Below are 130,265 nucleotides of genomic sequence, written 5' to 3'. Positions count from 1 at the left end.
TCACACTGACCTCGCAGGCATCTCACCGTTGATTGAAAATATCTCTCATAAATAATAACATAAAAGTACGAGAGATATTTCCGATATAAAGTCGGATGTACCTGTGAGGTTGATGTGAGTAGCAGATCGAGATTCTTTCAAGCCCGAGAAATTGTGCTGGCCTCAACAGGTAGAGGCTTAGAGATGTCAATTGGTCGAGTCTGGTCCAGAACAGGGTGAACCGGTCCCAACTCCCAACCCCCTGTCCCGACTCAATTATAATTGGGACATAAAATTCACAATTAGAGCCGAACCAATTATTAAATCAGAACCCAATTATACTTGACATTCATAATTGCCTATTATACTTTATTTATGAGAATATAGCTTTAATAAGAAGAGTCGTATATGAAGGCATAATAAATTGAAAAGGTAATCAATCGCATTAAAGATATCACGTGGTCTATTTATTTTGTATTGATCATGTTGTATGCTTCCAATTATATTAAAACTTTTAAGAATGTTAAAGATATCACCTATTACATCTCATTTTAATACCAATTTATTTTTTATTTTAATAAATATTAATTTGTTTATATGTTGATACAACAAGTGTTTTTAAGCTAACAAAAACATTATATTATAGGCTCCAAATTCCAATATGATACATTCAAAAGGTGATACAGGGTATTTATCAAAACTCATGGGGTTAGATTGGTCAAAGCTTATACCTTTCCAACGTCATATGTTTACCCTTTAGGCTTTATCTTATTTAAGTCTGAAGTTTACCCTTTTAAAAATAAAATGACGGTGGAACAGACGCGAGGAAGAGAATGTCATCGTGGGAGAGAATGAAGTGGACGGACAACAAGGTCAGGTTTCTCATCATGGTGGTCTTCTACATCGGCGACGACAGTGGCTCCAAAGGCAACAACCCCTCCAACGCCAGCAAGAAGAAGCCTGGTAGGTTTCTACAGAAGAAAGGCAAGTGGAAATCGGTGTCTCAGGTGATGATGGAGAAAGGTTTCTATGTGTCTCCACAGTAGTGCGAAGACAAGTTTAATGACCTCAACAAGAGGTACAAGAGGGTGTGTGCTTACCACAATAGCTGTGGCGGTGGTGAAGGCGGTGCCCACCATGCATCGGAGGCGGCGTTGGAGTAGACAAATCATCAACAGCAGCAGCATTGCTTCCATTCACCTGAGGGCACTGTTGTTGCTGCTAGAAACCTAAGAAGCTTAAGCAAGTCGGAGTCTAAGGGATTAAAGTTAAGGAGCTGGGAAGAGGAAGAGGATGATGATAGAGAAGATGACGACGAGAAACGACGACAAAAACGATGCATAGAAGATGAGATTAAAAAAATGAACAAAAGAAACAAGTGTATATGAAGAAGAATCAAGAAAAGAGATTAAAATTAAGGAACTGGGAAGAGGAAGAGGATGATGATAGAGAAGATGACGATGAGAAACGACGACAAAAATGATGCATAGAAGATGAGATTAAAAAAATGAACAAAAGAAACAAGTGTATATGAAGAATAATCAAGAAAAGAGAAGAAATACCTACGTGCGAAGGAGAAACAAAGGGAGGAAGCGATGGGCTTGAAGAGTAGATCGATCGTTCAATGGACCACATATCTTCCATTGAAGTCTCATGCCGCAAACCCCTACCGGAAGAGAATAGTAAAGAAGAACAAGAAGAGAGAGAGGGAGGGAGGGAAAGAGAGAGAGTAATGCGAGAAGGGGATGATAAGAGGAAGCCTCGAGAAAAGAGGTGGAAGATAGAGAGGGAAATAGGAAGAAAGATCTCGAAGAAAAAAGATAATGAAAAGAATGATGAAAACAAAGAAGCATGGAGTATGGATAAGTGTCGCGTTATGCAATGAAAAAATATAAAAAAGTATGAATACATGCATACAATGCAATGGAGAAGCTCCGGTCTATAGTAAAGGAATAGTAAGATTTCATTTTCTGAAAGGGAGGGCACCCCTTTCACTTTAATATATGATTTAGCAGTCGCGCTGTTGCCCCCGAGTCTTGGTTTGGGAAGCATGTGAGTTGGAATGTACTATCCTCCCGACTGGCCAGCGAATGACGCGAGCGCGACAGGTAGAAAAATTCATGATGTGAACATGACTTCCAAACATATCGACCGGAATAAGATCGACTTTTTTGAGCAGGGAGCGAGTCGAGTAAAAAAGGCACGATCTCGAGGCAAGGGAAAATGGAAGCACAGGGGGAAATAGAATCCACAAACCAAAAGTGAAGAGCAAGATGAAGAGGAATTCAGACCGGTATAAGAGCAATAAAGTTGGCAAATCCACTGCCCGAGAAGACAGAAAGAGGTCTTTATTTGAAAAATAAATATATATATATATATATATATATATATATATATATATATTATTAAGGCTGCGTTTGGAAACGATGCAAATGGAGTGTAAATCCCAGTTCGGGGTAAATTTGCACTCTGGTTCACTTTTGCCTGTGTTTGGCAACATTACATTTATGCATTGACAAATGGCATACCAATGCATATTTACATTGATAATAAGATGTAAAAGTACATCAATAAAAAAGAAGTAAGGTTGCATTAAAGTGGGCTTTTGATAAAAAAAAAAAGCATATGCTTTATTGAAATTCATGTTTGCATCCATTACAGTTAAAAGTCTGTTTGGTAAGAAGGTACATTTGTCAGTGCAAAACTAACCCAACTTTGCAATTTATGTGAACCGTTTTACACTCTACATATTTGCATCATTTCCAAATGTAGTCAGATCATTTACTTATAATTTGTACCCACTTTATTTGTCGTTATTTTTCTTAGACAAGAGTGGAAAATGACGCTTTTTGACCTAGATGTCTGTCCAAACAAATTAATCAAAAGAAAATAAAAATAAAACATCAAATTTGCCCTATGGTTTGTGTTTCTAAAGGATTTAAGATGTCGTGTCACCATGACTAGATGGAAATACAAACAAGTCTTAAACATCAATTAAAAGTAGAGTGATTGCAAACTGATGTAGCGCAATCCGGCTGCTCCCTGCAGGAGATGATCTGACTACCAGCAACGACAGGCTCGATGAACCTGCAAGAGATGAACCAGAGAACCCGAGGCTATTTACCCGATGGGGTCGCTTTGATGCTTAAGTTAGCACTTGGTTGCGAGCTGAAAATGATATTAGATTGTGAGAGAGCTAGAGAGCAGAGATTACGCGTCCTTTTCACCCCTGGGGGGTATACTGGAGTCATTGCGGGTTCGGTGGAGTAGTTCCGGAATTCTCGCTGCGACAGGATCCGTTTCCGTGTTAGTTGGGGATAATGCTACCAACCAGTAAGGCTGACCATTTTTGCCTTAATCGGGGAGTGGGGAGATGATATTTAGCCATTACAAGGTACGATCCCGTAAGATGCAGAGTACGATGACGAGATCTCCGGGGTTGCCATGCGGTGGTCGGTCAACTTTGCCTAAGCTTGTGCTCTTTAGATCCGACCTGATATGAATGCCGAAGTGCCTTGGAACCGAGGTGGTCCTGATGTGACCTTGTGCCGAGGTATACTTGTCCCGAGGAGGTCTGGTTATCCGAGCTCGATCCGTTGTAGACTTGGCGTGTCAAAGTGAGCTGTTGTCCTACTAGTCAGGTCGCTAGTTCGGCATAAAGACTGGTCGCCAGGTCGGCGCCAGTGCTAGGTCGTCAGTTCGGGATACCACCATCTTGGCTAAGTTGTTGCCTAAGTGGTTTTGGGTGTCACCCAGTGGTTTCCGAGGTACCATGTGTCACAATATCATTGGAGGGCCAAATCCGCCCTCATCATTTGCCCCCCACTCCCGAGCTGAAAGTAATTCCGCGAAGGGAATAGATTTCTCCTTTTGGCCCGGAATGAATAATTCGATGAGCTCGTAAGCGTCGATTCAATTCCTTAGGCTCTGGGAGCGACTCGCAGTCCGCTCCTTGATTTTACCCATGCCGAAAAGGCGATTGAGTCTTATGTGGTGAGGAGGTCTTCGCTAGTTCGGTATTTTGGCCCTTAGGCTCTGGGAGCAACTCATAGTCCACTCTCCTTGATCTTGCCCATGCCGAAGAGGCGACTGGGTCTTATGTGGTATTTTAGCCCTTAGGCTCTGGGAGGTACTTGTAGTCCACTCTCCTTGATTTTGCCCATGTCGAAAAGGTGACTGGGTCTTATGTGGTGAGGGGGTCTTCGTTAGTTCGATATTTTGGCCCTTAGGCTCTGGGAGCGACTCGTAGTCCACTCTCCTTGATCTTGCCCATGCCGAAGAGGCGACTGGGTCTTATGTGGTATTTTAGCCCTTGGGCTCTGGGAGCGAATCGTAGTCCACTCTCCTTGATTTTGCCCATGCCGAAGAGGCGACTGGGTCTTATGTGGTGAAGAGGTCTTCGCCAGCTCGATACTTTAGTGCTATGGATGCACTGCATCAGCCTCGTGACGGCGATCACCCACTCCTACAAGAAGCTACTAGGAGCTCAACCTACGAGGGCAGCACTACTGACTTTAGGTCGCTAGCTCGCACGGGAGCTTTAGAAGGCTCGACCAACAAGGGCGTCCATGCAGTCTGTTGGCCGCCAACTCCCGCAGAAGCCACGAAGAGCTCATCTTTGTAGAGGGGACCTCGCGAAGAGGACTGATGAGGCTTTATCCGAGTTGAAATAAAGTTGGTAGAGCTGCTTAATCTGTTAGCTATCAACTTCCTGCAAAGTTTTTGAATTCATAAAAGATGGAAACTATAAAGCAAGAGCTTTAGTTTCTAAAAAGTGAGGACTTAGCTTTTTGGAAGAAGAGGACTTGGCCTTTTAGAGGATGAGAAATCTTTTTGTAGCGTTTCCCACAGACGGCGCCAAATGATGTAGCGCAATTCGGCTGCTCCCTACAGGAGATGATCTGGCTACCAGCAACGATGGGCTCGATGAACTTACAAGAGATGAACCAGAGAACCCGGGGTTGTTTACCCAGCGGGGTCGCTCTGATGCTTAAGTTAGCACTTGGTTGTGAGCTGAAAATGGTATTAGATTGTGAGAGAGCTAGAGAGCAAAGATTATGTGTCCTTTTCACCCTGGGGGGTGAAGCCTTTATATACTGAAGTCCTTGTGGGTTTGGTGGAGTAGTTCCAGAATTCTCGCTGCGACAGGATCCGTTTCTGTGTTAGTTGGGGATAACGCTACCAACTGGTAAGGCTGACCATTTCCGCCTGAATCGGGGAGTGGGGAGATGATATTTAGCCGTTACAAGGTACGATCCCGTAAGACGCGGAGTACGGTGATGAGATCTCCGGGGTTGCCATGCGGTGGTCGGTTAGCATTGCCTGAGCTCGTGCTCTTTAGATTCGACCTGATATGAATGCCGAAGTGCCTTGAGACCGAGGTGGTCCTGATGTGACATTGTGCCGAGGTAGACTTGTCCCGAGGTGGTCTGGTTATCCGAGTTCGATCCGTTGCGGACTTGGCATGTCAGAGTGAGTTGTTGTCCTACTAGTCAGGTCACTAGTTCGGCATAAAGGCTGGTCGCCAAGTCGGCATCAGTGCTAGGTCGCCAGTTTGGGACACCATCATCTTGGCTAAGTTGTTGCCTAAGTGGTTTCGGGTGTCACCCAGTTGTTCCGAGGTGCCATGTGTCACAATATCATTGGAGGGTCAAATCCGCCCTCATCACAAACTATATGGGGGGTATCTTAGCAATACACAAACTAGAGGGTAGGTTTTAGTAAATGCATAAAACTCTAATAGGTGACTAAGTAAATGACCCTATTATTTATTACATAATCAGTTTTTGAATAGAAAAGAAAAAAGTTGAAATCCTTAAATAAATGATATTTTTTCTTTATTTTGGGAGTAGAAAATCGTTAGATGGGTGAGGGCTAATTTAATTATTTAAAATCCAATCAACTTGACGAAATGGAGCTATGGAGGGGTATTCCTTTTCTATTTATACCCACTTGATCCAAATATGAGTGGAAACCATAAACAAACACAAAAGCATTGCACATGGAAACACGAAGGTCAAGATTATTAGTTTATAGTTGGAGCATGTGAATTCCTAATTTAGACATGTGAGAGGTTTGAAATTGTTTTTGAAGTAGTTGTTCTCCAATAGGGGAGAATTTGGCATATCCAAATGGTCACTTATCATTTTTTATCTTTGAAAGAGTATAATAATAAACCTGGGTTTATCAACTTCTTGTTTCCATCTTATTTTATATCAAACCAAATACAACCTAAAGAAGAACTCCCTCTGTTGTCAACAAAATTACTATCAAGTTGGTTTTCCAACAAATGAAAGTAAAATAGAAGGGTTCAAATATGATGGGAAAGATATGATACCACAAAAACTTATAACCAATCAATCGGCTTGGCATCATAAAAGTGGTAGTGGGTTATCATCAAGGGGGTGTTCCTTTTTCAGATTTTAGAGGGGGGAAAGTTGGTCAATGGGATTTTGGTTCCCATTGACCAAGAATACTCTGTTCTTTTTTTAGATTAATGTGGGGATTAGGGAAAGTTTATTTTCTTGGCTATTATTTATCCGTGTAAGTGATACCCATCTCCTAGGTGGGTAAATAACTTTCCCACCTAGGGGAAAGATTCCAACACTTAAAATGCAACAAAAATGCCCCATTTAGTAATGAATTTGTATGGCTAAAATGGTCATTTTCTTTTTTACTTGGGAAATAAAAGAAAATGGGTAAATACACTTACCTGGGTAAGTGTTTCCCAAAAAAACTTACCCAGGTAACTGCATTTACCCGGGTAAATAACTTACCGAAAAGAAAACGGGGCCCAAAATTCAGGGGGAGGGGTTAATTGGTCAAAGCTTTTCTAATATCATATCTTTCTGGCATCATAATTTTTTTTCAAAATAAAATATTGTGGTATTAAGGCCAAGAATTCAAGATTATTTTGTTTAATGGACACTAGAGTAAGACAGCTTATCAACTGATGAAGGACCTTTGGATTAGTAGTAGTAAATTTTCTATACAATAAGGAAGGAATTGCAATATAAAACAGCTACAAAAGCAACAATTCAGAACCCAAAAAAGGGAGGGAAAAAATATACTAAGGCTATGTTTGGTTTGAAGGAAAAAGTAGGAAAAGGTAAGGAAACCTTTACAAATCTTGTATAGGTTTCCTTATACCTTTCCCTTATTTTCCTTACCTTTTCCTTCAAACCAAACATAACCTAAATGTCATTTCTCTTTTGACAATACAATTTAGAAATTGGGATTAGTTGAACACTTTAGCTATGTAATAGGTTGTGGAACCAATGCTAGTGCTCCACACTAGTGATTAAAGACACAGAGCCCACACCGGAGGTTGAATGATTATGGGCCCATGTATTTTATGACTGGTGTGGAGTGTTATTACTGGTTCCACTAAATAGTTAAAGCCTTCAGCTAAGTCTATCTCAATGCACCCATTAGCAATATTTGAATTCAGAAGGCAATCCTTCAAACACTGTTCTGAACTCATTTTGTTGCGTAATAGTTTAGTTGGAATCTTGCTTCTTCACAATTTTGGCATATATGCAGAAAGCTGAAAACAGTCGTAAAGAGCCAAAGTACCGCCCTCCCCCCAAACTAGACCTCTATTCTTGTGTGGCAAATAGAACCTCTTGCGCTCTTGTTTCCACCATCCATGGAGTCATTTTGAACCAAGTATGTCCCTCAACAACTAAGTCTAGATCTGCTCTTCACACCGACCTCACAACATGCTCCAGCGACACATAGGGAACATCTCCCATACTTGTAATATTATTATTCATGGGAGATGTTCCCAATACACGATGGGATATGGCTGTGAGGTTGGTGTGAGAAGCGCTCTTTGATGAGCAGATCCCATAATTCTCAACAACCTTACATATTTACCAAAATGAAAATCTTTTATGCCTAAAAGGTGCACCAATACTTGCTAGTAAAGTCTCTAACAAGTGGGATCGAATCCTGCCTTCACCAAGGTTGGGGGTATCTAGGGGTTTTGGGGAGGGCTACCCTTGTCGGTAGCCCATTACCCAAAAAACTTACCTATATTTTTGCCTCTTTTACAATGAAAGCTTTGTTTTGCCCTACAAATCTTCAAGTTAGACAACTATGGGTGCAATTTGGGCAAACTCAATTTGGGATTTTGTCAAAATTTGAATGGGCCTAAAGCAATGTAAAATGCTAACTCGGCCAACTCAAGTTACACCTACAGGCAATGTAATATATGATCTGTGTGCCCCATGTTGGCCAGGAAATCAGCAAATTTGTTTGCCTCTCTAAACATGTCTTTAATCCTGATCTCAACCCTACTATTCTCCATCATGCTTCATAAATCATTTATATCGTTTCACATATTCCAAGTTTTGGCCAAGTTTAGCATCTATGCCCGACCTACATTTAGGTCATCGATGGAGCAAATGAAGGATTAATGACCATTGTTACCATAAAGAGAGGAATATAGAGCCTTGTTAGATATAGGGTTAAAAAATCAAATGGCATTGCATAATTATTTCAAGCAATGCATTGCTTTAGATTGTGAATAGACCTGTTCATGGGCCTTGCTTGGGCTTGGCTTTTGCCAAAATTTCAATGGGTCTGACCTAAAGCCCGAGCTCAAGCCTGACACAATATAAAGCCAGGCCTAAAGCTTGACCCGTGAACAGGTGTAATTGTGAAGGCATGGATTAAAAAAAAAGAATTGAACATCAAATTACTTTTTAAGGAGAAATTCAAGGAATAAATCCATTTGGTAATGAGGACAATCTCAACATAAATATAATCTTTTTTGGCCAAGCTTCAAAATCAGAACTATGTTAGTATATCTTCCAAAATAAATTATGGTGGAATGGTAAAATGAATTGTCAGAGAAGATAACAAAGGATCCACCCTAATGTTTAGATTGAGAGCAATTTGAACATAAATATAACCTTGAAACCTGCCTACGACATTACAATGCCAATCCTTATAGTTGAGTTGGTTGCAAGGCATCCCCATGAAGAGGATGGATTGATTCAAACCTACTAAAGAACACCAATTTTAAGGTTGCAACCTAGGTCGGGTTAGCCCGAACTTGACCCTAAAAAGTCGGGTTGATGCTCGGGTTAGGGTTAAAGTTTTAATTTATGAATCTGACTTTACTTCGGATTGGGTTAGGGTTGACCCCCCGAGCAACCCGACCCAAATGAACCCAACTCTTTAGTACATGTCATATATTAATATATGTTATATATATACCATACATTGATTTGTTTAGATGCATGATAGTTGTATGGCCATCACCACATACTATCATTTATTTCATTTAAGATAATCACTTCATGTAATCCTAATTGGAAATTCTAAAACTTTGATAACATATTTTATGTTTTTTGAATATTTTATTCTTTATCTCCTATTGTTGTTTGCCACCCATAGCTATCCATAAAAGATCTATTATAAGACATCATAATAAATTATAGTCATTTCAAACACTTTTTTTTTCCTAAACTTTGTACTTAAAGAACCAATAAAAACATCAACAAACAAATACTAATAAAACAAAGGATTACTATGTGTAATGAAAGTTAAGTTAAGATCTAAGATTAAGAAGTTCTGAGATTTGAAGGGATGGGAAGAAGGTTGGGTTGGGTCCAACTTAAAGTTGACTTTGGGTTGGGTTAGGGTTGAAGGAATTAAGTTAGGATTAGGGTTAGGGTTGGGTAGGTTGGGGGTTTTGAACTTAGGGTTAGGCTAGGGTTGGCCTCAACCTGGCCTAACCCAGTTCGACTTGCAACCCTAATCAATCCACTTGGTGTCGGATTGGTTGTAAGGCATCCCTCATATTGAGGAAGCATGGGTTCGGAATGGAAAGATCCCCATCTTATGTGCTAATGGGCCCCATTGAATGGGTATAGTGTATAGCACCTGGCCCCTATAGGGCCAAAGCTACATTATGAATAAAAAATATTAGATTGTTGGAATTTGACATGTATATATGTTTTTTTCTTTTGCATATCGTGCAATTCAAAGGGCCAGAGTTTTTTTTTTATATTTTTTTAGCTCGAGCATTTCACTTAGAAGGGGTTCTTATGTTTAAATGTAAAGAATCCCCTAATTCCTTGTATCTCACGTCTCAATAGGTTTAGGGATGCCAATGGGTTGGATTAAATGGTAAATCCAACTTAGGGTTGGGTTAAGGTTTTGATTTTTTGATCCATGTCAGCTTAAAGCTGATTTCTTTTTGTTAATTTTTGTTTTTCTTCCCTTTCTACTGGAAAATAGTGGTGCATTAAAACCTATAAAACAAAATCCAACTTAAAAATATGACTAAAGGGTTGTCAATCGAGTCGGGCCGATATCAGGCTGAACCTTATGGGGTTAGGTAGGGACATTTGAGTCTTTAGGTTAGGGTTGACGCAAACTTGCACGACTGCACCAAACTCACCCATTAACTTCCCTAAGTAGATTCAAAGGAAATAGATATCATGCAACAATACACATCAATATTTTTGTGATATTTTTAAACATTGATTATGCATGTGTTTTGTTCTGTGGACGTTTCATGATAGACGTTTATCAAAATGCCGCCATGTTTTTGAATATTTATGTGCATGCACCAACCGTTAGAGGAAGCTTCATTTTAATGCTTCCCCCAACGGTTGAGCGTTTATTCATTATTTCACTGATGTGGCACCTAATGGCGCCTATTTGTCAATAAATGGTTTATTAAGTACTTTTCTCGGTTTTCAAGACAAATCAAGTACGAACATTTATTTAATAAACGAAAACTATACCAAACACATACCATATCAATGAGCCCCATTTGCATCCTACATAACCCCACTAAAAGAGAAATATAGATTGGTATATGGCATCTTTGATTGTTCTTTATATTGAGTTTTAATTAACTTTTAATTTGACAAAATTGTCCTTTTCTATTTTTGATTCCTTTGTAAAGTTGGCAAATATGACTGAAAAAGGGAGGAAGTTTGATTTACCTTTTTTTTATCTTTTTCTTTTGGGAAATTTGATTTACTTGATATGATCACCTTTATACAAAAGGTAGGACCAATTAAATAATTATATGTGCCCTGATATTTTAAGGACGGAGCTGACTTTATTTTGGTTTTGCACTTCTTTGGTAAAGATACATTTTGTGGTGAATGAAAGTAAATTTATTTATTTTTGAAATCTTTGCAGTTAAAATGGGAGCACAGCTTGTATCAATAAAATGGTAACAAACATTATACACACACATACTTTGCATATGTACCCACAATTGGTCAATGTAAAATAAGTAGATTCTAGTATTGAAATTTGTGTTTATACCCATTACAACCAAACACAATACAAAATTTATCAATGTGAAATTGAAACAAAGTTTGCATTCATACTTTTTGATCAAATTTGCATTTACATTGGTACATATGCTTTTTGCACTCTTGACAAAGGCAAAATACCTCTCATTTATCCTCCAACTGCCATAATTGAGATCACAATTTGATGATGTAGATATAGATCAAAATAAACTTTACATTTTATTAAAAAATAGGTAAAAAATATAAAGTGAAATAAAACATAAAACATTTTTTTTAAATAAAAACGAGGCATCTAAAAGTGTTAAAACCCTTATCAATTATCATCCACAAGGGTCCCTAGGACAATCATTGATGAACGATGATGCATTAAACCCTTGTTTGGGAATATTAAGCATTTATTATCGGAATGAAGGTTCAAAGTATTAATACATCCTAATAAGTGAAGTGAAAGGGATATATCGATACTTCGATTCTTTAAACCTAATGCAAATATCTTTTTTATAGTTTTTCTTTTCAAAAAAATATATTAAGGCTGTCTGTTTTAATGTTTTAAACCATTAAGTTATGGAAAAAGCCTTTAAAAGGCATATCAACCACTTGGGTTTATGATAAAATACACCTAATATAAGGTGTATTATGTGGAAGTTTTGAACCTTGATTGGAATAAAAATTTATTTGAGATCACGTCCACACCTAAAAACACTTGTTGACATTTGGTAAAAAAGCCTTAATAAGTGCTTATTCATGGAAATAAGCCAATTTTGAATAAGAAGGTGCTTATTTTTAAGCACTTATTTTAAAATACATAACTATCTGTTTGAAAAAAAAAACATTTTTTCACAAAACATTGATAAGTGCTATTAATCACTTATTTTAACAATAATTCAATAAACACACAAACATGGACTAGTGGGGGGCTTCCTGTGGTGGAGATGAAGAATAATTTTGCTGTCCTCTAATCTGTGTACGTATCAAAATTAACTGACTGAAAACGCCCTTCCCTCTACTCCCTTCCCAAGTAAAAATCTGTGTACGTATCAAAATAAAAAAGAAAAAAAAAGAAAAAAGTAAAAATTTCTGTAGCTGCTTTCCGTGTCTCTGCAGACATCTGTCCGGTAATTGTCGCCGATACTTTATTTGTTCGTCGCCACCGCACGTTCACCTGAAGCTCAGGCCAGACGTCTTAGGGTTCGTATGATCCTTTGAAACGCATGCAGGTATTGAAAGTTTCAAAAATTAGCTTTTCTCTGCGTTTCTATTTCTCCAGTTTGATGTGGTTGAGACCTCATATCGAATGATAACAGTTGGAAACCCTAATATCTTTCAGTTATTATGCACTTGTAATCACATTTATGTAATGATCCGTAATAAGATGACATTTATTGCTTTAGTCTTCTCAGTTGATTTTATTTTCTCGTAAATTTAGGGTTTTTTAGCGGAATTCGGTGCTTTTAGTTTATTTCAGTAATTGAATTGGGGGATATCTGTTCAATAGTCTGGTGGAGTGTTAATTTGGTCGAACTAGTCTTCAGTTTCTGCAGAATTCAAGGAGATTAGGAATATCGAATGACTTCAATTCTGGATTTCCTTTGTTATTAGGTAGTTGATGTGAGTTTCGTATATCTTTCATGCCTTATATGTCATTATTGTCTTGATGCTTCATATAACCCTTGCATTTATTCTTTTCCTGAAATATTGTGCTTTTTTAATGCCTAACAACATATTGTGCATTGCTCTTTACAGGACGTCTGGTGCTTTGGTTATGGTAAGAGGAGTAAAAAAGTGGTATACTTGAATTAATGGTTTCGTGATGTATTGTGGATTGAATTCATGTTTTGCTTGGCTTGTTCTATGGGAAAAAGGACAACATGCTACTGATGGGTTTAAAACTTTAAATGATGCTTGCGTGACCTTGGTGCCTTGTGAAGAAGGTTTTTATGAGATTAAAGACAAACTCCATAATTGGAAGCATAGTCCATAGACTATTAGATTATATGAACGTATAGATTTGTGGGTCGTCAGTAATATCACAATCTGAATGCATTTTTGTATCAGCATACGGACTCTTAATGCTGTCTTTGTGGTTCATGAATTGCATCAAGTATGGGAAAACTCAATAATGTAGTTAATATTTGAAAATGCTGAGATGGAAGAAAAAGGAGCTGAGGGTTTTCCTAGAGAAGCATGAAACCTCTTAGAAGGGGTTATGGTGAAACCTTGATTGACTAGGGGCATATGCATGTGGTTGGTCAAGAACTGGGTTTTTCTATGTTTTTGTTCTTTGTTCTAAGTGAATCTATCTTAGTGGCTGAGATGATCATAATTAAGATGTAAAAGTGTGTATTACATTTGTATTTGTTAGATATTCCATAAACTCATGTAAGGGCATGTGATAGGCTAGCACGTTCAAAGTTTTTATATTAATTTGAGTGGATTCTTTTCTTTATTTGTTTTGGGTTCTAAATTTCCAGTTTCTCCTTTTGTATTAATTAGGCTTGGTTACTTTGGATTTATATGCAGAATTGACACCTGCAGAGAAGCATTGTTTGAAGACCTGCAATCTGAAAATTATGAAAATCAAGTGGTAATCTAATGTTTGCATTCAATATGCATACCAAGTCACAGGTGCCTTTGGAATGCGCAGCTCCACTTTCATCTGAGAACCTGTTAATTAAGGATGGAGATTCTGGCGTTGCTTTGATCTCACAGAGTGTTGTTGTTCCTCAGCAGCCTGGTATGATGCTTCTTCTTTGAAATTATATTTTTGACCTGAGACACTATTACAGAGGTTGAAACATCCTTTCCTTGGAAGAAACATATTGTGTACTTCATTAATAAGCTAATTTTCTGATGCAGTGAAAAAACAAACACGGCAATGGGCTGCCTGGACACGGCAGGAAGAGGAAAGCTTCTTCAATGCCTTACGGCAAGTTGGCAAGGCATGTCTGTCAACATGGATTTTAGTCATTAGATTCTTTAGTTTGAAGTTTCCTAACTATGGACATGTCATATTTTGATAACAGAATTTTGAGAAGATTACTTGTCGTGTCCAAAGCAAAAACAAGGATCAGGTGACCAATTTCTTCCAACGTGTTCCTTCATTAGATTGTAGTATAATGGAGAAATGTGGAAAGACTAGATCTATGATTCTTTAGTTTATCCTCCATTGCAAGTGCGCTTATTTTTGTGTTTATTTATATTTTCTATGATTCATCTCTTAATATATTTTTATTGAAATATACTTAACATAAGGAAGTTGAAAGCCTAAAGAGGGAACTACTTTTTACTTTTGGTAGTTTATGGATGCCTACTTGAAAGTTGTCAGAGCAAAAAAATGTTTCTAGTAGTTACTGAAAGTGTGGTTTTATTTATCTATTTATGTATTTATTTATTAATTTTTTTTTTGGGGGGGGACAGCCATGCTATTGCTCATGGTCTTGTAGTATTTGTTGCTTTAACTTTTGATACTTTATATTGTTGGAACAATAAAACTTAGAACCTCCCATTTACAACCAGTGATTTAAAAGGCACACCTAGGCACATAGGCGATGTGCATTTTAAGGTATGCGCCTCACCTAGGTCCTAGGTGCAGCATTTTCAAAAGACGCACCAGGGCCTGGTGCGCCTAAGCATGCGCCTCAGCCCAGACATGTGCCTTTTTAAATTGTTACACTTTTTTGTTTTCTTTTTCATTCTAATAAAATATCTTCATAAAAGGCACTTAAAATTATAAAATCGTTATTTTTTTTTGTGCGAGAATTAAGAATTTAAGACCCTAACATAGACTTGTTTGGGCTTGCCTCGAGGGGCGTGGTACAAAGGTGGCTCGTAGAATCAGGAAGACAATATGTTTTATATCACATTAGCTACTTGAAGTAATGCAATTGTGGAAAAAAAGAGATTGTGAGTTTTACATGCTTGAAAGTGTTTTATATGTTTAATTTTATTTTTAAAATTTTCATTTAAATGCGCTTTACATGTTATGTTTATGTATTTTAATTTTAGATAATAGGTTTTTTAAAACATTTATTTTAAAATTTAAGTTTATATTTTTTATTAATATTGTGTTTAATATTTTTGTTTTGATTTTTTTTTTGTACTTTTGTGCCTTGCTTCAAAAAGGTGCGCACCTTGCCTTGCGCCTTGTGCCTTGGGTGCAAATTTCCCCTTGCGCTTTTAAAACACTGTTTACAACAAAAGAAAAAGAAACTTCCCATTAGTTAGGAGGTTTGGGGATTCATTTTTCTTAGATTTGTTTTTTATCAGTAACTAAACCATTTTATTCATTTATCAAAAAAAAAAAAACACCAAACCATTTTATTAATTACATGAGAAATGTACAAGAATACACCAACCTGTTAGGGTGATGAAAAGTTTTTTTTATCTTTCATATTTAATTCCCATTTTTCTTAGATTTGTTTCTAGTCCCAACGTCACTATGTGAATTGTTCTACCAGAAAAATGCACAATGAATTGTGTGATAGGTCTTAGGAAAAGAGAATTTCAAGAAACCTAGACAAATCCTGAACACTAGAGACACAAAATATTAATTATATATATACATATACATGACAATATTAATTATATAATATATTCAAAATAAAAAAAGATCACCCTAATCAGACAACTGAGTGCAAAGTACAGAAGAGAAAAGGCTATTTGGCAAAATGATCCCTGGAGTCGTGTGGTGGTTTTTATGGCAGGACACAAACTCTAGAATTTTTCAGAACAAAAGCAGTCAAGAGGAGGATGTATGGCAAAAAATTGTGGGCAAATTGCTTTCTTGGTTGTCAGCTCAGTTCAACTTACACAGTTCAGAGTTTAGTTCCTTTTTTGATTTTGTAAATCTTTTTGTAAATGCTGATGGGATAGTGGCTTAGTTTTTCTATGGCTCTCCTTGTTACGGCCTTTAGTTGCACAGGGTTTTCTTTAATGAAATTCATACTTTACTTCTCCTCAAAGAGAAAAAAAAAGTTATGGCCTCTGGAAGTTTGCATTTGCTTTTAAAAAATCACAAAACTGGCCATTTTTTGAAACCGGGTCAATGGTTTTGGCCGGTTTTTAATACATTCTGTTTTTGGGGTATGGCTGAACCAGACGGGTCAAGGTTCAGTAGGTCTGACTGGCCAGTCTGATCCGGTTTTCTAAACATTGATATCATATATATGTGAGGTTGTTTCTGTCCAGATAATTTTTCTTTTCTTGAAATAGTATATATGATTATTATAGCAATTTGCAAAACAGAGGGAAGAATAATTGTATAAAGATGCAAAAACTATGAACAAGTAGCCAATCCCTTATTAAGCAGGAATGGAGTTGCCACCGTACAAAAAGATCATCCCCACAAGCTTGGCTGAACCATCTGCCATTGAGTTCTATTCCCTTGGAGTCCAACTTTTTTGCATTAATTTTCTTGTTTAATGTAAGAGAGGTGCTAGCCCCCACTCCAGGGTCCTTCCAGATGATCTTGACTACAGAAAATCATCCATCCTAATTTGGGAAACAAAAGCTCTTTTTAATTTTTCTATTTTTGTAAGTCAAAAGTAAATGAGTTGCAAGTAAAAATAAACGGTGTTTTACATGACATCCGGACAATGACAACGTATGATGTTTCATTGACCTTTATTCATCTACTCAAATAACTAATTTGTTGTTATTTACCCAGAAAGAAAGGGGGAAAAAGACAAAGCTAGAATGCTGGGAATTATATGCATCTATTTGATAAAAATCCAGCAAATGATTGTTTTGATTCTTCTAACCCCTTGTTCAAGTATTGATGTCTCTTTCTTGTTCTTTTGTTATGCAGGTCAGACATTATTATTATCGTCTTGTAAGACGGATGAACAAGCTGCTGGGTCCAGGAATTAGTCTAGATGCAAAGAACTCCAAAGATACTAATGCTGCCATGCTTCGATGGTATTCAAAATGACTAATTAATTTCTTCTTATTTCTTTTAGCTTGTTGAGAATATGCCTAAAACCAGTGATTTCTTTGCCTTCTCTTTCCATCTCTAAATATTTCATTTTCATGGCATTATTGTCTGTGTAGTTTATTATTTCAATGTGTAACTCATAAAATTTGAGTTGCTCATCATGTTCTTGAAATATGTTAGTTGTGGTTCCCCTTCTTTCATACTGTTGGTTTAAGTTAGTGGAGCCCATACCTGTGCTTGGAGAGTTGATACCACTAATCTCAAAGTGGAGCTTAACTGCTACCACCTCAAGTTTGTGATGAATTGTGTTTTTTTTTTGGATAAGCAACACGGAGAATATTCATTAAAATCAAGCTGCACATAAAAGGTACAACCAAAGAAGCGTACAAAGCTGGGCCTCCCAAGAGGCCATCCACATCTGACAACAGAAAAAAAAAATACGACAAAGCAGAAACAGCACTGATTACAAATTACACATTAGTATCCGGTCCTAGGCATCCCCAGTCTAAACAAGATTTCCCAACCCCAGCCTTAGCTAGAGAATCGGCCAATATATTGGCATTCCTAGGCACCCACTTGAATGAGGCATTCAAGTCAGCACCTAGAGCTTGAACCATTCTGACTAAAGGTCTGAACTTCCAAGGAGTTTGGTCTTGCTTTGTCATCCAACCTATAACCATTTGCCAGCCACCTTCAACTTCCACATTCCTTAGTTCCTGCCTAGCCAACAACTTCAAGCCCTGAACCAAGGCCAAAAGTTCAGCTCTAGAGGAATTTCCCTGTCCCACCGGGCTTGAGAAACTTAGAATGGTACTGCCCTCATGATCTCTAACAACTCCTCCCACCCCCGAGGGCCCTGGGTTTCCAAGGCTGCAACTGTCAAAATTGAGTTTGAGCACCTCTGGATTAGGAGGGGACCAAACAACATTCCTTTGTTGCCGAGTATGCTGCAACTCTGTCACCACCTGCCACTCCCTAAGCAGATCATTGATAGAAACCCTTAAAACTGTTATGAAGTGGTTTTACACTTTCCAGATTTTTATTTTTTATTGGTAACACAGTGAAGGTATTGTTTTAATTGGTTAAGTAAGCAAAATAATGTTACCAAGGGAATGGACTCCACTGGTTTTGGTTTAATTCCCTACACAAGGGTACCGTTGAGATAATAATTATGTATACCATAATAGCTTCTTGATAATCTTTTTTCTTGATAGATCATCTGCTATAGAATTTGTTGATCTAATAAAGCAAGAGAACAAGGGGTGCACCTTGAATTTTAAATACCTAGCCTCTCTTATGCTGGTATAAAAAATTTCCATGGACCATTGATGTGGTTTTGGCCCCTCATCCACATCACCAACCGGGGATCTCCCAACATCTTCTTATAGCCCATGGATACTGATAATCTGAGACCCTGTATAAAGGACAATGACTCAGATCATGCTTTTGCTGAATCACTTAAATCAGCATTTTCGCAATGTGCTTGAATAATCATTTCAAAACCACCTCTGATTAGACAGTTGCTCAAGGAAAATCCATCAAATGTAATTTAATGGATGTATGCATTTGGTTCCTTTTGGAGATTGAATAAACATTTCGCAATTTGAAGTGCCACACAACACATGTATGCATTTGGTTCCTTTTGGAGATTGAGAACTTAGTGTCAACTGTCAACTGTCAACATTGAATAACTACACAATATTTAATCAGTTTAAACTGGGAATGATGGCATGTTGGTTACTATATGTTGGTGTGAAAATTTTAATAAATTCTCATGCAACATAATTCATTCAATCAAGTGATTGAGTTTTTATTATTTTGGGTAAGGCCCATTCAGGGAATCATACGGATTGTTCCCCTTAATTACATCTCCACAAGAAAGTAGAGAACACCTTTTGATTCCGACTTGGAGAAATGAACGCATAGAACAAAAGAAAAGAACAATAGGGTACTTAAAAAGAACTTTTCATTTGCTTTTCTTTTACATCAAATGTACAAGAATGAGAAGAAAGAAAAAGAAAATACAATAAGCAATACATTTCTCTTTTCTTTTTAATACAAAGAAAATTTACTTCTCACTCTTTTCTTCACAATAAGCTGTAGTCAATCAGATTAAATTCTGATTGTAGACAACCTTAATTCTTGGAATTTTGCATACAAAAACGGAACCGTAGTCAATCAAACTGAATATTTGATTGTAGACGATTTTCATCCCTTTGTTCTTCATTTTCATTTGAAGGGAACTATAATCAGCCTTCGAGAATTAGACTGTAGATGGTTTAATCCCTAACTTTGTATTGAAAGAGGGACCATAATCAACCAAGTAGAGGCACCTAGTTGTAGGTGGTTTATTCCCCTCTGCTCTTCATTTTCATTTGAAGGGAACCATAATCAGTCTTCGAGAATTAGACTGTAGATGGTTTAATCCCTAACTTTGTCTTGAAAGAGGGACCATAATCAACCAAGTAGAGGCACCTGGTTGTAGATGGTTTATTTCCCTCTATTTCCTTTCTCAAAAGTGAAAATAAAAGAGAGAGGAAGAAGGATACATAGCAGAAGACATATATAGGAAGTATTCACAAAGAGGGCTTTCTTTTTTCTACCTGTATTAGTGAGACTTTTCCTTCCCTTGAGCACTTCTCTTTTCTTCTCTCATCATCTTTGCTTTTCTTAAGAATCTCTTGTGAAAATTTTCTCCAAAGAGTCTCTCTGTTCTTCTAGATTCTCCTTAAGGAGCTTAAATAGCGAATGGGGTAGTTATGTAACTACCTCCTCCTAGGTGAAGGACACCTGTCCCTCCCACTTAAAGAGAGGGAACTCCCCACTTAAAGAGAGGGAATTCCTGTACGGGATACTTTTCTTATAGTTTTAATGATTTGGCTAGCAGACTAGCCAACCCACATTCTAATTTATTTAAATATTATTTGGATTAAAAAAAATGCCTTCAACACTATGTGATTGGAATTTATATACAGGTGCCAAATAACAAAATGTTTTGAAAGATATTTAATTTGTACATCAATAATTCTACCTAGTTGACAAGTCTCCCCAAATGCCATCCATTGGAAGAAACCTAGAATTAACCACCTTGGTCTATTTATTGATTGATTAGACAAGGTCTAGGATTTGTCCCAAGCATCAGTATGGTATGGATCTCTGGTTTGCTTTGCAAGGAAAATGTATGATGCATAATTTAGCCAATCAATTATTGAGGTGTAAATTTTTGTATTTAAGGTTAAAACTCCTTTAGCTTTAGTATTATTTATTGGTGGCTATTGTACTCTATAACCATCAAATTTCTTGTTGCTTTAATCAACGAAACTTGATGTTTGTGTTTTGTTTTCCTAACTTTTCTTTATATATTTTATCTTTAATAATAAAAATGTTACTTAATTCTATGTTTTGGTACCTCAAACAATTCTTTTAGTTCTGGAGTAATTTCAACTGATATGGACATGCATACATATTTTTCAAAACCGTATTGCTTGTAGGTGGTCATTGCTGGAAAAGTATAGCTGCAAATCTTCTAAGCTCCACTTGAAGCCTCGAAGGCTTAAGATATTTGTAGAAGCTTTGGTTAGTTCTGAGTCTCATTGTTACTTAGCTTATTTCTTTATTTGGAGTTACATACATTTGGAATTTACTGGATCTCAATTTTGTCCTACTGTGAAGGAGCACCAACTATTGAAGGATCGCAAAAAAAATATCAGGAAGCAACCTTCTCAAGGGGACAATTGTCTATCTACATCTCCAACCACTGTTTTGCTTCACAGTAAAACACCAGGAAATGATACTAACTTGGTTAAGCTTGTTACTGTTGATAACCAAAGCATCCAAAAAGTAGGATCTGGAAAAGGATCTTCCTTGAAGCGCAATGTAAATACAGGCATAAACCGTAGCAACAACAAAGGTCACTCATCAACTTCTAAAACAAGACAACGCAGGAAAACAGGTGATTATCATATTCATGTTACATGTACCTTATGTAAAATCATTATGGTTTTATATAATCTTTTACACATTTAAGTAAAATAATGATAATTATTTAAGGATTTCTTGTCTAGATAATTAACATTGAACTTAAAGCTGCTACATATGTAACAGAGCCAAATACATCTTAATTCTGTGAAGAAAATGGATCAAGTAATAAGCAATGGAACAAAATTGTAAAACCAGAGAATATCATGAATCTTATTTATTGACCGATACACACATATGTATATAAGCAAATATATGTTGATTTTATGACTGGTAATTAATTGACAGAATCAATTGCAAACTAACCAAAAGAGTTATTCTCTTTAGTTTAGACTTAGCATTGTTGACGTTCGGCCTGCCCTAGAAGTTTGTTTTGTTTGTTAGCTGAAAAGTAAAGTAAACAGTAAGAAGGAAGAGAGGAAAGAAGAAGGAAGAAAGAGGAAGAAGAAGAGAAAAGGTCTGGTTCGAATTAGGAAAAAGTCAACCCTAGTTTCGGCCAGACCTGTTATTATATTATTAATATAATTTGAAAAGACATAAGTGCCCTTATTTAAGTAAGAGGCACTCGAAATAACATAATAGTACACATTAGCATTCTCAACAGGTACAAAGACTGAAATACCCCTTCACTAACACTTCCCCTCAAGCTGGTGAATATATATCATATAATCCCAGCTTGTTACATATGTAGTCCACTCTCCCCCAACTCAAACCTTTTGTAAACAAGTCTGCCCACTGATTTCCCGTATTAACATATGCAGTCTCTATCACTCCATTCAACACCTTCTCTCTCACAAAATGATAGTCAACTTCGATGTGCTTGGTTCTTTCATTAAACACCGGATTGGAAGAGATATGAACCGCTGCCTGATTGTCACAATAGAGCTTCATTGGAGTACTGATGTCATATCCTATCTCCTGTAGAAGGTTTTTTAGCCACACTAATTCACAAGTAGTATGTGCCATGGCCCTATATTCTGCTTCTGCACTGCTTCTTGCCACAACTGTTTGCTTCTTACTTTTCCATGTTACCAGGTTACCCCCCAGAAAGGTGCAATAGCCTGTGGTAGACCGTTTATTAGACATAGAACCTGCCCAATCAGCATCGATGTATCCTTCTACTTCCAGTTTTCCGCCACTTTTGTACAGCAAACCACGACCAGGAGCTCCTTTCAAGTACCTCACAATCCTTAGCACTGCATTCCAATGTGGGTCCAAAGGTTTCTGCATGAACTGACTCACCACACTAACCGCAAATGAAATATCTGGCCAAGTAATGGTTAGGTAGTTTAGTTTGCCTACAAGTCGTCGGTATCTGCCAGGGTCTTCAAATACTTCACCTATATCACTGCTCAGCCTCGTATTTGTTTCCATAGGTGTCTCAGTCGGTTTAGTACCCAACAAACCTGTTTCTTCTAGTAAATCAAGCACATATTTCCTCTGATACAAATTAATGCCATGCTTAGATCTTGCTACCTCTATGCCCAAAAAGTATTTCAATTTGTCAAGGTCCTTTGTCTGAAAGTGTTCCTGTAGGAATGCCTTCAATCTGTCAATGCCCATTTTATCATTCCCAGTCACAACGATATCATCTACATACACCACCAGTAGTATTTTGCTTGCCAGAGAGTCATGACTGAAGACAGAGTGATCAACTTGGCACTATTTCATACCAAGCTTCTTGACCACCTCACTGAACCTATCAAATCATGCTCGAGGGGACTGTTTAAGTCTATATATAGCCTTCTTAAGTCTGCATACCTTACCATCCTCCCCCTGAGCAACAAACCCTGGTGGTTGCTCCATGTAGACCTCCTCGAGCAAATCACCATGCAAAAAGGCATTTTCGATATCTAGCTGATACAGAGGCCAATCATACATAGCTGCAAGGGAGATAACAACACGAACTGACCCTATCTTAGCAACCAGGGAGAATGTCTCTGTGTAGTCAATGCCATAGGTTTGGGAGTACCCTTTTGGAATCAGCCGTGCCTTCAGGCGCTCAACACGACCATCTGGCAAGTACTTAACGGTATACACCCACTTACAACCAACAACCTGCTTCCCAGGAGGAAGAGCGGTGAGGTCCCAAGTGTGATTATGGTGGAGGGCAGAGAGCTCTTCTTCCATAGCACGACACCACTCTGGAGAGGTAAGGGCTTCCTGGACATCTTTAGGAACAACCACGGAGGATAACAAAGAGATGAACTGGCGATGGGAGGCGGAGAGGTGAATAAGGGAAACAAAATTGGAAATAGGGTGAAGGGTGCAGGTGCGTTTACCTTTCCGTAAGGCAATAGGAAGATCAAAGTGATGAAGCCGGATCTGGAGCTGGATCTGTCGACGGTGATGAAGCTGGAGGAGTCGCAACTGGTACACGTGGGCGATGTGTATACACGTGACGGATAGGTGGCCGGTCAATGGACAGTGGCACCGGAGGAAAGGACGTAGGCACGACTAGAATCAAAGGAGGAGGATCAGCCACAGGAAGGGGACGAGGAGGAGGTGATGTGGAGGAAGCAGCATCACCGGACCCCATGAAGAACTAAGTAGACTCGAAGAAAGTAACATCAGCACATACCAAGGAACGATGAGAACTGGGATGGTAACACTTGTACCCTTTCTGAGTTGGGAATAGCCAAGGAAGATACACTTAAGGGATCGTGCATCTAACTTGTCAGTCCCGGGACCCAGATTATGGACGAAGCAGACACACCCAAATACCCGAGGAGGAAGCGGAAACAGAGACATGTTGGGGAACAAGACACTAAAAGGAGAACGACCATCAAGAATAGACGTGGGCATCCAATTAATTAAGAAACAAGAGGTGAGCATTGCATCACTCCAAAAGGGTTTGGGAACATTCATGTGGTGCATGAGTGAGCGTGCCGTTTCTACAAGATGTGGGTTCTTTCTCTCAGCAACCCCATTTTGTTGTGGGGTGTAGGTACATGAAGTTTGGTGTATAATGCCATGTTGGTCCAAGTATTCTTGAAAAGATGAAGACAAGTATTCACGGCCATTATCAGAACGAAAAATTTTGATGTGAACGCCAAATTGATTGCGGATCTCAGCATAAAATTGCTGGAAGATGGCAAATAATTTACTTCTTTCTTTCATTAAATAGAGCCATGTCATTCTTGAAAAGTCATCAACAAAAACAACAAAATATCTGTATCCATCATATGACATCACCTTATAAGGACCCCAAACATCTGAATGAATTAAAGAAAAAGGACTCGGCACACGGTTATCAACCTTAGAACTAAAGGGAACACGATGGTGTTTCCCAAATTGACACGACTCACAATCTAGAACAGAAAATTGACTCAATAAAGGGACCAAGGACTTCAGCACTTTCAGCGAAGGATGACCAAATCTACAATGCCATTGGAGAGGAGAAATAGATGACTGAAGGGCCGTTGACGTTCCTCCACCACCATCAAGATAATACAGTCCATCGGCTTCATGCCCTCCACCAATCTTCATCCTCGTCTTGAGATCCTGAAAAACACACATAGAGGGGTAAAATGTAATGGAGCAATTAAGGGTCTTGGTCAGCTTACTAACAAACATAAGATTAAATGGAAGCTTAGGTACATTTAAAATAGAGGATAGGGATACAGGGTCTAGGTCAACATTACCAACACCACGAATAGATGATGTGGAGCCATTAGCAAGGGTAACAGATTGTGATGTTGAGCAACGAGTGAGAGATGAAAACACACCTGGAGTTCCCGTCATGTGATCGGAGGCTCTAGAGTCAATAATCCAGGGGTTGGGTGTGGATGCCAAACAAGCCATACCTGAGTGTGCAAAGGTAGCTGTGTTCTGCTGCGACGTGGATTGAACAAACCTTTCATACTCATCACGAGGAACACTCATCATCTCCTTGCCTGGACCATCGGAAGAGGTAGAAGGCATCTAGTCAGCTGACCGGTTCTCCTGTCTAAAGCTGGAACTGGTGTCACTAGTCATGGCATGGTTGGCCCACGTCGAGGGTGGACCATGTAAATCATAGCAGTAGTTAATAGTATGTCCATCCAAACCACAATGAGTACACCTCCGTGGACCCGGACCACGTCCTCTACCACGAGCTCCCCCTAAATCTCTGCCTCCAGTACGACCACCACCACGGATATGTGTAGATCCACCACTACCACTCCGGCCATACACTGGACCACTACTGCCACCACGGCTAGGCTGGGCTCCTCGAGCCCCACTTCTGCCATCTCGACCTCTCGACACTGCAAATGCTGATTTATTTGAGATATTAGAGTTTTCCATAGATCTAATGGAAGTCCTCCGAAGACGAGCAAACACCTCCTCTAAAGATGGAAGGGCAGATCCTCCTAGTATCTGGGCTCGTACTGGTTCATACTCAGAATTCAGCCCCACCAGAAACCGAGTCACATCAAGCTGCTCTCTCTGTTGCTGTTGAACCTTGACATCAGAGGTGAGAGGATGATAGACATTTAACTCATTACGGATATTTCTCATATTGGCATAGTACTCCTCAAGGCTCTGATTTCCCTGTTGCAGATTGAAGTATTCCTGATACAGTTGATATACCCTAGTTGTATTATCCTGACCAGAATACAATTTCTTAGCATGATCCCACACCTCTTTGGCTATGTCAAGAAACATGAAGTTCACACTGATTATGGGTTCCATACTTTTCCACAACCATGTGATGATCTGTGCATCTTCCTGTTCCCAGTCTTCGTACTCCTGAGAATTAGTGGGGGGTTTCTCCTCTCTTATGTGCTTGACCTTTTTCTTCGCCTTCAGAAAAACCTCTACAAACTTGGCCCAAGGGACATAATTCTCTCCATTCAATTTAATGGAGGTCATTTGGACATTCAGGTAGTCAATAGATATCATCACACTAGGTTTACTATCACTGTTATCTGCCATTGCCGAATTCCCTTATCACTGAATCCTGAGCACTACACACTGCACACTACACACAGACACTGCACACAGACACTTCACCGAAATCTGCACACTGATTTCAGCAATAATAAAGGCTGAAAGCCGTACTTGTAACACCACAAACCCTACTCTACAGCTACTGGAAGTTTCACCATTAAGTAAACACTACTTCCCTTCGAATCACACACAAACCAGCATAAACCCTAGCATACTGCAATCTGAAAACCCATCATACGATCTGTACCACACCTCTCATGTGTTCCATAACAGAAATTATACATAAAAAAAATCCTTACCTCATCGCCTGAAGGCCAACCACACGAAGGAATGAAACACCACTGCACCACACACACCAGCCCTACATTAATTAGGGGAGGGCTTAGAAACCACAGCAACCAATCACCAACGACACCACTGGAGGCATAGAAACTTCCAAGGGAAGAGGGCGATCACTCATTTTCAGCCCTTTTCCCAGTCTCCAACCAACAGCTGAGAAATCCAAGAGAAACCCTAGTTTGAATGTGCAGAAAACATAATTCTAGCAAGTCTGATTTGTTTAATGTGGCTCTGATACCATGTTGACGTTCGGCCTGCCCTAGAAGTCTGTTTTGTTTGTTAGCTGAAAAGTAAAGTAAACAGCAAGAAGGAAGAGAGGAAAGAAGAAGGAAGAAAGAGGAAGAAGAAGAGAAAAGGTCTGGTTCGAATTAGGAAAAAGTCAACCCTAGTTTCGGCCAGACCTGTTATTATATTATTAATATAATTGGAAAAGACATAAGTGTTCTTATTTAAGTAAGAGGCACTCGAACTAACATAATAGTACACATCAGCATTCTCAACAGGTACAAAGACCGAAATACCCCTTCACTAACAAGCATCAATAAATTTTGATTAAATTGAAAAAAAGAATGCTAAACTAAACTAAAAGAAAGTTCTCATTTCAACGATTTTTCTCCAAATATTCCAAAAAAAAACTGACATTGAAGGTATAGGATATAACCCTGAAATGTTGCCAATATCTGGATTCTGGAATTTTTTGAATTTCATATGAATGTTTTCTCACTGAGAAATAGGACAATATCCGGGATATATTTCAAATACACTTGTATATGCAGTTTCACTGGCACTTCTACGAGCTACAAGAAATATCAAATCTGCAAACAAATTTCTAATTGACCATAAGCAAGTAATTTCATGATATGCTAGGTGTTCATGCATTAGATATAGTTTCTAGGCTGCATTGTTTGTTGATGATATTGGCATGGTTAATGACTCTTAACAATTATGGCTGGAAATCCAATATCTTTCTGCATGCATATTAACATGTATATAGATGTATTTTGATATCTGCATTTTGTCCTCTTTTTACTGTACTTTTCATCTCCCTTTGGAGAACTGAGGTTCGAGCTAGAAGGTTTTCATTTGAGAGCACTTTATTCAGGTCCTACCATTTCAAGTTGACCTTAAAGTGAATAAACTCTGCCTTCTTCTGAAGGCACATATACTTGGTGCTTGCATTGCTTCTATGAAATAAATACATTATTTCAAAGGGAAAATTCCCGATCAGTACCCTGTACTTTGGTTTGAGTGACAATTTGGTCCCCGAACTTTAAAATGTGACAATCCAGTACCTGAACTTTCAAAACGTGACAATCCAGTACTTGCCGTTAACCAGTCCATTAATCAGCCGTTAAGTGACATTTAAAAAGTCAAAAATGCCCTTTAAATGCCATCTAATTCTCTTTATCAACCATCCAAATGTTGACAAGAAACTGAACAGTCCCAAATCCTAGCCTCTTCTATTCAAAAAAGTTGGTGACTATTTAAAAGAATCTAGAATTTGGGACTATTCATTTTATTGTCAATGTTTGGATGGTTGATAAAGAGAATTAGATAGCATTCTTAGGGCATTTTTGACTTTTCAAATGTCACTTAACGGCTGATTAACGGACTGGTTAGCGACAGGTACTGGATTGTCACACTTTGTAAGTTTGGGTACTGGATTGTCACATTTTGAAAGTTTAGGTACTGAATTATCGCATTTTAAAGTTCGGGGACCAAATTGTCACTCGAGCCAAAGTACAGGGTACTGATCAGGAATTTTCCCTATTTTGAACTACTGTTTGCAAATGAAAATGTTTCTGTTTTAAACTATTAATAATATCTTAATGTCTCTCTCCTGTATTTTTGTGTTCCCTAAGTGTAAGAAGTTACCAACTTTGAATTTGACCTAATATCTTTGTTGTTGCTGGATATTTACAGGTGCCTCTCCAGCTGCATACAAAAGATGGGAAAAAGCAGCTATGGCTGGGGTTTCCTTGGTCGCAGATGCTGCTGAGCATTTGGAGCGAGAAACTGCCAACCAAAAGGATTCTCAGGCACAAAGATTTTTGAACGAGTCATTTTCTGGGCCAGTGGTTCTTTCCAATGGTAAGTTCTTGAAAGGAAATACTAAAATGGAAAATCTATTTATCACTAACTGATTCAGTTCCCTCCATGTCTTTCAGCACAAACGGATGCTGCTCCTCTTGTCCCCACATTGCCTGTGTTAACTTCTTCAGCACCTCAAGTTATAGATGGCAATGCACAACAATCTCTGAAGCTAAAGCTCCAATTGTTTCCAATTGATGAAGTTACTCGAAAGGCCTTGGAAAAGGTGAACATGCAAACATGAAAAACTATAAGCATATTTTATCTGCTAAAGAATCCATAACAGTTGTCAATGTGCAAGAACTTCTACTGCAATAATGGGCTAACTCTTCCTCTCTACTAAAGGATGAACATAATCCTTACTTGGAGCTCACTCTAAGTGGCCGGAAGAAGATATCTTCAGTTCTGGAACATCTCAACCGTAAGTGGGGCAATTCAAGTATAGCATCAGGGGATCTGATTCTTTTCCCATACAGTGTACAGAGGGAGAATCTAGTTGGTTATCCAAGATGGAAGCAGGACACTGTTGCCAGTGCAGCAGATGTATATGCAATTATAGGCAGCCCTCCAATTTTTCGATTGAGGTTTCTTCTTAACTCTCAAATTATGAGGCATATATAACCTGCAGCTGCCAATAAGTTAACAAATCAGCTACTAACTTAACAATTTTTTTTTTTTTTTTCTAGATATGGTTGGTTCTCTGATACAGAACTTGACCGAACTTTTCAAGCATCAACAACATCTAACCATGTTAGGGAAGAACCTGCACTATCTACCAGTCACCTCGTAGAGTGCTTTAAGGATCGGGTAACCTCGATGACAGCAGAGACCTCTATTCTACCCTCATATACTGACTGTTCCAAGGGCATGACTGGAAATACTGCAATAGATCCTGATGGCAACCTCCCGGTGTCCTCAGTCAATTCATCCTGGTTCAGAAAGGAAATTGGAGATGGAAGTACAAGGAGACAATGGGAAGAGGTGGTAAGTTTTTCCTTCTTCCATGCCTATGATTTATGTCATTCAAACAGAAGAATGGTGGCAATTATACTGCTGGGGTATCACTGGGTGATCCAATTCTCTTCCATTCGTACAGATTTGGTGATCTAATGATAAACATATGTTGTTTCAGAGTATGTCAGCATTGATAATTTAGTCTAGTTGAAAATGTGACAATTTAGTTGAAAAAATACAGAAAAACTGAAAAAGCTTTTACACTTTTAATACAAATGGAATGACAAGTTATGACATTATTCATTGAATATTTCTATCTGATACATTAGGATTGGTTTTACACTTTTAATTTGCGTCATCTCTAGGACAATTTGCGGATGAGCAACAGTACACAATTGTCAGCAGGAGAGTGGGCTGATAGCCTAACCAACATAAGCATAGGAGATCTACTCTCAGAAGCATCTCGTGCTGCTGATAACAACTGCACTGACCAACCTATTTTGGGAAGTTTTCAGTATCTTCAGCAGATCCCATTCAGCTGTGATTCATTTGATGCAGCAATTGCTGCTCATATAGGTGGTCATAAAGAAAAAATGGGCTTTCAATCTACTCAGGTTTCCCATGCAACATCTCTCTGGGATGCTGAAGAGACATGTGATGCCTTTGCATTTCAAAAGATTCGTGCTTTCAATCAAGAGGTTCAGAGCCCATCCAAAATTGCTTCACTTGAGGCTTGCAGACAGATTGCCAACACCAGTTCTACGAGTTTCAGGGGCTTGACCGAGGTTTTACTTTCATATTCCCTTTCAAGTTTCTCTTATTGCTTGATTGAAGCAAGAACTGCTGACAAAGTGAAACTTGTATGGTTTCTGTAGGAGTTGCCTGAAGTACGGCCCAAGAGTTCTACTTGTGAAGGAGATCCTTTAGATAATTGCCAGTCTGATGTGGACAGCCCAGACAGCTCTGCAAAGGAACTCATTCCAGAGAATTCTGCAAAGGACCTCAGTCCAAAGAATTCTTCAGATGATCTCGACGAGCTTACAGATATATACTGGGTACTGGACTAATGCTCAAAAGTCTTGTAACGTTTCTTTTTTCTTTACAGTTGAATTTGAAGAGAGAATCTTATTTTATGGTCTTCTGTGACTATCACCCATTGCAGCCAGACTCTCTGGGACCATTAGACTTGGATATACCTTCACCTAAGTACCATAGACAAGATCTGTTTATTGGGGACAGTACTAGCTTCAGTGGATTGAACCGTTTGATAGCTAGCAGCCTAGATGTATTTCAGAACTGCTCATTCTTTGGCTTGGACAAAGAGTCATCGTCAACGGGTGAAGCTAGAACAAATTCCTCTCTGTCGGATTACAGGATTGGTGGTGAAGTTTGAAAAGTTGACCAATTTAACAGATCAAACCACAGAATTTGGAAGCCCAGTGCAACAGTGACAAGCATGGCAACTTAATTCTTCATAGGAGATTGATGGCTCCAGAAGATTAAAATTTTCCCTCTTAAATGCATGAGCTAATCAATGGGACCTGGGAGGAATAAGCAAGCTGAGAAATTAAGATTTTTCAATGAATGACTTGTCAAGAATCTGTCCATCCTGTATAAAAACAGGAATGAAAACTTCCTAGTCGGGTTTCTTTCTTGAATCTTCACTTGTATTGTTGTGTTCTTATGCATGGGAATCCATAGCAAAAAGACAAAAACTGTATATTTTATCAAAATTAAGTGTATGGGCCTATGGGGGAAGATAAATCCTGGGCTACATGACTGGTTTCTATTTGTTGGGTGGAAGACACAAATGGACATGCATCTTGTATAAACCAAATGGTGAACCTCCGGCCAGTGGTGGGAGCTGTCAGGTGACTGGTCAGTCTTACAGTGATGGTGTCCTATTTGTATGCAGCAGTTGGTGGTACATCATTTTCAATCTTACACGGATTAATTAAGAAGTTTGAAAGATGGGAAAAAACCTTGTAAACTAATTAGTAATCACAATTGCCTGTTTTCAAGTTCGATTTATTCCACTTTTGATCAGTGTCTAGTGATGCAGAGATTGGTTTCACAACCCAGTTAACTGGGTAATTTGGTCAGATGGTATTGTGTAGTTCTGCTTGCGTTAGGGTTGTCAATTCCTTGGGTTAGGTTCTTTGGGTACCAAAGACAGGTTCATGGAAAGCAAGGATTTTGAATTCCAAAGTTTAAGATAACGAAAAAGTAACATTTATTATTCCGCAATCTCAGGTGGCGACAACAAATACTCTGTAGGAGATTAGGAGGGTTACGTTTTGGGGAATCAGTTTCTTAGGCCAAGGTTCAAAATATGTGCGTATTTTGAGTTTGAACATTAAACCCTTCCTAAATCTTAATGTCTTTTTGGCCTTTTAAAAAAATGGGTATCTTTTGTGATATTTTAAACCTATTTATGGGCATGAAGAGTGCAATTTGGGCAGGTTCAGGTTGGATTTTTGTCAAAATTTGAATGGATTCAACCCAAAAACCCAAATCCAAGTGTAAAATGCTAAACAATCCCGTTCTAATATGAATGACAGATTTTCATGTTTTTTTTAGGGGGTCAATTTATATTGATAGAACCGATAAGCTTGATTTAGTCAGATTCGTAAATCAATTTTGAAAATGTGTTGGTTTCAAAAAAAATGTTATTGACTGATCATGTGGCCAGGTCTCTCACTTGTGGGCTAAATAAATTTTAATTCAAAACCAATATGTAATTAGAGTGGTGTGGATCCCACTAGGGGTGATCATTTCAGCCTGGCCCGGCCTGGCCCGGCTTGGCCCGGTCCTCATATATTTAAACTTACACATTTTGTGTATATATATACATGTTATTTTATATTAGTTTATATATTTTATATATAAATATTATAAGATGGCATATATAATTTATATTATATGTAATATTTTATAGTATATAATGTATAAAATAAGTTTATATGCATGTTATGTCATTTAATATAAAAATATTATAGATATGTAATGTTTTATACATGAAAGATATTGGTCCAAAATCAGGCCCGACCCGGCCCAAATCTGTGTAGACCTGGGCTAGGGCTTATGTTTCAGGCCTAAGCTATAAATCTTATCATAAGTGCAAAACCCGGCCTGGCCCATGATCACCCCTAGATCCCACTCTATTTCTAAAATCCTGTTATTTCCTAATTCAACCAAGGTTTGTAGGATTGTCTACAGCCTACCTGAAGCTCATACCACCATTCCATCACAGATAACTGTGCTGGATAAGAATTTTTTTCGAATGGTTTTCACTTGGACAACCTAATTGGACTTGGCACCAACAACAAGTCCAAATATTATCGAGTTAAATTAGAAAATTTACCTCGTATACTTTGATCACAAATCAAATCTAACTTAGCTTCCTAATTAAAATCTACACTTATATATCATAACAGGGAGATGATTACTTGGCTCTTCCTGTGATTTTTTATTTCTTTACCATATAATGCCAATACAGTCTGATCATCATATGAAATGTTTATTAAATGTAGTGTTTTCTTCCCTCTCTATTTTTTTTTGGAAAATTCCACTTTAGTATCTTGAACTTTAGGGGTAGTGTCAAGTTAGTATCCGAACTTTGAAACGTGTCATTGTAGTACCTAAACTTTCAAGAAGTGTTAAGTTGGCCCCTGCCGTTAACCGACCGTCAGTTATCTGTCAAAAATGTCAAAACTACCCTTCAAGAGAAGACACTGTTCATTGTCTTCTACCTTGAGACTGAACCGGTTGAGGTGTTTGAGATTCTAGATTAATGAAGTCATTGTCTTCTATCTTTAGATCTGAAACACATTTTTGTCTAGTTATTTTTTTGCTTTCAGTTATTATTTCCCTCTATCAGATTTCATGTTTTTTCTCTCTTTTTCTTTAAAGATAACTGCTTCAGTGTCAAAATAAAAGACAATGAACAATGTCTTTTTTTTGAAGGGTAGTTTTGACATTTTCAATAGATAACTGATGTTCGGTTAACGGCAGAGGCTAACTTGACACTTTCACATTTCAAAGTTCGAGTACTAACTTGACACTACCCCAAAAGTTTAGGTTACTAAAGTGAAATTTCCCTTTCTTTTTTTTTTCTCTCTTTTCATCTCTTCTTCTTATTCATCATCATCATCATCATCCAAACATTATCCCAACTATTGGTGGTTGGCTACATATATCTTGTTTCGCCATTTCATTCTGTCTAGGCATATAATCCTCCTCTTTTTTTGCCACATTCATTTTCCTAAACAACCCATTTACCCACTCGCATGGAAAATTGCTAATATGTGACGAGATGATATTATCCCTACAATAATGTAACTTTTTTGGATAAAACAGTCATTGTACAATTTTATCTGGGAAATAAAAGAACACTAATAACCTAGATAAGTGCATTTATCCAATTAAATGACTAATAAAGATGTAAATGAAGCCTTTCTATATTTCTATTTTTTCCCTACCATATGACCATTCAATGTATTTTCTACCACATGAACAATCTGCCTCTCACAATCCCAAGAAGCCTGCCTTTTTAAATTGGATTTTGCGTCTTTTTACTTTTGTACTCTTGTTACTCACCTTGTGTGCCATGCAGATGCAGTGGTCTCCTGGTAGCCTATAATAATAAAGCAAAGCCCTCAGACAAGAGGGCTTCTTCTTCAAACGCATGACTAGCTTCCGAGTCAGTAAAAAGGATAAATAAAATTTAATTTAGAATAAAAATAAAAATACATTCAGAGTGAATTTCCACTCCAACAAATCATATTGTTTCTCAATTCATGTTAATCTTTTAATAAGAAAAACCAAATCTAATTTTAATTTCCTAACTCAAACAGAGAACCAGAGAACCCAATCCAAATGCTTCAAGAGTTAACCAATAACACAAAGAAGAGTCATAATTCTCTAAGGCTGTATTTGGTTTAATTGATAGAAAATAAGAGAAAATCACAAAGTTCATGGAAAATTTTTAAGAATCCCTAAGGCTATGTTTGGTTTGAAGGAAAAGGTAGGGAAAGGAAAGAAAAGGCAGGAAAACCTATGCAGACCTTGTATGGGTTTCCCTATCTTTCCCTACCTTTTCTTTCAAACCAAACACAGATTAAGTATAATGGAAATCTACTGTAATTGGGTCCTTGCACCAACATTGCTCTCTTTTAGATATGATCCACTCCCCATTGCACTCTTTTCTATTGGTAAAAGCTGCTAAAAGCAATGGAGCATGGTGTTTGTCTTTAGTATAAAAGGCAGCATTTTCTAGCCATATTTTTTTTTATTCGTATAGATTGGTAGAACCACTATTATGTGTTTATAATTCTCAAAGGTTTTGCCACTCTCCAAGTAGAAATTTGCTCATTTGGATTAGGGGTTCAGGCTAAACTAAAAAAGGTCAAGGTGGATTGGGTTAACATTAGGGTTGAAAATATGAACCCAAGCTGTAGGATTGGATTAGGGTTAGGGCTGAGGCGTTGGGCAACTCAATCCAGAACCATCATGTCGTCATATTTACATATATTATATCAACAATTTTAAGCTCAAAAGGAAAAAAAAAACTTTTTTAATGCGAAAGCTAACCTTGATTGACTATTTGGTTTATTCAAAACCTAAGAAATAAAATATTTAGTAAAGTAAAAAGATGTGAAATGTTGGGTCAACCTTAATCCAACCTGATGTTCATGAGGGTTGGGGTTCAATAACTTGGGTTAGAGTTGACCTCAACCCATGAATGACAAGCTATCTAAGCATAAAGACAAAAGCAATTAAGGTCATATTTGGTTCAATTCTCATTCCTTTTCATTCTTATCCAAGATGAAAAAGAATTGGTAAAAATAGGCAGAATAAGAAAATATTGCTATGAACCACACTTTTTTCCTAAAAATGAATTCTTTTCATATTGACAAATGTCCTATGTTGCTCTTCACAGACTGCTAGCTTAGGTCTCCAATAGTTAAAGTTTACCACTTGGCATAGATGTTTTGTAAAAGTACTTTCGCAAAAGTGCTTTTATAAAAGTACTTTCCTACAAGTGCTTTTGTAGAAGTACTTCCATAAAAGTGCTTTCATAAAGTAATTTCATAAAAGTGCTTCCATAAAAGTGCTTTCATAAAAGTACTTTTATAAAAGTGCTTTTGTAAAAGTGCTTTTATAAAAGTGCTTTTGTAAAAGTGCTTTTATAAAAGTATTTCCATAAAAGTACTTCCATAAAAGTTCTTTTGTAAAAATGCTTTCATAACAGTGCTTTCGTAAAAATGCTTTTATAAAAGTGCATTCATAAAAGTGCTTTTATAAAAGTACTTTCGTAAAAGTGCTTTTATAAAAGTACTTTCGTAAAAGTGCTTTTGTAAAGTACTTCCTTAAAAGTGCTTTTACATAAGTACTTTTGTAAAAGTACTTCTAAAAAAGTGTTTTCATAAAAGCACTTTCATAAAAGTGCTTTCATGTATGCAAAAGTACTTTTATAAGTGTTTTTGTAAAAGTGCTTTCACAAAAGTAAACATTTATGACAATAGTTTGTAGGTAGAGTTTCTTCAAAGAATGAAATGAGCAAGATAGGGCATGATTATTTTTCATGCTGCAAGTTACTCAATTTTTGTGCTATGAAGCTCATTTTTCATTCTAAAAAGAATGTGGCCCTTGACAAGAATTTTGTAATCAAACACTCTATTCATTCCTGCTCATTCTTGCCTAGAATAAACTAGAATATAAAAATGAGGCCCAAAACAGTAAACCAAACATGGCCCAAGTGACTAACCACAAGAAACCAAAATAGAAGATCCATTACCCTAACCCAAGTTATTGAGCCCCAACACTGACAGTGAACACAGGTTGGAGCCCAGCATTTCACTTCACACTGAACATGAGGCCCACAATCAAAGATCAGCTGTTAGCATGGAACTAAAAGAGAGGGCTACTTACGGTATATGCATGAACTAAACCCCAGCATCTAAAGATCAGACCGTCCTCCAGAACACATCCCAAACAAAAAATTCCATTAAAACCAACCAACCACATGAAACCAAAATGGTAGACTAGATCCATTGCAGTAAAACCCATTAGAAATAGAACTTAGAACTTAGAAGGGACACCAGAAGCCTCCAAGCAACTTGTTTCCAACATGGGAAGAAAACAGAGGCATGTCAGTTACCCTCTTGGATTTCCTCCTTGGTAAGGCTTGTGGAAGCCAGAATCCCACTGGCACCAATAGCATCACCAACTGGGCCCAAAGACTCAATACCAGCAACCTCCTTAGCCAATTCAGCCAACCCAAGAGAACTAAGTTCAGGCTTCTCAAGAACCCTAGCAGCCAATGGACCAAGTTCAACCCCGTCTGGGCATTCATACCCATAATCATTTCGAAGCCTCTCAAACGATTCGTTGATGCCAACACCAATGAAGGAGATCCTAGGGTTCAAGAAGTTGCTTGAGATATTGCGGCACAGAGTCGAAACACTTGAGCTCCACTATGAATGTACCGAAACCCTACACAGAGAGCCACCAAGACAACCTTGCTTGGTTCTCCAGAAGTGGAGTTGGGGTTCTTATTCCACACTGCATGAAAACCCATTAATCGAAAAAATTTCAGGTATCAAATAGGAGATTAATCGAAAAAATGTCATCAAATTCTCAGACTAGATGAATAATCCACTTGAAACAAAGAGCAAATTCTCTACAAGCAATATTTTACAGTTTACAACATGTGGAAGGCGAGGAATCTCCACATTCATCAAAACATCATAGAAGGTACCCTACTCACATAATTAAAAAAAAAACATCAGAGAAGAGATACAAATCACTGAACATGCAGATCATCTATCTGAATATATGGATCATCAGCAACAAAATGACCCACACATGGTTTATATCTGTATTGATGGCTCTTATGATTCTATGCTGGACAATGCAGGGCTTGGCTATATCATCAAATAGGCCTCAACTCAATGTATTACTCAGTAGGGTTTCATAGATGCAAGGCTCAAAGGACCTAGAGGTGTAAAGTGGGGCTGCAGGCCGTGCTGTGGGCTTGGGCCGTGTCGGGCTGGGCCACAGGGCGGGCCTTGGGCCTGGGCCGAATCGGGCTGCATTTTTTTATTTTTTTTATGTTTTTTTGAAAAATTTGATTTCTTTTCTAAGTAAAATTGTAAAACTAAAATATTTAACTTTCATCTGAACTTTGAGAATTGTGAACTATTTAGAAAATTAAGAAATGAGAAATCTAAGTTATCTAACACATAAATGAAAAAAAATACTTAACCAAATTGAAATAAGCATGATGGAATAACAAATTGGAGAAAAATAAGAATTTTATTTCATTTAAATTTGAATGGTACAAATTACAAATACAATGATTGGATCATTGGATACTTGGATGAATGAAATATGAAAATGAAATAAATTAATAAAATATAAAACATACAATATAGTTACAAATTGAAAATACAAAACTATATTATTAAAAAATTAAAAAAATATCAAATAAGTTAAATAAAATTAAAAATTTTACAATAATTTGAAAAAATAAAAAAATCTATACAAGTAGTCAAATTCATGGGTCATGATTTATAACTTTCATCATCTACTTCGAGTGAAATATTCGGTGTAGTATCATGCCCTCCTTTGTCTTGTAATCTATCTTCTGCATCTAGCCAATCTTTGAAGTAGATGCACATCTTTATGCTTTCATCGTTCATGCACCTTCTTTTGTCATCCAAGCACCCTAGTACCAGCACTAAAACAAGAATCCGATGGAACTGTAGACACTGGAGGGGTTAGTAGATCACGTGCCATGGTGGTGAGAACTGAATAAGTTTTTGAATGTTCACTCCACCAGGCTAAAATATCAAAATTATTTGATCATTCACCTAAATTAGAAAAAATTGCTTGTAAATAAAAATTAAGTTCAGTAAATGAACTTGTTGTAGAAGTAGCAGATTTTTGCCTTCTACTTATTAAATAAAAAAGTTTCTCTTCTACTACTAGGCTCAAGGTCAAAAGTAGAAGATATTGTACAAATTGTACATTTCAAATAATAAATTATTAATTTCTTCTTTTTTATTTCCTATATCAACATTCATATTTTCACAATATGATTCAAGTAAAATATCTAAACCATCTTTCCTAATCCTAGGGTCTAATATTATAGCTAACCAATAAAGGGGAGAAATGTTCTCCCAATATTTTTTTTAAATTTAATTTCCATTATTTCAACAATACATTGAAATTATGGATGATTTCTATATTTTACAAAACAATCACTAATTGCCATTAATTGATAAGGTAAATTAAAACTAGTTAGATAATAAATTCCAAATAATTCATTAGTTGCATCATAAAAATGTTTTAAAAAATCTCTTATGCACCAGTCTTCCTCAAATATTATATCATTAGGCATTTTTGAATTATAAAAATTAGTAAGAATTTATTCATGAGAAATACAATTTTCTAACATAGCATAGGTAGAATTCCACCAATACTTTACATCTAATATAAAATGTTTATATTTTAAACCATAATTTTGACATAAATATTTAAATTCTTGTTTTGTTGCCCCTGAACTTTTTATATATATAATACAATTTCTAATCTTTGAAATATGAGTAGAAATAATATTCAAGGCATCTTGAATACATAAATTTAAGATGTGGCATGCACATCTAATATGAAATAATTTACCATTTAAGCATGGTCTTAATTGAGATTTTAAAATATTTATTGCAGAATCATTATTGTTGGCATTATCAAAACTAATAGAAAATAAGCATGCAAAGTATTTAAAATACTTGCAGCAATAGCTGAGCCAATATGTGGCCATTCAAGTCTAGTAAAACTTAAAATTCTTTTATTCAAAAGCCAATTTTCATTAATGAAATGGCCGGTAACACAAATATAACATATATTAAATTTGGATGTCCAAACATTCAAATTAATTGCAACTTTAGAATTAAGATTTGTTAACAAAGAAATTATATTTTATTTATATGAATAAAAAATTTTTAAAGCATTCAACCTAATAGTATTCCTAGAAACTTTTTTATATTGTGGGTTTACAGAATTACGCAGCCATTTTCAAGCTTTGGATGTACAATATATTTAGCAAGTTCTTGTCTCGTTTTTTCTTGTGAATATTTAAAAGTACCAAAACTACTCCCTCTCCCAATTTGTGTTTGAGTTGTTTCTCTCCCTTCATCTTCTTCTTTCTCATGTGTGAGCAAATGTCTATTCAAATGACCCGTACCACCCTTGCTACAATAACTAAAGCCCTTCCTACATTTTTGGCAAACGACCCTTTTCCCCCTCCCCTCAATATTTACTTTGAAATTTTTTCAAACCGGGCTACTCAACTTAGAGGCCCTCCTTTTTTCCCCTAGTATCAGTATCAGGGGTGAATGTTCCACTTCCATCGACATCAATCGCATCAGTGCTAACACTATCATGATGCGATTGAATATCATCAATGGTGAACATGTTGAGGAATCGATTTTTAGAAGAGCCGGCAAATTTTTTTTTTTTAATTCTAAAAAGATAAAAATTAATCTAATTCGACTTACCCGGATTGTCGGTTCAAAATCCCAACTTGATTTCAACGGTTGAAGCCTTTCAATGTCCAAGCCTCCCAAATTGAGCTGGTTGAGCAAGTCTTCTTCTTGTTGAAAGTTGAAACTTCAATAAAGTTGAGACTTGAGAATTGGAGAATGCAGAATCAGACATTCAGTTAATCAGAATTACTCAGATTGTAGAGAATTGAGAATGTATGAGTAAGAGAGAGAGAGAGAGAGAGAGAGAGAGAGAGAGAGAGAGAGAAGATATTAAGAGAATTATTGAATTGGTGTGATGAGAATGGTGGAGGATATGACTATTTATAGGAATTAAACATAATTCAATTGGAGAATTATTGAAGTTGAAACTTCAATAAAGTTTAGGCTTGAGAATTGGAGAATGCAGAATCAAACAATCAGCTAATCAGAATTACTCAAATTGCAGAGAATTGAGAATGTATGAGTATGAGAGAGAGAGAGAGAGAGAGAGAGAGAGAGAGAGAAGATATTAAGAGAATTATTGAATTGGTGTGATGAGAATGGTAGAGGATAGGACTATTTATAGGAATTAAACATAATTCAATTACCCAAAATGCCCAAAAAATTGGTTGTTATTTAGTTGTTGGGAGGGGTATTTTGGTCATTGTAAAATTATTTATAACTTTACCCAAAAATCCCCCTAAACTAGTTGTTATATAGCTATTGGGGGGCATTATGTCATTTTGTCAATCCCCATAAGCAAAATACACAAATACCCCCCAAATATGGTCGTTTATAGCTATTGGGGGGTATTTCTGTAAAAACCCCCTAAAAGCTGAAACTAGCCATTAAGCCCCTTGGGGGGGCCCAACAGCTATATTCTGGGTGGGCCGAGTGCAGCTCGCTACGGGCCCCTCAGGCCGTGCCGGCACGTGAGCCGCGGGCGGCACGGCACGAACAGTCGTGTTGTGTTGTGCTAGCCCGTGGACCTTGAACACCCGACCCAGCACGGCACGAACCTTCGTGCCGGAACGTGGGTAACCCGACCCAATTTACACCTCTAAACCCTATCATGCAGAAGTTAGAGCTTTAACTCTGTGCTAGAAATAGAAAGATCAATGAAGTTTAGAAAGATTGCAATTTTCCTCGATGCAAAGCAACTAGTAGATAAGCTTTGAAGGAGAAACATGGAGCGAAACTGGATTGATCAAATGCATGAATCATATATCTTATCTCTATATAGTTATTTTGAAGCGATATCTTTTGTTTATACACCTAGAATGCATAACTATCTAGCTCATGGGCCAAAAGTTTCTCTTTTTGCTAGGGGTGCTTATAAAAAACCGAATGTGAGTCCATTACAAATGGACCAGTCCGTCCAGTCCAATCCAATGAAGATTTTGGACCATTTTAGATCGGTCCAATTCAATGTTTGGACCGTCCAACTGTTCAAATTCATTTTAATTTATATTGGTTTCAATCCAAATCTGGTCCATTGACACCTATATTCTTGTCGATCCAACCCAATCCAATATAAATTTATTATAGATGGACCAGGTCCAGTCCAATCTAATAAATAATTTGGACTGGATTGAACCAATCCAATATGTCTTGTTGGTCCATCCAATCCATCCAAATTGATTTTGGACTAGACAAGGTCTAGTCCAAAATCGGTCCATTGACACCCTTACATGTACATATACATATAAATATATAAATAATAAATAATTTTTATAATTCTTATTTTTTGTATGTAAAATAAAAACATTTATTATATGTATATTTTTTATTTTTATATGTATAATAATAAATAATTTTTATAATTCTTAAATTTTTGTATGTAAAATAAAAAACATTTATATATATATATAATTTTTATTTTGTAGGAAAAAAAAACTTGGCTTGCAATCGAGCTCGAGCCGAGCTGAGTTCGAACTTGCGAGCTTTGAACCAAACCAAGCTCGAGCCTAACACAGTTTCAGCAAGCCGAGCTCAAATAACCAAGTATTTGGCTCAGTTTGGCTCAAATCCACCCCTAATCTTAGGCTACCCTTAAATTGATTCAAAGCAAATTTCTAAGAGGGTTATTAGAATATTTATCAAGTGCTTCCTCAATGCACTCGCAAAGATGTGCTTATTAGAAGATATTATAAACATTGATAGTTAGGGGTAGAGAGAAAGAGACAATAATGACAAATTTTAGTGGAAAAAATTAAGACCTATGAGGGCTTTTATAGTTTAATTCCAAAATCAAGCCATATCTATGATGCTGGAAAGACATGATATCATAAGAATTTTAACCAATCAAAACCCACCCATGAATTTTGATAAATACCACCTGATTGGTTATCATGTTAATAATACTGGTTGATTGGCCACAAGTTTTTCAGATATCATGTCCTTCCGAGAGTTGTATCAACTCTTTTCTTCTTCTTCTTTGGCCTGAGATACAACCAATCAACCTGCATCATAAAATTAGTAACCAATCAGGTGGGATTTCATCAAATTCATAGTCACGGGGGGTTATGATTGGTCAAAGCCTTGGTATCACATCTTTTCGGCATCATAGGTTTTCCCTGCATGAAATCGTTGCTTTGTAAGCTTAAAGGATGGCAATCCGCTTCATTAAGGGTTTAGAGAGAAGGGGAATAGAAGGATGATCGTGCCTTGGCGCAACCAGATTCAGTTCTGAAGCATCCTGCAACTGGAGGGTACAGGGTTCTTGACCCACTGCGGCTGAAACTCAACATTAGACTAGAGAGCATCTAGTGTGCTGAAGTTTCAATGCTGTGCCTCCCTTTGTTGACCGATCAATTCACCAACCGGAGATTAATAGTTGATGATCTGGACGGTCGGGCTGAATTTCAAAAGTAAATTCAACTAGAAAGAAATCGCAGACAAAATCAAAACTTTCATAAACGGAATGTTGATTGTTGGAAGGAGATAAAGAATGTGAAGAAAGCACTGGAAAATGCATCGAGGATTGGCGGATCATCTGAGAAAAATTTCGACCAGTTCATCGAGGATTTGACACTCAGAATTCAGAAGGAACTTTGGTTCATGAAGCCACAGCGTCAACAACTTGGGTATGTAATCTGTCCATCTTGGTTTCATAATCCTCAGGAAAATTTTTGGAATAAAGATAATCAGGGGACGGGCTAAAAGGTTTATAATGTTTATTAGAATTTAGAAATGTACACCCATTAGTTCCACTATCCTTACTGTTGCCTAGAAGGCTAGAACTGACCTGAATCCTGCAAATGTTTTCCGCTTAACGAGTCCAGAGAAATGAGCGGAACAAGCCTGACTGTAGTTTTGTGTTGTCCAGGCATGAACCAAAATGGATTGGGTTTTTAGCTGTAATGAAATTGAGCCAAATGCATTACAAACCCTTTATTTTTCCTACACAAGTTTTAAAATCCAAACACTGAGATGATCGTCTATTGCAGCAACAAATTCCACTAGAGAACCAGATCACATACAAATTTACATGATGCACATCCAAATAGGTGGCGTAACAAATAATAATAGCATTTATCTTGCTTTTGTTGTGTTCCTATCAGATCCATAAAACTTACAGGCAGATGTGTTCTTCCTTGCCCGAAAATACATCAAAAGAAACAAAACAAAACGGTACGCAATGCCCATCACAAACAAGTAGAGCAAATTTTCCCATTTAGCATTACTATCAGTGGAAATGTCATAGGCACTACGAAGAGCCTGGACGCCAGAAATGGTCCTTACTTGCCCAACTGCAAAGGAAGTTCCAATGTACTCGTTCTCCAAAAGCCCCTGCAATTCAAGAATGGATAAAACAAGAATGATCAGAAGACTCATTCAGACAGAAGCTAGCTAGTATTTTCTCTTTTGTCCTTTATTCTTCCAGAGGTCAGATGGTTCACTGTTCACTCTGACATTAAGCCATTGGTTTCAATCAAAGATTGGCTTTTGCAACTTTGATTCTTAAGTTGAACATACCCGTAAGGGTGGTTACTCCATACTTTTTTCCCAATATAGCCAAGTTGAAGAATTTACACTGCACCAGGGTTGGGCCCATCCAAATTTGAACAAATGTTCAACCCAAGCCCGCCCAAAATTCCACTCTTATGACATACTAAATCCTGAGAACTGAAAACAGGAAAAGATCAGGACACTCTACCCACCTGGATAGAGTATGTGTGGAAAGCAATGTAGGACAATGGATAGGTCCATATTGGTCCAGGCAAAGCACTACGGATTCTGAAGAATCCTGCTACAAGCATCATTATCACCTGAAAAGTATAAAAATTAATGGTTAGACTAGGAAAGTTAAATAGTTGAACAGTGTGAATTAGTAAAAGTACCAAAAGTTGAAGACAATGTAGTAACTGCAAGGGCCACTACAAATGCAACCAATGTCTTTCAACATACACAGAAAACAGACATCAAGCTAACGAGCTTGTAAAAGTACGGATGAGGCAAATAGAACATTATCACTGCTCTGTTTTCTTTATCCCCCATTGTTTTGCCTTTTTCCCTCTAAGATCTATTGACCAGATTTTTTAGATTATCTCTTCAGAATAAAGATGACTTACGTTAGACAAAACTTCCCAATAAGTTTATCAACATACTCTTTTGGCAACACTTCGTGTACATGAAATGGCAACAAAATATCACTGTACATCATAGTTTTATTGTCCATGGCTCTAAAAATATATAGCATGTGACAATTCCAACTACCAATATAGTTCATGTTTGCATTAATTACCCAACAATAAAATCCAATGCAACTTTGTTTGAAGGTTAAATTAGATACAACATGCAAGTTAACATTAATTAGTAAGAAGATAACTTGCTCACATTTATTAAAATAAAACTGCACAATCTGTGTGTTATATTCCAAGTTAAAAGGGTATTTATCTTTGGGTGGCCAAATTACTTTGATTAGATCAACCCTTTGCAACCTACCTTTTTATCACTTGTCAGTTTTTAAGATTCCAGTAGGTGTGAGAAAGAAGATAGAGAAGATAATGAGAGACTTTTTTATGGGAACTAGGGGAAGGGAATCATAGGATTAGTTAGGAAGTGGTTAGTAGAGGTAAAAATGTAGGGGGTTGGGAATAGGCAATATACAGAGGAGGAACTTAGCTCTCCAGGGGAAATGGCTGTGGAGAATGGCACAAGACAGGGACCATTGTGGGCAAAGCTGCAAAGGTAAGAGTATCCATGGGTTCTTGAACAATGGATGAGATGCTAGAGCATCGGCTAGGGCAAATTGAGCTTCTCCTTGGAAGGCCATTAATGTGGTACTACCACTTTTCATTCCTTTTACAAGATATAATCTTTCTAGTGGTAATTGTATTAAATTTTGGGAACATGTATGGTTGGGGTCTTCCTTCTTGAAGGAACAATTTCCTCATTCCTTCAAACTCAAGCAATGGATTTAATTGGGATTTGGTTGGAAGGGCATAAGAGATTCCAAACTCTAGAATGTACTTAAGCTACTTCAACTGTTGGAAGAAGTCATTCTTGATCCGTCTAAATCTAACAATCGAATTTCAACTTGTACTCCTTCAGGCTCATTTTCTTGTGCTTCCTTATTCAAAGCCTTGTCTCAACCTCTCTATAGCTTGCCTTCTTTTCCAATTAAGGAGGAATGGAATAAGCCTATTCCTCCTAGAATTGGTGCTTTTTGTTAGGAAATTATCCATGAAAAGATTACTACTTGTGATTTACTTCAAAGAAAAACAACCAAAGTGGTACTTATCCCCTCATTGGTATACTTTGTACAAAGCTAATGGTGAGTTGCTACCAGCCTACCGCTTATCTCTTGTTCTTTCATTGCTTCTCTTTGGTAATGGGTTTTCTCAGTGTTTGGGTGTAAGTGGAATCCTCCAGCAGATGTTCAAAGCCTTTTTTGCTCCAACTACCTTTGTATGGCCAAAGAAAAGGGGAAGATTCATGTGGATATGTACAAGAGAAGCAACAATTTCGACAATTTGGGAAGAAAGGAAATTTAGAATTTTTTCTAGAAGAGAGAAGCAAGGAAGACGTAATGGAAACAATAATGATTAGAGCGGCACATTGGTAAACTCCTTGGACACTTTTTCAAATGTGTCGATGGGTGAAAATGATATACTTAGAAAGCAGAAGGAAGTGGCTGAATCTTTCTCAACTAAGACTGTCTCCAATTACCAATGGTCTCCATCGGAAAGAGGGTCCATCAAACTTAACTTTGATGGCAGTAACATGGGAAACCCAGGAATCTCAAGTATTGGTGGTGTCTTTAGAGATGAGAAGGGCAATATAATTGCCTATACTTAGGACCGGCTGGGGAGGGAGACTCTCTTAGAGCAGAAGTATTGGCCTTGATGGAAGGTGTAAAAAGGGTGAAAGAATTGAACATTAGGAATTTGGTTATTATTCGAAATTGGTAGTGAGCTGGATACAAAGTGAGGAATTGAAGCTATGGAATTACAGCAATGAAAAGAAGAAGTTCAGATGGTTCACAAGAGGTAATGGAAGTCCCCTTCAATTGTATTAAGTGATGTGCTAATTCCTTGGCTGATACTTTAGCCAAACAAAAGGTAGGGAGAGAGAATTTATTTTGGGCACAGTTGTAACTTGTAAGTGAGGGGATTTGTTGTGGGGAGAGATAAAGAGATTACATCTCTCACTAACTTATTGTTAGGGGTGTTCAAATTCAGTTGATAAACTGAAAAACGAACCGAACCAAACTGAATAAGCAAGTTCAGTTCGGTTAACTTGGATATCGGCTCAGTTCGGTTTTTGTTTTTAAAAAAAAACAGTTTTCAGTTTCGATTCAGTTTGGTTGAGATTTTCAACCGAACTGAATCGAAAACCAAATTAGTGTTTATTTAATGAAGTATATTAAATATTTAATGCGATCTATTTAATACTTAATTCTAATTAATTATTATATTTCCCAATGACCAATTTGGCAATTTCCCATTGAGCTTTAATTGTTTGCGAATAACTTTTAATTAATAATTGTTAATTAAAACCTAGACTAATCATTAATTGTTCATTAATTATTAATTGTTTTTGAAAATTGTTCAATTCTCCAATCCCCCATTGGTATAGGGCTTTGGGCATAGCTTTTAATTAATAATAGCTAATTAATTAAAACCACTAGGCTTTGGGGCATTCTAACTTTTAATTAATAATAATAGTCAATTAATTAAAACAATTGGGTTTTGGGGCCATTTTAACTTTTAATTAATAACACATATTAATGGTCAAACCGAATAGTCGGTTCTGAACTCTAGTTCGGTTCGGTTGGAGAAAATGGTCAAACTGAATAGTCGGTTAGGTCCTTGGTTCTAACCAAACCGAACTGAACCGAACGATTGTACACTTCTGTATTTCTATACCATGCACAATCCTTTCTACTTTATCATTAATAAATTCAAAAAAAATTATTCCAAGTTAAATTCAAAAAAATATTCCAAGTTAAATTCAAAAAAACAATTCCAAGTTAAAAAGGAAGCTGTCATGAACAGTGAGTGACACTTACATGTATGAACAACAAAGTCAAAATGCTCTGGAAAAGCTCTTGCCAAATAGAAGCAACAAGCAGCATGAGTCCCTCATTTACTAATAGACACATGAAGAAATTCAGTATAAAATACATCAACAGGCTGAAATCGTCCCGTAGTCCTACGAGGAAGTAGAAGACAAGACTTGAAGAGACTGATATGAGGAACAGGAATGGCATGCTAGAAAGAAGGTGCCCAATTAGGAAAACAAATGCTCCTGAATGCTGGTTTGCCTCTTCATGCATGTAGATCTGGAAGGAAAAGTAGCAGAAAAATCATAAAATTAAAGATTTTACATATAAGCAAAGATTAAACCCCATGTTACAAATATCTGCATAACTGCATCAGTCAAAACAAATCAGTACAGAAATAAACGTATTCTCCTTTTACAAGAAAGAAATGATCAAGATCTTGGTAAGCAGTTTTCTCCATTCAAAAAGTCGGGTGGGCTATTTCTCTGACAAAGAATTTAAAAAGAAAGTGATGTAATTTGCTAGTGAATATTTTGCTACCTGTAAAAATCAGGTTTACAATCTATCTCCATTAACTTGCACTGAAGCAAGGTTCATACCAGAGAAACTGTGTTTCTTGTTAAATACCGTTCTTTCAGCATGCACTTTATTTCCATTTTATTTGTGCAATGCATATTGGTCATTTTCCTAGTATTTTTCAAATATATTGTCCACAATTATGACATAACAAAGTCATATTTGCACCTTAATTGTTTATAAAGTAATAGGTTTGATTTAACTATGATACTTCAAAGATAATAAACGCACTTGATTATCTTAGATGAAGTAGAAGATCAAGACTGTAATCAGTCTTGAATCCTAATAGGTTTTAGGTTTACAAAACAGAAGAAAAGTGAGAGAAAGGAGAGAGAATAGAAGAGAAACAGGAGAACACAAGTGGTTGAAAAGAGGGACAGATTCTAACAGATCTGCCGCCGCCACTCTCTTAATATTTATAGGTTATGTTTAGTACATAAGGGAAAGGACACATCTGCCCTTAGTACTTACATAATAAATAAAGTAAATAAAAGCTGAAATAAATAACAACTGAATTAACAAACTGACTCAAACTGACACTACTATAACTGAAACAAATAACTACACTGCTGTCCTACGAACACAGTGGGGACCACTGCAGTGTTCTCTACACTCCCCCTCAAGTTGGGAGTAGATATCTATCATTCCCAACTTGGATAGGTCTGTCTCTAACTTCTTCCTTGGTACAGCCTTGGTGAGGATATCTGCGAGCTGCATATTAGATGTGATGTACGGAAGACACTTCTTGTGAGGTGACCCTTTCTCGCACAAAATGTCGATCAACTTCGATATGTTTAGTTCTGTCATGCTGCACTGGGTTGTGGGCTATATTAATAGCTGCCTGATTATCACAATACAACATTAAGGGCTTTTCATAGTCAATACCCAACTCTTCGAGTAGTGACCTCAGCCATAAGATTTCAGCCACTCCATTAGCCATTGACCTGTATTCCGCTTCAGCACTGGAGGGGGAAACAACACTCTGCTTCTTACTCCTCCAAGAGACAAGGTTACCTCCCACAAGGGCACAATATCTAGAGGTAGACCTTTTGTCATCAACACTCCCAGCCCAATCGGCATCTGTATAGACTTCCACCCTCATGTGATTATTGTTTTTGAGCAATATACCTCTACCCGGGCATCTTTTCAAGTATGCTAATATTCTCTCTGCCACAAGAAGATGAGAAGTTCTAGGGGAGTGCATGTACTGGCTAACAACACTAACTGCATAGCTAATATCCGGCCGAGTGAGGGAGAGATATAGGAGCTTTCCAACCAACCGTTGGAACATAACTTTGTCTTCAAGAGGCTCCCCACCCTCTACACTAATCTTGTGATTTTGTTCGATGGGTGTATCAGCCGGCTTAACACCCAACTTTCCAGTTTCCGCCAACAAATCTAGAACATATTTTCTCTGAGAGATAAAAATCCCCTGCTTGGATCTAGCAACCTCAATACCCAAAAAGTACCGTAGTGCACCAAGATCTTTCACCTCAAACTCTTGATGAAGGAGCTGTTTGAGGGACTCAATCTCATGACTGTCATTTCCTGTCACCACAATATCAACATATACTGCTAGTAGTGTCAGAGAGGACTCCACCCTCTTGATGAATAGTGTATGATCTGACTGGGCCTGTACATAACCAAACTTTCCAAGGGCTAATCTGAACTTATCAAACCAGGCTCTAGGTGATTGCTTCAAACCATACAATGCCTTGTTCAGTCGGCAAACCTTCTTACCTGTCTCTGTATCATAGAATCCAGGAGGAAACTGCATGTAAACCTTTTCCTGTATGTCTCCATTCAGAAAGGCATTTTTAACATCCATCTGAAACAGGGGCCAAGAATGATTTGCTGCAAGGGATAACAGAACTCGGATGGTGGTCATCTTGGCTACTGGGGCAAAGGTCTCCAAGTAGTCTATACCATAAGTCTGAGTGAACCCCTTTACAACCAGCCGGGCTTTGTACCTTTCAATAGAGCCATCAGCATTATGCTTCACAGTGAACACCCATTTGCATCCCACCGATTTCTTTCCTTTTGGTGGGTCAACCAGTGCCCAAGTATTATTCTTCAACAGGGCATCCATTTCGACTTGCATTGCATCTTTCCATTCTGGAACTGATAAGGCTTCTTGCACTGTTCTTGGAATAGGGACATCGGCAATGGAAGTGAGATAGGACCGGTAAGATGGAGACAGACGATCATAGGATAAGAACTGTGAGATGCTATGAGCTGTAGAAGTGGTGCAATGTCGTTTCCCTTTGCGAATGGCAATAGGGAGATCAAGGTCATCCATAGGAGGGGAAGTGGCAACAGTGAGAGGTATCTCAGTAGGCTCTGGATCTGGAGCCGCAGAAGGAACTGGAGCTGGCCGGGACTGCCGAAGACTAGGATCAACCTGCCTGCATTGCCTGTGATAGACTCTCAACTCCGGCTCCCTTTGACCACCCTCACCACTACAGCCTTCATTATCCAGTGGAATAGGTAAAGGAACAGCCCCACTTCTACCAGCCCCAGTTCCATTCTCACTGCTCTCCCCCTGAGGAAAGAAACTCAAAACAGCCCCACTCTCACTGCTCTTCCCCTGAGGAGAAACCCTAGGATAATAGGGTGTCTCCTCAAAGAAGGTGACATCCATGGAGACAAACCGTTTCCCTGAAACCGGATCATAGCAGCAATAACCCTTTTGAGTTTGTGCATAACCAAGGAAAATGCATTTGGAGGCCTTAGGTTCAAACTTGGAATGATGAGGCCCGAGAAGCTGAACGAAACAGGTACAACCAAAGGTTTTAAGGGGAACAATGAACAACTCCTCGTCTGGGTATAGAAGGGAAAAGGGGGTATAAGGGCAAGTGCTCTGGTGAGATAAACTACCGTGAGGATAGCATCACCCCAGAAGCGAATAGGTACATTGGAGGTAAACATAATGCTTCTAGCCACCTCCAAGATATGCCTATTCTTCCTTTCGGCAACGCCGTTCTACTGTGGTGTATAAGGGCAAGTGCTCTGGTGAATAACTCCATGGCTAAGAAGGTAGGAGGTCAATGGTTGAGCAAAGTATTATCAGATCTAAGGACTTTGATTTTGGTCCCAAACTGAGTGAGAACCATCTGATGGAAGTTTTGGGTCAGAGCAGGAACCTCATCCCGAGAACGCATAAGATAGACCCAAGAAAAATGGGTATGGTCATTAACAAACAGTAGAAAATATCTGTACCCACCCATAGAAGAGATATGATATGGCCCCCAAACATCAGTATGCACAATATCAAAAGAGGAATTACTCCTTTTATTACTTAAAAAATAAGAGGTTCTACAATGTTTGGCAAATTCACAACTCTCACACCTCAACTTTGATAACAGACTCAAATAAAGCAGGAAACAGACTCTTCAAAGACTTAAAAGACAAAAGACAGGTAGATAGATCCCGTTCGTCTCACAGACTGGGAAACAAAAGACTTCTTATCCACTAACTCCTCCCGACGAGAACTCTCTCCAAGCAGATAGATCCCGTTCGTCTCACGGTCAGTCCCAATCACCTTCCTCATCTCCAAATCCTGAAAAACACATCGGTCAGGGAAAATGGTTACTGAACAGTTCATGTGTTTGGTAATACTACTAACTGAAAGCAGGTTAGTATCAAGCTTAGGAACATGCAAGACAGAAGATAAAGAGATAGTATCCGATAGCTTGATGTCCCCCTTGCCCAAAATGGGAACAAGAGAGCCATCAACAATGGATACTCTATCTCGGCCAGAGGACAAGTGATAAGAAGTGAACAAAGATGGCTAGCTAGTCATATGGTCAGATGCACCTGAATCTATTACCCAGCAGTGGTCAGTATTACCTGGAGCTGAAGCATGGTAAGCTGAGGCTCGAGTACCTGAATGTGCAAATGCAGATGTGGCAGGAGATGATGGTGACTAAGATGGCTGAGCTGAACTCCCAACTTCCTTTTCCAACTGTATGAGGGCAGCCCGAACAGTAGCTAAAGTCTCTAGGGATGTGCCTGATGAGGATGTTGAATCAGTGTTCACTGCCATATGAGCATTACCCTTCTTATTTCTTAGTTTTGCTGGGACCAAGTGAGGATGTAGCTTCCAACAAGTATCTTTTGTGTGTTTGGGTTTCTTGCAATGTTCACATACCAGATCCCGTTTATCTTCCTTCTTCCGGTCCCTTTCTGAGTCACCCCCTAGCTTAGGTTTAATAGCTGTCAAGGCTGGGAAAGAGGGCTGAGGCTGCATCATGACTTTCCTCCTGGTCTCTTCACTATGCACCAGGGAGTATTCCGAATTCAAACCAGCCAGAAACTCAAATACCCTATTCGTCTCGACTTGTTTTCTGTGAGTCTGTGCATCTTTGGGACTCTCCCACTCAAGGGTCTCTAGATGATCAATCTCATGCCACAAGGATTTCAAGGTAGAGAAGTAGACAGAAACTAGCTTCTCTCCTTGTTTAAGGTTGTTCACCTCACACTTCAGTTCATAGGCTCTGGCAACATTAAGGGGTTGGGAATAGGTTTCTTTCACAACATCCCATATCTCTTTGGTTGTCTTTGCCCACAAGTAATTTCGGTTGATATGTGGCTGCATAGAATTACACAGCCATGGCATAACCAAATAGTTCTCTTGAACCCACTTGGTGTATGTTGGGTCCTCCTTGGAAGGTTCTTTCACATCTCCCAAGAGGTAACCCAGTTTTCCCCTTCCTCCAATAGCTATCATGGCTGATTGAGCCCACTCCAAATAATTTGACCCATCAAATCTCATAGTTGTAATATGAAACCCGGTTTCAGATAGACTACCATAATTGTGGTTTCCAAAACTACTTTCTCCCTGACCCTTAAACTCCATCTTTGATCAAGATTCAGTGGCTACAAACTGTTAGAGCCACTATACCAGAAAACAGAGTCAAACAAGTAAGTCTGAAATCTGATCCGAAACCAACACAAATCTGATCTGATCCGAAATCTGATCTGAAACCAACCCAAAACTGATCTGAAATCAATCGCCTATCACAGTATATGCAAGAAATCAACTCAAATCTGATCTGAAATCAATCGGCATGCACAGTACCAGGCAGCCTATCAATTTGAGATGCTATTTTCTGAAATCACTACTGTGGGGCCCACTGCTGCGAGAGCAAAATTAGGGTTTCAACTGTAGGTCTGAAGTAAGTGCTCAGTTGCACTCTCCAAGCAGTCCGCACAAGTGGGACTTGTCGTAGGGCAATATGAAACCCTAAAAACTAATCACCTCTGAAGGGGGGGGGGGGGGTCGGCTCAACAGTCAAACCCTAGAAACAAACTTAAACACAGTTCGGCAAGCCAAACCCTAGAAACAAACTTGAACACAGTTCGACCCCTCTTTCTAGATAGGTCCAACCTATCTCGACTGATTGCAGTCTCTGAAACTCAATAAAAAAACTTACTTATGTACTTCGGTTTACTGTCTTCTAGGGTTACCTGAACCTAACCTTCGCTGCTTCTTCCTGATTACCAACTCTCTGCAAGCCGTGCCAAGTCTTCAACTGCTGCGAACCTCTCCTGGTAATCTCCAAGATTCAGCCACCGAAAACTTCTTCAAAGCTTCCAGCCCTAGCTAGTCCTCATGTGGTCGGCTGGACTAGACACACATGAGAAGCCCTAGATAGGCTCTGATACCAAGTAGAAGATCAAGACTGTATCAGTCTTGAATCCTAATAGGTTTTAGGTTTACAAAACAGAAGAAAAGTGAGAGAAAGGAGAGAGAATAGAAGAGAAACAAGAGAACACAAGTGGTTGAAAGGAGGGACAGATTCTAACAGATCTGCCGCCACCACTCTCTTAATATTTATAGGTTATGTTTAGTACATAATGGAAAGGACACATCTGCCCTTAGTACTTACATAATAAATAAAGTAAATAAAAGCTGAAATAAATAACAACTGAATTAACAAACTGACTCAAACTGACACTACTATAACTGAAACAAATAACTACACTGCTGTCCTACGAACACAGTGGGGACCACTGCAGTGGGGCCCACATCAGTGTTCTCTACAGATGACAAACAAAATATTTCAGTAAGATGTTGATATGGACCCAAGTGGCTTTTTGAAGGATAATGCATCAGATTAGGGAGTTCTTAGTTTCCGCACTGAACCCCTCTTTATTTGGGATCCTACATCAGCAGCTAGCTCATAAGTTTATCTGTCCACGAGATTTGATCTATTTGCTTATACTGGGAGCTCCATATTCCAGCAAGACATTGATGTGGACAACTGGACACTAGAGCACAATACAACCATGCTATGCAAGATCAGACGGCCTTGGGGGAGGGGGGCAATGCCCATCAAATTAGGGAGTTGAGGTTTCTCAGTTCCAAACTCAATCCCTCCTTTGCTTGGGTTCCTATATCTGCAGCTACTGAGTTTCTTTGTTGGTTAGAAATGGTCTGTTTTGCTGGTCACGAGACAACCAGTTAACTCTTTTTGTTCTATTGGGGCTTTCTAGGTGGCAAGGTTTGATCCTTTTGGCTGCAATACAAGGATAACAAAATTGGTATCATTACTGAGAGAGATCTCAAGAGCAATCTAAAATTTCATTCAATGTTAAAAAATGAAAACTTATTTATAATGTTGTCAATTTGTAATAACATCTATTTATAAGGAAACTAATCCTAAACCATAACTTAAGATCTAAAAAAATTTATTAAGGAAGCCCTAATTAATACATGACTTACAAGCTTATTTTCAATTTCTCATCATTGAAATCAGTAAAATGGGCATATAAAAAAGAATAAAAGGCAAGGAAAAACATGGAAACCATGATTTACCTTGATTTCTGTTAGATGAGCAGGTAATCCAGCAATGCTTAGCAAGGAAGTGAATGATACAAAAACAAATATTGCTGCAACTCTCACCTGCAATCATATGAAACATATAACAAAGATTATTCTAGCCTGCATGATACAAATAAAATATTTTTTATTCGAAATGGTAAATTAAGACACAACTGTCATCCCCTAACATAGGGTGTTGGGCCCCAAGTAATCTATATAACAACACTGCCCAGAAAAATGATCGAGTGATATCCCAATCAACCAAGTAAACAATGTTCATTTCTTTTTTTTTTTTCAAGGGGCTATTTTTAAAACCATGATCTATTTAGGTTGTTTTAAGAGTTCCCCAAAATCACATTGAGTTTATTTTCCATCATATAGATTGAGAGTCTGGAGTGGTCTAGTTTAGAGGACTCTAAGGAGTGGTTAGAGTCTTAGAGGAGAAGGTTTGAGTCGAATGTAATCAAGGATGTTGTGTGTTCGGTCTGGAAAAGGCTTATGATTTGGTTGATTGGGATTTCTTGCTTGAGGTGTTGAGGAGTTTTGGGTTTGGTGATAGATGGTGTAAATGGATCCCAGGGTGCATGAAGACTTATCATTATTCGATTTTGGTGAATGGACCTGTGGTGGATCACTATCCAATGGCAAGAGATCTTAGACAAGGGGATCTCCTTTTGCCTTTCCTTTTCACACTGATTATTGATGTGTTTGGAAGACTTGTGGCTAGAGCTGATAACAGGAATTTGGTGAGGGGTTGGAGGGTAAGTAGGAATTTGAAGATGTTAGTTCAAGTTTTTGATGATGATGATACTATTTTGTTTTGTGACGGCGGGTAATCTTAGGTGGGTAAGGAATTTGAAGATGTTGGGTTCAAGATTTTGAACAGATATCTAATATGAAAATTAATTTTGATAAAAGCTCCCATGTGGGTTTAAATTTGGATGTGAGAGAGATTGCTGAAAGTGCTTAGGTTTTGGGTTGTGAGGTGGCTTAGTGGTTGTTAACCTATTTGGAGTTATTGTTGGAGGATAACCCAAGAACAAGTAATTTTTGGAATTTTGTGGTTGAAAGGTTCATAAAGAAGTTGGCATCATGGAAGAGAAGCTATCTATCTCCAAGGTGAAGAATTACACTTATTAGGTATACACTTGCCAATTTGTTGGTTTATTTTCTGTCGGTGTTTAGTATTCTTGAAGGGGTTAGCAGAAAAATTGATGGGAGACTTTCTTTAGGAGCTAGGTGAGGAGGACAATAAAGTGAGAAGTGGTTAGAAAAAGCAAGAAGTTTACTGGATTAGGGTTAGGGAACATCCAAGAGAGGAATGTTGCTTTGTTAGGAAAATGGTTGTGGAGATAAACCATGGATAGAGACAAGTTGTAGACAAAAGTTATCACCAGTATACAATGGGCTGGGATTCCTGGATTTTGGCTAAGGCTTCTAGAGCTTCTCCCTGGAAGTTCATCCATGAAATTTTACTACCCTTCCTGCCATTTGTTAGGTATAATCCTTGTTCTAGAAATTGTGTCAAATTCCGAGATCATGTGTGGTTGGATAATTCTCCTTTGAAGGAGCAACTTCCCTTTCTCTATGCCATTTCCAATCTTAGGGATGAACCTATCTCTTCTTCCATTGTGCCCTCTAATTCGCAATCTGGTTTTGACTAGGAATTGGGTTTCAAGAGAGGGCTTTGTGAATCGGAAATGAGTATTTTTTGTCTCTTCTGGTTCATTTTCTTGTGCCTCTTTCTTCTTGATCTTAGTTTAGCCAAGGGATACTCTGGGGATGCTTTTTCCTATTGGGGAGGTTTGGAGCAAGCCTATCCCACCTCATGTAGGTGCTTTTTGTTGGGAAGCCTTTTTAGAGAAAATTAATACCTATGATCTACTTTAAAGAAAAAGAACAAATTGGTGCTTATCCCTTAACCGATGCTCTCTTTGTAAGGCTGATGATGAGTGATGTGAGTCTTGCTACCACTTATTAATCTCCTTCCCTTTTATTTCTTCATTTTGGGACTGGTTTCTCTCTTTGTTTGTATCTACCTTTGTTACATGGCCGATGAAGAGGGGAAGATCTTTATGGAGATGTACGAGGGTGGTTGTGTGCTGAATAGCATGGGAAGAAAGGACTTAGAGGATCTTTCTTGATAAGGAGAGAAGTAGGGATGCCCTAATTGAGGTCATTACAATTAGGATGATCCATTGGGTGAGTCTCTTGATCTTTTTGAGGGAGTCCATACAGATGATTTGGTGAGGAATTGGAAGATAGTTGTTAAGGTTGTGGATAGGCCAACTTGGTCCCCTCCTCCATGTGGTTCTATTAAACTGAATTTTGATGGGAGTAGTGAAGGAAATCTTGGTCCCTCAGGCATTGGGGGAGTTTTTAGAAATGAAGAAGGATTAACCATTGTTGTCTACTCGGGATTGATTGGTGTTGGTGATTCTTTGAGGGCTGAAATCATGGCTATGCTGGAAGGTCTTCAAAGAGCTAGAAAGTTGAATATCCAGAAGCTAGTTATTGAGGGGGACTCAAAGTTAATTATTGAGTGGTTGCAGAAGGAAGAGGAGTAAATAGTTGTCTCAAGGAATGGAAATCAATGTGCAATGGGTGAAAAAGAATGCTAATTCATTTGTTAATACACTAGCAAAGCAGGGGGTGGGAAAGCATCGTTTATTTTGGGCTGTATTGTAACTATGGTCTGTTTTTGGGAGAGTTAGAGTTTTTATCTCTCCCTTTGTCCCCTTTGTATACTCTCTTTATTATTCTAATAAATCAGTTTCTGTTATTCATCAAAAAAAAAAAATTCCGCCATATTAAAGATCCATTACATGTGAATTAGTTGACTTTCAAATTGAACTTGATTATATTATCTTAGGCTTCTACAAAGTGGTAAACTCTATTTATGTATGTATCCATACATGTATACATACATATAAAATTTTTAGTACAATTGCTTTATTATTTTTTTTGACAAGTTTATAAAAACAGAAATAATCTTATAGCATTCTCCATTATTTATGATACATTTAATATTTTCAGGATATACACCCAAACAGATGAAAAAGTTAATCTAAATGCAATGCAATTAAGATGTTAAATTAAAAATAAAAAACAACTCACCACAACAGATGACAAGGAATGCCCCAGGCTAGAAAATATCATTCCAACACAGAGTGTGAGAAGCATGCAGAGAATCAGTCGAAGCCAGAAGTATTGCCATTCCCTTGACATAATTAATAATGATCTCCATGTCAAAACTGCTATCCGGGTGGCATTACTAGCCTTTCCCCTGCTTTTGAGAATTGGACCTTCCTGAAACAATTATTTGCAAATAATTTATAACATCATACCTAACAAGCAAAATATACATGAAAATGCAAAATGCATTCTCTCTACTTTACCTTTTCTAAAAATAAAAAGGCATTTCTTTCTGTTTTGTGTTTTTATAAACACATTGAGCAATAAAATTATCAAATGCATCAACGTTAATAAGTAATGTCCATATTCTTTTTCCTCAACAAATACACAACTTTTATTTGGGATGAAGATAATATGATTTTGGGGCCATAAACAAACTCATGAAAAGGGATTTAAAGCCCTTCAGGGTGCTTAAAGGAATTCCTGTTTCATTCACTTAACTGCATTGTTACTTGCACTATGACAAACACAGCTAGATGTGTTCCTCAACAAATACAGAAATTTTATTTGGGATGGAGATAACAATTGGGGCCCTAAACAAACTCATGAGAAGGGATATAAAGCTTTCCTTTAAGAATGCTCGAAGGAAACCCCATTGCATCCACTTAATTACACTATTACTTGCACTGTAAGAAATGCAGCTAGATGCAAAATTCCAAGCTGTGTCCATAACATGGACTACTATAATTGCTGCCTCTAGCAAGAGAACCATGAAGTAACATTTTTTTGATAAGTAGAATTTTATTAATCACAAGAAAATGACAATACAAGAATCCCTTGGAGAGGCACAAGCTGCTACCTCTACCATAAAAACAGAAAACACAAATTACAACTCAACCCGAAACAATTGACCCCTATTAACCCCTTGCTTGTCTGAGGCATCCGCCATCACATTGGCTGATCTCACCAACGAAGCAACAATTGACCCATGAAGATGAATAACCTTCAACCAAAGATAGACCCAAAAGACAATAATAAAGATATATAGTTCTTTACAACTCTAATAATTTTGGACAACAGACAACCTTATGCAACCATTTCGCTTTGGAGGAAAATATGAAAAGTACTTAAGATTTCATGCCTACTTTGTAAACAACCATATGATTTTGCTGATGTGACAGTTGTTTTTGTTTTGAAAAGCACAACCATACATATTCATAAAAAAAAAAGAAAAACCATACATATTGGCAACCCCCTCCCAATAGTAATGAAATATGCATTTGCAATAGTGATAGCCACACCTTATCTGTAAGTCTCAGTATCATAGACTCGACTGCAGCAGCATCACTTGATTTATATGTTGTTTCAAGGGTACGTATTGCAACTGCTGTGTCCATATTTACCGATGAAAAATCTCCATGATCATCCTGCAAAATGGTTGCCTTTTTGTCATACATATCTAGGCGAATCTTTTGAAAAACACAGGCACAAACACAAGAAAGGAGGAAAAGCATCAAGTCATTCAGGTGTATATGAGATGCAGTGAAACCCAAACAGAAGAAAGATAATAGAATCAACCAAAGTTTTGAAAATCAAACTGACCATTTTTTTGTTGGTAACAAACCAATATTTTTACTATATAAAAAGAACTTATACATTTACAGGTTCATGCCAAGCACCCCTTGTGATTGGGCCGTTTGGGCTGCAAGTTGAGTACCCAATTTGAAGAATTTACACAGACCCGGTGCTGGGCCCATTTAAACTTTAACAAATGCTCAACTCAACCTGATCACATTCAAGTTGCACCCATACTCGTGATACAACAGGCTAGCAAAGCCACCTCACCATCTTTGCCCTTCACATACATTTCCAATAAGATTTCTGGGGATACATTCTCTCAGTAAAGTTGAGACCTTACATCTCTTATCTAGCTAACCTATCAGCTAGACTGTTAGCTGATCTTCAAACACAAGTAAACTTCGTACCTACTGACCTTGTCAAGCTTTTCACTTCTCTTAGGATGTATTGATACTGTCACGATCCTAAACTTCCATTTCTAAGCCACCCTTTGCACATTCCAAATGCTCCAAGCATAAACACACAGTTTGATGGTTCACAAGACTGGAAGACATGTACACACCCACATATGGTTAGATGGTTCACAAAAGCATATGGTTTTGTCTACTTTTCTATGTATTCCTCATTTCATAGATCTGAGAAAAGATAACCATATAAGTAAGTAAGTAGAGCTTGTTTCTCGCATTTTGAGTCCAATTTCTACCATTGTAGGACTTGAAGAGAGCTCCCCTTGGAACTCTGAAGATTAGCATGGCCCTTGTGCAAGGATGACATGCATAAATCATGAAATCGTCCAAACTTTTTGGTGTCATTCCATTCCACCAAAAGTCAGTGCCTTTTGCTGGAAAGTATTCCATAGATGCATTAATCCTTTGATCTGCTATAAAAGAAAAGACTAAATTGGTCCTTGTTCCCCAACTAGTGCTTTCTATGTAAGTTGAATGGTGAGGCTGCTCTTCATTTCTTAATCTCCTGTTCCTTTGTTTGCTGTGTTTGGGAATGTTTTTTTTTCTCTTTTAGGTTGCAAGTGGAACCCTCCTGCCAGTTTGGAAAGGTTGTTTAGCACTTTTGTTTTGAGAAGCACGAAAAGGAGAGGTAGGATCCTGTGGAAATGTACAAGGGCAGAAGTGATTTGGATAGTGTGGGAAGAAAGAGGCTCAAGAATTTTTAGGGAGAGGGAAAGGAATAAGGAGACGGTGATAGAAATTGTAACTTTGAGAGTTGTGCATTGGGTAAAGACCTTGAAATTCTTTTCAGACTTCAAAGTGGAGGACTTCTTCAGGAGTTGGGGGGCAATTGCTGGCTCTTCCTCTAGGAAACAAAAGCTCCTAGAGGTCTGATCACCTCTAGTGGGTGGGTGGATGAGACTGAATTTTGATGGCAGTAGTGTGGGCAATCCAAGCCCCTAAGGAATTGGAGGGGTGATTATAGATGAGGGTGGTTTTATATGTGCCTTGTTCTCAGGCCCAATGAGCAAGGTGATTCAGTAAGAGAAGAATTTTTAGCAGCAGTTTTTGGGGTTGAGAAAGCTAAAGAGATAAGATGGTTTAGCTAAGCAGGGGGTTCAAAGACAACATAGTACTGGGCACATTTGTTATACAATATTGGATGGTGGTTTATGTAATGGGTTGCTAGTCTCTCACAACTTCCCTATCACCTTCCTATTTTGACTTCTTTTCTTCCCTAGATTCTGTGTTTATACCCAGGAATGTTAGTGAGACTCTCTCTAAACCTGAGTGGAGAACAACTATGATAGAAGAAATGGAGGCTTTGATTAAGACCTGAGCATGGGGGATAGTTGATCTTCCTGCAAAAAAGGAGACGGTTGGATGTAGATGAGTGTTCAGTGTGAAGTAGATGACTAATGGTAGCATAAAAAGGTACAAGGCAAGGTTGATTACAAAAGGGTATACACAGACCTATGGTATAGATTATCTAGAGACTTTGCACCAATAGCTAAGATGAGCTCAATTCAGATCCTCTTGTCTCTAGCAGCTACTTATTCATGGTCGTTCTTCCAGCTTGGTGTTAAAAATACATTCCTTAATGATGGCTTGCAAGAGAATGTATATACGGACCTTCTAGTCGGTTTCTATGAGAATGTTGGTGAAGGAAAAGCATTCAGCCTAAAAAAAGTCATTATATGGTTTAAAACAATCACCTAGGGCATGGTTTGATAGGTTTAGGGGGCATTAATCCGTTTTGGATACACACAAACCCAATCAGATCACACTTTCTTTGTTAAGAGGAGAGAAGCACTTGTGTCAGTAGTCAGTACTAGTTGTGTATGTGAATGATATAGTTGTTATTGGGAGTGGTCTGAAGGAGATTAATGCACTCAAGAAGTCACTGCAGCAGGAATTTGAGATTAAAGATCTAGGTGAACTAAAACATTTTTTGGGAATTGAGATTGCAAGATCCAAGCATGGCATATCCATCCCTCAAAGGAAGTATGTGTTGAACCTGCTGCAGGAAACTAGGAATCTAGGAGTGAAACCAATTGATATTCCTATTGACCCGAAGGCCGAACCACAGAATTAATGCTTTGGATGGTGAGTTGGTTAAGGATATTGGGAGATATCAAAGGATAGTAGGTCAGCTACTATATTTATGTATGACATGCGCAAACATCTCCTATGTTATTAGTGTTGTGAGTCAATATATGCATGCTCCTTGGGTTCAACACTGGAAAGTGTTAAGACTGCTGGAACAGACCAACAGAAAGCAGTTAATCAGTTTTACAAGACGAGGCCACGTCAACACAACTAACCATCCACTTGCAACAGCTGTAACAGAAAGACAATCAAGATTGTAAAACAGTATAAGTAGTAGAGCAGAAGAGGAATAAGACATTGATTCTTTCAGCATTAAACTCTCTCTCTCTCTCTCTCTCCAAGAATTCAGGAGGTTGGCCCCTTGAAGAGCCCTGATTTAGGCAGGTTCCTAACAAATTGGTATCAGAGCCAGCATGACCAACACAAGAAACATGTCAGTAGACACCCGAGTGGATCAGATGGAGGTAGAGATCCATCGAATGTCTTCAGATCTCAAAGAAATGAAGGAAGGTTTCACTGCTCTCCTCCTTCGACTAGAGCAGGGGGCAACAAACAACGATAGAGGAAGCCAAGAAGAGCGCAGCTATGAAAACAACCGCAGAACAAGGGCGACAACGAGAGTAGCCAAAATCGATTTCCCCAACTTCTCAGGTGGCGACCCAACTCCCTAGATTCTCAGAGCCGAACGGAATTTCGATTACCATGAAACACCTGGGCAAGATAGGTAGCTTTGGCTTCTGCGCATCTTGAAGGGGAAGCTATCCTCTGGTTTCAATGGTACCGAAGGGGGCACCCTCGGCAAACTTGGGCAGACTTCACGGGCACCATGACTATCCGTTTTGGATTGTCTGGTTCGAAGATCTTGATGAAAATTTGGCAAAGCTGCAGCAGGTGGGATCAGTAAAGGATTACCAGATGGAGTTCGAAAGGCTGGCCGTGAGAGTCCAAGGGTGGACGGAGAAGGCGTTGGTGGGAAGCTTCGTCGGCGGCCTAAAAGAAGAACTGCGATTGGAAGTGAAAGCGATGCAGCCCATTTCGGTCATCAATGCGGCAGCGCTAACAAGATTGTATGAGGATAAGTTCAGTCGAGCAAGAAAGGTGCAATGGCCATGGGGTCCAGGAGCAAGAAAGGACGACAGCACCAGACAAGGAGGAAGGAGTACTGGGCCCAGGCCCACTGGTTCCTTTCAAACGGCTGACCTGTGCAGAGATGCAAGCATGCAAAGATAAAGGTCTCTATTACAACTGGGAAGAGAAATTTGGGTCGGGCCATAGCTGCAAGAAACAACAAGCATTTCTCCTCTAAACAGATGCCGAAGGGGAAGACGACCTCACTAGTTGCGGAGAATCTAACCCAGGGTGGGAAATACAATCCAATGGCACACCTGAAATATCTCTACAAGCCCTTACGGGACTTGCGTCCCCTTAAACAATGAGAGTTGCAGGGCTAATCCAAGGACACCAAGTGTCAATCCTCATAGACAGTGGCAGCTCCCTTAACTTCATAACTCAAGTCTTGGTGGATAAAATGGAACTTCCGGTTCAACCAACAACGGCCTTTACGGTTCATGTGGCCAACAGTAATAGCCTATCCTGCAATAGCATTTGCATGGGCCTACCACTAAAGGTTCAGGGTCACCAGTTTGTGGTGGACCTATATCCTCTCCATCTCAGTGGAGCGGACGTGGTGCTAGGCATTCAATGGTTAAGACAGCTAGGACCCGTGGTCTGTGACTGGGCCCGTCTCACCATGGACTTCACATCAGGGAACTCTACAGTCCATCTACAAGGGCAAACATGCAAGGGTCCAAGGCCCATCAGTCTTGCAACACTAACAAAGCAAAGAGGAGATCTAGATCAACCCATATTCATGCACATGGACTCAAATTGGACCAGGCCATCTTTAGCTAACAGAAGCCCAGATGGGCCTAGAGACTTCCAAAACCACCTACAACAACTCCTTCAGCACTATGGCAGCATGTTCAAAGAACCCCAAGGACTGCCACCACGCCGAGAGCATGACCACCACATCCCCCTCATGCCGGGACAAGCCCCGACCAGTGTAACCTACCGATACCCTTACTTTCAAAAATCTGAAATCGAGAATCAAGTTCAAGATATGCTTAAGCAAGGGATAATATAGCCCAGTCACAACCCATTCTCTTCAGCGATATTATTAGTAAAAAAAAAAGGATGGGACGTGGCGGTTTTGTATTGATTACAAAGCCCTTAACAGCATCACCATTTTTGATGAATAATAATAAGTTTATTGATTCAGAAGCAAATTAGAGTGAGTTTATACATCATCCCAACGAGAGGCGCGAGCTGCAGCCCCTCCTTGAAACTTACAAGTAAACTAGGAAAGAAAAACAAGAATCACAATTGAGCCCAAAATAATTCTTCCCTATTTACCCCTTGCTTAGCTAACACATCTGACAAGGTATTTGCTGATCTCCCCACCCACTGTACAGTGACCAACATATTCCTTGTCAACCAACTAAATTTCTTCATTTCATTCTTGTATCACCACATAGCCTCTTCAGAATTTTTCAACCAACCCACCACCACTTTGGAATCCCCCTCGATTATTAGGTGTTGTACCCCCAGCTGGTTTGCAAATTGGACCCCTTGTACAACAGCTAAAAGTTCTGCCCTGATGGAATTCCCAATTCCCAAAGGACCTGAGTAGAGCAACAAAATCTCTCCCTTCTCATTTCTCAAAGCACCCCCCACTCCGGATAATCCTGGATTACCCATGCTGCTTCCATCAAAGTTCAACTTAATTGAGCCTTCGGGTGGAGGAGACCAGCTTGTAATTGATTTGGCCTTTAAAGATGAACACCTTGCTACTGCTGACCAATTTCTCCAAATGTCATTAAAGAAGAATTGATGAAAGATTTCCAAGGTCTTCGGCCAATGTATTGCTCTGTTTAACACATAGTCTTTCAAATCTTGGTTGTTCCTTTCCTTATCTTGAAAAATTCTGAGACTTCTTTCTTCCCAAAGAGTCCAAGTCAAGGCAGCACGAGCACGCCTCCACATAATTCTCCCTATTTTTGTAGGCCAATAAAAGGTAGAATGGTTGAAGAGCATGCGAACTTCTGCTGGTAGACTCCAACTACCCCCAAACAACGAAAGTAGCCAAGCCCAAAGGTCTGCAGAAAAGGGACAAGATACTAATAGATGGTAACACTCCTCACCATGAGCTCTACAGAGGATACACCAATTAGGAGAAATACAGAGAAAATATCTTCTCTTTTGTAGGTTGTCTAAAGTGTTTACTTTCCCATGGAAAACTTCCCAACAAAAAGCCATAATTTTTGGGGGAACTGGCCTACACCAAATTTCTTTTGACGGAAAGGGTTGGTGAGTAGGAAGTTGAGAGATGGACTTGAAAAAAGAAGCACCAGTGAAGGTTCCATTGGGTCTAGGAGTCCAAACCCTCTTATCTGGCTTGGAGGGATCCAAACAAACCTGATTAAGACACCCAAGCAACAAAGAAAGAGACTCAATTTCAGCATCCCTAAGTAGTCCTCTACGAAACCCAAAATTCCAAGTAGGATCTAAGGGTGTTCCCAAAGGTGAGACAAATTTTGAGACCACCTCTTTTTTGTACAAAGAAATAAAAAAAAAAGCGAAGGGAACAAATCCTTTAACGGTGAGTCTCCTACCCAAATATCCTCCCAAAAAAGGATAGAGTTGCCAGAACAAACTTCATACCTGATAAAATTGAGGAATTGAGGAAGGGTGTTGTGAATAGCCTTCCAAGGTGTTGCTAGGTTAGCTTGCCTCGATACACTAGCATCCCATCCATTCTCTGACCTCCCATGAATGCTTCCCACCACTTCATGCCACAATCTCTCTCTTTCCAAAGGCCATCTCCACAACCATTTCCCTAACAGAGCTTGATTCTTTCTAGTTACCCTCCCAATTCCCAAACCCCCCTCTTCTTTACTTCTACAGACAATTTCCCAATTAACCAAGTGATCCTTTCTCTCTTGTCCCGGCTCCCATAAGAAGTCTCTCATCAACTTCTCCAGCTTCCTAGCTTCCCTAACTGGTATCCTAAAAACAGACAAATAATAGGTAGGTAAGTTAGCCAAGGTAGCTCTTATTAGGGTAATTCTTCCTCCTAAAGAGATATAGTTTCTCTTCCATGAAACTAATCTCTTCTCAAACTTTTCTAACACTGGGGTCCAAAATCTACTCTCCCTAGGATTTGCCCCTAAAGGAAGCCCTAAATATGACATAGGCCAAGCAGAGGTGGAACACTCAAGACACTCCGCAATAGCCTCGACCTCCCCTACCTCCAAATTTATACCTGCTACGCAACTCTTTTCCAGATTTATTCTCAAATTAGAGACACTTTCAAATCCTTTTATTAGCTCCTTTAGGTTTGCTACCTTTTCACTAAGACCTCCTTCACAAAAAATCATTAGGTCGTCTGCAAACTGAAGGTGGGTGACGGGGACTTGGTGTCTCCCTATTCTCCAACCCCTAATGGCATCTTCGCTGTCAGCCTTAGTAATGATCCTACTAATCACATCAGCTACTAAGGTAAAAAGGAAGGGTGAAAGTGGATCCCCTTGCCTGACACCCCTGCAAGCTGGAAAAAAATCCCTCACTGTACCATTTACCAGAATAGAGTAGTGACAAGTACTGATACACCCAAAGATCCAACTACACCACTTGTCCCCAAATCCACCATTTCGCATAACCTCTAATAGAAACTCCCAGTCCACCAAATCATAGGCCTTTTCAAGATCCAATTTACAAATGAATCCTTTCCTACTAGACCTTTTCATTTCCTCCACACACTCATTCGCAATTAAGATCTGATCTGTTATTTGTCGCCCTTGAATGAAAGCCCCCTGAGTTTCACTAATGATGGTAGGGAGGACTGTTTTGATCCTCAATGAGAGCACTTTAGCCAGAATTTTATAGATGCTTGTCACCAGACTAATAGGCCAATAATCTTTTGGGTGGTTGGCATCATTCTTCTTAGGTATCAAGGCCAAAAAGGTGGCATTAATTCCAAGGCTTATAGTGTGATTGTCTGCAAATTCCTTAAAGACTTCAGCTAGATCCTCTTTCAACACCTCCCAACAGTCTTGATAAAAACCCATTGTAAAGCCATCTGGACCCGGAGCCTTGGATCTATCCATTAGAAAGACAGCTTTCTTAATCTCTTCTTCCTCGAAATCCCTTTCCAGCCACCTTGCCACTCCTTCATCAATTCTTGGCCAATCCACCCTTTCCATGACTGTTCTCTCACTCAAAGGCCTTCTATAAATCGATTTGAAGTGGTCCACAAATTTTCTGGCTATGTCATCTTGGTTGGTAATCACCTCCTCTCCTATCTCTAGCTTGGTCACAAAATTCTTTCTTCGTCTCCCATTTGCCAAATCATGGAAGAATCTAGTGTTCCCATCTCCTTCCTTAATCCACTTGTGTTTAGATTTTTGTCTCCAACTGATTTCTTCCCTCAATAACACTTCTTCCAACTCCTTTTTTAATTGTCTCCTTAACACTCGGTCAGCCCATTGTGAGATTCCTTTACATACAAATTCTCTATTCGAGAGATTAGGCCCAATTTTTGCTCCTCAATTCTACCAAACTGATCTCTATTCCACTCTTTTATTTTGGCTCTCAACCTTTTTAATTTCTTATGGAACTTGATCCCCTTCCATCTTACCCCCCTCTCCTCCTCACCCCACCACTCCTTCACTTTTTTCACAAAATCTAGATGGGTAAGCCACATATTTTCGAATCTAAAAGGTCTGGGTCCTATAGGAAAAGACTCAGTTCCTATTTGGATAGGACAGTGATCGGAGGTGACCCTGGGTAATGCCCTAGCAACCAAGTTTTCCAAACTATTCTCCCAGGCAAGGTTAAAAAGGAATCTATCCAACTTCGAGCACAAAGGGGTTTCCTGAAGGTTGGACCAAGTGTAACTGGCTTGCAACAGAGGTATTTCCTTCAATTCACAATCTTCAATAAAACCATTAAATTTCCTCATGCTTGTTGAGATTACATGTTGGGGATTACTGAAACATCTCAGTGTCTTCAATAAATTTCCTCAATCTTCAATAAAACCCTTAACAGCATCACCATTAAAGACCGATTTCCAATACCAATCATTGATGAGCTGCTTGATGAACTCAATCAAGCCACCATATTCTCAAAACTAGATTTACGAGCTGGGTATCATCAAATAAGGGTACATAGGGAGGATGTTCACAAAACGGCTTTCAGGACACATGATGGCCACTATGAGTTCTTGGTCATGCCATTTGGGCTGACCAATGCTCCAGCCACATTTCAAGCATTAATGAATGACATATTCCAGCCATATTTACGTAAGTTCATCCTTGTTTTCTTTGATGACATATTGGTCTATAGCCCCAATTGGGAGGAACATCCGAATCATCTATAGGTCACCCTTGCAACACTTGAGGCCCACCAGTTGTTCGCTAAAAAGTCCAAGTGCTCCTTTGGACAAAACCAAGTTCACTACTTGGGACATGTTGTAGAGAAGGGGACTGTAGCGGCTGACCCAAATAAAATCTCCAGTACAATGGGCTGACCGCAACCCCAATGTGTAAAAGAATTGAGGGCCTTCTTGGGCCTGTCAGGTACTACCACCGTTTCATCAAAAACTACGGCCTAATAGCTACCCCATTGACCCAATTGCTGAAACAAGACACTTTTAACTGGTCAACCCAGGCCCAACAAGCTTTTGAGCAATTGAGACAGGCAGTTGTGAGCCCTCCAACATTAGCACTGCTCGATTTCACAAGACTTCATCATTGAGTGTGATGCCTTCGGTCAAGGTGTTGGGGCTGTTCTCATGCAAGAGGGGCGACCACTAGCCTTTTTTAGCAAGGCCTTAATATCACAAAAGTGGGCCAAATCAGTTTATGAACGAGAATTAATAGCAATGGTCTTAGCAGTCCAACGTTGGCGATCCTACTTGCTCGGCAGACGGTTCATAATTCGGACCGACCATCAAAGTTTGAAGTTCTTATTGGATCAATCAGTTCTATCCCCGGAACAACAACACTGGATATCCAAGCTACTGGGGTACGACTACAGAATTGAATACAAAGCAAGGGCTGCTAACCGGGTGGCGGACGCCCTCTCACGGCACCCACAATCATTTCAGTTACTAGTATCTTCCCCAACTTCTCCACTCCTGGATCTACTACGAAAAGAAGCCCAATCCCATAAGGAGTTACAATAGTTGAAGGCCCAAGTATTGGCAAATCCCTCACTGCACCCCAGGTACACCATTAAGAATGATCTACTCTTCTTCAAAGGACGCCTGGAAATTCCGGCAGCTTCTGCTCATCTCAGGAAGTTCCTGGAATTATTCCATGCCTCACCCACAGGTGGCCACTCCGACATCCTACGAACACAAAAGCGCATCGCCACACAATTCCATTGGAAAGGTATGCGTACATCTATCCAGAACTTCATAGCCAGGTGTGCAGTATGCCAACAAAACAAGTCGGCCACTACAACACCAGCAGGCCTCTTGCAACCACTCCCAATAACAACCCAAGTCTGGGATGATATATCAATGGATTTCATCACGGGATTGCCCGTTTCTATCGGCAAAACAGTTTTCTTTGTGGTAGTGGATAGACTGACGAAATACAGTCATTTCCTACCTCTATCACACCCATTTACAGCAACCACAATTGCTGAATTGTTCCTTCGGGAAATTGTGCACCTACATGGGCTCCCCAGCTCAATTGTATCAGACAGGGACCCTATTTTTATGAGCCGTTTCTGGGCGAGCTTTTCCGCCTACACGGGGTTAAACTGTTCAAGTCAACTAGCTACCACCCCCAATCTGATGGACAGACAGAGGCGGTTAACAAGAGTCTCGAAACATATCTGAGGTGCTTCGTGGGAGATCGACCAAGACAATGGGTGAAGTGGATCCACTGGGCCGAATGGTGGTACAACACCACTTTCCATAGTGCCGCGAGGATGACACCCTTCAGAGCTTTATATGGTCAGGACCCTCCCCCTCTACTTCCTTATGAAAAAGGAACCACCACAGTAGTGGCCGTTGAAGAACAGCTAACACAACGAGATGAGGTGCTAAGGGAACTGAGACAACATCTCTTACAGGCACAGCAATGGATGAAGCACACCTATGATAAACACCACAAGAATGTCCAATATGAAGTAGGTGATTGGGTGTTTCTCATATTACAACCTTTCAGACAGATTTCAGTTGCAAGCTGACAGTGGAACAAACTTAGCTCGCACTATTTTGGACCATTTAAAATCCTGGAGAGAATAGGATCAGTGGCCTACAAGCTGGACCTTCCGGCAACATCAAAACTGCACCCTGTATTCCATATCTCCTTACTGAAGAAGGGCCGAAGTCAGGAGTCATTACAAGTGTGACCCTTCCCGCATTTTCAGAAGAAGGACAAGTGCAGACTGAGCCAGCCCGCATCATTGATTTCAGATGGGTGCGTCGGGGTGGCAGAGTCATACCAGAGGCATCAATTGTTTGGTCTAACCTACCGGAAGAGGATGCAACCTGGGAATCCTACTTGGATCTGCAATCAAATTTTCCCACATTAGACCTTGAGGGCAAGGTCGCTCTAAAGGAAAGGGGGATTGTTAAGACTGCTAGAACAGACCAACAAAAAGCAATTAATCAATTTTACAAGAGGAGGCCACGTCAGCACAACTAACCATCCACTTGCAACAGCTGTAACAGAAAGACAATCAAGATTGTAAAACAGTATAAGTAGTAGAGCAGAAGAGGAATAAGACATTGATTCTTTCAGCATTAAACTCTCTCTCTCTTTCCAAGAATTCAAGAGGTTGGCCCCTCGAAGAGCCCTGAGTTAGGCAGGTTCCTAACAGGAAGCCATTGACAGGATACTTGCATACCTAAAGAAGCATCCGGGCAGAGGAATTCTATTCTCAGATCATGAGAATTTGAAATTGGAGTCCTAATTCCTAAAAGAATGCAAATTGAACAGGTTGTTTATATGACAGGAGATCCACATCAAGGGTATGCACCTTTGTAGGAAGAAATCTGGTTTCATGAAAGAGTAAAAAGCAATCAGAAGTGGCTAGGTCAAGTGTAGAGGCCTGTTAGTGAAGGGGTATTTCGGTCTTTGTACCTGTTGAGAGTATTGATGTGTACTATTATGTTAGTTCAAGTGCCTCTTACTTAAATAAGGGCACTTATGTCTTTTCCAGTCACATTAATAATATAATAACAGGTCTGGCCGAAACTAGGTTGATTTTTTCCTAATTTTCGAACCAGACCTTTTCTCTTCTCCTTCCTCTTTCTTCCTTCTTCTTTCTTCTATTCCTTCTTGTTGTTTACTTTACAGCTAACAAACAAAACAGATCAGTCCTGCTAGAATTCTGCTTTCTGCACATTCGAACTAGGGCTTTTCTTGGATTTCTCAGTCATTGGTTGGAGACTGGGAAAAGGGCTGAAAAGGAGTGATCGCCCTCTTCCCTTGGAGGTTTCTATGCCTCCGGTGGTGTTGTTGGTGATTGGTTGTTGTGGTTTCTAAGCCCTCCCCTAATTAATGTAGGGCTGGTGTGTGTGGTGCAGTGGTGTTTCATTCCTTCGTGTGGTTGGCCTTCAGTTGATGAGGTAAGGGTTTTTTTTTATGCATATTTTTTGTTATGGAACACACGAGAGGTGTGGTACAGATCGTATGATGGGTTTTCAGATTGCAGTATGCTAGGGTTTATGCTGGTTTGTGTGTGATTCGAAGGGAAGTAGTGTGTACTTAATGGTGAAACTTCCAGTAGCTGTAGAGTAGGGTTTGTGGTGTTACAAGTACAGCTTTCAGCCTTTGTCATTGCTGAAATCAGTGTGCAGATTTCAGTGAAGTATTTGTGTGCAGCGGGCAGTGTGTAGTGCTCAGGATTCAGTGATAAGGGAATTTGGCAATGGCAGATAACAGTGATAGTAAACCTAGTGTGATGATATCTACTGACTACCTGAATGTCCAAATGACCTCCATTAAACTGAATGGAGAGAATTATGTCCCTTGGGCCAAGTCTGTAGAGGTTTTTCTGAAGGCGAAGAAGAAGGTAAAGCACATAAGAGAGGAGAAACCCCCCACTAGTTCTCAGGAGTATGAAGACTGGGAACAGGAAGATGCACAGATTATCACACGGTTGTGGAACGGTATGGAACCCAGAATCAGTGTGAACTTCATGTTTCTTGACACAGCCAAAGAGGTGTGGGATCATGCTAAGAAATTGTATTCTGGTCAGGATAATATAACTAGGGTATATCAACTGTATCAGGAATACTTCAATCTGCAACAAGGAAATCAGAGCCTTGAGGAGTACTATGCCAGTATGAGAAATATCCGTAATGAGCTAAATGTTTATCACCCTCTCACTTCTGATGTCAAGGTTCAACAGCAACAGAGAGAGCAGCTTGATGTGACTCGGTTTCTGGTGGGGCTGAAGTCTGAGTATGAGCCCAGATATTAGGAGGATCTACCCTTCCATCTTTAGAGGAGGTGTTTGCTCGTCTTCGGAGGACTTCTATTGGAACTATGGAAAACTCTAATATCTCAGATAAATCAGCATTTGTAGTGTCGAGAGGACAAGGTGGCAGAAGTGGGGCTCGAGGAGCCCAGCCTGTCCGTGGTGGCAGTAGTGGTCCAGTGTATGGCCGGAGTGGTAGTGGTGGACCTACACATATTCGTGGTGGTGGTCGTACTAGAGGCAGAGATTCAGGGGGAGCTCGTGGTAGAGGACGTGGCTCGGGTCAACGGAGGAGTACTCATTGTGGTTTGGATGGACATACTATTAACTACTGCTATGATTTACATGGTCCACCCTCGACGTGGGCCAACCATGCCATGACTAGTGACACCAGTTCCAGCTTTAGACAGGAGAACCGGTCAGCTAACCAGATGCCTTCTACCTCTCCAAATGGTCCAGGCAAGGAGATGGTGAGTGTTCCTCGTGATGAGTATGAAAGGTTTGTTCAATCCACGTCGCAGCAAAACAGTATAAGGTATGGCTTGTTTGGCATCCACACCCAACCCCTGAATTATTGACTCTGGAGCCTCCGATCACATGACGGGAACTCCAGGTGTGTTTTCATCTCTCACTCATTGCTCAACATCACAATTTGTTACCCTTGCTAATGGCTCCACATCATCTATTCGTGGTGTTGGTAATGTTGACCTAGACCCTGTGTCCCTATCCTCTGTTTTATATGTACATAAACTTCCATTTAATCTTATGTCTGTTAATAAGCTGACCAAGTCCCTTAATTGCTCTGTTACATTTTACCCATCTATGTGTGTTTTTCAGGAACTCAAGACGGGGATGAAGATTGGTGGAGGGCATGAAGCCGGTGGACTGTATTATCTTGATGGTGGTGGAAGAACGTCAACGGCCCTTCAGTCATCTATTTCTCCTCACCAGTGGCATTGTAGATTTGGTCATCCTTCGCTGAAAGTGTTGAAGTCCTTGGTCCCTTCATTGAGTCAACTTTCTGTTCTAGATTGTGAGTCGTGTCAATTTGGGAAACACCATCGTGTTCCCTTTAGTTCTAGGGTTGATAACCGTGTGTCGAGTCCTTTTTCTTTAATTCATTCAGATGTTTGGGGTCCTTATAAAGTGATGTCATATAATGGACACAGATATTTTGTTATTTTTGTTGATGACTTTTCAAGAATGACGTGGCTCTATTTAATTTAAGAAAGAAGTGAATTATTTGCCATCTTCCAGAAATTTTATGTTGAGATCCGCAATCAATTTGGCGTTCACATCAAAATTTTTCGTTCTGATAAGGGCCGTGAATACTTGTCTTCATCTTTTCAAGAATACTTGGACCAACATGGCATTATACACCAAACTTCATGTACCTACACCCCACAACAAAATGGGATTGCTAAGAGAAAGAACCGACATCTTGTAGAAACGGCCCGCTCACTAATGCATCACATGAATGTTCCCAAACCCTTTTGGAGTGATGCAATGCTCACCTCTTGTTTCTTAATTAATCGGATGCCCACGTCTATTCTTGATGGTCATTCTCCTTTTAGTGTCTTGTTCCTCAACATGTCTCTGTTTCCGCTTCCTCCTCGGGTATTTGGGTGTGTCTGCTTCGTCCATAATCTGGGTCCCAGGACTGACAAGTTAGATGCACGATCCCTTAAGTATATCTTCCTTGGCTATTCCCGGACTCAGAAAGGGTACAAGTGTTACCATCCCAGTTCTCGTCGTTCTTTGGTATGTGCTGATGTTACTTTCTTCGAGTCTACTCCATTCTTCGTGGGGTCCGGTGATGCTGCTTTCTCCACATCACCTCTTCCTCTTCCCCTTCCTGTGGTTGATCCTCCTCCTCTGGTTCCCGTCGTGCCTACGTCTTTGCCTCCGGTGCCACCGTCCGTTGACCGTCCACCTATCCGTCACGTGTATACACATCGCCCACGTGTACCGGCTGCGCCTCCTCCGGCTTCATCACCGTCAACAAATCCGGCTCCAGATCCGACACCAGCCTCCGACTTTGATCTCCCTATTGCCTTATGGAAAGGTAAACGCACCTGCACCCTTCATCCTATTTCCAATTTTGTTTCCCTTACTCACCTCTCCGCCTCCCATCGCCAGTTCATCTCCTTGTTATCCTCAGTGGTTGTTCCTAAGGATGTCCAGGAAGCCCTTACCTCACCGCTCTTCCTCCTGGGAAGCAGGTTGTCGGTTGTAAGTGGGTGTATACCGTTAAGTACTTGCCAGATGGTCGTGTTGAGCGCCTGAAGGCGCGGCTGGTTGCAAAAGGGTACTCCCAAACCTATGGCATTGACTACACAGAGACATTCTCCCCGGTTGCTAAGATAGGGTCAGTTCGTGTTGTCATCTCCCTAGCAGCTATGTATGATTGGCCTCTACATCAAATAGATATCAAAAATGCCTTTTTGGATGGTGATTTGCTCGATGAGGTCTACATGGAGCAACCACCAGGGTTTGTTGCTCAGGGGGAGGATGGTAAGGTATGCAGATTTAAGAAGGCTATATATGGACTTAAACAGTCCCCTCGAGCATGGTTTGGTAGGTTCAGTGAGGTGGTCAAGAAGTTTGGTATGAAACAGTGCCAAATTGATCATTTTGTCTTCAGTCATGACTCTCCGGCAGGAAAAATACTACTAGTGGTGTATGTAGATGATATCGTTGTGACTGGGAATGATAAAATGGGCATTGACAGATTGAAGGCATTCCTACAGGAACACTTTCAGACAAAGGACCTTGGCAAATTGAAATACTTTTTGGGCATAGAGGTAGCAAGATCTAAGCATGGCATTAATTTGTGTCAAAGGAAATATGTGCTTGATTTACTGGAAGAAACAGGTTTGTTGGGTACTAAACCGACTGAGACACCTATGGAAACAAATACGAGGCTGAGCAGTGATATAGGTGAAGTATTTGAATACCCTGGCAGATACCGACGACTTGTAGGCAAACTAAACTACCTAACCATTACTCGGCCAGATATTTCATTTGCGGTTAGTGTGGTGAGTCAGTTCATGCAGAAACCTTTGGTCCCACATTGGAATGCAGTGCTAAGGATTGTGAGGTACTTGAAAGGAGCTCCTGGTCGTGGTTTGCTGTACAAAAGTGGCGGAAACTAGAAGTAGAAGGATACACCGATGCTGATTGGGCAGGTTCTATGTCTGATAAACGGTCTACCACAGGCTATTGCACCTTTTTGGGGGGGTAACCTGGTAACGTGGAAAAATAAGAAACAAACAGTTGTGGCAAGAAGCAGTGCAGAAGCAGAATATAGGGCCATGGCACATACTGCTTGTGAATTAGTGTGGCTAAGGAATCTTCTACAGGAGATAGGATAAGACATCAGTACTCCAATGAAGCTCTATTGTGACAATCAGGTAGCGGTTCATATCTCTTCCAATCCGGTGTTTCATGAAAGAACCAAGCACATCGAAGTTGACTGTCATTTTGTGAGAGAGAAGGTGCTAAATGGAGTGATAGAGACTGCATATGTTAATACAGGAAATCAGTGGGCAGACTTGTTTACAAAAGATTTGAGACAGGGGAGACTGGGCTACGTATGTAACAAGCTGGGATTATATGATATATACTCGCCAACTTGAGGGGGAGTGTTAGTGAAGGGGTATTTCGGTCTTTGTACCTGTTGAGAGTGTTGATGTGTACTATTATGTTAGTTCGAGTGCCTCTTACTTAAATAAGGGCACTTAGGTCTTTTCCAGTCACATTAATAATATAATAACAAGTCTGGCCGAAACTAGGTTGATTTTTTCCTAATTTTCAAACCAGACCTTTTCTCTTCTCCTTCCTCTTTCTTCCTTCTTCTTTCTTCTCTTCCTTCTTGTTGTTTACTTTACAGGTAGCAAACAAAACAGATTTCTAGGGCAGGCTGAACTTTAACAAGGCCGAATATAGATGTATGGCCCACGGTTTTTCAGAATTACTTTGGATTAGATCCTTGCTAAGTGAGATTGGGATAGATGCAGAGGAGCCCATGATGTTATATTGTGACAACCAAGCTGCAACCAATATTGCTCACAATCCAGTTCAGCATGATAGGATAAAACACATTGAGGTTGATAGGTACTTCATAAGAGAAAGGGTGACAACCGGAGAAGTCCGATTGCCTTATATCTCCTCTAACTTGCAATTAGCTGATGTCTTCACCAAAGGGGTGAGAAACAACAAGCTTGAACATAACCTACGCAAGTTTGGCAATGTGTGGCATTTACTCCCAACTTGATGGGGAATGTTGAGGATTTTGTGCAGATTTGTTGTTTTTGTTTATTATTTGTTTAGATAGGAAGTGGTGACCACAACACAGTTGGGACCATTTGGAGTGATGTTTTTAAATTTTTTATGCAGTTTTATGTGTTAGTCACCCTATAAGGGCATATTAGTCATTGTACTTATTTTTTAATTAAAGTATAAATACCAATGGGAGAGGGCGGCCAGATCTGATTTCTCTCTCATTATTTTCTCTATTCTTTCTCTTCTTCTTCTCTCTTCTCACAAAATTTCTTCTTTTCTTCATCTTTTTCTACAGTTTTTTATTTCTGCAGATTTCTACTCAAAGCTATAGCACAGTTTAAGGATTATAAACTAGATAGTTTACAGTTGAACTATTGAACCATGAAGTGACAGCTCCAGCAGTTCAACATCCATATTGATTTGAAAAACATTTGTTCAACCATAACTGTTGGCATGATGTAGGCATCAAGAGTTTTATAGACCCATAATTATGGCATGAATAGCATAAAAGCAGAAATGTTACACAAACAGATTTTTCAGATAATGCTGAAAAAAAAAACGGGTTTTCAGATAAACAAATAGATCAGAAGCATAGTTCCATAGCTCCTACCTAGGTGAATTTCCAAGACAAGAATCAACTGAATCAGATTAGCTTAACTGTGCAGTGCCATTGTTCATATTTTTTCCCTCACCTATTCTAGAAAGAAGTGATAAATGCAAAGACTAAACCTAGAATTCCACCGGAAATAATAAATAAATAAGCAAACAAGTACCTGCCAATTTTTGCACATGGCTATAATCCTGTCAAAATCTGTATTTATAGCACGTAGAAAGTGATCAGAGGGGCTTTGCATTATTGGGCAAGGAAATCCAGCATTTGAGAAGTGCTGCATGAACAAAATGGTAACAAGTTTGTTTCTTCCAAACACAAATAAAAAATTAACAGGCGATCTGTTGGGTTCCCCCAAAGGACATCATAAAACAAGAACTCAAAAAATGAAACCAAATGCAAGTGCAAATCTGAGATAAAAGGCAATATATCAGATCAACATAAAGTTACCTGCAAACATGCTAGTGTTTCTCCAAAAAACAGTGTATTTCCATTTGAAAGCAGACAAATCCGATCAAATAGGCCAAATACTTCTGTGCTGCTTTGATACATAGTGAAAATAAGTGTGCAGCCCGTGCTTGCAAGTTTCTTCAAAGTTACCATCAACAGAAGTGCAGACACACTGCATGTAAGAAATATTATAGTTAAACTAAAAATGATAACCGAAAAGGCAAATATATACAACTTTACCATTATAGATAGAATGTGGACAACCAACAACCACATCCTCCAGATGGAGACATTGTATAGCAACAATCAGTATTAGACATGGCAAATATGCAAGGGATGGGACTCACAAACAAACTCACTAACTCAGCTGGACCAGTCCAGGATTTAAATGGAAAATACGAGGAAGATTCCGTGGAAATGAAAAGAAAAATACATAAATAAAAAAGAGGTGACAAATTACATTAGATTGCCAATGGTAACCTACATTTAGATCAAATTATAGGTCCTACCCTTCACAAACTATCATCTACCAGAGGATCCTTCAATTTCCTTGATAGAGTCCAACTAAACAAACATTTACATGGGTAAGAAAGTTGATGAAACCTGTCAAGATGATAAAGAGGTTCATCTATAAATAAGATCTGTGGTCTCATCACAAGCTCCCTGGCAATGCTGACACGCCTTCTCTCACCACTAGGGAGGCCCTTCATATAGCAGTGGCCACCAATCAGTTTATTTGCATAATCACCCAAAGACATAGCAATAATTGCATCCTCTACGACACTCTTTTTCTGGGAGAAGCATCCAGGAAGTTGGAGAAGCGCTGAGTAGTATAACATCTCACGGACAGTTAGAGATCCAATCAGTGTGGTTTCCCTCTCCACATAACCCTACAAATCGAAAAGAGATTCCATGTGAACACCTCTGCCCCTGTAACAATCCTCCTTTTATTAAAAAACATGAACTAATTAATAATTAAAAAGATAATTAATGTAATGGTATTTTTTCTTGAAAAAGTAATATATTGTATAATTGTATTATGAACAGAACTACAGAAGAGATTACAATCCAGTGCCACATACAGCCAATACCATGGATTATTATGATAATATAATACTATTGCTATTATTATTGTTATTATTTGTTTTATCCTTGTTGGAATATGTTGCCGGGGTGCTGTTATTATTAGCTTTTATATTAGGCTATGCCGCCAGGGGCACCTCTGTAATTTTATCTTCTTGTATTGTTTTAACCTGTCCCCCATTATAAATAATAAACAGGGCGCCCAGCCCAATCTTTTGGCCCCCTTCTAAAAACTTTCTTCCCGGTGAACCTCACGGTCCTCACCAGGAAAGAAACAAATTCCACAGACTGAGAGTAAAGCATCTGGAACGCATTCTGATGCTTGAACTCAGGGACTACAGATAACCATGAGATCAGTTTGCTCACAAAGCAAAATGGACTAATTCATCTGAACTTTTTACTTTGTTACAGAAAATTTGGTTAATTCTTTCAGACCATATAAACACTAAAACAGCCGCAGGAATGGTTTTCCAGATCAGCTTCCCTTTCTTCTTCAGACCAGGCAGCCTCCAGCAACATAATAGTTCTTTCTTTATATATATATACACACACACACATATGTATTTGTACAAATATATACACATATATATATGTATATAAATATATATACTTAAAATATATAGACGCTGATGTGGCACGACCTGACCTGTTCGACCCGGACGGTCCAACTGTTGACCCGCGACCTGGAGTCAAAAACAGTTTGGCCTCCGAGTCGGTTTTTAAAACACTGATCTATACTATTACAAGGCAGATACTTGCCTTGGCTTTGGTGCAAGTCATAAAAGTTAAATTTGAGTGCATAATGTCAATTTATATCTTTTACCCTTTACTTGCACACATGCATGGCACATGCCCTTACACTAGTATTGTATAAGTGGAAATTTTTTATTGGTTTAGGTATAGATATGGTAGATATGACTTAAAAATAGGGTAGAACAAAGTTTGTAAAAAATAGAAATAACCCTACGAGTTATAATTCATGATTCCATTTGATTCAATTTTCTCTACGATTTACGATGCGATTATGATTTTCAGATCATTGGCCACCGCCATAGACACACACATGAGACGTGCTACAATCTTGTTGGGAAGCCTAAGTGGGCAACTAAGAACCAAGAATCAAATAAGGGGCAAGGACAGAAGAAGTACAGTGCAGCAAATGTGATAGCAAGTGATTCTCAGACTAGCAGTGTGACTGCTAGGAACACCCAAGAGCATCAGATCAGTTTGACCCTAAAGAAGATCTCATTAGCTCACTTTGCAATCACCTAGAATCCTATGGTAGGGCATTGTGTCAGATGGATAGTACGACTGGTACTCCCTCCACCTCATTTGTATCTACAACAACAGATGCAACCTCTGCTTTCCATGTATCCACTCTTGCCTCTGATTTTCCAATGGATCATTGACTCAAGAAGCACAACCACATGAAAGTGGAGGTGTATGCAGATGCAGACTAGGCAGGTGCTATGGATGAAAGGAAATCCACCAGTGAGTATTGTACTTTCATAGGCAGAAACCTACTGACATGGAGGAGCAAAAAGCAAAGTGTAGTTGCAAGGTCAAGTTTTGAAACTAAATATAGGGCCATGGAACATGGGGTTGCTGAGGTGCTTTGGATAAAAAATCTATTAGGGGAGATGGGGTTTCATGTTGGCAATCCTATCTCCCTCTACTATGACAACAAGCAACCATAAACATTGAAACTAATCCTGTCCTCCAGGATAGGACAAAGCATATCGAGGTGGGCAAGCATTTTACATAGGAAAAGCTCGAAAGGGATGAAGCGTGCACTCCTTATGTTAGTTCAAAGGAGCAACTTCCTTCTCCTCCTCTTCTCTTTTCTTCTTTGATTCTAAGTGGAAAACAGATATATAAGTTACCATAGTAGTTACAATGATGAGCCATAATGGCACCAAGACCTAAGAGGAGTCTGGTGCAACTTGACGAAAATGAAAAGCAAAGTTTCAACTTTTAAATTATGCTAAGATATAGTATTTTATTCCTATTCTAAGCCATATACAAATTTTTAGAAGTAGTTACTAGGTCAAAATACAAAATCTTGACTAAGACTGAATTTATGTTGGAACTAAGAATTAACTCTTTGCTAAAAGATGTAGAAGGCTCCAAAGTAGCTGATTGGGGAATTTGTGTAGTATGATTAAGGGATAATGATAGAATTTTATTAAGCAAAAGATAATAATAAACCTTATAGTATAGGAAAAAAGGAGGGCAAAGAACAAATGAAAAAAAAAAAAAAAATACAAAACAAAACGAGAGAGCTTTGCAATAGAATATAGCTGTCACTACACAATTAGCAATTCTTCTCTCTCCAGCCCAGTCCTACCCAAAGCATCAGCTAAATATCACAATTCATTGGGATCCATCTAAGGAGCCATTTGATAACAGCTGAAGTGGCTAAACTCAAATGACTTTCTTTTTATTGAGCAAAAAGGTAAAGTATAAATTCTGTTTTTTTATTTTTTATCAATAACTGAAATGAATTCATTAAAACGGGAGTTTTTTTTTATATATGAGCAAGATTTTATTAAACCAGCAAATAAGAGTTACATGCAACCCATGGAAAGGCACGATGCGACCTTTCCTTTAAAACTAGTTATAGAATTATAAGTACAAAAGAAATTACATAGAAGCCCAAAATAAAGTAGCCCGAAGAACCCCCTGTTTTGCAACTGAATCAGCCATTGAGTTTGCTGATCTACCTACCCACTGAACTCGGATTGTCATATTCCTTGTTAGCCATTGAACCTTTTTGAGAAGATCTCTAAAACCCCATATCACAGTGTCCAGATCCTTCAGAAAACCCACTATCACCTGGGAATCCCCTTCAATAATCAGATGCTCTATGCCTAGCTGGATTCCTTGTACAGCATCAAGTAATTCGGCCCTTAAAGAGTCTCCCACACCCACAGGACCTGAGTACAAAGATATAATGCTACTGTCTTTGTTTCTCAGCACTCCTCCTATGTCTGAAGGTCTTGGATTTCCTCAGCTACTTCCCTCAAAGTTTAGCTTAATAAACTCCTTCCCTGGTGGCATCCATTCAACCACATGTCTGTCCTTCCTCGGCTACTTCCATCAAAGTTCAGCTTAATAAACCCCTCCCCTGGTGGCATCCATTCAACCACATGTTTGTCCTTCCTGGTAGAAGTATTAGCCACTGCTAACCAGTTTCTCCATATGTCATCAAAAGAGTATGCATCAAAGAGCTTTAGAGTTTTCAGCCACTGAATTGCCCTTGTCAGAATACATTCTTTAACTTCCGAGAAGCTCCTTTCTTTTTCACAAAAAAAATCCGTTCCTTTCTTCCCAAACTGTCCACAACAAAGCTGCTCTTATGCACTTCCACGTAATTCTCCCTCTCTTTGTATGCCATTAAAAGATAGACGGATTAAACAGCAAGCTAGTATCAAATGGCAGGTTCTACCTACACTCAAACAACATAAAACTCCAATTCCATAAAGCTGTAACAAAGGAGCAAGAGATCAGTAAGTGGTGACTGTCTTCATTCTGAGATTTACAAAGAACACACCAATTAGGGGATAAGCACCATTTTGGTCTCCTCTTTTGCAGGTTTTCAAATAAACAATAGGAATACAACAAGGAGAGATAAACTCTCTTAGCTCTTCCAAAAGAGAAAAAAGACTACAATAAAGCTCAAAACAGTTGATTTATTCCCACCCTTTGTTTGGCCGAAGTATTAGCAAAGGAGTTAGCATTCCTTTTCACCCATTGTATACAGACCTCCAAGTCTTGTAACAGCCTACTAAGTTTCCTTCTCTCATAGATGTAACCCCCACCAGCCAGTATCCTCCTCCTTTAGCAACCAATTTTCAATCATCAACTTACTAATATTCAGTTCCTTAGCTTTTTGTACTCCTTCCAAAGCAGCAAATATTTTAGTCCTCAATAAGTTGCCTATACCAATAGGACCTGAAAATAGCACAATAACCCTTAACTCCTCATTCTTGAATACTCCTCCAATACCTGAAGGACCTCGATTTCCTTCACTACTGACATCAAAGTTTAATTTTATGAAACCAAACTAGGTGGAAACCAAACAAGCCTAGTTACAGCCTTACAAGAAGACGAGCTAGTAATTTCAAATCACTTCCTCGTCAAGTCACCAGCATGAAAGTCCTCAAAGAGTTTCAAGGACTTCACCCAATGCACCACTCTAATTGTAATGATTTCAATTAATGCATTCTTGTTTCCTTCAACCCCTGAGAAGTTTCTTTGGTTCATTTTTTCCCAAATTGTCCAACAAACAGCTGCCCTTGTACACCTTCAAAGAATCCTCTCCCTCTTCTTCCAACTAACAAAGTTATAAGCAAACAAGTTTTGTACATTTGGTGGGGGTTCCACCTACACCCAAATAAAGAGCGAAATCATTTCCAAATTGAAAAAGAGAAGGGGCAGGAGATTAATAAGTGATAGCAGGACTCATCCTTGGCTTTGTAGAGAAAACACCAGTGCGGGGATATGGACCAATTGGTCTCTTTCTCTGGAATAAGTCACAAGTGTTAATTCTTTCCATAAACAATTCCCAGTAAAAAGCTCCTACCCTAGGTCGAATAGGTTCACTCCACACCTCTTTAACAAGAAAAGGAACTCCAAGGCTATCACCCGGTTAAGTTAAGGAATTAAAGGACGCACAAGAGAAAGAACATGAGGAAGAAAGAGTCCAAACCCAACTATCACTTCTTCTTTTTTATGAGTATCCAATTATCTCTCCTTGCATAACTTACAACCACTCTCTCAAAGCTTTGGAGAAAAGACAAAACATCAAATATTTCAGGCTTGCGGAGACCTCTTCTAAAGCCCAGATCCCACTCAAGACCAGACCTTGAGTTGGACTGAACCAAGAACGAGGAGATAGGCTCATCCCTACGATTTGACAGGGCAAAAAGAGATGGACATTAGTCCTTTAAGGGAGAGTTGAAACACTAGATCATGCATGCAGGGTTAAGGTAAAGTATCAATTCCATTAATCAGACAGTGAGATGCCATACAAAATGTAGTCAGCATAAACTTAGTGACCCGTATACCCTATTCAAGAAAATAAAACCTCAAAAATTGTTTTGTTAATTAGATCAATATAAGATTTTCAATTCACATATACATGGATATCATCCAAATAACATGTTTTAATGTGATCCTTTTCTATTTAAATTCATTCTTTTCTCAAGTTCATCATCAATTTATCATAGATAACTCTTTCCTTATTTTCCTTTATGAAATATATTTTAAATTATGCATGGTTTAATTAAAGTAGTCAATTTTTAGTATCTTAAACTCTTTTAAAAAGATAAACACTATAGTAGCATAAGAAGCATATTCATATGTAAATAATATTTATAATTAAAATAATTGATCAAAAAATATTTATAACTAAAATATCAACAAATGGTACTAGAGTATAATCTATGATGATACAATAACGTTTCAAACACTTAAAATTGTTATTGGTGGAGGAAGAAACCACCTTGAAATGGTACAATCATTTCAAACATCACTTTTATCACTTTATAATGATACAATAATTTAATAGAGTATGTCTTTTTATAATTTCAAAAAATAGCATATAATTTATCTTTAAAAAAAATATTTTCATATTAATATTTACAATGTTACAAAAAAAATCACAATAAATCTACATGAAACCTCTGATATTTTTGACATAATTTTTGTTGTTAAGTGATTGACATTTCCACCAAAATCATCATTCTAAACCTTGAATATAAGGACCCAGAGAAGAGCTTCTAGTTTCTACCTTACCACATTTCCTGCTCCAATTCGACCCAAAACCCATAATAATCTTACCTCTACAGTCCCTAAAAGCTCTCCTTATACTTAAGGACTAAGGATTTTAATAGAATACCAATCAAAATTTAGGTTCACTACTCCCTACATGAGAAGTACCACAACAAAGAGCCTATCTTTGAGTTAACAAAGAAGTTGAAGAACTTCTTAGCAATAACCAGATAAATCAATAAGACTCTCCCTTGTGACACATGAAACAACTTAGCAAGAGGGGCGAAAGTTAGCTTGCAGAGAAATTAATACTAAGATACTCCAAAGTTTAGCATCGCCAAAGGAAGTTATCCCCCAAGGAAGGTCATAGGCATGATCACGGTTTAAAGTATTGACACACCCCAATATGCCAGTAGGGGTGTATCAATTCTTTTTACCCCGCACTTTTTTTAGTTTTATTTTCAAATTTTCAGTTTAATATATACTTTAATATTGTTTAATATAAAAACATTGGTTTCCCGAAAACACCTTTAAATAGGTGTATTGGAAATCCAAAGATATGATACAATATGCCCAATACGGGGCATATCGTATCAATACTTTGACCTTGGGCATGATTAGTTCATGGCTACATTCACAAGGAGTTGAAGGCAATTGGCATCATGGTTTCACAACTACCTATATGGAAGGATTTCAAGGAAATGCCTCCTTATTTTATTTCTGAAACTTGTTGCACAAATTATAGATACTGTTTTATTTGTACCTTGGGATCTTAATGTAGGTCCCATTGTATAACACTTCTTGTACGCATGCAACACATGTACTATTCCTCATAATTTCTTGATGATAATTCAATTATAGATTACCATTTACACACAGAAACCAAACTTTTCTCTCTCTTGTGGAATTCCAAAAAGGTTGTCAGGAGGTCTTAAATCTCAAAACTCTTAAAAGAAAGCATCATGTAAACGACAGGCCCTGGTAGCCTATCACTATTCATTTTAAAAATAGCTTCTTTCATTTCCCCCTTAAATCCCCTGATAAACAACAGTGAACGGCATTTATTAAGAGTAATAAGTGGTAAAGCCTCAGAATTCCAGAAAACTTGAAGTGGAGGAGATCAGAACAGGCCAAGGCTGATACGAAACGGATAATTGGTCCATCCTAGAGGTAAACATTAGTCCCTGATCAAGGTGCCTCCATACCAGCTCATCTCCATTGGCTGCATTCCTAGCTAGAGAATCTGCCATATGGTCAATATCATTTGCAGATCCAGGTACCCAGCTGAACAAGAAGTTCATATTGGTGCATAAATGTTTTGCCTCACTAATCAGGAATTTAGGGGACCATGGGCCTTTCACATTATCTATGATCCAGCATATTACTACTTGACAGTCACCCTCCACAATTAAGCCATTCTAATCCAAAGGGTGGGCTAGCTTTCAGACTTGGAGCAAGGCAAGAACAAGAAGATACCTTGACCTACCAAACCTCAGTAACTTAACAGTGTAGTTCCATCATCCATGATGCCTCCTAGAAAAGGTTTTTTGACTGTGTCCAAACAATGAAACTACTAAAACTAGATAAGAAATGCATTACTAATTCCCTTCATGGCATTACACCATATTTTTGCTTATTATCAATTACGTATCAAAATCTTTTCATGCAATGGAAAAATCTCAGGCTGATAAGAGCGAAAATATGGGTTCAAGTCTGAGAACAGCCACTTTGTGCGGAAAGTGTCAAAGATTGGGGGGGGGGGGGAGGGTGTGCATCTGTAAACACACCGGATTCATTTCTAAGAACCATATTGATACACAGATAAAGAGGGCAACAAAGTTCATAGAGTGAAGGAAGAACCACAAAGAAAATGTGGACAAAATCAACCACAGATAACATGATTGAAAGCAAGAATTTACATAAGACTACTGGTCAAAAAACAAATAACTTACATAGGATCCATACGGCAAGCAGGATTTTGCCCCATTTACAAACACTTCACCATATACTTTAGCTGGCTCATGCAATCTACCTAAAACGATAATGAGACAAACAACATTTCAGTTTTAAAGCTTTAAAAAAAACATCAAAATCAAAGATTGAAATACTTGAGTAAATATAGTATAGTCAAATGAAAATAACCTGCAATTGCCCCTAGCATTGTGGACTTCCCAGATTTGGCTGGCCCCATGATCACTGTAAGTGTTCCTGGCAAAGCATAACCACTTGAGCTCTTCACGACCTTATCAGAATATTTCCTCTTTCCCTTGATTGTGACTGTCAAGTCCTTCCAAACAACTGAAGCTCCCGCAATCTTTCTTGCAACAACTGATCCATCAGGCAGTGGGGGGGATGGCAGTGAACCACTATTAAGCTTTGAGAGAAAGGGGGATGCCGTCGTTGCAGCGTTGATTGAGTCACCTCCTTCTTCCACTCTTAAATCAACTTCTGTGTCATCCCACTCAGGCGAATCCTCAAATGAAATGGGTTGTCTTATAGATCCAGGTTTCCGCAAGTAGAAAAAGTTGCTTGAGGGCACCCTACTTGTAGGACTACTAGCAGACGAAGAGGAAGACCTGTAGTGATCAGATTGTGACTGAATTTCGTCCATTCTCATCCCAGAATCCTAATGACCCAAACACAGAAATTTCCCAGGAAAAAAAAAAGAATAATAACTAGCGTTGTACTACAAGACTAATGCAACCCAACATAGATTAAATCCTTCCCCACCATCCAGACTAAAGAACTCTATAGCAAAGCTAATTTAGCTCTTCACTTCCAAACTTTCCGGCTTTGGAGACTACAAGCTAGTAGAACAACCATATGAACCTGCAGCAACAGAATAAAAAGGAATTAAAACATCAATCAATATAACAATTAAACTATCTCGTCCCTTTATGCAGCTCGTATCGTTTACTCTGGAACCAGCTCCATTCCAGTGGGAAAACCCTTAAACCCAGACGACCCACAAAAGTATGAAACCATTGGAACCCCTTAATGCCTTAACTCACCTAATGCAGAACACTTTCATCCGCATTTCTGATATGAAGAACATATTTAACAATACCCAATTCATTTCTCTCAAAAATAAACCAAAAACCCTAAAACCATACAAAACAAATATCCAATAAAAAGAAAGAAAAGCTTACGTTCAAATGCAGCTTCAATGTTACTGAAAAGCTTTTCTTCTCTAAAGCTGAAAAAAAAAAAAAAAGAGAGAAGACAAATGCAGAAGCGCACTCTAATATAAAAACAGAGAGAGCGAAAGAGGATACCTGGACGCTGGATCTGATGAGTAGGAGGTGAGCTGAGTGTCACTTTCTGGGTCCTCCACGCTAATTAATTCTGAGAGAGAGAGTAGAGTGAGACTGTAATGAGTGTTTGTGCTTTTTTAAGGAATCTTTTGACCCGTTTTTTCCTGTTTTACGTTGTTTGTTTTTTCTTTCTCTCATCCTTCTTTTCTTTTTGTTTCCATCCTGTAGCGAGGAAATGGAATCAGAATCTACACTCCTGCGAAACAAAAGCATCAGATTGGAATCTTCTATTCTGCAGCTCTAGAACTCGAAGTTATGTAAAAGGAAAGTATTCCAATCCAACGGTTTCTTAATATGCTCTAACAGTTAGGTGGAGCCAACGTTGTTTTGTTTGGTCGGGGAAAGTGTGGCAGGGACAGCGTTCATTCCACTTTGTTCCTGAACCCTGGGCCCACCTTGTAAAATAAAATAAGTATTAAGTATAGTAGAAGCTTCTCAACTCTCAAGTAGCTGTTATTTTAATTAAAAAATATTTTTTTGTTATTTTAATTAAAAAATATTTTTTTTGTTATTTTAATTAAATAATACTGCCAGATACATATGCACTACATGTGTGAATATTTTAATTTTTAAAAGTAATCCCTTAGGTTATTGACAATTTTTTAAACCTCCGGCCCAGAGGTTGAACCACTTTTTCCTCTGGCTCATTAGGCCAACGATTCAATGGTCAAACCATTCAGGTTAATGGGTCATTGACCAACAATCAAATGGACATGGTTTTTATCTAGTATGGCATTTCAGAGGTTAACACAAAGTTTTCGATCCGACGTTGACCTAGGTAAATGAACCATTCAAACCGTTACCAATACCATTTCTGGTTCAATATTTAGTTCAAAACCGTTGATTTGGTCTGAAACTTATGGTCTAGGTGGTTGAACTATTGACCCATTTGATCCAATTAATGAATTACAAGTCATATAATGCAAATTATAAAAAAACTTCATGAGGCCATAATTTTACACTTGATTGTTGGATTGGGGTGATTTTTTTTTTTTTTTTTTGTACTGTTTTTGCAAGGGATCAAGGTGCCTTGACCCACTATTTTTGTCAAAAAAATGTTTGACTGCCTCAAGCCTTAATCTTTAGGGAAAAATTCCCGTATTTTGGGTGTAGTGCCACTTTAGTCCCTGAACTTTAAAATGTGATAATTCAGTACCCAAACTTTCAAAATGTACCAATCGAGTACAAGTTGTTAAGTGACATATGAAAAGACACAAATGCCCTTTGGATGTCATCTAATTTTCTTTCAAAAAATTTATCTTTAGCCATATCCCTAAAGACTTGGGGACATGATAAAGCCTTTTCCAGAGTAAAGTTGGGGCAAAATTACTTAAATTGTAGCATTCTCAATTGATGAGGGCGGATTTTGCCCTCCAATGATATCGTGACACATGGCATCTTGGTACAGCTAGATGATACATAGACGCCACCTAAGCAGTGACTTGGAGTCCCAGATCATGGTTTCTCTTTGCCCCGACCTAGCAACATGCCTTCGCCACCAACCTGGCAACCTTGACCACAACTTAGGCCAGTCAAGAGCACCTCGTATAGGGTCGACCTGTAGCACCTCGTCACTAGCCGATGTGACCTCGATGTGAGGAGTGACCTCCCTCGAGGGCTTGCCGACCTAACTGAGGTCTAGGAGGCGACCTGCGAGTTGTGTTTGCTGACAATTTCGGTATGCATATCCCAACACTCCCAAGTTTCTCGGAAGTTGGTCCACGTACCGAGTGTTCCGGAGGATGGCCAACGTGCGTGGCAGTTACTTTCGGGGATCTCGGACCAGTTAGACGACCTCCCGAAAATCTCAGATGCGGTGCGTGAAGCCCACACCAAACAAAGCCTATATAAAGGCACCAACCCCAATGACACGAAAAGGTACGCGCGATTATTTGCTCACTAGCTTTCTCTACACTCAAGCTTTCAGCTCGCAACCAAGACAACGCAATACCGACTTAAGCATTGGAGCGACCTCGCCAGGTTAGACACCCTGTGTCCTCTAACATTGATTCATTGCAGGTTTCTTTGAAGAGCTACCTAGCTCAACACCCAATCTACCCCCCAGCTCGGCCTAATCAGCTCGACATCCAAATCCTCATCCAGCAAAAATCCTCCACTTCAACCTCTGAATCATCGGCCACCTGAAAATAATCCAAACAACAGGGTGCTATCAAAAAAAGGGCATCATCACCAATGGCTTCCTCTACTTGAGAATGTAGATTATGTGGGGCAGTGTTGAGGACAACAGTGTTAACAGCTGCACGGCCTTCATATTCCCTTTGACAACCAGGAGCCCTAAAATTTCATTTACAGTCCCGTCTTCAAAACCAGAATACATCCATTTTCCATCAAATTGGAATCCCACTACCCATTATTAGTATGCGAGTCATAACTCATCACCGGTTGAGGGAATGTGAGGGTTTTCAATAACAACCATGGATTACTAATTTGGGATTATTTCGAGACGATTAACCTGAGAATCTGGGTATTGAAGAGTCTGATAGCACCGTCCACTCTATGCCTCCAAAAACCAAATTGTGTGATCATAGCCAACTGTTGCAAGGATCACCGAAGATTAACTCTTTTTTTTTATGAAAATTAAATAAAAAAAGAATTCTATAAAGTGTAAGACATGTTTGTCAATAATCAGATAAATAGTGACACAACCATTTCAATGAAGGGATGAGAGATCCATCCCATGGACGCCCAAAGATTGTGGAATAAGGGGCGAATTTCAAAAATTTTCTCTCCCTTCAATTGGGAATCACATTCCCTATTTAGAAAATCATATTTTCAATGATCATTCTTGAACCTTAAACTGAACCAGATCTGAACCAAAAGGAGTAGGAGAGAATTATACATGATACGGAGAAGTAGTATCTCCCAATGGAGGTGTTCACACCCAAGGAAGGATCCAAAAACTGCTCCCACTGAAGATGGCGCAGTGTAGGATGGAGTAGAATCAGCAGTGTTCTTCTCCAAGAACTCTGTCATTCGCAAGAATCAGCAGGATGGTACGTGAGCACAGCTTCCTTTCAATCATTTCTCAAAGAACTGATGTCAAGATCCAATCTTGACTTCTCCCACAACTGGAGATCGAACTGGCAAACAGGGCGGCAAGAGCAGGGAGGCGGCAAGAGAGTATTCGCAAGGTGCAGAGATCTCTCTTCTTGTGATTTCAGCACTAAAGAAAGACAGATGTTGTGTGTCTCTTCAAGCTGCCACCCCCTCCTTCTTTTGTTAACCTAAAAAGATTAGCTCCTAATCCAATTAGGAGCTGCTTATCCAAATATGATTTGGATAAGACCCATTTTAGGTGATAGGGATAAACCCTTATCTTATCTGCAGATTAGATTAGCTTTCTCCTAATCTCATTATGAGGTTTCTAGATCTGAATCACATTCAGATCTGGACTCTCTGAGTGGATAGGGTCAAGACCCTATTCTATCTGCTAATTCTATCAAAGAATTCGCCCCTTTAATTAACTAAATAAATAGCCCAGTTCGAAATGGGTTTTAGGCCCATTAAGCTTATGTGCTCACTTAACCTTCATAAATGCTGCCCAGTTGGGCTTCCTTGTATGGCGTGGGACCCAAGCATTGATCTACACATCAGCCACATGGGTTCGGCCCAGCCTTTGTTACAAGGCCTAGCCGAATACACTGTTATGGACAGTGCATCCCCTGAAACCCATCAAATGGGCTCTATGGGCCCAACGCTTACCCTAAGTGGTCCCTGGGCCAAGCCACTTTGTAACACCAAGGATTGTGGGCATATGCAATATTAGCTCATTAGGCATTATCCTCAATGGTCTTACACTTAACCTCTCAGCCCATAATGATCATACACTACCCGACAAGAGATGACCTCTCCCTCGGTTGCAAGGAATAGTGTTGCACTCTCTACTTATATAGATCCTGGGAATTAAAACCTTCTTGCAAATATTTTAGAAACCATAGTATATATACTTTTATATCTCATATAAAATATATTTTGCAAAACAAATCTCAACGATTGAAATCGGCTGCCGGCAGTCTTGGTTTCCATCAGTGAGAGTGCATCCCCGATTATTACCTTTGTCCGACAAAGGGGCTGATCCCGTCACTATGATCACTCACTCAGATGAATTCTCGGACAGTCCCAACATACCCAGGTTTTGACCCCCGCTAAGGATCTCACTGATTGGTATATCAAAGACAGCCCAATCCGACACCTAGTGCAGTATCATAATCGAGTCTAGGGGTCGAGTGTAACTTTCCAGTTTTGCCCATCAATCTCCAAGGTCCAGGGCAATATTGAAAATCTGATCCAGTTCAAAGATTCAATTAATCCTACACTGTATGTGCCTAGGGTCTCACCCTGGTAGCTGAGACAGGCCACCCCAACCGACTTGGTGGCACCACAGTGTCAGCCTTGTCAGGATAGATCTCCCTAGATCGACCCACTGGCTTTGAACATTCTAAATTAACACGAGTCTCATTAAGTGTCCAGTTTAAAGGTATTACACAGAAAATATACCAAGGGAACATGAATCAAATATGCACTTTTATTCATTTACAATAAACTCATAAAATACATCATTCTGATTGAACCTAAGGATATACAAAACTGTGTAACATTCAACTCCTATATCTTTATTGAAATTAAATGGGAAAGAAAAACAATGAAACCAGTTGTGCACATAATTTTCATGAACTAAGAAATTCATGTGGGAACTACCAACAACCTTGTATGTTTATTTGTTTTCAGTTGTATGTTTACGACATCACTTGGCAATGACAAACCAAATTATTCAAAACAGAAAACATTGGAGTCCGGGAGAAGTACGACAAAGGATACCTTGAGACTGAGAGAGGGGTTCGCATCCGTAACTCTACATCTATGTTTGATGTTTATGAGACGACTAAAACTGCATGTACACACTAGTGTGATTTCATGCTTTTATATATTTCAGTCAATCCACTTGGGATGCTGCTGCTAATTATTTATTGGGATACACAAACGTTAGATTAGTCGTCTTCAAGCAAGTAAGGACAGTTACAGCCAGCACCCGCACCTTCAATATCCTCACTGTCTCTCGATTTTCGTAGTGAAGGGCGGCCTTGATCTTCTGCACCGTGCAAGATATGAGGTTGAAACAGGTGCAGAGAGAGAGTTCTCAACCACATGGTGCTTCTCAGCCGGCGGAACTCAACCGGGTTAATTTCCGGTGGGTGGGTTACGAAAGGGTAATGGTTTCAGGGTTTCAGTTCGAAGTGAATGGAGAAGAGTGGGAGAAGTGTGAGCAAGAGAGGAATTAACGGAGGAGCCTGAAACGGCGTCAAATTGATTTCGCACGCGTCGCGTTCAGGTTTTGTGGGCAAATCCGTGGGGGGCAGATGCGAACCCCTGAGAGAGAGCGCGACAACTCCTCGAGTTTGAGCTCAGGCATTAAGTGAGCCTTGCAAGTTGCAACAGCAACCACACTATGGAGAGGCAACAGACGTTCCAAGTAAACACCTGCCATGATAGAAAACATTTGGAAGATTTAAGAAAATCGTAAAAAGTTACAGGGTGTTGCTTGTAATTCTCTCTTCTTAGGTGAAAGTCACCTTAGAAGATGAAGCCCCCGATGTCCCCCTCTTTAAACTCTCAGGCAATAAGTAAAAAATTTCACCACTATCACCAAGTATTGTTTCAGTCTCATGGTAGAAGATGATAAAAAGTTTTTTTTAAGGTTACTTTTAATATTTTAAAAGTTTTAAATTGTATATATTATCATGTGATACATATAACTGACCGACTATCAACCATAAGTACTAGATTAATACATTATAAAAATTTAGATATTGAATTGTTGCATTTTAAAATTCGAGAATTAAAGTGATACTAGACCCAAAGTATATGATCCATACTAATTGAAAATTTTTCCTAATTTTTAATATAGAAATTAAATATTAAATAATATATATTATAAGTAAAATTACATATAAATCAGCGACTGACCTGAATGAAAAAACGGCTCGGCGTCTACATTGGTTTTGAATGAACTGGAATTGTAACCGAGTCACCAACTGGTTAAAAACAATAATCGTAATCGGAAACATTGAGGAATCTAAGCATGAGCACATGAAGCCAAAGCAAAATAATAATAATAATAATAATAATAATAAAAGAAAAGAAAAGAAAAATAAAATATACAATCATAAAAAACAAAGCGTTTTGGTATTATGATGTTGCTCATGAAGTTTAAAAAGTTAGTCAATGGATAGAAATCATGTTCGTTTATGCTCGTTTTAACTTTTAAGAAAACGCCAATGTGGTCTCCACAATTTTGTATGGTAGTTAAGGCAATTCTAGAAATTTCTACATATGTTACACATTAAAAAATTAAAAATAAAAAATAAAAAAAAGAAGCAAACTACTTTTCTGCTTTGTCCTTTTTCTTTTCTTTTCTTTTTTTTCATGGGGCTATACAACAGAGGTAGCCCATCCCCTTTCCCTTGACCCCCCAACCTCTAGTGGCAGCGGGATTTGATCTTTTGTGCTTTTTTCTTAATTGTACGAATTTTTATTAAAGTTATTAAAAATCATGTTTGATACTGCGAGTTGCATAATTTGATATGCTTTCAGAGAATTGTGATTTTAAATCATTTTTAAGTTTAAATTTATGAAAATTGTCGGAAGGGCTGAGAAAAGACCTCTAATCTGCCGCCCTTCAGACTCAATTGGGTTTTCATGGCACATCATGAATGGAGAGAATTTGCATTTGCACCTCACACGCACATTTCAGCGTGTATTGAGAATATCTTCCAAACTTGTCATTAGAATATATTTCTAATACAAACACAGTTGCCATGTGCTGTGGGGCGCCCATGGGACATATTCTGTGGGGTGCAGATGTAAACTTGAATGAAGAAAGCATTAGGATAAGAGTTTGGATTGTCACTCCACTTGGCATGCTTTACAAGTGCCCGCCCCATATGCGCATTTCAACTTAGATGAAAACATCTCCTGTTGTATTTGTAATGGGGATATGTTCCCAATAAATTCACATCTCGGCGCCCTATCAGGAGCCGCCCCACAACACCCCACAGCACATCCCCTCTGTGCATTGTGAACATCTCACGATGATAGTACCAGTCCTGGTGATGTTATCATTGGGAGATGTTCCCAATACATGGTGGGGATATGCTGTGGGCATTGTGGGGCGGAGAAGTAATCTCATTTCCAATACATGATTGGGATGTGTGGTGGGGCGCCCACCCCAATTAATAGAAAAAGTGTGCTTTCTTAAAACATGCAAGAATGAAACATGTGAAACTATTGGTTTAAACCAATACGGCATTACTACATGGTGGTTCAATTGGTACATTAGCTGATTATTGCGGTTTTCCACCTACCTTGCAAGTTAATAGTATATTGCATTAAAATACCCATAGAAAAAACTAATACTGTATCAAAATTATAGAAAGAGAGAAGCTATGTAAAATGATATTACATCAGCCAATATAGAGGCATTCTTCTTCTTCTTCTTGGTAGGGGAGGTTCATTGTAATAAATTGGGAAGAGCTGAAGAGACCTGTTGACAGGCCCGATTATGGGCGATGAACATTTTGCACTGTTTTGGGTTTGGGCTTTGGACTAGGACCATTTAAATTTTAGCAAAAGACTCAATCCAAGTCTGATGCATTAACAGGTCTAATTGAAAACATGTTGATATAATTGATTAACGATCCCTTATAAGAAATAAGAGACATGATAGGGAGCCCCAGCCTAATTATTTATGTTGGGGTCTTAAATTTCTCATCATTAATTGTCCATGGGCCATTCGGATTTCACCAAAATTCCATCTCTCTCAAACTTATTTGTTAAAACATTTTAATAAATAAAATCTCATTTGTACATCTACTAAGTAGGAGTTTAGATCTATTGCACTCGATGACCTGTGCGAGCCATGTTTGGTTTGAAGGAAAGAGTAAGGAAAGGAAGGGAAATGCAGGGAAACTTGTACAAGATTTATAAAGGTTTTCTTTCCTTTCCTTTCCCTACTTTTTTCTTCAAAACAAACATAGCCTTAATGGATGTTAGGAGAAGAGTTTTATTTCTTTTGTTTTCCTTATTTCCAAAATTTAAAATACATCAAAACAAGAAGGGGAGAGGGAGCAAAAAATGAAATCTGATTCAGTCCTCACAAGACCATGTACATAGATTTTACGATTGTTCATTGGGAATATCTCCGTACTTGTATGCTTTTTTTCATGGGAAGATATTCTTAATACAAAGCTGCAAAAGTATTGAGAGAAAGATGTGAGTATGACCTTGTGAAGACTAAATCCGGTTTCACAAAAAATGATAGAAAACCTTTTATTTCTTTAACAAAGGTTTTCATTGAGACGATGTGTTAGATCACTAAGAAAAGACTAAGAATAAATACATCATCCATCGTTCAATTGCACATCAATGCCAGCCCATTACATCTGGAGTCCCATTTATAATCTACGATAGTTGTGGGGAATTAGAGGTACAACTTGGATTGTCCTGAATTAACATTTTGCACTACATCGGGCTCAGGCCTTTGGGCCGAATCATTCAAATGACAAAAGCTCAACTCGAACCCACCCAAGTTGCATTCCTACCAAGAATCTGATTCATTTACATTAAAATTTTCTCTTTTCATGAAAGAGTTATCGTTGGTCATAGTTTGGTGTTTGTTCAAAGGTTACATCATTTTCACTTCACAAGAGAGGTCATACCATTCCTCCCACTTCTAGTCATATTATAATATATTGTTCTCATGAAGTGAAATTGGTAATAGTAGCTAATGCTACTAGGATGGACATGGCATATCCATCTCATCCCAAACCCGCCCCCACTAGCCACTACTTACTTATGGGGCTCCGCGCCCTGTTAGAGTGGGTTCTTTGACCACTGAGTGGGAATCAGGGCAGAAATGGTATTTGTCCACCCCGCCCCAACTATATAATATCATGTTACATAATATATAGATAATATTACATAATATAATATAATATAATATAATATAATTTTAAGTAAATTTCAAAAAAATGAAAATGCAAGTAAGCAACTAGGAATGATTTTAGGGATCTCCATCCCAACAGGGACGGGGATGGGGTTGAGGTTTCTAACCCGTGTGGGGTTCAGGGCAGGGAAGTTGAGTTTAAGGTCGGGGACAGGGCATGCAAAACCCAACCCTACCACACCCTATTGCCATTCCTACTTTTAAGGGATCCAAGTCCAATTCTAAAGAGTTTAGACTATCATTTTGTAAAAGTTTTTCAACTAGTGGTAAACTACTTATTGGGTGACAAAGAAATTCATTGACCTATTGTATTTACTACTTAGGGACTGTTCGGTGAGTCTTTCTAAGTAGATCTTTCAACAACCCAATAGACCAATAGATGAGAAGATGCATTGAGTTTTTAGGGTCTTATCTTTAATAATCAAGACTGTTTAGCAAGCATTGTGGTTTACTAGGCTGTTAAAAATATCCGGAAAGGCTATTTTCAGCATAGAAAAACCAAAAGCTTCATTTGAAGCTTCTTGATTTTCGTCTTTTTTCAGTGTATACTCATCTTTGAATCTTTTTGATTTACGTGATACCGAACAGGAAAAGACCATTTTTTGGTCTTTGAGCTTCCCACATACCTAAAGACAAACCAAACACCACCTTAGTTTTTCCTTTGCTGTGGTTATTTCTTTGCTATTACCATTTTGCTTCCTTGTCTTAGCTTTCCTAGCCATTTGGTACTTTCTTTTTCATTTGAGAATCAAAGAAGGATTTTTCCATTGCACCAAGCAATTAATTGACTCTAATGGTGCTATTGGTCAGACACATGCTCAGAAACATGCCAAAAAATCTCCACTAGAGGTGCTACTGAGTACCCTCCACACTTGATCTTGGTGATGAACTCTCAAAAAGTTGCAAACCGCTTCTTGTGCATCAGACAATATCTGAATTAATCTCAGGCTTCACATGGAAAATAGCTTAATTTTCTGCTCCTGCACTAGGTGGCATTACAGTGTTGTACTTAGGCTGCAAAAAAGATCAATTTTCAGTGTTGTATATAATAACCCACAATCCCACATGTTGCTTATAGTCCTTGGACAGGATTCACCGTTGAAAAATGAAAAGCTATATGGTGGAGTGTTGTAGCTCGCTGGTTGTTGTGGGGGTGGGATCGATCTAGATGTGAATCAACAGTTGGATAGTTGGGTCCATATTGATATTGTGGAAAACTAGATAATTCCTTGCATCCCAAATTAGTCAAGTTGGGGCTAATGCTGAATTTATATCTTAGCATTTGGGAGGGCTTCCACACAGCAGCTTCTAGCATTGCAGAGTAGGTCCTTACATAGAAAGTTGTGAAACTATGTTTGGTGGAATACTTGAAAAGTCGGACATACATTTATATGAATAGGGATGCAATTAATTTGGGTTGTATCAGCCCGAACCCAATCCAAACCTGGCCTGAAAAAAGTTGAATTGGGTTGGGTTAAAGTCGGGTTACGTTTAGAGTTCAAAAGTATGAAGTTGATTTAAATTCAGGTTGAATTAGGGTTTGAGGCCTTGGCCAACTTGTTCCCACCCAAATTCAACTTAACTTCATATTTGTATATATAAATATTATATAAACATGTATTTATATGCATATACCTTGCATTTCAACAAAATTAAGTTTGAATTAAAATTTTTAAAGCATGGTAACTGTCCTTTCATATATAACAATGTTCAAACACTTAATAGCACTTATCAAAAGTTAGTACGGAGGTTGGGCTAGCATCAGCCCAATATGAATCCAACTTAATGTTTCCGTTTGGATTAGGGTTAAGGTTGGGGGTTTCATAGTTTAGGTTGGGTTAAGATTAATCTTAACCCAACTTAATCCAGTCAAACTTGCAACCTACATATGAGCTGAGAAATCAACTCTTTGGTAAAGTTATCTCGGATGCAGTTCAATCAACTTAGTTCAATGAATGCTGAAACCCTTACAAACAGGCCCTAAATATTTCCCCTCTTATCCTGTTATTGGGAATCTGGATTCTGGATAACCCCAATACATACTGTACAGTTCAACCTGATCTAAACATGGCCTAAATAGGTGTGAATCTTATGATTCCCTTAGGCTATATTTGGTTTGAAGGAAAATGTAGGGAAAAAAAAAAAGATAGAGAAAACTATACAAGATTTGTAAAGGCTTTCTTTTCTCTTACTTTTCCTGTCTTTTTCTTCAAACCACACACAGCCTTATTTCCCAGTGTACTTCTATTGTTGGAGGCAAACTAGATTGCACGAGCCAATATATAATCAGTAATTAAAAAATATTCAAACAGTTTTTGCATGCATGAAAGATGTGCGCAAATTCAGCATAGCTCATCATTCATTATTTTGTTTGGGTTTGTGATGCTGTACGTAACGTGAATTCCGTCTCGAGGGAAACAAACACCTTCAAGAGATAAAAATCTCAATTATAAGATAATTTTCGTAATGTTTAATTAAGAGGAAAATTACAACTTAAATAGACTCTTGGATAATAACCGACTCCTAAAAACATGTTATCCCTTATAATCCACTATCCTATTCAATGCCATCACTCTCTACCTATCTATCAGCATTGTTCGGATCTCCTGTTCACGTTTATCGGGAGCCACATATCATCCTTTGTATAGTATTATACAGTGGGAGATATTCCCAATTTACTGGGATTATGAGTGAGTGTGGGCAGAGTTATAGTGGACAGGTGATCCGGACTCGACCACAAGACCCAACGGAGCACAATACGTGGATTTACATGGCTCTAACCACTCAATTAGATACTTGCTAAAACTTTCAACTAACAACCTTTTTATGAAACAGGATCTGCTCCTCATATGGGGGTGTCTCACATGCACATTCACCATGCATTGGGAACATCTCCCGTTATAAGTACAAGAGATGTTCCCATTGCATGGTATGATGTGCATGTGAGGCGCAAGTGAGGCGCCCTGTGTGAGAAGCCGATCCTGTCTCCCTTTTTATTCTCCCCCTAATTCCTAGATAGGTGGGCCCCCTAATGGGTATGTAACAGATGCATTTATTGTGGGTTGGTACCAATGATAATGTTACACGCCATGGCTCTATTCAAATACTATTGGGGTAAATGTGTCTATTACTATAATTAAACAAGGTTTTAAAAACTGACTTGAAATTGGAACCGTTCTGGTCACTAGTTTATGAGTCGACGATTCAATCGTCCAATTTGAATGGATGGCCTATTTCAACTAAAAAATTAAAAATTAAAAAAATAACTAAAATAAAAATGGACAAAAAGTCATTGAACAAGTCGATAATTCTACTACCCAAGTCAATAGGTCATTGACCAAATCAACGGTTTTTTATCAAAGACCGGATTAAGGGCAAAATGGAACCATTTGCTTGGATGGTTTTCAGCATGGTTTTCAAAACCGAACCGGACCGAAAAAAACAGGTAACTGGTTAGCCCCCGGGTCCGGTTTTACTAAAATCGAAAATTTCTAAAAATCGTTGAAAAGGTCAAAAAACTGTTGACCCGGGCAGTCAGACCGTTAAACCGTTTGACTCGGGCAGCGGTTCGTGGGTTAGTCTTTTTATTTTCAATGTTTTAAATTTAAAAAAAAAAACAAAAAAACAAAATACCTTCTATATCCCCCCAATTCAATTCGAATGTTTATTCCTTTAGCTTTAGGGTTAGAACTCATTTTCGTTCTAACCCTTCCTGAGTTCTCTCCTCTCAACCCTCACACCCTACCAACCACCTGTGGTGGCCAGTACCTCCGGCGTCCGACGGCGACAGACATCGACCAACGGCGACCGGCGACGGTGAGTACTTGTAGCAGCGAGCAGTACTTGCAGGCAGTAGTAGTAAGAGTTACAGCGATCAGAACTTGCAGCGATGGTTGACTTGCAGTAGCGGATGACGAGCTTGCAGCGGATGCCTGACAAGTTTGCAGTGGCACTCGGCACTCGACATTGGGCATTGACGACCAAACTCACTGTCTACGAGTTGGAGCAGCAATTACAGGCTTGCAATGGCAACTTGCCTGCGACCAAACTCTTCCCTCTAGCGACGAGCCCACTATCTTTAAATCCTATTCTAACTTTTTTTCTCCTTATTTATGTTGAAGTTTGGAAAAGTATCTTGCTTCTGTTTCTTCTTTTTCTATTTCCATTTTTTCACTCTTTATTTTTCACTTCAGTTTAGAATATGTTCAATTACCACAGATGTCTGATGGTGAATTCTTTTTTCAAATTAATATGGCTTCAACATGGACACTTGAAGATTTCAAATCTGCTATTGCTGAGGGTGTTGGTTCCCCACCAATATCAGATCAGATGTCAACTTAAAGGTGATTTTTTCTCTAATTGTTAATTTACCTATTTTAATTTTGTTGGCAATTTTCAACTTCTGCACTTAAAAAAACAACATAATTTGTTGAAATATAATCCAGCTTGTTATATCCATTATAAGAGATCAATGAGTAAATATTGAAAAAAAAAATAGATTAATGAGTAACGATTATGAGAAATCTTGGCAAAAGGAAAAGAACAATAATCAAAACCCCTCTGTTCCTTCCATAAAATTTGATTTTTGTTTGCAATTTTCTGTATTTTTTTATAATTTTTCTGTATTTTATTTTTATATTTTCTATGTATTTGATACTGTATTATTTTTTATTTAGATAGTTTAATTTTTGTATTTTTTTTTCTATTTCTTGTTTACTTTTATACTATTTTTTATTATTTGTAAATATATATTTTTTATTTTTAATTTATTTATAACATCACGGGTCTATCCGTTCTACCCGGATGATTGAACTGCTTAACTGAAAATTGATCTTCTGACCAGTTCTGTTTCCGGTTCGTTTTTGAAAACTATGGTTTCCAGAGGCGAAACAGCCCGACCGTCCGGATCACCGATCAACGACTGTTGGAAAAATTGATGTGTGACACATTGTCATGGATGTGGGATAGAATGGTATTTGCAACTATTATTCCTTTTGTCAGAAAAGACAGCAATGAAATGAGTGGAATAACCTGACATGTGCTGCAGGAAGCTTCCAAACACCCAAAGTTTTCCCTGTAACATTTGTGGAAAATGTCAACTGGGCGCGCACACTCCCCCCTTCTGAATTGCAAAGACTCATTTTGTAGATAAAATAATTAAATAAATAAATTATTTAAAGATAGAATCATCTATTTAACTTTGGCTTCACAATCAAGGAGTGGAAAAATTGAAGGTGCCAATTATTTCATTTTGTTAAGACCTCTGATTGATTGTAGCAGAGACTTGGAAATAAATCACAGTGAGATGATTAGGGTTAAGATGGACTATTCCTGCTATATAGTCGCATGAAGCCTCAAAAAGAAGAGATGGGAATCAGTCCTCACAAAATGGTGCTCACAAGTCACACCATATTCATAGCCACTTTCAGCTGTGCATTGGGAATAAAAACATACAAATAGAGATATATTCTTAATACACCATTCCAAATGGCTGAGTATGGTGTGAGCACTGTTTTGTGAGGACTCGATCCAAATTCTTAAAAAAAAAATCTCCTTTAAATTTTCATTTAAAAAAAAAAAGACAAAGCAATGAACTTTTCAATTAAGCCACTTCATCTATAATCCAACAGCCCCTCAGCCAAAGTTTTGAATGTTTTTAAATTCTAAATTACAATTCTTTTGTCCAAGGGAAGAGTAAAGGAGAATGTAACATTCTCTCACTTCGAAGTGTGAAAAGGGTTTAAGAAAGGTAACATCTAGCAAGTTAAGTCGGCCACGGGGGTAAATTCTTGAATTCAGGCTCACTTATAGAACCTGTTTGTTGCCAACAAGATTTCTAGCAATTCAAAAGTTGCCATGGTTCAAAGTAATTGGCAGTGATTTCTCTCTCTGTCAAGATTCTTAAAATCATGCTTTACTTAGGTACATTATTCAAAGTATCAACATGCACAATATCTGAAGTTGTGTGTAGCGTGCTTCAAAGGGGTGATAGTCATGGATTGGAATTGTTTCATCTTTCAATCTTGGAAAACGGGTGCATAGTTGCTTATTATATGATACAGTGTAATATGTATTAATACTTTCAACCTTGTTTTATTAGTGCTCTTCGGGCACAAATTAAACATTTAGGCTATGTTTGGTTTGAAGGAAAATGTAAGAAACCTTTACAAACTTTGTATTAGTTTTTCTGTCTTTCCTTTCTTTTTCCTATGTTTTCCTTCAAACCAAACATAGTCTTAGATATCCTTTTAATGTAAGTAAATGCATTCTATTATAAGGTCATGTTTGTGAGTGCTTATTCAAGTGATCACTTTTTTGCATTTAGCACTCAGCTTTTTCAAGTGCTTATTTTAAAAAATAAGCACTTATTTCATCTTGGATGTTTGGTGGGCTTTTTCTCCAATAAGCACTTAAATAAGTAATTGTGACTCTTTTGTCTTTCATTTTCCTTTAAATTTTCAAAACATCCAATCCAAAGTGAATGAATCAAAATACTTTGATAGAAGTACTTTGATAAAAGTGCATCCATAAAATTACTTTTATAAAAGTGCTTTTATTGTGTTTTCGTAAAAATGCTTCTATAAAAGTATTTTCCTAAATGTGCTTTCACAAAAATATTTTCATAAAAGTACTTTTATAAGACAACTTTTATGTAAATGTACTTTTATAAAAATGCTTTTGTAAAAGTATTTTTATAAAATTGGTATTCCAAAAATTTATCATGAATAATTTTAGGAGTAAAAATTTGAATAAGTACTTATTGTATGAACACTTAAAAAAAAGCTGAAAAATTGAACTTAGAAAATAAGTACTAAATAGTGTGATCTCCACCCAAATAAGTATTTATTTCAAATAAACACTTATTTTTAAGCACTCCAAAAATATGGCCTAAGAATAGTTGAAAGAAGCGGAAGAGAAATGCTCACCTACTCATGATGATAGACGTACTGGTCTCCCAGTTTCAGCAGAAGTGAAAAGATAGAAAAGCCAATCCTTTGACTTTCATTATTAAAAGGGTTGCTAAGAGAATAGGTAATTGAAAGTACCAGTTCTTGTCTTGTGCGGGAAGAGAGGTTCTTATGAATAAGTTTGTGGTGCCAGCTCTTCCTGTCTACTCGATGTCTTGCTTCTTGTTACCAAAAGTACTGCTTTAATTAAGCTTGCTGGCTAAGCAGGTTTGGAGGATTTAGCAGAATCCTAACATCTTAATTCTCTTTTGGCTCAAGTGTACAAAGCTTTGTACTTTTCCAAATACCTCTATCCTCTCAAAGGTCACCAAGCGGGTTGTTCCTGGGGGATGGAGGAGCTTGAAAGGGTGCCTTTGGAGGATTAGAAAGGGAACTGCTATAAAATATCTGGGAGGATCCCTACAACTCCAAATTATAAAATTAATTTGGAAAAGCCCCTGGGCCTGGGGTGCTCAATGTCCAAAGTTGGAAGAGCTAATGATTCCTCAATCCCCAAGTTGGAATGGTGATCTAGTTCGTAGTCTATTTCCTCCTAACATTGTTGTGTTGAAGAAATTCTCAAAATCTATTTCCCATCCATTGACTGCCAAGACAAGTTGTCTTGGACTTTAACCAAGAAATGGCTTGTTCTCTATGAAGTCAGCCTACTGGGTTGCTACCTCTTTGGATGTTCACTCCATGGTTTTTAAAAATGAATTGGTGACCGAACCGGTCAAGGGTTCGGTTACCGTTTTAAGGTCCAACCATTCGACTTGAACGGCCAGCCCGTTTTGATAAAAAAATTAAAAAAATGAAAAGCGGTCAAAGTCGTTCGAACGGTTCAAATAGTTAATCGGCCGATTCAACGGTTTTCTGACCAAAATCAATGGTTTTGGGGGAAAATGAAACCAATTTTCTGATTTTTTGGGTCTAACCGTCCGGTCCGGTCCAGTTTTAAAAACCATGGTTCACTCAGAGCCAAGAGCTAGGCAGATGGATCCCCTCCATTCTAAAATCTGGAAGCTCATTTGGCATTCAAAAATTAAATTGTTCATGTGGACAGACTGATTCACGGTGACTCTATATCTCCCCTTGGTGAGGTTTTTCCAACAAGGCAGGGGCTCTTGTCTAGAGAGATTTGGCTTGTTTTCGATGAAATTATGTCTCTCTGTTCGACTTTTAGGACAGTGTCCTGGGTTTTTGTTAACAGAATTTGTAATACAGTTGCACATTTTCTTGCCAACCCTCTTAGTCCGAAGGGTGCTTGGTTGGCTACTGTGCCTCCATGGCAGGGTCCGCTTCTAAGAACTTCTATTGTAAATTGTTTGGTTCCTTTATTTGAATGAGTTCGTTCATAATTTTTTTTTTCTTATTAATAAATATGTATGCGCATACATTTGATTGTTTGAGTGGAGAGAAATTGGAGTTCAAATCAGTCCCCCACAAGACTATGCCCCACATGCACATTTCAACGTGCATTTGAAATATCTCCCGTATTTGTCATTAAGAGATGTTCTCAATGTACGATTGAGGGTCGTGATTTATGGTTTTACCCAACGTAGGCATAGCTGATTTTTGAACCGATATGGTTCCAAGAAAAACTGATCCAAGAGGGTTATAAATTGACCTTTTATCCCCATATCATTAATAAAAATAATTCTTATTTCTCATGAATATATAATATTAAAAATATATTAGCTTATTTTTATTAATTTATTATATTTTTATTTTCATATTTATTATGTAATTATTATATTATGGATTAATCCATTTAATCTTTCTTTTTGTAACAACCTGTTTAACCTCGACCTTGATGATTACAACTTATCGTCACTTAGGTGATGTTTGGCTTCTAAAAAATCAGCGCCATGTTGGAGCCACACGGGATAAATAAGAATAAGTGATTTTCAATCTGTTTGGTTGGTTGATTTTTGCGATTTTTGGGAAATCAACAAAAAAAAATCCTGAAATAGGTGATTTTTAATCTATTTGATTGGTTGATTTTTGTGATTTTTAGGAAAATGGTAAAAAAACGATTCCTAAAATCGGTCCATCTTGAGGGATCAATTTTTGGTGGTTCCCTGATTTTTAGGTGATTTTGATTTTTTGAGGATGATGTGACATCATGTATGTCTCCATGATAAGGATGATTCCAAGGAAAAATAATCACCCCTAAGAATTAGGAGTCTGAATCTGCTCCTCACACAATGCACCTCACACCAACCTCACAAGCACATCTCATCATGTATGGGGGAACATCTCATGTACTTAATGTTATTATTCAAGGGAGATGTTTCTAATACATGGCTGGATGTGCTTGTGAGGTCAGTGTAAGGTGCATTGTGTGAGGAGCATATCCCAATTTGAGAATCAGTACTAGGATGTCAATGGGTTGGGTTAAAATGGTAAACTTAGCTTGACTATAGGGTTATGATACCCGGCATATATACCAAGTATTCTTGCAATTTTTTTACTTCGTAGGCTTAAAGTTTATAATTTATTTACATGTTGATTTTGATTTTCTTCTTCTTCTTCTTCTTTTTTTTTTTTTAAATAGGAAAAGTAAAACCTTATGTTGCATTTGTTTGTGGTGTAAAACATCACAGCCTTAGAATCTATAAAATAATTTCATATTTTAAGTCTTCAAAACATGTAAAAAAAATACATTCAAAATTCTATGGGATCGAGTCTGGTTGAACCCTATAGGTTTGGATCAGGTTTAAGAATCATGTATTTTTAAGCTAAGTCGGCTTGGGGTCGAGTTGGGGTGCTGGAGGGTCAGGTTAGGGTTGAGGCAAACTTGTGTTGAACCCAACCCGTTGACATCCATAATCACTACGTCAGTACCAAACAAACTGCTTACATGACATAAATGATACCAAACAATAAATTTTAGTGATTTTCCAAAAATCACGGATTATGATTTGAAAAAATCTATGATGTGGGAAAGACATGGTAGGCAAAGTTTTGACCAATCAAAATCCACCCACGAATTTTAATAAATTACACCTGATTGATTAACACATTTATGATATTAGTTGATTGGTCCAAAATTTGTAGATATCAAATCTTTCCCTTTATCATTTTGGATAATCAATAAAGAGGAATCATCATTGATGCCAAACATCACCTTAAAGAGAAAGGATTCCATTTCCTTGTCTGTTTAAAAAACACTGATTAACGGCACGCCCACATAACAATCATACATGCAAGAGCTCTTAAGCATTTGATCTACCTGATATTGAGGCACGTTTGGTGGTACCGATGGGTTTTAGCTAGGCGGGTTTCAAAGAGAGAGAGAAAGACCGATGGCAAAAATAGATGAGGAAGAAAAGTGTAGATCGATGAGAGAGAGAACGATGAGGAAGAAGAAGAAGAAAAAGGAGGAGAAAAAAAAACAGCCGCCATTGTTCACCGTGTAGTGCAGGTCCATCAGGTTTGATGCTGTGTTTAACGGTACTAGTGGCCGTTTTGTCAACTTGACGACAACTCGTATAATGATTTGGTTTTAGGTTTTTTTAGGGGATAAGTCGACTGCAATGTACCTCAGAAATTTGAATTGAATTATACAAAATTAAAAAACCTTTTTTTTTTGAAAAATTGAACCCAAAATAAAGGATAAATTTGATATTTCGATTTTCCGTAAGCATTTAACGACGATGACTATGGTTAGAAACGGTAGGAGTAATTTAAGACAATAGATGAATAATAACGATAGAATTTATAAATTAACTAAATAGTAGTAGTGTACGACCAAAAAGCATTCCCCACTTTCTTCGGAAACAAGGAAAAGAGTCGGATGTTATAAATACTCGATCCAGCGTTCAGATCTCCTATTGATTTCTCTTCTCTCGCCAATCTCATCCTCATTGAATCTCGACAATGAGTAACCAAGCTGAATCCTCTGACTCGTAATGACCTCTTACTCTGACCTCTACTTGTTTTCGCGACCGATTCGTCCCTTTCCCCTTTTTATTTAGTTTTTTTTTTTTGGATTTTGGTTGAATTTATCGCATTCTGATTGTGGGTTTTTTGAATTGTAGTAAGGGAACCAAAAGGGATTTCAGTACTGCAATCCTGGAGCGTAAGAAATCTCCGAATCGGCTTATCGTCGATGAAGCCGTCAATGATGACAATTCGGTGGTCTCTTTGAATCCCGAGACAATGGAAAAGTTACAGCTTTTCCGTGGAGATACAATTCTCCTTAAGGTAAAATTTCTATCGAGCGTTCTGTTTTGGTTTGGTTCTTATAGAAGGTTGGGTTCTTAGGGTTCTTTGTTGGTAGAAGTTTGGATTCGGAAGTTTATATCATCTTGTTAAGGTTGAGAATGGTTAATGAGGGATAACGTGATTTTATGTTAGGGCATTCAAAAAACTAGGGCTACTTGGATTCGGCAGTTCTACCAGATTGGGTTGTGCTCGCCAAGGTTGATTATAGGGGTTCATTGGGGTGAGATATTCTACCGGATTGGGTTGTGCTCGAGAAAGTTGATTATAGGGGTTCGTAGGGGGTGAGATATTGGCCTATGTATTGTGGTGGAATCATGTATAGTTCTTAAGATCTATGGTGAAGGAGTTTCTTTTAGGGTTTTCGGAAATTTCTATTAATTCTTTGTTCTCGCCCTCTGATTCTGTTAGTTTTGACATCATGGAAACCTATAAAAGATGACATCATGGAAGGGTTTCAAAGCAGTGAGGTCTTTGCATCTTCAAATGTAACGTCTTTCAATAGTCACATTGTAGGTTTCCAGAATTCTTTTGGCATTTAGTTGGTCTGGACAAAACACCTGTACCTAAAAGTTAAAGATTTTCAGCATAATAGTCTATAGATATGGTAGTCCAGCTCTGTTAGGGATGGTGAGCTTTCTTTCAATTTAGCTTCAGGAATGTGGGATTGAGAATCATGGTAATTAGCTGTGTATTTGTTTGTTTATGTTTTTAGGGTAAGAAAAGACGGGATACAATCTGCATTGCCCTTGCTGATGACACATGTGAGGAACCAAAGATCAGGATGAATAAAGTTGTTAGGTCAAACCTGAGAGTCAGGCTCGGTGATGTTGTTTCTGTGCACCAATGCCCTGATGTCAAATATGGGAAGCGTGTGCACATACTGCCTGTGGATGATACCATCGAAGGCGTCACTGGAAATCTGTTTGATGCATATCTGAAGCGTGAGTTTCTGAACTGCTAGCAAAATAACTGTATTTTCTTCCTGTTCTCTTGAGTGCATGTCATTTACCTGCTTTTATTTGTCTTACCTGTGACTATGAAATTCTAGACACATTTACATTTTTCTAATAGAATCATGCTTATGAGAAGCTTCTTTTATGCCTAGTTTGACAAAAGAACTAGATTTGTAAGACTTTTGAGGGATGTGTAGTTTAACTACAAGGTAGTTTTTGCAGTGAACTATTTTAGTAATCTCTCCTGTTCTGGGCATGCATTACGTACAATGTGCATGCACATGTGATTTTTCTAGTGCGATGTTAAATTGACTCTCTATCAGGAAATTTTATCATATTTGATTTTGAACAGAACTTCTATTTGAAAGCAGATAATTTAGTTTCTTGCTATCCCTGATTATTATATTAGATATTGACAGTCATAAAGAAAAGTTGTTGATAGGAAGCCTTTCTCTTCTTAACCATTTTAGTGCTTAGTCCGTCTGCCTGTCTTTCTTGAGAAAAACCAGAAACATGAAGCTCCTGTCATGTTCTGCTTTGTCACAAAGAAAAAAAAAGGATTTTTCTGGTTAACTTGGTTCTTCAAAGTGAAAAAGAAAGTTTATTTTCTCTTCTGATTTGAGTGATTACATTTGCAGCTTATTTCTTGGAAGCATATCGTCCGGTCAGGAAAGGGGATCTCTTCCTTGTTAGAGGTGGAATGAGGAGTGTTGAATTTAAGGTTATTGAGACTGACCCAGCAGAGTATTGTGTGGTTGCTCCAGACACAGAGATCTTTTGTGAGGGAGAGCCAGTAAGGAGGGAGGATGAAGATAGGTTGGATGAAGTAGGTTATGATGATGTTGGTGGAGTCAGAAAGCAGATGGCTCAAATACGAGAGCTAGTGGAACTTCCACTAAGACACCCACAGCTTTTCAAATCTATTGGTGTGAAGCCACCAAAAGGAATTTTGTTGTATGGCCCTCCAGGTTCTGGGAAGACATTGATAGCTAGGGCTGTTGCTAATGAGACTGGTGCTTTCTTCTTCTGTATTAATGGTCCAGAAATTATGTCAAAATTAGCTGGAGAGAGTGAAAGTAATCTCAGGAAGGCATTTGAAGAAGCTGAAAAGAATGCACCCTCTATTATCTTTATTGATGAAATTGATTCCATAGCTCCAAAACGAGAGAAAACAAATGGAGAAGTGGAACGGCGGATTGTTTCTCAGCTCTTGACACTTATGGATGGATTGAAGTCCCGTGCTCATGTTATTGTTATTGGGGCTACAAATCGGCCTAACAGCATTGACCCAGCTTTGAGAAGGTTTGGAAGGTTCGATAGGGAAATTGATATTGGGGTTCCAGATGAAGTTGGACGATTAGAGGTTCTTCGTATTCACACAAAGAACATGAAACTCTCTGAAGATGTAAGCCAATGACTAAACCTTGTATCTGCTTGAGTATGTATCTTTCCTTGTTCATATCTGTCAGCGGTTCTATTTAGTTATTGTTATGGTTCCTCCGTGCAGGTTGATTTGGAAAGGATTGCCAAGGATACACACGGATATGTTGGTGCTGACCTTGCAGCTCTGTGCACTGAAGCTGCTCTTCAGTGCATCAGAGAAAAGATGGATGTGATCGATTTGGAAGATGAATCAATAGATGCTGAGATTCTCAACTCAATGGCTGTTACAGATGAGCACTTCAAGACTGCTCTTGGATCAAGCAATCCCTCAGCTCTTCGTGAAACAGTGAGTACAGAGTTTCTAAATGACTTGGGATTTCTGCTTTGGGGTATATATTCTTCTTTCAGATTGTGTTTGGAAGTACCTTAACCTGATTGTTTGATGGGCAGGTTGTTGAAGTACCTAATGTCAGCTGGGACGACATTGGTGGCCTTGAAAATGTCAAGAGGGAGCTCCAAGAGGTAGCGATAAGTCAAATAGCAGGCCTACATTCGTTTCTTTTTGCAATTGCACTCTAGGGTTCTTATTTATACTTTGGTTTTTAATGTTCTATTTGTTTTGCAGACCGTTCAATATCCTGTGGAGCATCCTGAGAAGTTTGAGAAGTTTGGTATGTCACCTTCCAAAGGAGTCCTTTTCTATGGTCCCCCTGGTTGTGGGAAAACACTTCTTGCCAAAGCAATCGCAAATGAATGCCAAGCAAACTTCATCAGTGTCAAGGGTCCTGAGTTGCTCACAATGTGGTTTGGAGAGAGTGAGGCCAATGTACGAGAGATCTTTGACAAGGCTCGTCAATCTGCACCCTGTGTCCTCTTTTTCGATGAGCTCGATTCAATTGCTACACAGGTTAGGGCTTCCCTCAATAAATGTCCTCGATTTGTTATGCTTTGTTTAGGCTTGTTTCCTAATTCTTTGATTATAACTGGCAGAGGGGAAGCAGTGTTGGGGATGCAGGAGGTGCTGCTGATAGGGTTCTGAACCAACTCCTGACCGAAATGGATGGCATGTCAGCAAAGAAAACAGTCTTCATAATTGGTGCCACCAACAGGCCTGATATTATTGATCCTGCACTCCTCAGGCCAGGTCGTCTTGACCAGTTGATCTACATCCCTCTGCCTGATGAGACCTCTCGCCACCAGATTTTCAAGGCCTGTCTGAGAAAATCACCTGTTTCAAAAGATGTGGACTTGAAGGATCTTGCGAAGTACACACAAGGTTTTAGTGGAGCTGATATTACAGAGATATGCCAGCGGGCATGCAAGTATGCCATTAGAGAGAACATTGAGAAAGTAAGCTTATTCATCACTCTGCTTGCTTATGCACATGAGTTTTTGTTTGACCAAGGCATGCTCAAATTTGCAATTTGGATGGCCTTTCATGATGTCAATCCCTTATAGTCTCTATAGAAGGGTTTCAAATGGGGCTCTATTCCAATCCAGATTGATAATAATACTCCTATCTGTAACTCAAATGGGTTTTATTCATGCAGGATATAGAAAGGGAGAGGAGGAGAAAGGAGAACCCTGAGGCAATGGAAGAGGACGCGGAGGATGAAGTGGCGGAGATCAAGGCAGCTCACTTTGAGGAGTCAATGAAATATGCACGCAGGAGTGTAAGTGATGCAGATATCCGCAAGTACCAGGCATTTGCTCAGACATTGCAGCAATCAAGGGGTTTTGGCAGTGAGTTCCGTTTCTCGGAAGCTGGAACCGGTGGTGCTACTGGGTCTGACCCATTTGAAGCTTCTGCTGGTGGTGGGGCTGATGACGACGATCTTTACAGTTAGATACTCATACACTGTTTCATTTTCAAGTTCAATTACTCAAAGGTTATTTTGTGTACCTGTTGCTTCCCTGGAATCTGAAGGATGGTTGATGGGGGGTAGTAATGCTTTTTTTATTGGATGGTTAAGTTAGGTGGGGCATTGGGTGATAATGTAGGCTCCTGTTTAATACTTTTTATTTTGTTATTTTTATATTTTTTTTTATTAAGAGGAACAACCATGTAGACGAGGGAATTCAGATTTCAGAACGGCCATTTCATTAAGGGGGCCATCTTCTATTCCGAATTCGATCAACATTCTCGCCTCAGAAAAAAAAAATTATTTGCTATATTTTTCTTTGGTGTTTCTGGTAAAATCACTAGCTGTTATCTTTTTCTTTCCCTTCTTCGAGTGACAAGGGTGGTGTTTCAGAGTTGTAATGTTTGTTTTCTTCTTCCTGCCTTTTATCATCATCATTTATTTTGTTCATTTTTCTTTTCTTTACTGTTGTAAACACCACCTAACAGTGTTACGTACATTTGAAATTTTTATTTTAGGGACGACGATGATGAGGGCTTTAATTTTAGGGACGTGGTTGCTGATGATGAGCTTTTTTTTCCCTTTTGGTAGTGATTATGAGCTTTTCCTCCTTGATTGAATTACTCTTTGTTTGCCCCTATTTTCTCAGTGTAAAATTCTTACAAAACCTTGCAATTAATTTCTTACGAGCAAAGTTCAAAATATTGATAGGTATTGGCCTATATAGAGAGTGTATCGGGTTTTGACCGATTCGAGAGGTTGATGGACCTTAAACCGGTTCCTCTGAACTGGATTTGAAAAAGCAACTAAAAAACACCGATACTGTTCGATATGCTTCTTCCGGTATTTCGATGTTTTGAACCTTGCTTGCGAGTGCCCTTTTGTAAAAAACTAAGAATTGATGTCTTCCCATTTCCTTGTTCGGGGTGCATGCAGGGAAGATAGATAGAGAGAGAGGCAGGCTGTTGCCTATGGGGAAGAAAATAACAGGAGAGGAAAGAGGAAGGGAGAAGAAGGGTAAAAATGGGGTTATGTGAAAAGACTAATCGGCATGTGAAGTCACCCTGAATGTTTTATGTGTGACATATGTGCAACATTGATTGATATCGATACCATTGATTAGGCATCAATACATATATTTTCAATGTGTATGTTATACATAAGTCACATTTTATAATAATCAAAAGAATTTTTAAAATTAATTTATGCAAATAAGGCATTGTAAAATAATTAAACATAATAAAAAATAATGTAAATAAATATAAACAAAATTATAAAAATCATTAAAGCAAATAAAAAATAATTTAAGCAAATCTAATATATCAAAATGATTATTATTTTTAATATATATATAAAATATTCTAATAGATTTAATAAAAAATAAATCATATAAGCCCCCACCCTTACCGACATATCAAATTATATTGAAGCTCACCCACCCTTTTTTTCTTTGAAATTGGTTCAGTGGGGTCGATCTAATGCTGTTCTACCCCCTGAACCAGGTCACACTCCAATACGACCTCTATAGGGGCGTATCATTAAGCCCCCGATAGGTACCCTGTACTTTAGGCCGAGTGCCAATTTAGTTCCCGAATTTTAAAAGGCGATAATCTAGTACCTGAACTCTCATTTTGCGACGATTTAGTATCAGATGTTAACTCACCGTCAGTCAATACCATTACGTGATATCAGGTGTGGGTTAAATATTTTTGAAATACCAAAACTAACCTTTATATAAAAATTCAGACAATTTTACCCTTTTCCCTTCCTATTCCCCTATTCCCCTTTTCTCTTCAATCTGGGTTGAAAAGAACGAGAGAAGATAGGAGACTTCACTCAACTCCCCTTTAGACTTCAATCTAGGTTGAATGAACGGAGAGGAGAGGAGACTTCACTCAACTCCGACCTTTCTCATCATTCTGAGCACGCCCATTTCATCCCTTTCTCTTCAAACTTGGTTGAAGAAATGACAGAGGAGAGGAGACTCGGTTGTTCATGTGTAGCCCCTGAAGGATGTATCTAACCATGTCTCCTCTCCTCTCTCTTCAAACTCGGCTGTTCATAGGCAACATGCCTGAGGAAACTATTGTCGTGTAATGGAAGAAGAAGACGAATCGGGAAATTCGATGCGCCTGGAAGTAGAAGTAGAGCTGGCAACCGAGCTACTAGCACTTGTAGTTGCTGTTGTGGTTGTTGAGAGCATTGACTTGTACTCCTCCTCCATCCTCTCCAACATCCCCTTCGTCAATACTTCCATCTTCCTCCACAGATTCTCCACCTGCAAGGAATTCTTTCTTATCAAAATCTATAAATTAATTCAAATAAAGTATTTATCATTAATGGAGATCGACCACAGAGTACATTAAGAATAAAAAGCTGCTTACATGAAGCATTGCAAGTGGAAATGAATAGAAGAATAATCATTTAGTGTAGAAGGAGAATTGAAAAGAAAAACAAAGTAAGACAAAGGAAGCTGTTTAGAATCAATAATGAATCTTACGTTTGCGAACCAAGACTTTCTATCTGGAATGAAGCACTCCTTGGTCCTACAATTCCTACTGATCATCAAATTGGCTTCTGCCATTTCTTGAATCTCCTTCACACATTCTTCCTCCGATATTCCATCTAGTTTTTTAATCGTCTTTGAAGAATTGCTGTTTGCTTATCGAAGTTATTACACTTGTGGAACTCGAAATCCTTAATGGACGAGCTTCTCTGGAGCTCTTCCAGTTTCTCCTTTAGATCTTTGATTTCCTCTTCCAACATAACTCTGACACTTTTTCCTTCATACATCTTCTTTTTCCCCTGTGAAATAAAAAAGCCGATAAAAAACATTGGAAATGGATTCAATCGAGGAAGAAAATAAGTGCAGATCGAAGAGTATGCCCCATTTGAACGCGATTCTTCTTCTAGCTTTTTCAACGCAACCTCTCTTTCCTTTCTAAGAAAATTACACTATGCTCAAAGAATCTCTGCCTGTAACTTCCACTTCTCGCCTTCAAAGTCCTTACTACATCTCCGGCTATTCATAATCTCTGTATACTCGAAGTCATCAACTCTTTTTCTCATCTCATGATCTCTAGTGTTCAAGGGAACAATAGGAACAATGGCATAGAAAGCTCGCTCTTGATCAAGCAGATTTTCAAGTGTTCCATACTTGTTAAGGCGAGAATCCAATTCCTTAATGTTGATCAATTTTCTGATTTTCAAGTGTTCCATACTTGTTAAGGCGAGAATCTGATTCCTTAATGCTGATCGATTTTCCTTTGAGTTGTCTGGTGGTAGCTCTTCGGCGAGTTCTTCTAGGGAGGTGGAGGATTGTAAAGATAGGAGGCAGCGGAGGATGCCATTTCGGTCTCCGTGTGCTTGACATTGTCCTTCACTCGGTTGTTCACGTGCAGCCCCTGAATGAGAGAAGAGAGGAGACTTCACTCAACTCCCCTTTAGACTTCAATTTGGGTTGAACAAATGAGAGAGGAGAGGAGACTTCACTCAACTCCGACCTTTCTCTTCATTTCGAACATGCCCATTCCATCCCTTTCTCTTCGAACTCGGTTGAAGAAATGACATAGGTGATGCAACAAGAGTCGTCTTCTTCGACAACAGCTGAGTAAAAAAGGAGATGCAACAATGTTCCAGCGACGACAACAAGAGTCATCTTCTCCGGAAACAACACTCATTTCTTTGATTTCACCTTTTCTGTCATCGCGTTCAAGTGCCAATTTCAACTTTTCCGGCGATGCATTCGCTTGACATCACCAGCGTGAGGAGACTTCACTCAACTCCGACCTTTCTCTTCATTTCGAGCTTGTCCATTCCATCCCTTTCTCTTCAAACTCGGTTGAAGAAACGACATAGGTGATGCAACAAGAGTCGTCTTCTTCGACAACAGCTAAGTAAAAAAGGAGATGCAACAATGTTCCAGCGACGACAACAAGAGTCATCTTCTCCGGAAACAACACTCGTTTCTTTGATTTCACCTTTTCTGTCATCGCGTTCAAGTGCCAATTTCAACTTTTCCGGCGATGCATTCGCTTGACATCACCAGCGTGAGGAGCTGATTTTTGGAATCTCAGGTAACTGCAAGTGTGAACAGTGGTTCCCATGCATTGGTTGAATTAGTTGATGGGTAATTTAGCCTTTTTGTCATCTAAGTAACGGTGAGTTAACGTCGGGTACTAAATCATCGCAAAATGAAAGTTTGGGTACTAGATTGTCGCGTTTTAAAGTTTCGGTACTAAATTGGCACTCGGCCTAAAGTACAAGGTACCTATTCTAAGAATTGATTGCAGTTCAACTCAAAAGTGCAACATTAACTTAACAAAGAACGATTATACATGATGACAAATTAGTTACAGTAACTAGACAATGACCACTAATTGTAAATTAACTATTATCTAGATAATAACTAAATGCTGAGGTGGAAAACTAAAAGAAGATTAAATGCCTTGTTGGTCATCTGTGCTATTACGTCCCCTCAAATTGAGCTCCCCATTAGAGATGCGTAATTTGGAGCGAAAATGAGTGCGGGGAAGCGCTTTAGTGAGAAGATCTGAAAGCTGATCTTTGGTAGAAATATATTTGACATCCAAATTATGACTGGCCACCTTGTCATGAACAAAAATGAAAATCCACTTCTAAATGTTTGGTTATGGAGTGGAAGACAGGATTAGTAGTCAGGTAGGTGGCTCCTACATTATGACACCACAAAATGGGAGGCACAGGGAGAAATATACCCAATTCACCAAGCAAAGATTGAATCCATGTTAATTCAGCTGCTGCGGTGGCAAGAGAGTGGTGTTCCGCTTCAGTAGAAGATTTGACAATAGTGCGTTGCTTACGAGAAGCCTAGGAAATAAGATTGGTTCTGAGAAAAATAGCATAACAATTGGTGGATTTGCGATCATTGGGGTTTCTAGCCTAATCCACATCTGAATAAGTAGAGAGTTGGAGAGTAGAGGAAGGTTGAAACTGGAGCCCAGATATCGAGGTGGAGTTAAGATAGCGAAGCAACCTTTTTACAATAGTCCAATGTTCTGTAGTGGGTCTATGCATGAATTGTGAGACCTGATTAACCAAACAGGCACTATCGGGACGGGTAATCATTAAGTATTGCAATAGATCAACAATGCTCCTGAAAGTAGATGGATTTGGAAGAGCAGAACCAGATGTAGCAAAAAGTGTACTTGATGGAGACTTGGGTGTTGATATTCCCTTGGATTCTAGCTGCTTTAGAATATCCAAGATGTATTTATGCTGATGAAGAAGAATACCTTTAGAGTTGTATGAGATTTATACACCAAGAAAATAATGCAAATTGCCCAAGTCACATAAAGGAAAGGTGGATGCTAATAAGTTAATGAGATGCTAGACTACATCATTGTTATTGCCAACAACCAGTAATCATCAACATATACTAGAAAATAAATGATGAGATTGTCATTTCGGTAAATGAATAAGGAAGAATCAGTTTTGGAGCCGATAAATCCAAGTCCAAGCAAGAATCTACTGAGGCATTGAAACCAAGCTCGGGGGGCTTGTTTCAAACCATACAATGAGCGTCTGAGGAGGCACACATAAGATGGGTTATGAGAATCAACAAATCTCGGGGGTTGTGTCGTAAAAACCTCTTCCTCTAAATATCCATGTAAGAAAGCATTGGAAATGTCTAGCTGTCGAATTGTCCAATGAGAAGAAATGGCAAGTGAGAGAATTAATTGAATGGTTTTAGGTTTCACAACAGGGCTAAAAGTTTCTTTGAAATCAATTCCAGCATGTTGGTGAAAGCCCTTAGCCACCAAACGTGCTTTATTGCATTCAACACTTCCATCAGGGTGACGTTTAATTTTGATGACCCAACGACAACCAACCCCATTCTGCCCAAGGCATGGTGGAACTAAGACCCAAGTTCCATTTTTATAAGTGCATTAAATTTATCAGTCATGGCTTGACGCCACTTAGGATCCTTGGCAGCTTGTGTAAAACAAGTGGGTTAAGTTTCTTGAGAGGTGCAAGCACCTGTGAATATAACTTTAGGATGCCAAGTCCCACCATGGGAACGGGTAAGCATGTAATGCCGAGGTGGTGGTGCTGTAGATGGCACTAAATCAGCAGAAGCGGGAGATGTGTTTGTCAAGTGATGATCATCATGTGATGAAGAACATGGAGATGTATCTCTGTGCTGGCGAAGAATGAAGAGTAGTAGCTGGATTGGAGATAGGAAAGCTAAAAGTACCCGGATCAGTTGGTGTAGAAAAACCATTTGGAGGTGATGCTCTTGCACAAAGAAAAGAGTATTCATAAAAAATTGCATGTTGAGAGATAAACATGCGTTTTGAGGATAGATGATAACACAAATAACCCTTATATGAAGGGTTGTATCCTAAAAGAAGACATGGAAGGGAGTGGGTGTCCAATTTATTCTTGGTATATGGTCTCAGCCATGGATAAACAATGCAACCAAAGATATTGAGAAATTTGTAATTTGGAATCTCAGCGAACAACTTCTCATATGGCGAGAAATAATGCAATAACTTTGTAGGCAACCGATTGATAGGATAAACAGCTATTTTGAAGGCATAACTCCAGAAAATAGAAGGCATGGAGGCTTGTTGTAGGAGAGCTAAACTTGTTTAAACCACATGACGATGTTTACACTCTACAACCCCATTCTGTTCATGGGTATGAGGGCAAGAAACCCTATGTAATGTACCATTGTCAGCCAATAGTAAGAGAGATTCTGATACTCCCATCCCTAATCTGATTGAATTGCTTTGATCTTACAACTAACATATTTTTCAACTAGTTTTTGAAAGGTAATGAAGATAGGAGTCACATTACGACGAAGAGGATATATCCATGAATATTTAGAATAGTCATCCACAAACAACACATAATAGCGAAAGCCATCCATAGAAGAAATTGGGGCTGTTACAGATGAGCACATCAAGATTGCTCTTGGATCAAGCAATCCCTTAGCTCTTCGTGAAACAGTGAGTACCGAGTTTCTAAATGACTTGGGGTTTTTGCTTTGAGGTATATATTCTTCTTTCAGATTGTTTTTGGAAGTACCTTAACCTGATTGTTTGATGGGCAGGTTGTTGAAGTACCTAATGTCAGTTGGGACGACATTGGTGAGCTTGAAAATGTCAAGAGGGAGCTCCAAGAGGTTGTGATAAGTCTAATAGCATGCCTACATTCGCTTCCTTTTGCGATTGCACTCTAGGGTTCTTACTTTGGTTTTTTATATTCTTTTGTTTTATAGACCGTTCAATTTCCTATGGAGCATCTTGAGAAGTTTGAGAAGTTTAGTATGTCACCTTCCAAAGGAGTCCTTTTCTATGGTCCCCCTGGTTGTGGGAAAACATTTCTTGCCAAAGCGACTGCAAATGAATGCCAAGCAAACTTCATCAGTGTCAAGGGTCCTGAGTTGCTCACAATGCGGTTTGGAGAGAGTAAGGCTAATGTATGAGAGATCTTTGACAAGGCTCGTCAATCTGCACCCTGTGTTCTCTTGTTCGATGAGCTCAATTCAATTGCTACACAGGTTAGGGTTTCCCTCACTAAATGTCCTTGAGTTGTTATGCTTTTTTTAAGCTTGTTTCCTAATTCTTTGATTATAACTGGCAGAGGGGAAGCAGTGTTGGGGATGCAGAAGGTGCTACTGATAGGGTTCTGAACCAACTCCTGACTGAAATGGATGGCATGTCAACAAAGAAAGCAATCTTCATATTTGGTGCTACCAATTGGCCTGATATTATTGATCCTGCACTCCTCGGGCCAGGTTGTCTTGACCAGTTGATCTACATCCCTCTACCCGATGAGACCTCTCACCACCAGATTTTCAAGGCCTGTCTGAGAAAATCACCTGTTTTAAAAGATGTGGATTTAAAGGATGTTGCCAAATACACACAAGGTTTTAGTGGAGCTGATATTACAGAGATATGCTAGCTGACATGCAAGTATGCTATTAGAGAGAACATTGAGAAAGTAAGCTCATTCATCACTCTACTTGCTTATGCACATGCATTTTTGTTTGACCAAGGCCTATGCTACACATAGTCAAGTTTACAATTTGGATGGCCTTTCATGATGTCAATCCTATATAATGTCTATAGAAGGTTTCAAATGGGACTCTATTGCAATCCAGATTGATAATAATACTCCTATCTATAACTCAAATGGGTTTATTCATGCAAGATATAGAAAGGGAGAGGAGAAGGGAGAACCCTGAGGCAATGGAAGAGGACGTGGAGGATGAAGTGGTGGAGATCAAGGCAGCACACTTCGAGGAGTCAATGAAATATGGGCCCGAGTACCTGGCATTTGCTCAGACATTGCAACAATCAAGGGGTTTTGGTAGTGAGCTCCATTTCTTGGAGGCTGGAACTGGTGGTGCTACTGGGTTTGACCCATTTACTGCTTCTACTGGTGGCGGGCTGATGACAACGATCTCTACAGTTAGATTCTTTTTTTTTTTGTTTTTTGTTTATGAATGAATGGTATTTTATTAAATAGATAGAAATAGTACAAGCATGAGGCACCCTAAGTGGAGTTGATATTACAGAGATAAGCCAACCGACGTGCAAGTATGCTATTAGAGAGAAAATTGAGAAAGTAAGCTCATTCATCACTCTGCTTGCTTATGCACATGCATTTTTGTTTGACCAAGGCATATGCTACACACAGTCAAGTTTACAATTTGGATGGCCTTTCATGATGTCAATCCTATATAATGTCTATAGAAGGTTTCAAATGGGGCTCTATTGCAATCCAGGTTGATAATAATACTCCTATATGTAACTCAAATGGGTTTTATTCATGCAAGATATAGAAAGAGAGAGGAGAAGGGAGAACCCTGAGGCAATGGAAGAGGACGTGGAGGATGAAGTGGTGGAGATCAAGGCAGCACACTTCGAGGAGTCAATGAAATATGGGCCCGAGTACCTGGCATTTGCTCAGACATTGCAACAATCAAGGGGTTTTGGTAGTGAGCTCCATTTCTCGGAAGCTGGAACTGGTGGTGCAACTGGGTCTGACCCATTTACAGCTTCTTCTGGTGGCGGGCTGATGACAACGATCTCTATAGTTAGATACTTTTTTTTTGTTTTTTGTTTTATGAATGAATGGTATTTTATTAAATAGATAAAAATAGTACAAGCATGAGGCACCCTAAGAGGAGGCACGAGTTGTTTCCTTCCGTTAAAGGTGGTTTCAAACCCTACTCTTTTCAGATTGCAATTACAAATTATCCCAAAACAAAGAATCCCTTGAAGCCCCTTGTTTATGTAAAGAATCTGCCAAAGCATTTGTCGATCTACTAACCCACTGAAAGCTAACTAACATGGTTCTCGAAAGCTATTTGACTTTTTTGATGATGTCCCTATATCCCGAAACAACAGTTTTTGGGTCTGACATCTATCCCACAATCACCTTAGAGTCTCCATGAACTATCAAATTAGTCACACCAAATTGGTTGGTAATCTGTTGTCCTTGTACTACAGGTAATATCTCACCCTTGTAGAGTCTCCATAACTCACTGGACCTAAGAATAAGGATAGAATGTTGCCATCCTTATTTTTCAAGATCCCTCTTATAACCGAAGGTCCTACATTGCCTTGACTGTTCCCATCAAAGTTCAACTTTACAACTCCTCCAGAGGGGGTAACCAGTTTGCTTGTGTCCTATTTTTCTTGGATGATGTGGAGGCCACTGCTACCTAACTCCTTCGAAGGTCATCATTAGAGTAATCCGCAAAGAGAACAGTAGTTTTTAGCCAAATGATTGCCCTTGTCAGTGTACAATTCTTTATTTCAGCAATGCTTCACATTCTCCTGAAAAATTCTGGCAATTTTTTCCTCCCAAATGGTTCATAAGAGGGCTGTCCTAATACATTTCCACATTACTTTCCCTCTCTTCTTTGGCCAACAAAAAAAAGATGGATCAAAAAGCAAATTTACTTCATGAGGCAAGTTCTACTTGTACCTAAACAACATAAAAATTCAATTCCAAATATTTATTGTAAAAGAGCAAGAAATCAGTAGGTGATAATAGTCCTTAGTTAAAGCATTTTGGAGGTGTATGGTTGATGTCTGAGCATTCGGAAAATAGAATCTAATGCCTTCCTTACGTTTAAGAAATGGAATGTTAGCATGTGAGATCGTGTGGAATGAAGGCTGGTTTTTGTTCGTGTGTGTACGCTGTACGTGTGACAAAAGCGTGAGTATGCTGGTTTTTGTTCTTTAGTTTTGTACATCCGAAAGCGAAACCAATGCTCAAAACCATTGGCGGATTTTAGATAATGAGAATGGGAAAGACTGCCAAGTGGTTTCAAGGACCGTTAGGGGGAAGAAAGTAGAGCCGCCGGTCGGGAGCGGTGCGTCAGGGGGAAAGCCGGCGAAGGAGAAGAAGAAGTGAGTTTCGTTAGATCTTTCAGGGACAAGGAGCGTGTTGTGCCAGCAACTGTGAATGGGGAAGAAAGGAAGGGGTCATACAGGGAAGGAGTTTCGTGTTCATACGTGGACGGTTAGCGGCTGTGAATTGGGAAGAAAGGAAGGGGTCATATAGGGAAAGAGTTTCGTGTTCGTACGTGGACGATGAGCGGCTGTGAATGGGGAAGAAAGGAAAGGGTCATACAGGGAAGGAGTTTCATGTTCGTACGTGGACGGTGAGTGACTATGAATGGGGAAGAAAGGAAGGGCTGTGGCAGAAGAAAGGAAGTGTGGGTTGCTGTTAAGATTCAAGCAATTTTCTGAGGTTATCTGGTTAGTTAGTATTCATTTCTTCCATTCTATTTTTTCCTCAGCCTTGATTTTTTTTTTTTTCTGAAATTACCGAAATCACCCAATGCTCCATCTCTAGAGCCGAATGGCCATGATTTTCTTGTTTTCAGTCTTAAAATCAGAATAAATAAGAAAGAAAAGAAAACAAATGGGGGCAAAACTGATAGGGTTCGTCTGTGGATGTAGTGCTCGAAGTCCAACATTTTTCTTTGTAATGACCATTATTGTTGTTCGGTTGTGGTTCTGATTCGAAAAACTTGGACAAAAGCACCAGGCAATAACATGTTAGATACTCTGAGAGAGGGTTTCCAATCCCCTGAACTTTAACTTTTACCTTCTTTCTATGTTTGGGGGGCTAGGGGGATTTGAGGAGCTCCTTTTCTATTTTTTGTTTTCGTAACTTTTGTTTTTTTGCCATTAGAGAGATCTGAGAAGTCAATTCTTGTTATCCGGAAGTAAATGATTGGTAGTCGTCTTTCCCTCCCTTTTTCCCGTTTTAATTTGGCTCCTGAATGGGTGTTATGTGGCTATGTTTCTGATCATAATTCCAGTTTCTTACTAATCTCCATTAAGGCTCGTTTGGTTTGTGGGATGGGGATGAGAAAAAGGGAATATTCCAAAAATGTTCCCTTTTCTCTTATTTGGTTTGAGAGAAAAAGAGGGATGGGATGGGAAAGACGTGGGATGGCAGATCCCAAAATCATGGAATCGGGGTCGCACCAAAACAATGCAACCCCGGTGGAAAAAGTGATTTAATCATTATTACCACTTACCATCACGATGAATAGAGGAGGGAAGGCCAAGAAAAGCAAACCAGTGACAACGAAGATGAAGGAGAGAAATAGTGTGACTTTGTCTTCCTTCATTTCTCCCTTTCTTAGCGACGACGAACAGATGATAGTCCCGTTTCTATCCCTGGGTTCATCTTCCTCTTCTCTCTGTTCCTGTCTCCCTTTCTCAGTGCGGCTCCATCTTCCTCTTCTCTCTTCTCCCTCCGTCTTCTCTCTTCTTCCTCTTCAGATTATGATGGGCTCAACGGGAGTAGCCTTTGTTCGTGAAGTTCTTGGCGAAGCTCTTAGCGAGTGTCACCTCTGTTCGTGAAGTTCCTGGTGAAGCTCCTGGCGAAAGTCGCCTCTATTCGTGAAGTTCCTGGCGAAGCTCCTGGCGAGAGTTGCCTCTGTTTGTGAAGTTCTTGGCGAGAGTCGGTGAAACTCCTGGCGAGAGTCGCCTTTGTTCGTGAAGTTCCTAAAGTCGTGCCTCTGTTCATGAAGTTCCTAAGGAAGGACGAACGAAAAAAAAAAGGTGAACAGTACTTTCCCATTCCATCCCATCCCATCCCAATAAAACCAAACACAGAAAAGTTAAATTTTTATATTTTTCCATCCCACCCAAATCTTCCCAGAAACCAAACGGAACCTACTTGAATGTTCAATTACTCAAACGTTGTGTATAGCTCTCGAATCTCAAGGATGGTTGATGGGAGGTGGTAAAGCTTTTATTGGATGGTTAGGTTAGGTCGGGCGTTGGGTGATAATGTAGGCTCCAGTTTAATACCTTTTTTTGTTATTTTTTTATATTTTTATTTATTAAGAGGAACAATGTAACGATTTCAGAACGGCCATTTCATTAAGGGGGCCATCTTCTATTCCGAATTCAACCAACATTCTCGCCTCAGAAAAAGAATTATTTGTTATATATTTCTTTGATTTTTCTTTTCTATTTTCATCTCTTCTCTGCCTAAACACCATCGACTGACAACTGACAAGGGTGGTGTTTCAGAGTTGTAATGTTTGTTTCCTTCTTCCTCCCTTTTATCATTTTGTTCATTTTTTTCTCTACTCTTGTAATTTGTAAACACCACCAAACAGTGGTGCATTTGGAGTTTTTATTTTAGGGACGTGGTTGCTAATGATGAGTTTTTTTTTTTTTTTCCTTTTGGTATAGTGATTATGATGTTTTCCTCCGTGATTGAATTACTCTTTGTTTGCCCCTATTTTCTCCTTGTAAAAATTCTTACAAAATTTTGTAATTAATTTCTTACGAGCAAGGTTCAAATATTGATACATATCCGCTGAGACATATTCTATTGGGAGCTTTTTGATATTGTTCCTATAGAGGGTGTATTGGGGTTTTGATCGATTCAGGGGGTGGATGGACTGATCCCTCCGAACTGGATTTGAAAAAAAAAAAAAAAACTATCGATATTACCTGAAATGCCGGCGTATCGATATTTTGAATATTACTTATGAATGCCCCTTATAAAAAATTAAAAATTGTTGTCTTTCCATTTCCTTTTTAATTCTTGGAGTGCATGTAGGGAAGAGAGAGAGGGGGGGGGGGGCATGCTGTTGCTTATGGGGAAGAAAATGACAACAGGAGAGGAAAGAGGAAGGGAGAAGAAGGGTAAAAATGGGGTTATGAAAAAAACTAATCGGCATGTGAAGTCACCCTAAATGTTTTATGTGTCACATGTACAACATAGATTGATATCGGTACCATTGATTAGGCATCAATACATTTTCAATGTGTATGTTATACATAAGTCACATTTTAGAATAATCAAAAGAAATTTTAAAATTAATTTATACAAACAAGGCATTGTAGAATAGTTAAACATAACAAAAAATAATATAAATAAATATAATAAAATTATAAAAAATATTAAAGCTAATAAAAATAATTTAAGCAAATCTAATATATAAAAATAATTTTTAATTACTAATATATATATATATATATATAATATTCTAATAGATTTAATAAAAAATAAATCAAATAAGCCCCCACCCCTACCGACATATTGGCCTATATTGAAGATTGCCCACCCTTTTTTTCTTTGAAACTGGTTCAGAGGAATCAATCTAAGGCTGGTCTACCCCTGAACCAGGTCACACTCTGATACAACCCTATATGGGCGTATCACTAAACCCCCAATATGTATCGAAATTTTAAACCTTGATAATAAGAAAATGGGGCGTTATAGTCTATTTTTCTCAAAGAGAATAGCCTAATCAAATTCTATGATTTAATTACAACTCCTTTCCAATTAATGTGACTCACAGTCTACTTAAATGGATTTGATCTGTTGGATACATTTCTACCACTATTAGAGTGCAGTTCAACTGCCAGTCTGCCGCCATTTACGAATTTACGAAATGGTAGTTAACATTTCAACACGTGAAGTGAAATCCATACAGCCGGACGAAACAACTGTGGTTCCATAGACTCCGGATCTCCTGCCCACGCCTATCTACAATACACTACCCTCTGAATTGGGAATATCAGATGTTCTTCATGTGTGGCTGCAATAAATATGGGCAGGAGATCTGGACTCGTTTCCACATATTCTACATAATGTTTGAAACGATCTTGGAGCCTTTCTAACAACGTAATTTTTTGCATGGTTTTTTAAATCGATTCGGAGACTGAACCGATCAGGGGTCTGGTTATCGGATTGAACGGTCTGACCATTTGGCACATTTTAACAAAAAAAATAAAAAAAGTCAAAACCGTTCAAATGATTAATCGCCCAATTCAGCAGTTCGCTAATCAAAATCAACGATTTTTGAGGAAAACCTGGTTTTTGAGAAAACAGAACGGGTCATCTAACCAGTTCCCGGTTTTCTGGTCTAACCATCCGGTCTGGTCCGGTTTTGAAAACCATGATTTTTTGCCTCTGTGGCACAGTTATACCATGAGACTACGTCTCTGCCACGTTATCTACGTGTCCCTTTCTCAGCCTTGAAATGTCAGATTAAGTGGTCCACACTGGGAGGGCACACACTGAGTAGGCAGTTAGTGAAATTTTTCATATTTTTTGACACCTGCGCATATAAAAATGACACCAGAAATTACCACATGGGAATAAGACAAATCAAGGATACTTGTCTTTACCACATGGCATGGATTATTAGATGAAAGTTGACTTAATGGAGGAGGATGTTGTGGCAAATTAGGTAAAGACGTCAACTGGTAAATCGTTACCCTGGTACATGACATTTTCCAGCCCTAGTTAGTAGTAGAAAAAACTGGACCGGACTTGATGATCAGACTGGTCGACCCGAGAATCAGTCATGGATCCGGGTCTACTTTTAGACCCCAAAACTGTCTGATCTGGCATTGGATCAGGCAGTCGGACCATTTTATTTGGGAATCGATGGCCAAAACGGTTTTATTTTTTGTCTGATTTTTAAATCATGTTTTCAATTGCTGGGCCGGTTGATTGAACCGTTTGAACCATCATCTGGCTTTGATTTTTGGGTCTGGTTCTATTGATACCCATTAGTTGGTCAAAAATGTTGACCTAGTAAAAAACTACCTGGCCTTGGTGGTTCAATTGTTGGGTTAGGGTCATAACTTTGCACTTCAATGTCTGATTAGGGTGATCATTCTTTTTTTTTTTTGGTAGCTTTTTGAGATTTATTCATTCTAAGGTGCCAATTGCCATGCTATTCTCTCAAGGTAGAAGAAAATGAACAGTGTCTTCTTTTGAAGTGTAGTTTTGACATTTTCAACAGATAATTGATGGTCGATTAACAATAGGACCAACCTAACACTTATTGAAAGTTCAGGTACTGTAGTGATACGTCTGAAAGTTTGTTTACTAACTTAACACTACCCCCAAAGTTCAGGGTACTAAAGTGAAATTTTCTCTTCTTTATTTTTGTAGGGGGGTATCATTGTAATAAATTTGGAAGAGCTGAAGAGACCTGTTGACAAGCCAGATTATGGGCCATGAACACTTTGTACTGTTTTGGGTTTGGGCTTTGGACCAGGACCATTCAAAATTTAGCAAAACACTCAATCCAAACTTGATCCATTAATAAGTCTAATTGAAAATAGGTTGATATAATTGGTTAATGATCCCTTATAAGTAGGGGTGAACATTCGGTTTATTTGGTTAAAAATTGAATCGAATAAATCAAAATTTTAAAAACCAAACTGAAAAAAATAAAATCGAACTAATACCAAATTTTGGAAAAACTGAAATAATCGAAACTGAAATTTTTGGTTCGGTTTTTGATTAAAACCGAATTTTAATAATATATTCTACATTCTATATATTATAACATGTAATATATATTATATTATGAAATCAAATTTTATTATATTAATATATTAAAAGATAAATATAATATATTATATATTATATGTTACATATTATATATTATATCTTAGATATTATATACTAAAGTCCGATTTATTCGACTTATTCGATTAACCAAATTTGTAATTCTAAAAACCAAAATATTCAATAACTGAATCAACCGAAACCAAAATTTTTGGTTCGGTTTAACCGAATTAATGCTCACCCCTACTTATTACGATGTTCTAATTATTTATGTTGGGGTATTAACTTTCTCAGCATTAATTGTCCATGGGCCATTTGGATTTCACCAAAATTTCATCTCTCTCAAACTTATTTGTTAAAACATTTTAATAAATAGAATCTCATTTGTATATCTACTAAGAAGTTTAGATATATTGCACTCGATGACCTGCACATTTAGCACAATATTAAGCGTCCTACATGTGCGAGCCACTTAATATCTACGAGGCAAAAAAATGAGATCTGATTGCAAAGCTGCAAAAGCACTGTGAGATTTTCATTGAGACGATGTGTTAAAGCACTAAGAATAGATTAGGAATAAATACATCATCGATCCATCGTTCAATTACACATCAATGCCAGCCCATTGCAGCTGGAGTCCCATTTATAATCTACCGTAGTTTTGTGGGGAACTAGGGGTGCAACTTGGATTGGCCTGAATCAACATTTTGCACTGCTTTGGGCCGAATCATTCAAATGACAAAAACCCTACTCGACCCCAACCTAGTTGCATCCTTACCAAGAATCTGATTCATTTTACATTAAAATTCTCTCTTCTCATGAAAGAGTTGTCGTTGGTTATAGTTTGGTGTTTGTTCAAAGGTTACATCATTTTCACTTCATAAGAGAGGTCATACCATTCCTCCCACTTCATAAGAGAGGTTATTTTCTTCTCATGAAGTGAAGTTGGTAATAGTAGCTAGTGATGCTACTTCTGGGATGAACATGGCATATCCATCTCATTTGTGATTATCTGCCAAGTAAACAGAGCAATTTGCCTTTGTCCTTATGGGGCCTCGCCCCGATTAGGGCAGGTTCTTTGGGCTCAGTTTGGAAGGAGTATAAATACAAATATGTGCAATACAACAAAATAATATAAAATACAAGGATTTACACTTTACATATTTATATTTGTACTCCTTCCAAACTGAGCGTTGACCACTGAGTGGGGTTCGGGGCAGGCTCCAAAGATACCCAAAACTCTGGGGATCGGAGATGAGGCAGGAATGATATTTGTCCACCCCGCCCCACCCCAGCCTCCACTATATCAAGTTACATAATATAATATAATATAAATTAAGTAGATTTCAAAAAAAAAATAATAATAAAATGCAAGTATGCAACTAGGAATGACTGGGGTAAGGCGAGGCAAATTTAGGGATCCTCATCCCAACGGGAACAGGGGGTTGAGGTTTCTAGTCCTTGTGGGGTTCGGGGCGGGGAAATTGAGTTCAAGGTCGGGGACAAGGACATGCAACACTCGACCCCACCATGCCCTATTGCCATTCCGACTGTTGAGGGATCCAAATCCAATTCTAAAGAGTTTGGACTACCTGTTTGTAAAGGTTTTTCACCTATTGGTAAACCTACTTATTGGGTGCCAAAGAAATTCATCCACCTATTGTATTTACTATTTAGGGACTGTTTTCTAAATAGATCTTTCAATAACCCAATAGATGAAAAGATGCATTGGGATTTTGGGGTCTTGTCTTTAATGACTAAGACTCTTTATTAAGCATTTGGTCTAGTCAAAGCAACT

General features: G+C 38.7%; 4 protein-coding genes, 1 long non-coding RNA gene, 1 other non-coding gene and 1 pseudogene across 12 annotated transcripts; 5 read left to right on the top strand and 2 right to left on the bottom strand.

Moving 5' to 3' along the window:
• The first annotated feature begins 12,220 nt into the window (after positions 1-12,220).
• Positions 12,221-31,524, top strand: LOC104586335 (TSL-kinase interacting protein 1). 4 transcript variants are annotated; one of them, XM_010243524.3, is made up of 15 exons: positions 12,223-12,484; positions 13,011-13,032; positions 13,788-14,001; positions 14,124-14,206; positions 14,291-14,338; positions 17,074-17,183; positions 20,691-20,775; positions 20,872-21,151; positions 28,372-28,539; positions 28,617-28,765; positions 28,885-29,123; positions 29,226-29,523; positions 29,859-30,278; positions 30,369-30,548; positions 30,656-31,524. In XM_010243524.3, the coding sequence occupies exons 3-15, from the start codon at positions 13,860-13,862 to the stop codon at positions 30,884-30,886; spliced, it is 2,433 nt and encodes an 810-aa protein (XP_010241826.1). In that variant the 5' UTR covers positions 12,223-12,484; positions 13,011-13,032; positions 13,788-13,859; the 3' UTR covers positions 30,887-31,524. The 4 variants fall into 4 exon arrangements, with proteins under 4 accessions (XP_088755129.1, XP_010241825.1, XP_010241826.1 ...); XM_088899003.1 differs by lacking the exon at positions 13,011-13,032 and having other exon boundaries at positions 12,221-12,484; positions 29,226-29,520; XM_010243523.3 differs by lacking the exon at positions 13,011-13,032 and having other exon boundaries at positions 12,222-12,484.
• Positions 31,525-36,647: 5,123 nt separating this feature from the next.
• LOC148802233 (uncharacterized) lies at positions 36,648-37,075 on the bottom strand. The gene is made up of 2 exons (XM_088897848.1): positions 36,984-37,075; positions 36,648-36,912 (listed from the first exon to the last, which is right to left on the bottom strand). The coding sequence occupies exons 1-2, from the start codon at positions 37,073-37,075 to the stop codon at positions 36,648-36,650; spliced, it is 357 nt and encodes a 118-aa protein (XP_088753974.1).
• Positions 37,076-42,657: 5,582 nt separating this feature from the next.
• Positions 42,658-81,117, top strand: LOC109113911 (uncharacterized). The gene is made up of 2 exons (XR_002022049.2): positions 42,658-43,108; positions 80,165-81,117. It is a non-coding gene; the product is annotated as an uncharacterized LOC109113911 (long non-coding RNA).
• Positions 43,459-88,297, bottom strand: LOC104586336 (ABC transporter G family member 3-like). Of its 4 annotated transcripts, XM_010243526.3 has the most exons (13): positions 88,180-88,251; positions 88,054-88,100; positions 87,047-87,733; positions 86,857-86,936; positions 78,650-78,936; positions 78,047-78,218; positions 77,760-77,873; positions 59,371-59,496; positions 58,052-58,243; positions 54,929-55,015; positions 47,539-47,811; positions 44,186-44,293; positions 43,459-43,814 (listed from the first exon to the last, which is right to left on the bottom strand). In XM_010243526.3, exons 3-13 carry the CDS (start codon positions 87,519-87,521, stop codon positions 43,557-43,559), a joined length of 2,172 nt encoding a protein of 723 aa, XP_010241828.1. In that variant the 5' UTR covers positions 87,522-87,733; positions 88,054-88,100; positions 88,180-88,251; the 3' UTR covers positions 43,459-43,556. The 4 variants fall into 4 exon arrangements, with proteins under 4 accessions (XP_010241828.1, XP_010241830.1, XP_088754443.1 ...); XM_010243528.3 differs by lacking the exon at positions 88,054-88,100 and having other exon boundaries at positions 88,180-88,297; XM_088898317.1 differs by having other exon boundaries at positions 88,054-88,191.
• On the top strand, positions 60,345-60,450 carry LOC148802232 (U6 spliceosomal RNA). The gene has a single exon (XR_016083346.1). It is a non-coding gene; the product is annotated as a U6 spliceosomal RNA (small nuclear RNA).
• Positions 88,298-107,835: 19,538 nt separating the features above from the next.
• On the top strand, positions 107,836-112,927 carry LOC104586360 (cell division cycle protein 48 homolog). Its single transcript, XM_088898318.1, has 9 exons — positions 107,836-108,098; positions 108,231-108,396; positions 109,130-109,358; positions 110,009-110,775; positions 110,878-111,099; positions 111,204-111,275; positions 111,379-111,660; positions 111,744-112,103; positions 112,304-112,927. Exons 1-9 carry the CDS (start codon positions 108,070-108,072, stop codon positions 112,598-112,600), a joined length of 2,424 nt encoding a protein of 807 aa, XP_088754444.1. The 5' UTR covers positions 107,836-108,069; the 3' UTR covers positions 112,601-112,927.
• A 5,784-nt stretch (positions 112,928-118,711) lies between these two features.
• On the top strand, positions 118,712-121,707 carry LOC148802231 (cell division cycle protein 48 homolog; annotated as a pseudogene).
• The last annotated feature ends 8,558 nt before the right edge of the window (positions 121,708-130,265 follow it).

Source organism: Nelumbo nucifera, chromosome 2, assembly GCF_055504915.1.
Source record: "Nelumbo nucifera cultivar China Antique chromosome 2, China Antique-T2T, whole genome shotgun sequence".
Taxonomy (NCBI): Eukaryota; Viridiplantae; Streptophyta; class Magnoliopsida; order Proteales; family Nelumbonaceae; genus Nelumbo; species Nelumbo nucifera.
This window is presented reverse-complemented; position numbering and strand designations above follow the sequence as displayed.

Excerpts from the sequence above, each read along its gene's own strand:
- LOC104586335 (XM_010243523.3), top strand. The coding sequence starts at position 13,860 with ATGTTTGCATTCAATATGCATACCAAGTCACAGGTGCCTTTGGAATGC. Across the intron at positions 28,540-28,616 it reads GCCAGTGGTTCTTTCCAATG|CACAAACGGATGCTGCTCCT; the intron begins GTAAGTTCTTGA and ends CATGTCTTTCAG. Across the intron at positions 30,549-30,655 it reads AGCTTACAGATATATACTGG|CCAGACTCTCTGGGACCATT; the intron begins GTACTGGACTAA and ends CACCCATTGCAG.
- LOC148802233 (XM_088897848.1), bottom strand. The coding sequence starts at position 37,075 with ATGGGTTTTCATGCAGTGTGGAATAAGAACCCCAACTCCACTTCTGGA. Across the intron at positions 36,913-36,983 it reads GCTCTCTGTGTAGGGTTTCG|GATCTCCTTCATTGGTGTTG; the intron begins GTACATTCATAG and ends CTTGAACCCTAG.
- LOC104586336 (XM_010243528.3), bottom strand. The coding sequence starts at position 87,521 with ATGAGAATGGACGAAATTCAGTCACAATCTGATCACTACAGGTCTTCC. Across the intron at positions 78,937-86,856 it reads GCTTGCCGTATGGATCCTAT|GGTTATGTGGAGAGGGAAAC; the intron begins GTAAGTTATTTG and ends TTCGATTTGTAG. Across the intron at positions 43,815-44,185 it reads TCCACACATACTCTATCCAG|GGGCTTTTGGAGAACGAGTA; the intron begins GTGGGTAGAGTG and ends CTTGAATTGCAG.
- LOC104586360 (XM_088898318.1), top strand. The coding sequence starts at position 108,070 with ATGAGTAACCAAGCTGAATCCTCTGACTC. Across the intron at positions 108,397-109,129 it reads GAGATACAATTCTCCTTAAG|GGTAAGAAAAGACGGGATAC; the intron begins GTAAAATTTCTA and ends TTATGTTTTTAG. Across the intron at positions 112,104-112,303 it reads TTAGAGAGAACATTGAGAAA|GATATAGAAAGGGAGAGGAG; the intron begins GTAAGCTTATTC and ends TTATTCATGCAG.